This window comes from Ruditapes philippinarum, unplaced genomic scaffold (assembly GCF_026571515.1).
Source record: "Ruditapes philippinarum isolate M1 unplaced genomic scaffold, ASM2657151v2 ctg1284_1_1_1_1, whole genome shotgun sequence".
In the NCBI taxonomy this organism is placed as follows: Eukaryota; Metazoa; Mollusca; class Bivalvia; order Venerida; family Veneridae; genus Ruditapes; species Ruditapes philippinarum.
This window is the reverse complement of record NW_026855487.1, coordinates 1-142,064: the sequence shown is the minus strand read 5'-3', so window position 1 is coordinate 142,064 and position 142,064 is coordinate 1. Positions and strand designations below refer to the sequence as shown.

General features: G+C 31.6%; 3 protein-coding genes across 3 annotated transcripts; all 3 read right to left on the bottom strand.

The window, feature by feature from the left end:
* Window positions 1-15,391: 15,391 nt before the first annotated feature.
* Window positions 15,392-21,992, bottom strand: LOC132743523 (uncharacterized). The gene is made up of 2 exons (XM_060732052.1): window positions 19,343-21,992; window positions 15,392-19,052 (listed from the first exon to the last, which is right to left on the bottom strand). The coding sequence occupies exon 1, from the start codon at window positions 21,129-21,131 to the stop codon at window positions 19,365-19,367; it is 1,767 nt and encodes a 588-aa protein (XP_060588035.1). The 5' UTR covers window positions 21,132-21,992; the 3' UTR covers window positions 15,392-19,052; window positions 19,343-19,364.
* Window positions 21,993-66,088: 44,096 nt separating this feature from the next.
* LOC132743522 (dentin sialophosphoprotein-like) lies at window positions 66,089-103,035 on the bottom strand. Its single transcript, XM_060732051.1, has 10 exons — window positions 103,030-103,035; window positions 102,706-102,750; window positions 99,810-99,842; window positions 97,591-97,623; window positions 89,405-89,437; window positions 84,874-84,906; window positions 82,354-82,386; window positions 76,091-76,123; window positions 71,959-71,991; window positions 66,089-66,160 (listed from the first exon to the last, which is right to left on the bottom strand). Exons 1-10 carry the CDS (start codon window positions 103,033-103,035, stop codon window positions 66,089-66,091), a joined length of 354 nt encoding a protein of 117 aa, XP_060588034.1.
* Window positions 103,036-130,406: 27,371 nt separating this feature from the next.
* Window positions 130,407-134,172, bottom strand: LOC132743521 (uncharacterized). The gene is made up of 3 exons (XM_060732050.1): window positions 134,169-134,172; window positions 131,114-133,550; window positions 130,407-130,830 (listed from the first exon to the last, which is right to left on the bottom strand). Exons 1-2 carry the CDS (start codon window positions 134,170-134,172, stop codon window positions 131,116-131,118), a joined length of 2,439 nt encoding a protein of 812 aa, XP_060588033.1. The 3' UTR covers window positions 130,407-130,830; window positions 131,114-131,115.
* Window positions 134,173-142,064: the final 7,892 nt, after the last annotated feature.

Sequence of the window (142,064 nt, the reverse complement as noted above, 5' to 3'; positions counted from 1 at the left end):
TCTAACTACAAGTAATAAATTAATAAAAATATAAGAAGTAAAAATAAAATTAACTTACAAAATGCCAATTTTGTTACAGTGTAAGTTGTCCGATCTGAATTTAATGTTCATGATAAATATTGCTAAATGATTAATTTTTAATTGGGTCTTTCAATAATTGACACTACGGCTTGTATTGTTGGACGACTATGTATAGGTCATAGCTTCTGAATGATCTGGTCAATAATATTGACCAAAGTCTCTGATGATTATTTTTATTGGTTATAGTGATAGCCGTTACCATTAATGGATTCGCCGAACTTTCAATCTGGAACATTCCATTAAAAGTTATAGGTAAACAAACATTATTTCAATGTATCAGTGGAACATCAAGTTTTTATTTAGAAAACGGAGCTGTAAAGAAAAACAATATCAAAGTGTTTGCCTTGATAAGTAAGATAAATAATAAAATTAAAAATAAAAACAGTAATTATAGTGTCTTATTTTCCATGGGATACTTTTTCGAAACCTGCGGAGAAAATCATAAAAAAATAGTTGTACTGAAATATCAGTTTTACTGAGCAAACTATCGAAAATTAAAACAGATTCAGTTCAATCGACTGCCTCAAGTCATGCATAATATGCCTCAGAAATTCGTTTCGTCATTGTTTACGATTAAAGTATTTCCCGAGAAATTCGATAGTGTGAACTAAGAATAATTTCGACCCCCATATTTTCCTGTCTGGTGTCACTTTTGTCAACTTTTAGACGGGCCGTAAGTACGCTTTACAATATGTGCGAATGCTGTCTTCATTTTTCAAACTCCAGGACGAGATGTCAATGCTGCGAATATAATTATTGTAGTGTAAATATGTACAAAGCCTTTTACCATTAACATTTCTTGCAAAAAAAAAACTACTTTTTGCTGATTTTCGAAATTAATCGGTTTTCAAATGATTTAGAACCTTGTTAGGGAATAGATAATATCTCTCCTGTCTTTTTTCATTTTGACGTTTTTTTTTTTTTTTTCAGGGAGATGTAAGACATTGTAGATATACACGCTCTAAATGTCCCAATGGCAAGCTACATCTATGTACAAAATAACATATGTTTAATGCTAAACTTAAGTGATGTGCATTTTTAATCAACTTTAACGAACAAACCAAATCAATCCGAGTTTTCAATATTCATATATTATTCGGGTTTTCATTGATTCTGAGGGATCTCTTCTTTCCACACTTTGTTACTTGGTATAAGGAAATATACTCAAGTTCAGGAATTTGAAAAGTCATGACCGGTATTTTGTATAAAACGTTCCGTTGATGTCAATTAATGTATTTACAGTAAATAATCTCAGTAATTACATATTAATTTATTAATTCATTGGAAATAAGAACAAATTATTTTGTCTTAATGCTAACTTGTTATTTTATGAATCTTTTAGAAAGTTGAAAACATCAACAACAAAAAAAAACGTCTTAATTTTTTTAAATAAATTTGTTTTGGTATAGAAATTATGACAAAGTTCATTTAAAGCCATACAACGGATGCTAACTTAATAATTAAAAATATAAAAATAATTGGTTTATGGTTAGATATGTAAAACATAATTAGAATGTATTATTTGAGTGAGACTAAAGAAAGGATAGGAGCACAACACTAAATACCGATTCTGGTATATACCGGACAAGGCGCATGAATAATAAAAGAATAATAAAATGCTTAAATCTTGCCTTTTTTACCCAACGGAATGATTTTCTAAAAGGTCTTATTCATCTTTTCACACCGAATGAAAAATATGATAATCGATGAAAAAACGGTATTTGTTAATTTTGTGATCATTATTTCTGCAAGCGTCTAGAGTTACTGCTCCAATCCTTGTATTTTGTAGGTAAATCGTGTAACTGTACTTATTTTACTGACTGTATTAAACTTACCAGGGAAGGCACGCAAATATGTTGTTTGCTTTTTAATTATTTCTGTAAGCCTTTGTTTTGTTACAATACTACCTACTCACTCATATTTCTGCACAGTCCAGTCCAGATCCAGATTTTCGGACGGACGGAATGACGGACCGACAAACAGACAGACAGATAAATAGATAGATAGACGGACGGACAGAGGGTAACCCTTATTTCCTCTCCGTTTAAACTGGTAAGGGCCTCATAATAACAGAAATCTAATTATTACTGTATATTTCTTCGATAGAATATAGGCCGCTCACATATATCCCCTGCTTTTAATTTTCATTTGAATGTTTTGCGAATGTATAAAAATCAATACGTGCTCTTCAATAAAATTCACATTCCATCAACTTACACAAACAAGAATACGTTCTGTCAGCTAATTGACCAGACATGTGCATTTCAACCTCCGTAGAGGTTAACGTCTGCTAGATCTTTTAGCGTGTGCTCCTGAATTTACATGACTTGTAGTTTTCTTTTACCTTGTCTACCGTAGCTTCGACCAGGTATGCTGATTGCAAGGCGATGTTTTTCGCTAACTGGTTTTTAGAGACAATGACACTGGGATGGAACCTCATATGTATCTCAAAAATGAGCATCGGTAAAAGATATATGTGAATTTCCGCTCTACCAGATGTGAAGCATAACACTTGATGTGACTGTAAGAATAGGCCAATCGCAGGGAAAGTTTTCATCTTTTTAAACATTTAATATTTAAAACTCAATCCTTTTTTTAAGAAAATCGAAATGTGATTCTACCCTCCTGACTCTCCTCTATATTACCCATTTTTGTTTTGGATTTCTATGTATGGTTTCATCGAGATATCTTCTCGGTTGTTGGTTCTGGTGTGGGAGCGATGTCAAAGCACATGCAATGTGAAGAGAGAGCTGTAAATAGGTCATATTAACTGACTCAAAAAGAGGACAAAAGAGAATATATATACGATATAACATACATACTTAACTCGACTTCGATGCTTAATAATGACATTCGTGCAATCACAAAACCCACTAGACCGTTATAACATGTGGATTCGAGGAGACATTTGGCTTAATAAACGTAAGGAATCGCGCTAGCTATCAATTGGCCAGATGGAACTTCATATGTGCTGAAAGAGATCCAATAAAGTATAGTAGAAAAACCATCTACAAAGACTACGGACCACTGCGCATAACTCATCTATTTAATAGACAATGTATCAAACTGAAACAATGTATAGCAGAGACCCATGAGCTACTAAGTAGGCTGCGTACAACGATAACTATTTCGTTAACGCCATCATATATTTACTTGTCGTGGTCTTAGTAACTAAGTCGTGGCCAGCGAGTTTATAGGGCTTGAGAGCATAGGGCTAATACACACCGAAACGAGATCGTGGTTTTTGTTCTATATAAGCTTACTTTATACATCGTAGGCGCACAAAAAACCTCACTCACGCGAATAACCCTCCCTAATTTATCTGTTCCTTCTAGCACTATCCTGCAACTACCAGTAACCTCTGTGGTCACGACAAGAGCTACTTGGCTCGCTCATATACCACGATCTAGGAACCTCGCTCAAAATGACATCTAGAGCACACGCATTGACCACTGACGACTGTACTCTTGCGCGCGACCACTTTAATTATTTCGTGGCGTGCGTTACGGCTTAATTATCTCGTACGCACGACTTAGTTACTCGTGATCTCCTCAAAGAATCTCGTTCACTAAATTTAATTATCTCGTGCACACGGGTAAGTTACTCGTTGCCAGTAGATAGTTTCTTGCGCACACCACTAAATTATCTCGTGCACACCACTTAATAACTCGTAGTTACGACATAGTATATCGTGCGCACGACTTAATTATCTCGAACCCACGACTTAGTTACTCGTGCCAAGACATAGTATCTATTGCGTTAGAGTTAAATAAAACACACTTATGTCAACTTTGTGCCACCGTAGGAATGTATTAGCTTGTGCTGTCATTTAATGATTTAATGATAAATATGACATCATGAAACATATATTTTTATAAACAGTTCGTTATACGTGTGTCTAAAATGACACTTTTCCAGCTAACTTAAAGTGTATGGTCCAAAGTATGGCGCAAAGACTTATTTCAAATGATACCCGAGCGTGTTTTTGTGTCGAGAGGGATCATGATAAGCAACACAAGGATAGTATGAAGGTGGTCCCTTGCTCAACCTCCAATAACACTTCTAGGTGACCAGCGTCGCGACACTTTGAACGGTTCGTTAGTGAACATCTATCGATATACCATTCTGGCCCCCCCGGCCGCCGTTGGGGACAAAGTTGTCACATTTAGGCATTTTCTTATTTGTTTATCGCTTTATTCGTTCTTAACATAAATGTTTATTCTATCTTTTTTTCATTTCCTATATCTTTAGCTATTATAACAGTTACTACGATATATCACCATTACGCGTATTTTGTTGTGTCAATATTTTTTTGTAAACATTACATAGATAATGAAGTAACATTGATAATTAACAACACGATACACAACATGAATTATAGGGATTCGATAATAAACAAGTGCATAAAGATGGTAAAACATTACATAAGTAAATAACTACATTGCATACAAATTAAACATTACATTAGATGAGTGAAGCAGAACGACAGATAATTAATAAAAACAATGTTTGATAAACATTGTATAAATTTAATAAATGTTACATTACATTATGATAACATTAGATAGTTAACATAGCATAAGATCAAATGAAGCTAATCATTGTTAACGTAACTAGGAGCAGGCCAATAACACGATTGATAAAGCATTCGAGCAACAGGTATAGATCGTAACATAGCTAGATCTGCAAATTACCGGAATAACCGCCTTAAGTAAGATGGTTCAGTTGTACCGTGCATCCGATTAAAGCTCTGCACCGGCATCGCGATGAAAGATTCTTCATACCAATGTTACGTTCAACTATCTTATTTTATTTATTCCCAGTACTACTCATGTTTATTGGTATAGGAGGGTGATTATGTAGAAAGTTCATTAATGCTCCGTCAATTTGTGTATGTATGTATATAGTAATCATTATTCAATGTTATAATAAATCTGTTCATTAGAATGACGTAATTGTTCATTTATACCATGTAATGGTTCAGTTTTATTCTACGTTCAATACAACAGGAGGATGTGCAGTAGTAGTGGATGGTTGAGAGATGAGAGCGGCCATGTTGATTTTATTGTATTTTTTTTTTGAGTGTAATGTTCGTTATTTATGATTTGTTCATTGCATAATAATGACATGTTCATTATCTTTTCCATGTTTATTACATATGATATGTTCATTATATATGTAACGTACTCTTATTTATGTATGTAGCGTTGATTATCTGTAATGGTCTATGTCATGGCCACTATTAATGCTATGTTCACTATCTATGTTATAATCTTAAGCCTTCAGCTTTCGTACCAATATTTATGACTGAGAGTTTCTGCTAAGAACTGGCATAATTAGGCACAATTTAAAAGATTACATTTTATTTACATATTTCTAGTTTAAACAATATTTTCAAACATTTCGTTTACATGATAATTGACAAATAATAAATTGTACGGATTGAGTAAGAAGCTTGAAAAGTTTTTTTTTAGAAACTCTCTCCATCTTTATGAAATAAGGCATTTAAACATATTTTCAGACAGATAAAAACAAACAGACAAACACTTCTAGCATTGGAAAAAAAATGTCCCCCCCCCCCCTGTGCATTTATAGTGTACTCCAGTTCACATTTTCACACTGTGTTAGATATTATAAAACGATAGAAATAGGCACACCAAGATAATGAAGAGTGTGCATAATTTCAACGTAAGACTTTAGTTGTTAAAATAAAATAGAAGTGTATTACATTTCTTCAATTAAAGAATAAAATTTGTAATTTCTTTCAGATACGTATAGTCATTTAATAACATTATAAAAGTTCTACATCCAATATAAAAATTGTGACCCTTACCTGGATATCCGTAGCTGTGTCTTCAATAAGTAGTGTGTTCTTGCTTATTCAGGTCAGTTGGGCCAGTCATAAAATATCTTATGTTTTCCGTTATATTTAAAATTTGTAAATCCATCGTTTTCACCATTTCTTCTTCAAAGTTGTATTCAGGATTCAACCCATAACGTATATTTTCAAAACATGAAGAAAATATGATTATCAATGACAGTTGGTAACAGTGCTTTTTGTAGCGGTATGTAAAACAAACAATTTTTCATTCTAGGCCAAGCTATATTTTTTTTTTGCTTGTATTGTCTTCGAATTGATCATCCCATTTTTTTCAAATTGTTTATGATTTAAATGTTTTCATGTATTTCTATATATTTGGTAACGTGTTTCCACTTAAATATACGAGCCGACCGTTTGTACACGTAAGTAGAATATTGCAATTGTTTCATTACAAATTATTATCAGACATGTTTTAACACAATATATCAGTCATATATGTGTTTAATGATGTACAATAAAATGATTCACCTGCGAATGACCGACTCATTGATATTTATGAAGTACAGTTAAACAAAAGATATGTAACATCCAAGGCATTTTCACATTGTTTTTGGTTGTAAAGTTTATTAGCCACGCACTTGTTAGCTTATTTATGCAATGCATATAATAAATAAAACCTAATTACACTAATCTATATGCAGTCTACAAAAAAACTTTCGCAAAAAATTTTTTTAGCGTTCATGCTTATAATTGTTTTTTTACATCCTTTGCATCGGGATAGGATTACATATACTAAAAATTTTGTTGACAAAAATGTATTTGATAATTTTTATACAATTTTCGGATTTTAATGTACATGTATACATAGTTTAGCCCAAAAAGTTATCTATTTTTGCGTCATTTAAATATTTAAATGATGTAAAATTGATTAAAATTAGGTCGTTGGCGGACTGAGTCTCTCGTTAGGTCGCAGTGGTTAAGGTCGTGTGTTGACTTCATAAACCACTTGCTCGCCTCACTCACTGCTGTGGAGTATTCGAATCCTCGTATACGAGGAGACTTTAGAATGTACATTTCATGTTTGAGGAAGCTATCCAGCTAGCTTAACGGTAACGTGGTGTGTTTTACTCTCACAGACTTTGTGCCCGTTCTTGTCCTGAATATAATGCCAACGTGAAGGGACTTGAGGTCTTTTCCTCTCACCATAGAAGATACTGGAACGTTTCTCACTATTATACTCGAATCCTAAAATGAGGACACACGATGTAGACGTAAAATAACCAAACACATAAAATACAAGGTTCCTTTAATTAAACATGTATGTTGTGTTTAATTGATGTACAAAAGTTTTTTTGATTTACGAGTCACTAGAAGGTTTGAGATAAAGGTTTTAAGAAAAGTGACAGCGATTAGCTAGTCGTCCCCGATGTCATCAGTTCCTCGACACAGTCTAGTACTGTTTTATAATGTACACATCCATGTTTGTACCTCATCTTTAAGTGCGATTCTCATTAGCATATGTTGTGCGCTCCGCATCCTGTTTACGTTGGATAAAATGGTTCATTGTCTTATCGTCAACACACTCACACATGTTCATCTGTTGTTCTCAAGTAACACCATCCTCTATGTTTCGAGTACACAAACATGTTTTCACGCGCTTTTAATGTCATTCATGGTCTATGTCGTACACGAAATTCATTTGTTTCGGGTTGTTTAGTTATCTGCTCATGTCTATTGTCGGGTAGCCAGCAAATCAATTGTTCACGCTTTTCTCACAGTAAATCACAGTGGGCTAGATCTGTTGTCACAATCCGGGTATAACGTGTTAATTCTATTCATGTTATGCTGTAACACAAATCCATGTTGCATTTAAGTCATCTATATATATGTTTATGTGAGCGGATCCACCATGCTCTTATCATGTTCATAGAGTACATAAGTGTCTAATGTGTGCTACACAATCATGTTCAAGTTTGTAAGAATCATTCAATATAGTTATATCAGTTGTAACAATGCATTTTTTTTACGTTTTAAGTCAATTCATTGTCTCTATTGTACACAATCCTCATGTTTACGTTTAAAGTCGTTCATATTTAACGTGTGTAGTACATGCAGTGTCGTGGTGGTTCTAACTCTATGTTTGTACATAATATCGGTAGTTTAATTCTTAAGTCGTTCATATTCTAAATGGCTATTAAACACCCATATGTTACTTTGTTTATGTCATCCCATCAGTTTTTACTATTGGGGTGTATGGGGGCGACGACCCCATTAATAAATTATATCATTTCATGCGACCATCTGATAAGGTTTAGGGGGTTGTTAACATAACCGATCTATATATAGTGAGTGTCTATTTGTGAAGCGTATATTACTTCGTTCTATTAACTTTACCTCGTATATGATCAACTCGTTTAATTTTGAACATTGAATTCAAGAAATGTTTTAATTGTTGTTTATTGATCCCGAAGATGTATAAATTGACGCGTTCACATTTTGTCCAGCTTATAACTGTGTGTATCTGTCGCTCGTTGACAATAGTTTGAATATTGGGAACTACATGCTATCTGATGCATTGGTTTATCTGGTTTCAACTTCAATACGAAGTCATTGGGGACTGGTACACAGATTAAGGGTTTATGTTTGTAGCTTGATTTCGAATTTATAATGCAGATGCTCGCAATCCGATTGATAATAGTTTATACAATTCTTCTTTTCTCGATTCAATGTTTCACAAATTGACTGTACAGTGAATCAATGTTTTATGTTCGAACCTCGATCTTAAGGTATACAACTTACTCACATTGTATTTAAAGAAAGAAGAATTCCGTGGAAGCCAATATGGACTTGATAGTCACATTGAAACCGTTCTTCAAATAAGATGTCTAAACTTCTCAATTGTGAAAACATTATAAGCCTTATCTGATGTAAGCATAGTACAGCAATGTGGAGGAGACATTGCATTGTTCAATGAGACTGAATACGGTCAAAATATGTTTGTCGTTTTGTAGAATGAAAATATAACCTTTCTGTATGCTTTCATTACTTTATCAATTAATATTCCACTTATTACGAATATTAAGGTTAATAATGATATACAATCCTCATTTATTGCATTCAACTTTAAATCGTTTTGGGTATTTTATGATTTCAATAATATATAGGGGATCTTTCACGAGTGATTTGTTTTTTCATATTGTATTTATCAAATGGGTTGAGTCAAAGTGATAAAGTAAGAGACTGTGTCGAGTTTTATTTCTCTTTCATTCAATGAGTGTAATAAATTTAATAAGGATAAACACTCATGTACGAATTTTTTTTAAATTTTTAATTGTCATTTAAAATTTATACAAAACTCCTTAAATGCTTTTTGAATGTCTGTCAGTTATGCAGGTATAAGATGGACAAATGAAATGGCGCCCTTGTTATAATAAAGTATATTTATTGAATTATTTACTTTTGATTGATTTATTAAACGCTATAGTCTTCAATGTATATATCATTTCATGTAAATCATCAACGCTAACATTTGCAATGTTATATAAAATGATGCAGTTCAGCCACTATGAATAGCTGTTGCTTTCAATAAGTTCTTTTTTCTTTTACATTTTTTTTGGTGGAGAATATTAGTATGATGACTGTTATCTTAAAAACAAACACTATTGATTCGCTTATACGAGGTATAAAGAGAACATATTTCTGACTGAGCGCGCAGTAACTTGAATATTGCTTGGAGTTAACGAATAACATTTGACCTGGAATGCTTTAAACTTGACTTCTATTAGTTAGGTAATTGCCTGATGACGTTTCGGTAACAGTGAATTTGACGTTATATAGATCTTAACAATCAGTTTTTGAGATTGAGCAGTCCTTTGTCTGATTTTTTTGTCGCCATGTTTGTTAATTTGATTGTCATGCGTATCAAAACGTTTATAAAGTAATCAATCTCCTATTTTATAGCTATTAAACTAATATAATATCGTTTGCATAACATACGTTGATAACAATTTTGCGCCGTGGTTTATGTGATAAACTTATTCATTTGAAGTGATGTATAAAGTATATTCGCAGTTTTGGAAAATTGCCCGTATTTCAGAGATTCAGCTTTCGTTCGCGTGACAATTATATTTTGTACATTTGTTGGACCCAGAGAGTTGCCAAGACGACTGGTTCTCTCTCAATACAATATGCAACCATTTAAGTCACAATGAGGAACCCCTTCCTGTTTCAGCCGTAAGTATACTTGAAGCAACCATATGTTACATGAAGATACACATGTGTGGCCTTGCTTATTATTTAAGGTTGTTATAAGTAACAGAGTTTATTCATTTGACGATTTCATTGTATACCTCCTAAACATACGGTAGCACATTATATATCAAATTGTTCTTTGTGTGGAATTAATATATTTATATGGCATTCCATCTCTTTTTGATTCTAGATATTTTAGGTAATAAAAAAAAGTTAAGTCACTCAATACATAATGTATTCATTTCTACTGGAATAACTCGTTATGACCGTAGGTAATACAAATTCAAGCATCGCTTTAGCTGTAGTCCCATATCCATCATGGAATTCATTATGGTACTTATCTGTAAAGCGTATTCATCTTAAAACCGAGTGTAATTGCAATCATGCTCTAACGTTTCTATGAAGAGTGCACTTTAAAGTAGTCCTGAGATAAATAGATGGGAATGAACATGATTTTCTTCTTAATATGATCATAAATGCAAAGTATATTTTAAATGAATAGTATTTGAAGTAGTATTATTGTGTTTTAATCAACCAGACATTTAACATGCTTTCATTGATACAGTAAGATTAAATTTCAAGACTTAGTATAGAGGGCTGTAATTATATCTGTTGATAAAACAGTATACATTTTGTTACATACGTTTTTTTCTTGCTATGATGACTATTATGTTAACAAGAAAACAAGGAAAATAAACGACCACAGCTTTTAGTTTTTTTATTTCAAATTGCTTCATTATTAAAAACTTATGGTTCATATGATGTTACTAAAACCAGGCGACAAAGGAGGTATGTGATCGAATAAGAACATATTTTAAAATTAGTACAATAAAGATTATTTTAGAGCATTAATTAGTTTGAGTGCATTATTATATCTTAATAATGTAAACAAGTTCAGTTTCATAGTTATATATTCACAATTGTATTGCCCGTATGTAATTTATTCATTTGGCGCTGGTATTCAAGCAACCGTCTGCTGACGGTTATCTGATTTTTAAAGCTTGGTACCAGGAAGATAAGAAAATATTGGCTCGAATGAAAATTGTAGACACATATGACTAGACGGTCTTTGGGGAAATGACCAGTGTCATGAATTTAAAGAAAAGCCACTAGAGTAAGTTTGTATTGAGATTGGTGGCTGCAGTATTCCTACTTCAATATTTTTAAATCACCATAATGATATTGACAGAGTTTTCTATGTGTCTTTTGGTAGACGTCTGTGATACGCATACCTTATAACATCTGATACCCTTTCATTGGCGACGCCGGTGAGCGGCGTCGTCTCTTATGGAATGCTTTTTATTTTGGCCTATGGAAGGAGCTGTTATTATTAGCAGTTAATTTCATGTTGTCTTAATTATATTTATTTTGATTCGTAAAAATCAAGTAAACAAATATGTTGTTATATTTGCATTTAATAACTTTATATATAAAGCATGTGCATTGTGATATTATTTTCACGAAATTGCAGGCTCAGTTTAACAGCTTGTCCCTTAGTTTTATTGACAATACTAAAACCCGCATTTCGAATATCGTTGTGGACTACATTGATGCCGTATCCCTTCGTTCATTCATTTATATATTTTCAAAATTTTCCTACAAGAAGAAAGTTCACCTGCAAATAAGTATAATGATAGGTAATGGACTGTTGTAAACGATTATCCTATTGATTTTATCCATATTACGTTTATCTGTTGCACAGAATGGTTGTTTTTACAAGGTGTACTAGTATCCGGATGTTGAAAGCTATCCGATTTTCTGCAATTACTGCTGTCACATGGCCATCTATTTTTTATGAATACTTTACCATGAATTTGCATGGCTTAATAAAACTGAGCCTGCAACATTTCTTAATTTTGATGTTTAGGGTGTTCTTTTGGGTTTCAGGTTTTCTCTATTTTAAGGGGAAGTAACTCATGTTTACTAAATTATTTGTTCTTTTCTGTCTATCTTAGGTATTACTTACTATTTTTGTTTTATAAAATTTACCAGTTGTAAGGTCATCAAAAGCATAGAGGCCCTGATGAGTGAATATTGATATATATATTTTTTACTGGCTTTATATACCTTTGACCAGATTTTTCTAGTTTGTTCAGTTTGTACATACCTATCTGTATTCTGCTAGAGAAATCTTCTAATCAATATGTGAAATTATTATTTTCTATGTGTTTGTATATAAATTGTTAATAAAATAACCTTTGGTAAAAATGAAAGGTAGAATATTTAAGCTATACATATAGGTGCTCATTTTAAACACTTGATATATATATGCAGTTAGTTATATAGTAAAGTCTAATGGAAGGTTAAAAGAGGGACAGTATTTGTTACTGTAAGAGATATGCATTTAATGTTTAGACACTCACACAACTTAATCTTTATTATATGATATAGACTAATTGAGATTTTTTTTACTTTTATACTATACAATATCATGTACATCTTTCTACAAGATTATGAATTCCATCCAAACACCAATGTTAATAGGATGTTATATTTATTTTTAATGGAACCTGAGAATTATAATTAATGTAATGTGCATACAAGTGTATCGTAGTATATGGATATAATGTGTATTTTTGTATTTAAAGACTTACAGTTATGATGGATGAGACTTGCATTTAAATTTATAAATGATAATACATGTATTGATCAGTCTACAGGTTATAGATGTTTATACCCAGTGTTAGCTGGCTAATAATAGTATCTATAACAGAGTTTATATATTATAGTTTTCTTTCTACTAGATTTTGAATTCCATCCATTAGTACCAATGTTAATGTTAATGTTAGGATTTCATATTTATTTAATAGAAACTGGGAATTATTAATGTTATGTGCATACATGTATATCTTAGTATATTGATATGATGAGACTTATAATATTTCTGAATTTAAAGAGTTACAGTTATGTCATTATTATTAAAGGGATGAGACTTTCATTTAAAGTTATAAATGATAATACATGTATTGATTGAAAATGTCCTGAAACCTGAATCAAGCAATATTATTGATAAAGTCTCAAAAAAATCATATTCTGAATATTCTAATTTTTTTCTAACATGTGCATAGTTTTAAAAGGACAGCTTCTGCCTTATCTATTTGTAATGGAGGGACACCGGTCTCAATCTCCAGGTCTCCTGAGTCAACCCGACAACAGACTTTTCATAGAGTAGATTGTTACTTGCCCTTGAATAAATTTGTACACTTAATTTTATAGTGGGTGATTTGTGCCACATGAAAACCAACAAAGTACAAAAAGTAACCGGGCGCAAGATGAAAACATGAAAATACAATCTACCACAAAGTGGTTCGTTTGTTGCATTTTCATGTTTTCGCCCGGTGCCCTTGATACAAAATACAAATAAGCCTTCATAAAATTTCTTATCATAGAAAAAAGGTTAGTTTTTTATCTGTACAAAAGATAGATATTGTACATGTATAAGCACAGTTATGTTCACTTTCAAATTGACCTGTTATAAATAATGGCACAACCAATAACTGTCTAAGCCCTTTTTAGTAAAAATAATTATACAATGATATATAAATTGTTATTTTAATTAAGACTATGAGTATGTAAGGTTTTTTTTTCTTATTTATTAACTATGAATTAATTATCTGTTAATTTAAAAATCTAAATATCTGTCACGGTTTAGAACTGTACACTATTTAGGGGAGAAAATGTGTAAGCGGCCAGATAGCTCAATCGCTACAGCCGCGGTACATTATTCTGTGGGTCACAGGTTTGAGTTCTGGTCAAGCTGAAAGTGTTTCTCATCCTGTGACTGCATATAACCATGAGTTTAATTCACTATGCTATGTAAACATCAGAAATTCAAGGACATAAATCAATATAGTGGGGAAATATGTTGTGGTTTAGAACTGTTTCATTATAAAAGAGAAAATGTGTAGCCGGCCGGATAGCTCAGTTGGTCTTCTGAAAATCATGTGTTCGAGTCATGGTTAGGCAGTTTCAGTCAGCTCGGGTTTAGAAGTGGTTTTTCAACTGACACATGTTTGATTCATTTAATAGAGTGCATTTAATTTGAAATGGAAAAAGGCAGTATTGCATGATACTTTTAGATCTACAAAAAGCATTTGATACAGTTGATCACACTATACTGCACATGAAGAAGTTCTTTTTCTTCTTCTTCATGGAACTTCAAGCATCTGCCATATGTTATAACATTCTTACATGGTTCAAGTCTTATCTCTGATAGCAGCTGGTTGATGTGGCTGGTACTCCTTCTACTACTGACCTGAGTACCTATGGTGTCCCCCTGATGTTCATTTTAGGTCCTCTTTTATGTCTTATATATTTCAATGACATGTCTGCAACCCTAAGCAATTAGCTTTTATTATATGCACAGGTACAAGTATCAGCCCTAGAAAGAAAAAATATGACCAGATTGATAAAAAAAACCTGTGTTCATCTGATGATGATGACTCAGGTATCCTTGTATCTGGTAAAATAAATCTTAAGATTGGTTAATTGACTATAAATTGTCTTTGCATCTTGGCAAGACATATAAATTGTCTTTGCATTTTGGCAAGACAGAGTCTATTCTTTTTGGTTTAAGTTTCAACTTAAACTTGGCCTAGCCTCCAGGTCACATGAAATAGTATTGCTATAAAGTACACATCTTTTGTTAAGTATTTAGGTGCAAACCTGGATCAAATTCTTTTGGCGTCGCCCTTTGATGCTTTGCACCAATGCTTTTCTTGTATTTCCATTTGATTAATGTTCTCCCATTAATTCCGAGGTTAGGACATACGAAGACAATACACCGTTTTTTATTAAATGATCACCATTGTATGAAGACTGCAGCTGTGTGTGACCCATTTAAATTCATAAATTTTACCAATTCCACGCTTAATTGTTGCTATCCATTGTTAAGGGGCATAGACTTACTACTAAGTCTATTATTAGTCTCAATTTGTTAAAATTACATTGTATCTTTCTATCAATTATCACATATCTTAACAGTAAAATTGGAAAAATGTACCTTCTCTTACAAAATATTTTTTTTGTAGAATTACCGAACATGTTCACTTATCATACATCCTGAATCATAAGATTATGCATTGTTTTGTATTTTTTGAGTCTAAACGGCTGTACTACACCAAAATATATGATATGTGATTTTGACATAACATTAGTTTCGGAAACTCTGAGATCATCGGGTAATTATTGAGTGATAAACATATTAAAAACACAACTTTCAAATAAAAAAAAACAACAAATATATCAGCGTTTTTATTCTCATTGATTACAGAAATTAAATATTTGAAAACACCTTCACCAAAAAATGTATTTATATTTCTATCAATTACCAATACGACAATGTGGCACTATCACTTTTAATGTGATGCCGTCAATGTATTATCTCAATTAAATACTATTTAATTAAATTTAGGCAATGTTCATATTCGACTTTAAAGTCAGTATCATAATTATACAAACAACAAACAAAGAAAAACAAACCAAAAATTAATCAAACAAACTAAAGGAGATAACAAAAAGGGTGTCAGCTCATAAGTTATCAAAATTTCCGATTTTTCCGTACAGCAAATATCGTTAGCATTTCTTCATTTGAATAAAAGGGTTAATGGTCATCAAATGTCAAAATACAAAGCTTTGTTCAGCATATTATATTCATGTTCAGCAGTATTATATCATTAGCAAAAGAATAAGAAAAAACTCAAACACATATAAACAAATAAATGACTAAATGTTCCATGCCTAGCTTTAAAGAAATTGTTTCAAAATGAAATGACTTCTAAAATGAACCAACAAATAAAGAAACAAATGGCCTCAGCCGAATATCGCGTGCCGTTTATCTAGATGCTAACAGAAATTTACTGTCTTTTTTAAAAAAGTACATACTTATTTAAACTGTATGACAAAATGATGTTTTGCTTTACAAATGTAAAACTTTAAAAACACGATCAACATTACATATTTTTTCCAAAGTCTAACGTAATTATGTGCATTGGCCTACATTTTTATAGCCCATTAACTTCACAAAATATATCGCTTAATGTTCTGTAGACGATGACTTGGTTTTGCCATGGTAACTTGGTGTGAACATGACAATTTGAAAATTGAAATTGAATTCTACTTATTGACATGATGACATTTACAGCCTTTATATAATCATACAAATGTTGGTGTTCAGTGAATTTTAGGGATGACCCTTGCATCAGTTAAATTAAAAAAATATAAATACATCTCAACAACTAGAATCAACAGAAACGACTGACAATACGATTATATTTAATTTTCTTTCGTGATACATATAATCATGAATGACATCACATTCATTTTCATTTATTCCACCAAGAACAAGAAAAAAATAAAACGACAAAACAATGTCATACAAAAAATTCGTTTTGTGTATAAAGATATAATGTGTTCATCAGTTAGATAAAATACTCTTATTGCAATCATTTGTTTAATGAACTCTTACTGAATATATCTCATTGAAAAAATGAAAAGCACATACTATGTTTGGGAAACTGCATTTATTAGTTATCAAATTAATTTGGTTCTTTAACATGTTTAAAAGAACATTGCCAGTATTTTAAATAAAACGTTGTAATCATACAGTATTTACAGATAACGTGAAAAATTAAAGCATAACCAAAATCAATATTTAAATAAATTCAGGAACAAAAAAGGATAATATAAAATAACTTGCTAAAATACGGTTTCAATATATATGTAACACATGTACACAACACTGCTAAAATGACTCTTTATATTTGAATGATATCACTTTTACGCAAAACATATTTAATATTTGTTACAATCGTATCACATTTCACTAGCTTCTGAGATGGTAGTTTTGACTTTAATTTAACTTTTGTACACATGATTATGTTAGACAACATATGGTAAAATTTGTCAAATCCCATGAAGAATTTCGAAATAAATAATGTAGTGAAATGAGTAACTTGCAATATGAATACAAAGGTTTATGGTTATGAACATTAGCATGGCATATGTAAACATTTTGACATCATAAAAATATAGTGTAAGCATAACTATAACTATGTTAATCCTTTAAATGCATCATCATATGATAATAATCATTAAAACACACAAATCTATAAAGCACATATATAATCAATAAATAACTGGACAAAATTATCATAATAAACAAAGCTTTGAGTTCATTAAAGAAACTCCACTGACGAAAAAGCCTAAATACATAACACCTAATTTTCTTTCATAGATTAGCTGGGGCACTATAGAAAATAGATGTGTCAAGATAATTAAGCAATATACTCGAAAATCGTATGTTTATGCTATTTTTAGACTGATTGTTATCGTAATATATTAAAGGTAGTGAGGAAACATAAAGAAAATAGGATTTCTTTTGATATAGTTCTTCACTCGCCCAAATGTATGTTAATTTTACCTTTAGTACTTCGATAATAAAAAAAAACATCAGCCAAAGTATATTATTTATTTAGAGTTTAAAAGATGAAAGAGAAACTAGATACTAAAAAATTGATAAACGATATAATAACGACTTATGCTGAGTTTAATTATGTTTTAAATGTTTCAAATGATATTCACTTAGTACAAATAAATTAACAGGTAAGTAATACAATGAATTAGTATTATAAAAAACATTGCTATCAAATTAACAATACAAGTTTTATAAAACAAATAAAGTTTCATGTTTCCAAACTAGCCAAAATATTTCAAGAAAATTGATCTTGAGATAAATGAAAATAAAAATTAGAAGATTCAAGATTCACGTACTTTTATACATATAATGTGGGTTTAAAGACCGCATTTGCAGTATTTATCGCAATACTTCAGCTGCGTGACTAACGCTTTTCTTTCTTATCTTGACCTCTTTAATGGTAAAGACCATAAGTGCGTAAGTGCACGGACAATATGTAAATAATGCCTTTGTTTTCTTTAAATAATTTTCAAAAAAGTTGTATGGATCTTGAGGCATGTTACTTTAACAATTTATTTATATCAACTTTCACAGCTTAATATTTGTTTAAAAAATCACATAAAATCATTATTAAAAGCACGTCATGATAAAAACAACCTTCAACAAGCTGCTTTGAGAGATATAACAAAAACATGGATAATTGCTAAAACACACAAATATGGTACCTAGTCCAACAAACAACAATTATCTTATTTCATTAAGGTACTGTTGGAATGATTTTCGACACAAAAACTGTTAAATTTATTTAATATAATACAAATTTCCGTTAATAGTAAAATACAAACATGATGGGTATTTACCCAATATTTTGCGAGTACTATTACAACAGACGTATTTTACTTTTTGTTGTCTAATGTTTAGTCACGTGAATAATTTTAAGGCAAGGAAACCCCCGTTATTCGTGCAGCTGATATTTGATAAACATGATAATAAGCTAAAGCTTTCTTTCTACATTTTCATTACAACAAAACATCAACATATTTAAGATGTTGTAAAGTTATCAATCAATACAAAAAATATATTAATTTTCTTAAATATTTATCATCAAGTAAATAGAAAAATAAGAAAGTTATTAGATATAATATATAGATCGCACATCAATTTGTACTGAGGTTTACATTTTTCACAAACAGTAACGAAAATAAAACGGATAAGATAATGAAATAATAATTGAGAAGCTATTTTAGATGTTATTATTATTATCATTATTATTATTATTATTATTATTATTATTATTATTATTATTATTATCTAATTTCCAACGACATCACCATATTCTGTTGAAAACGTTAAGTTTCCTCAAAATCTTGTATACGTTTTTTCAATATACTTTTTGATAGTCCAATAAGAAGCAGGATGACTTTAACCTTATCTGAGCAAGAACGTCATTGCCATATTCTGTCTTTTAGTTTCCGTATACAGTACCTTCAAGAAAAGAAATGTATTAAAAGAATAGGAAACTGACAAATTATCTGATAACATAAAAAATATTAAAAACAACGTATCTATCAATTAGTTCAATTAAAAACATGGAACATCGAAATAAATATCCTATATGTGAAGATTATTTGTTTAATATCATCAGTTCAATACATTCTTTGGCGAAATATCTTGTAAATAAGTTTGATAATAACTATTTATATAAATTCGGCAAATATTCGTAAATATTATAATTTGTCTATGACATTAGTAGAGACAAAATCATATATTCTTACTTGTATGTTGTGATAATCGATGCTATATTTTGGATTCTATTTCCTCTACGATGTTCCGCACTTCATCCCAGTCAACATATTTTTCAATAGCTGTTTTCATGGCTTGTATAAGTGTATTGAAGGTGGCATTGTCTTCCTTCTGAACAGACCATTTCTGAAGCATCTTAAATATCATTCTAATTGTTGATTTGTTGTCCAATTCTATTTGTTCTATTTTTACGTCGTGTAAACCAAGTTCATGACCAAGCACGTGCCAATTTTCACCTATTGTTTTAGATAGTTTGCTGAGGTATTTCTCTTCTAAGACATAATCTGTTTTCAATCTTATGTTCTGGTAGTCTTGATACCATTCAGAAAGTGCTTGCCGTGTACATATTGTATGGCCGGTCAAACTATCTGGACATGGTTCAACCATTGTTTCTTTAAGTTCTTCCAGTGACACTATTTGTTGACTTCCCTCAAAGCAATGACTTTTGTCGTTGCACTTAAAGCATATATCAAAAGGTTTCCCTTGCTTTATTGCTGCATGCCTGTGTTTTCGAAATTCGTTTGTGACGTTTGAAACCACAAAACGTCGAAACAAGTCGACTATAGCAGCATTAACACCCGAATTACAACGGTTCTGGACACGTAATTCAATGAAACCTTGGTGAAGTTCAATTATACCGACATGATGACGGTCTATTTTGAATACACCAAGATTTTCATAGAGTAACACCTGCTTCTCTTGTTTGGGAAATTTAATGGAAACAATCTCCCATTTTCCAACCAAAGCTGCAATGACCCGATAAAACACTATTTGCACAACAGGAGAGATATAAAATGACATTACAAACTTTAGCTTCGTCTGTTGACTTCCAGTGACGAATTTTTTGAGAGCATCATTAGTTTTATATGAACGGAGAAAGCATGGTACAACATACCACCCTAGTCCTTTTGTCTCTTCTGTTTCGTCGTCATAACTCAAGGCCTCGGAAATGATATGATGCCTTTGCATAAGCATCAGCAGCACGTATTTGTGTTCCAAAAAGTTGTGTTTAGCATCTGTACTCCAAATTCTTTCAAGCAATTTCATTTCTAACTTTGCTTCCTGTCTAATTTTTCTCCAAAGATGACGATATGCTGGTTCTTTCTTGCAAAATCTCTCTGATGTTATTATACATCTAAATGCATCAATAACATACTGTGTGTCAAGAGCAACGTATGCTGATAGCGGCTTTTCGTCAAAGTAAATTAAGTTTCCTTTTGCATGTTGATATAGAAGAAATACTTTTATTGTTTCTTTGTTTTTAAGCGGAAACTCATTTTGTGCATCAATTTCCACGACTTCGCTATACAGAATTATCTTTTTATGCTTCTTGGCAAGCAATTCTTTTTCAAGAGGTAGCCACCTTGCAGGAATAAGTTTCCCTTTATTAGAATTAGAACCAAGACGTATAATTGCTTTACGCAGTTCAACAATACTACTGTCACAAGGATTGGTGCAATCGACAGCAAAATCCTCTTTCTGGATATGATTGATTATCGGCGTATCCTCAAAAAGCTTCCTAATTTCCTCAAAATAATCGTCTGCAAATTTCTGTCTCATGTTTTCATCGCCTTTAAGTAAGTCTTTATGAGTACCTACAAGAATTACTGGAGGTTGTGAGCCATCGTCTGACCCAACGTACGTATGTATAGATCTCATCCAGTATTCTGTAAACTCCTGCATGCTTTTTCCTACAGTTTCATTTGGAAATTCAGGATCCTGTATAACAGCTGATAACGGTTTGGTTAAATCAAAAACCATGAGATAAACAGAAGTCTTGCTGTGAAATAAGGTATGTGTTGCATAAAAGATAAACTGACCTCCAAAATCCCAGAACTGTAGGTCTCCATCAGCATTAAACGGGTCACATTGATTCAATTTGAGCAGCCTGGAAACTTTAAGATAATCTCTTGATTTAAGGGAGCTCTTTCTTATATCTTTCTTCACTCCTGCCTTTCGGACTTTTCCTTGCGAATTTGCACTTTCCTCTTTTAATTTATTAAATTTAGGATTGTCTGTATTTTGATTTGATTTGTTCCCATCTGTTCCAATCTGTATTATTGAAGCAATACGTCTGTGGTATTCATTTTCATCCAATAAAGATCTCTTTGAACAAAACTTGACTCCTTCGTGAGCACTTGAATATTCACAGCTACTTATTTCAACACTATTGGTGCTCTGAACGCTCTCCGATACTTTTCCAACAAGAATATTGGTCAATGATGTTTTGCCTTGTGCGAAGTTACCAACAACATTTACTCGAACGGAGTTATCATTTTCTTCACCTTCAGATAAAGCTTTTTGGTAAATTTCATAATTCAGAATATCAGTTTCGAACACATCAGATTTCTGTGAAGTATTAATATAACAGAATTACTTTGCAAATTACATAATGATATAACATCTTTTGGGTAAATACGCAATACATGATTCTTTTCCAACAAGAGTTTTGGTTTATAACGTTTTGCCGTGGGTAAAAAATGCCAACAACAATTACTCAAATGGTGCTATCTTTATTTCACCTTTGGTACCGAAAGCATCAATATGCTGTATAAAATTTCAAATTAAGTATATAACGTCTTTTGAGTAACTGCGCAAGAAATTATTATTCAAAAAATTATTATGCCTACAGAAGTAAGCACTCGCGATATATGCACAACATATAAAAATACCAAACAATATTCAAGATAGCCTAATTACACAGTATCACTATACGTTTTGCAACATAAAACAAGGTTTCAAAAATGAGTGAAATATGACCCGCCGTTCATAAAGACGAATTTCAAGTCATTTCATTTCAAACAAATTACACAAGGTCGTGCTAGAATTTTGATTTCATGTTTAAACACATCAAATATTGAACAATGGGAATCTCATATTCTTGTACAAAATATAGTAACGACTTTTTATTCTGTCGGATAGTCAAAATCATTTACAGAGCTAGGTCTTTATCAATTTATACAACACATCGGTAATGACATATTTGAATTATTTATATTTATTATGTCCGTTATACCATAAGTGTTATTTTGTCCAGGAATGAATCAATGTTTTTTTGAAAATTAAGCAAAATACATCAAAACTCGACCTTAGCAGACAAAGTTATTTTAAAATTAAGAGCATATTGTTTCCTTTTTTTTAATTATTGTATTGACATAATTATTTCTTTGTCCAAACATGAACCAAATCCGTAAAAAAATAAGTTGATAAGTTGAGAACATTTAAGCTTAATTTCTTCAAAATCAATATTTCGTGACAAAGGGATAATGTGTTTGGATTTTAATACATTATACATTTATATTATTAATTTATAACATTGAAAAATAATCATGACTAGCCTCACGTGGAAGTATTTAAGTTGTTTAATTACACGGTCCACATCTTTGACCATTGCAATTGAATAATTTAACTTCTTTTTAGTAATTTAATTTGAAACAAAAAATCTTAAAAAGCTGTTCGTTGATCTTCTCATGTTAACCGATATTCGTATCCATAATTCGGATATCTGTAAAGAAAACGACTTATTGTGATGAATATATTATAAGAAAACATGTGCATAGTGTTACAGATCACGTAGTTTACCAAACTACCATTTTTACGATTAATTTTGCGATCCCTTGCGTCTATTCAAGGAGGCACCGGTTTCTTTGAAATATACGCATTCATAAATAATGCGCGATGAACACAAATATTATAAAAAGTATCAAATGTGTATAAAATATTAAAACGATGGCTAATCAGAACATTGTAATTTTTCATGTTCAATATTTTTTCTTGCTCTGTTGATATAAGTCTGAATTTAATTAACTATAAAGACTTTTTAAGAAAAAAGGCAAGCATGATTTCTAAGTGCTCGCAATCTGTAAAATACAAGCGTTCTTTTTATGATAATAGTAATTATTAAAATTAATATATATTTGCCATGGCTACACAATAACATAACCATACATGTGTCAACGTTCGACGTTTTTACTTGTTTTTAAAGGCAGACAAATCGAAGATTTATACAAATCTTAAAAAGAAATTATAGAAAAATAAAAAAGCCATTTTCAGTTCATTTTTACATCTAAAATTGTGTACATGATCCAAACTTCATAGTTGTTCATCAAAGGAAGAGAAAGTAGGACACTTCGTGTAAAATTTGGGTCAGCTGATATCCAATTCAATTTTTCGTCTTAAACTGTGCATATTATTAAGATTTCATAGCTGTAAATGTAACAATTATGTGAGTCGGTCGCCTCGTCAAAATCTAGGTCAGCTTGTATCAAAGTTCAATTTTAAGTCTTTACCTGTTGACAAAGTCAAACTTCATTTCATAGCTAACATCAAAGGGCAAGCAAATCGCTCACTTCGTCAAAATCTAGTCTATCGGTTTCTCTGTTTTCTTTGCTCACAAAACAGATACAATTTCACATGCATAAATAAGACTTAAACTAGAAAGGTAAAAATATTTACATAAATTACGTAGAAATTTAAATAAAGCACTACAGTTGGATTATAAGTTTTAACATACTAGTATGAGAGTTCGCCGTTTCCATATTTACGGAATCATAATAATGAAAGTAATATTTTGTTCATATTTTAAAGGTGCAATAAATGTCACATATATGTAATCAAGAAACAAGATCATGTTGAGCCTAACATCGCTTACCTAATTATAAATACCCCTAATGGGCACACTATAGAACAAAAAATTGACAACATAGATCAGTTAATTACTTGAAAGGACACCTGCACGCACATTTTGATAAAATATTTACCTTACAGGTAACGAGATATGGACACCTTTTTAAATAAAACTTGGTATTTCAAAGGATATTTTAACATATAAGGGATATCTAAATAATCTATAACATTATCTGTTTGAAATAGGTTCCTGATGATAACGATTTAGAAAAAAATCAGTTCAAAAATAACTGAAGCAAAATGAATGTTTCTTTTCAAAATGGTTGAAAGATGTATAAAACTATAACCCTACCTAACCAGTTAGTTCATTTGTGCCCATTTATTTACTTACAGAGCCTCATCCCTAAGATTTACACAAATAAACCGGTATTTTCAATGTTTGTCCATTTTTAATTTCGAACTTGATCTTCCGAACTTTTAAATAGTTATACCTTAACATGGAAGTCTTAATTTTGTAAGACTTTGAAAATATAAGGTATTAACCCATTACTTCATATACACGCCTTTTAACGCCTTTTTCACCCCCCCCCCCTTTTTTGTTGTCTCAAATGATGAAAAAATGCCTCATTTAGGCCCCCAACACTTGTTTTTGTTTGAGAAATGTTGTTAAAAAAGTGACCTCTTTTTCGGCGCGGCCCCCCAACCAAAAGATACATCAGGGGGTTGCCAGAAGGGGGATGTGCCCCCTTCTGTTTGGGGGGGGGGTTTGAAGGGGGGCGGAGTCCCCCTCATCGCCAAGAAAATTTTGGACTTGTGAGAGGCTGTAAATGACCCCAGATTGATCATAAGGTAACGTGTAACCAACGCTGAAAAGCATTTGACTCTATCTCAATCCATTGAGAAGTTGCAGCACTTTGAAATCAATTTTGATGGAAAAAATCAACGCAAAATAGTGATTTTTGGCAATTTTGAGATGTCCCCTCGTTGCCATGGTAACAGAAAATTTAAGCCTGAGCATGTTGTTGCAAGGGCAATGGTCCAGTCAACATTTGTGCCAAGTTTGATTAGTGTTGAAGCAGTTTTTATAGTATTATAGCAATTTGAACTTGTAACAGGAGACTTTTCAATGAAAACAGCCATTTTTCACAAAATGCTCATGAAGTAATGGGTTAATGAAAAAAATAAAAAAATCTACAAAACAACAATTTTTCTTCAAATTTATATGACAGGCCATGTTTAAACATGAAAAAACGCGATTTAGGGTAATTTCAAGTATTTTCATCATTTTCTGTTAACCCATTACTTCATATACACGCCTTTTAACGCCTTTTTCACCCCCCCCTTTTTTGTTGTCTCAAATGATGAAAAAATGCCTTATTTAGGCCCCCAACACTTGTTTTTGTTTGAGAAATGTTGTTAAAAAAGTGACCTCTTTTTCGGCGCGGCCCCCCAACCAAAAGATACATCAGGGGGTTGCCAGAAGGGGGATGTGCCCCCTTCTGTTTGGGGGGGTTGAAGGGGGGCGGAGTCCCCCTCATCGCCAAGAAAATTTTGGACTTGTGAGAGGCTGTAAATGACCCCAGATTGATCATAAGGTAACGTGTAACCAACGCTGAAAAGCATTTGACTCTATCTCGATCCATTGAGAAGTTGCAGCACTTTGAAATCAATTTTGATGGAAAAAATCAACGCAAAATAGTGATTTTTGGCAATTTTGAGATGTCCCCTCGTTGCCATGGTAACAGAAAATTTAAGCCTGAGCATGTTGTTGCAAGGGCAATGGTCCAGTCAACATTTGTGCCAAGTTTGATTAGTGTTGAAGCAGTTTTTATAGTATTATAGCAATTTGAACTTGTAACAGGAGACTTTTCAATGAAAACAGCCATTTTTCACAAAATGCTCATGAAGTAATGGGTTAAATAAGTAAATTAATCTAGCTTTGTTAGCCAAAAATATCGCATTTAATTATAAAATAAAAAATAAATACTTTTTTTACTTAAAAACTTTAAAAAATCAAGATTTAACTAGAACTGTCATTGTCCTGGCGTGAATATCCCCGCTTATCACTTTGTCCATATCAACAGTGGCCATTTAAAGCTCAAGGACACCCTCCCTGTCAAATCTGAGGTTACTAAGCCAATGTATTGCTAAATTATGTATTCTTCATGATTCAAATTTGAAAATATTAATATATACACTGCGGACAGGCATTCTTAAGCATTTGAGCAGACAAACTTATTATAGTACAAATCCCTGTGACCTTGAACTTTGACATAGTCACCTCAAAATCAATAGGGGTCATGTACTAGTCATAAACAAGCTCAAAACCAAATATGAAGACTGTTAACAAAGCATTCTTAAGCAATTGATCAGACAAGCCTTAGTTATACAGGCCCCTGTGTTCTTGACCTTTGATCAAATGACTTCAAAATCAAAAGCGGTCACCTAATGGTCATTATCAATCCCATGCCAAATATAAAGACTGTGTGCCAAAGATTTCTTAAATCATTGGGTGGACAAACTTTTTGAAGTCAAGGTCCCTGTGACCTTGCCCTTTAAACCAGTGACTTCAAAATCAATAAGGGTCATCGTCTTATCATGACTACCAACCGTGCCAAATATGAAGACTGTGGGTCAAAGGAATGTTAAGTTATTTGGCAGACAAGCTTTTTTTAAGTCAAGGCCGGTGTGACCTTGACCTTTGACATGGTGACCTCAAAATCAATAGGGATCATCTACTAATCATGACCAATCTAAATACCAAAATATGAAGCCTGTGGGTCAAAGGAATCCTAAGTTATTTGGCGGATTTGACAATTCGACGGATGCAGGTCAGCCAGAAGGGGTGACGGCCGGACGTCCGGACAGACAAGCTGATTCCAGTATACTCCCTTTACAACTTTGTTGTGCGGGGATGTGAATACATGACTTAAGTCGACCTTATTGGAGTTTGAACTCACGATCCACAGTTTTAATGCATTTGACAGTATTTGTCGCCGAAAAAGGAGATAATGCATGAGGATGTGAAAGTTATACTGTAGACTGTAAATGAAAAGCATATGTTAAATCTAATTCTAATCACAAGGTCATATTTGTATCTGAAAATGTGCACGTTAAAACAATAGTTGCCATTGATAACTTAAGGGAAAGCAATAGTTACATAAGAAGTTACTAGTTTATTTACAAAATATATGGTTTTCTCAGATATCAGATATAAAATTTGAAGGTAGATTCACTCGATGCTATTGAAAGGAGACAGCTTTATCCCTTTATGCATATACTTAGCACATTTTCATCCTCTTAATTTGTTTTAATTTTTAGGTCAAGGTTTCAGTTATCATGGGTTATTTAAGACTATATATAAGGTCCTGAAAAATAGATGTTTTAACATTGGACCTCGACCTTGAGGGTTGTGACGTGATTGTTGTGCATAATGGTGATCATTTCTGCAAAGTTGTCTTAAATACATTGCAGCTGTTTTATAGTTCTCGAGCGGACATGAAATATAGACATTTTAAAAATTTGACCTTAAAGTGTTACATTGACCTTGGGTTAATCAACATAATTATTGCACTTTGCATATTGTCTCAAAATAGTGATCACTAGTACTTGTGCCAAATTATTTTATTTTTAGCGGTTTAAAGGCTGTGGAGATGAAAAGAAATGTAGACTGTTTAACACTTGACATTTAAGTGTTACCTTAACCTTAGGGGTAGCAACCACTAAATAATTTTTGCAAATTGCCTCATAATGGTGATCACTTCTTCCAAAGTATTTAAAAAGCAGCCGTTTAAAAGTTATGGAGCAGACACGAAAGTGTTACCGACGGAAAGACGGATTTACAGACGACCATTCCTTTAATCCCGTCCCCCCTATGCGAAAGGGGATAAATTATGCCAGACAATGCTTCATGTCCACTTTCTACGCTTTAGCCTTTAAGATTTTAGGGAATGATATTTCTAAATTTCAACACTTTTTCCATCCAACCACCAAAAGGGCACTAAGGTGTTCTCTTGGCTCAATCGTACAATTCTATAACGCCGAAAGTGGTCAATTTTCTTTTATATTTGAATAAATAACGTCCATTGGATGGAAAATCTAATTTCCCAAAAGCCTACTTACAGACGTATACTAGTTTTCTTTTAATACCCACGCGAGGATATACGATGCGGCCATGATTGTCCTTACTTCGCTCAACTGATAATGGCACTCCCGATTTCAGGATATTTGGACTGGAACAGTATTCCCTGCAGTGTTATCAAGGTTTTTACATATTAGGGCAGTGTGACCTAGTTTTTGACCGAGGTGACCCATATTGAACTTGAGCTTGAAATTGTTATAACTACTTTTCTGACCAAAATCAAGGAAAATTCGGCTGAAACAGTAGCACCTAGTAAGAGTCAGAACAACATTTTCTTTCCAATTTTGATCAATATCCAGAATATTTAGGTCAAAACAATAGCCTCTAGAGTGTTAACATTTGTTTTTATATTTGGGTTGGGTGATCTAGTTTTGGATCTGAATATATTCATATTTGACATAGAAATCATCAAACAAGAGGGCACATAGCGCCTGGGATAGCTCATCTGCGAAATAGGTCGAAAGGTCAAAGTTGAGCCCCTTTCACCCCAGAAGCACAAAGGGACAGGTCAATCTGAACATTTTTATTGTACTATCACCAAGGAAATGTTTGTGTAAAATATTTCAAAACTGAACCAGTGGTTAAGATGTTGTTAAGATGTTGTTGTTTTCTAACTTAAGCTCTGGCAGCCATTTCATCAAACAATTCAACCTGTCACTAAGTGATAGATGAGCTAATAAAAATGACAGAAAAAGAAAAGGACAACAAACATTGGCCTGGTTGAGGATTGAAATTTCGACCTTGCGATCCATCCCCTGCGGCGGGGAAAATTTTAACCGTAGGGGTTTTATTTCAATAAACATGGTAGACATGCCTAAGAACATGTTTTATACTAAATATCTAAGATCTACCTGTTTTGAATTTTACCAAGAAGATTTTTTAAAGTTTAACTATATACAGGCGGCCCATATTCAAACTTGACTAATAAATCATCAAAACAATTTTCCTCAAAAATTTCTCGGCTATTTGGATCAAACAGTACCAGAGCTGCATCAGTAAAGGTGTAGTATTCATATACCAGTACGTGTACTTTGCAAAGCTATGCAGTACCATTAGCAGTACTAGTACATGACTTTAGCTTGGTACTGACGTAACAGTAACTTTTTTGGGGGTGGGGGGAGTAATTATGTATAAGTACCATTACTTTTATATATCCATCAAAGTTTGAATAAATACATAGTGTCAAACAAAATAATTGCAAACATTATTCAGCAAAGAAATACAATCATTGTTTATTTAAAAATTAACATCACATTTTTACAACTTTAATGATTGAACATGCATTTACAAACAATATTTACAACATATATTCATGTCACATCGTATTGTTTAGTAACCAATCATCTTTCAGTTAAAACACATAAAACAGTTTTTTGGTTGCCTTTCACACCTTCACACCTCTGTTCAATTTAAACCAAAGTAAATAAGAACCTTTTATGGTGCTAACAATATCACTTGAAATAGGATTATTTAGAATAGAAGCAATTAATTAGTGTTTATTTTGCTCTGTTTTACTAGTAAATACAAAGTAATAACATATTGTCATTAAGATATTTTAAGATAAAGTGTTATTGATTCTGTTTATCTAAATTCCCTTTTTTATTCAAGATTTTGGTGCTTCCTTTTATGATGAATACTATGTTAACATTTGAAAGGAATATTGCAGAGTATCTATAGATTTGATAACTTACTTTTCACAAAAATAAAATAAAACATGTAATTTACAGCTTTACTTTATTAGAAAAATTGGTGACATTTTATCAAAACCAAAAGTACTGCCTTGTATTGCAGTAGTAGTACCACTTTTTAAGTCTTTTTAAGTAATGCAGTATCAGTAGTGGCAACGTTTTGTAAGAGATATTCAGTATCTGTACCTTACTTGCGAAATATTTGCAGTACGTACTGATGTACCAGTTCCAGTAACATTAAGACAGCTGAACTAGACTGTTAACAATATTTTTCGTATTTAAGCTCACGTGACCTAGTGTTCCAATACAAATACAGATGAGTGAACTCATCCGAGCAATTACTTAGACAAACATCTTGACCAAGATTGTTGACAAGTGATGCAAACATTTGACAACTAGGGTATTTACGAACTAAATGTGGACGGATAAATGACAACGGAAATTCGACGATCCTTTAAGCTCTCCTTGAGTAAAATTTAGTGAGCTTAAAAGTTATCTCTCAGGGTTTTATAACAAAATACATATTGTATTTTTTGCACGTGTATGCTACATTACTCCAAGAGTCATTCATCATTGATTTTTATTATACTAAAATGTACTTCATGCCCAACTAAAAATGTGTTTACCAAATGAATACAGACTGAGAAGCACTGAAAGTTTCAAATTTTACAATTTAATAACATTAAACTGTAACAATTATATGTTGACTAATTGTGAAGATTTCTTATTAAAAAAAGTGTTTGGTCAGCTAGTCTGTATCAAGCAAAACTTTTACGTGAGCGTAATAAAACATTTTAAACAGGCCAGGTCATAAAAGGTTTGATAAATCAGATTAAAAAATGTCAAATATGAACATTGACTTACTGACTAATTAATCCCAGTTCATGACTTTGCATGTTCTCTAGCAAATAGACAAGTCTAACCTTACAAAAATGACATAACTTTAATATTTTCAAAAGTTCTTAAAAAGTATTTTTTGTTTCAAATACATTTATTGATCTTTTACCTCTTGTTTTAATTGGGTCATCGTTTACAACAAATTGATAAAATTCTTGTTCAAACTACACTGCAAATATGATGTCGAAGTTTTAAATGAGGATAGCTATGTTTTGTTGAGCAACATCATGTTGTGCTATAGACATAAATGTTTCTAAATGGCTGTCATTAAATACCTGACAAATTTATACACGATTCTAATGATTTTTGTATTTGGCTTTTCCTAGCCTGCTTGTCAAGCTTGATAATCTATTAGTTTCACTTTTGATTAAACTATTAATATTGATGAATAAATATAATCAACAACAAAAAATTGTTTAACTGTTTCACATATCTTCTTGGCTAACTGAACAATTTCAGAAAGGATGACTTTGCGTGTTTTCACTCAAGGAGACAATAGAGACATGAACTAAATATTTATCGAGGAAGCCTATTACATATAAGATTGTTAGAATAATACTAATGATACGCCATTTCAAAACTAGATAACTTTTGATCTCACAGAGATTAATGTATTGCTGTTCTACTTTATGACTTAGGCATAAAAATTTCCAATATTGCTACCTTTACAGTTCATTTGTAAACCTTTTATTATGGCCAATTTGAGATCACCCAAAAACACTTTAACTAAATCCATAAGTTTAATTATTAAGTTTTATTTTAATTTAACATGCTTTTTAATATATTATCAAAATGTTCTATATGCAAAAGTTTCGGCTTTTTATACTAAACATCTTTTATTGTGTTTATGTATGTAATTTCATGTTTTTTACTTATTTCAGGAAGAATAGTTTTTTTTTGTCAAAGAAACTTTCTAAAGCGGAGCGAAATAAAATGTCAACCGTCGAAAAAAATGTTATTCTTGTTGTTTTTTTACGTCAATTCTTTAAACGTTGAGAAGTTTTGTAAAGAGAAAGGTCACATGTCGTTATTTTGATTACAAAATCATCTTGGCAGCATTGTTATAAATATTTTACACAATATATTTTATTTTATTGAACAGGAGACAACCGTGTCAGATTGTGATTGTCATGAATACTCTTGGTTTCTTCATTGACCAGTTAAACATTTGTTTATATCACAATGCTTATTTGGATGCATTTTCAAATCATACTAGTTATTTGGTTTATAAATTTATATTGAAATTATCTTATTGAAGGTTTAAATTATGAACGATATATTTCATAAAATTATTGGTAATTGAAAAGCAAGCATGAAGCGCAACATCCTGATGAGATTTATCACCTGAAAAATTGGAACATGTTTCCAATGGTAATTGTCTCTGGTTCTCCCTACTAGGCAAATCCACGCGGAATAAAAGTTAATTGTGTTGCATTTAGATTTTAGTTCCGATGTATTGCCAAATTTGTTTGACCTTTAAATTTATTATTCATAATGAAGCGACACTGTAATGTAGGTCTAATTTAACCTGGATACATAGATGTTGTTGCTTTTCATATTTTTTCACAACTAAAGTTATAATAGTGTTAGATTAAATACTCATGGAACTGAAAGGTGTTGTGTAACATGATACTCTCTAGTCACGTGGGTTTAACTCAGTGTAGATTTGTCTCTCTGATAACAGTTTGATAGAATACTTTAATATGTAAACATATGCTCTAGTACTTAGAATAAAACTTTTATATATTTAACAGCGTTATGGGTATAACTGACCATCGTTCATTCAGACAATAGTACATTGTGTCAGAAGTAAAAACAGAGATGTACATGTGCAAAAAAAGTACAGAAGAAAAACATGGACTTACATTAAATTGTAAACAATGAAAAGGATTTACATTAAATTGTAAAAAAGGACTTACATTCAATTGTAAATTAATTAAACACTCTTGATTGGATTACCATTAAATTGAAAATTACTAGCTGGACTACATTTAATTGTAAAGAACTAAAGCATTAAGTTTTAAAAGAAATTTCAGAAAAATGGCGAAGTTACAACCTCCAGAAATCTTTGATTCTCCAAGCCCAAATAAATGGAATAACTGGAAACAAAGATTTTCTTTCTACAGAACAGCTTCAAAACTTCATAAAGAAGATGAAGATATACAAGTCGCTACACTGGTATATATCATGGGAAAAGAAGCTGACAATTTATTAAAATCTTTTGAACTATCAGAAAGTAACGCAAAAAAAATATGGAACTGTTTTGACAAAATTCGACGAACATTTTAATCCAAAGAAAAATATAATTCACGAACGAGCAAGAATCAATAAGAGAAGCCAAAATGCCAGGCGAAACAGTAGAGACATTCATTAGATCCTGATACGTGTTGGCAGACAGCTGTGAATTTGCTGCCGATATGAAAAGCGAGCAAATAAGGGATCGAATCGTAGTTGGAATTTTAGATACAAATTTGTCAGAAAAATTTCAGCTTGAACAAGACCTCACTCTCGAAAAATGCGAAACAATGCGAGAAACAGCGAAATCTTTAAAAACCAAATTCGATCACAACAGTATGTAGCAGTAACAGACGAGGTTCGTGGTGGGACAAAGCCACGAAGTACGGTACAGCAACCACACGTTTCTCAACAGCAGGATGCGTCGCAGAAATTTCCGGGGACACAATCTAAACAATCGAAGAAAATCGTTAACAAACGATGTTCTAATTGTAAAAAATATCATGCACGAGGACATTGTCTACTTTAAATAAGAAACTGGTGCTGATTTGAATGTTATTCCTGAAAGTCTTTATAATACTTTAGGCAAACCGAAATTGAATAAAACTCACAGATCGTTATGCGGCCCAGGTAACAAAAAAAAGATAGTTATCGGTTCATTTACACAGACTCTTTACACAATGGTAACACTTCACAAGAAAATATTCATTGAAGGAGTTCTTTGCCAAACAGATGATGTCCTGATATTTGGACGGACAGCGGCCGAACATGACACTAGACTTAAGGCAGTTTTGGACAAACTAGACCAGTTTCATGTAACACTGAATGAAAATAAGTGTTTCATAAAGCAAAAACAGGTCAAATTTGTTGGGCACTTAATACGACAACATGGAATCTCAGTAGACCCGGACAAGATTAAGGCCATAAGAAATTTATGCCCTCTAAAAGACATACATGGGGTACGTAGTTTGATTGGAATAGTCAATCAATTTGGGAAATTTACTCCATCTTTGGCAGCAGACTCGAAACCTATCAGAGATCTGCTGAGTACGAAAAATCAATTTTACTGGGGTTCAGACCAACAAGAAGCATTTGATAAAATCAAGCTTACTTTGACCAATACTACAGTGTTAGCTCATTATGATCTAAATAGGGAAACTGATCTCATGACAGATTCTTCAAAATATGCTACCGGAAGTGTAGTTCTTCAAAAACAAGACAATGGTGACTTTAAGCCAGTATCATTTGCGTCAAGGGCATTTACACCCACAGAGGATAGAATAGTGTTCTTGAAAAAACACTGGGGCTGAACGACATAGTGACCTTTTGATTGGAAAACATATCCATATCAAAACTGACCATAACAGTCTTGTTAGTCTTTTAGGACAAAAGGACTTGAGTGATCTATCGGTAAGGGTACAAAGATTAAGAATACGACTGCTAAGATTCTCTCTCCCACTCGATAAGCTTTGTGCCTGGAAAATTGATGAATGTTCCTGATTACTTGTCGCGTAAAAATCAAAAATACTGTGAATAAAGAGAAATGACAGACTTATTATTCCAACAGACATGAGACTAGACATTCTGTCTAAGTTACACCAAGCTCACAAAGGCATGTCAAAATGTAGAGCAAGGGCAAAAGAATCAATTTGGTGGATAGGCATATCACGTGACATACAGCAAATGATTCAGAATTGTGATATTTGTTTAAAATTTCAAAACGACAAAAGAGAACCAATGGTATCTACTCCATTTTCTAATAGAAGTTGGTCAAGATTAGGTTCTGATATTTTCATTGGCGCGGAATACATACTTATTAGTAGTAGATTACTTTTCGCGATATATAGAATTATCGAGACTTACGTCAACGTCTTCGGTGGCGGTAGTTGAACATTTCAAGTCAATATTATCGAGACATGGCCTATGCGATACCGTAGTTTCTGATGGAGGACCGCAATACACCTCTGATGTATTTAAACCGTTTTGTATGAAATACAGAATCGACCATGTAACAAGTAGTCCACGATATCCCTTGCAGAACGTGCTGTTCAGACTGTAAAACGCTTATTGTCTAAATGCGACAACCCTTATGAAGCGATAATGATCTATCGTGCGACTCCATTACCGCACAATGGTTTAAGTCCGAGTCAAAAGTTATTTGGTAGGCAGATTAAAACAACTCTTCCAAAAGCACCACAAAAACTGCTACCAAGCAATATAAACTATAAAGTACTTCAAAATAGAGAGAAAACATACCGTGCTAATGCTAAGCAAAATTATGAAAGAAAAATACGTGCACAAAATTTGCCTTCATTAAAGGAAGGGGACGGAGTACATGTGAAAGACATGAATATAGAAGGTAGAGTAATTAAGAAAACTTATAATGACGTTGTTTTTTGCAACGTTAAATTATCCAATATTGTTTTATCAAAATTAATTAATCCATTATTAAAAATGCACGGATACTTATTCTTGTTTTCATTATTCAAAATGGTTATAGTAATATTTGTATTTTCCAACACAAACCTGTATCATACATCAGACGTTAAACAGTCGCGTAATCTAGACGTTCACTATTCATAGATTAAATAAAGGGAGGGTAACATTTCTACATTAATTCATGTTAGTTCTACCTATGTTGAATGTTGAAGACTAGAATTGCCTTAGAAGAAATTCAAGGGTTCTCATCCTGCCAGCACCTTAAAAATTGACACATTTCAGATGACTTCCTAAATGGTTGGGATTTTATCATACTGATTATTATAATAAGATAACTTATATTTTTATTTATTCTCGTCCATTTATGGTCAAGTATGAATTATTTTCGAAAAAATAAATTTCTGATGTGGCGGTGATGCGTTTATGGTTGTACATAAAAGCAAAATCTGATACATTATGTAAAACCTGTCAACAATTCCACCCAAAAAATTTCAGTAATCATTGATTAAGAATATAAATTGTGTCGTGTTGCAAAATGACGTCCGCATTTTATTTCAGTCGTATCATTTTGTTTTAGTCTCAAAATGGCGTTCAAAATGGTCAGAAGTCATTTCGGACCTAATAAATTATATTTAACGAGATGACTACAAAAATATATTTAATCAAAAGCATTTACTGATAGAATGATCATTGTCATGACCATGTTATTGTTTTACAATCGTTTTTTTTTTTATCTAAAAACTCAATTATTTGCGGCATCTTATACGTTTTATAGCGATGTCATGTAGTCTAAATATTTAGAAATATCGAAAATTGTAAATTAAGCTAGAAACGAAGTTACAGCTGAAGCCCTCATGTAACTTTACTATAACAACTGTTACTTCTAATTTCTATAACAACTGTTACTTCTAACTTATATAACAACTGTTACTTCTTACTTCTATATCAACTGTTACTTCTAATTTCTATATCAACTCTTACTTACTTGTTGGAGTCATTCAACAAAAAAATACAATGTTGATATTTATTGCATTTTAACATGCCGATCATGTTTAAAAATGTAGTTCAATATGGCAAAAACACTTACCAAATAGCTGACAGGAAAGAGTTGTTTTCTTAATTATATTAACATTCAAAAATTACGTAGTACAAATTTGTTAAAAAATCACACATTTTAGATATTTCAAGTGGTAAAATTCATTAACCATTTAACATATAAATATAGGTTTGTGAAAATTATGTACATCTACAAAATACCTTTCAAAAACACTGGATCCCAAGAAGGATACAAGAACGTGGAAAGAATAACAACAAATTTGGAGAAAATAAACGTTCATTCAGTGCTAAAGTATAAATACCCAAGTACTGTCGGCGTATTATGCCTTCATCAGGTGTGTATTACATGTATAATGTGAACACAATAGAGCACAAAATTTCTATACGTGTGTACTGTATAGTTACAAAAATTGAACTGAAACACAGCCGCTAGAAAGGTGATAAAATTACATCGACTATTGAATGGTCATTGTGTTATACTTTACAAAAGAAAATATAGCCTGCGGTCAATATGGCATAAACTCATTAAATATATCTATATATATATATATTTTGTTTTGAGATTATTTTATATATAATTCATAAAATACTGATGATCACTTGTTTTAAATTATTACTATCTGGTTAAGGATTAATAAAAAGCAGTACTGCTTCGACTATTATTGATATTTCAAAACTTTGCAAACGTCATGGATCAGAAATCTGAGTAGTCATTTCAAAATGCAATTTATTCTAGTCTTACCGCAATTTTGATTAAATTTGCTAAATAATTTACATTATAAGGCAGTATAAATTAGAGGTCTACGTGTCCAAAGGCAAGTTAAACAAAATCAAAACTTTTGATGTAATTATGCCAAATATCTTTCAGTTCATATTAATTTTCAATCAATTATGTTGATATTAGATTTAGATTAAACTCTTACCAGTTGCCGCAGCTTTTCATCCTGAAATTAAACATGTATTAGAATATATATTTTATTACTTAACAAGCCAAGAATCATTTAAACATAAATTGCTTTCAGTTAACGTTTTAATGGTTTATTTTCTGTTCCAATATAATTTACGTTAAATTCACAGGCTCTTTATCAAAAGAAATGAAGAACAAAAACTGCAATAAGAGTGTGAGGTATAATTTAATGGGAATAATGTGTTAAGGTTCAAGAAGCTCTGGAAAAATGGAAATTTATAACATATCCTTTGTTTTAAAATATCAATATTTCATAATGTATATAACTGACTGTTAACAGTGAATTGAACGTTATTAATTGTTTATTATGCCCCCACTTCGAAGAAGAGGGGGTATATTGCTTTGCACTTGTCGGTCCGTCGGTCCGTATACCAAATGGTTTCCGAGTGATAACTACAGAACCCTTAAGCCTAGGAACTTCAAACTTGGTATGGTGATTGGTCATGATCAGTAGATGACCCCTATTGATTTTGGGGTCAAGGGGTCAAAGGTCAAGGTCACATTGACCTTGTAAGCAAAAACGGTTTCCGATCAATAACTAAAGAACCGTTAGGCCTAGGAACTTCAAACTTAATATGGTGATTGGTCATGATCAGTAGATGACCCTATTGATTTTGCGGTTAAGGGGTCAAAGGTCAAGATCACATTGACCTTGTAAGCAAAAACGGTTTCCGATCAATAACTAAAGAACCCTTAGGCCTAGGATCTTCAAACTTGGTATGGTGATTGATCATGATCAGTAGATGATCCCTATTGATTTAAGGGTCAAGGGGTCAAAGGTCAAGGTCACATTGACCTTGTAAGCAAAAACGGTTTCCGATCTATAACTAAAGAACCGTTAAGCCTAGGAACTTCAAACTTGGTATGGTGATTGCTCATGATAAGTAGATGACCCCTATTGATTTTGGGGTCAAGGGGTCAAAGGTCAAGGTCACATTGACCTTGTAAGCAAAAACGGTTTCCGATCAATAACTAAAGAACCCTTAGGCCTAGGATCTTCAAACTTGGTATGGTGATTGATCATGATCAGTAGATGATCCCTATTTATTTTAGGGTCAAGGGGTCAAAGGTCAAGGTCACATTGACCTTGTAAGCAAAAACGGTTTCCGATCTATAACTAAAGAACCGTTAGGCCTAGGAACTTCAAACTTGGTATGGTGATTGCTCATGATAAGTAGATGACCCCTATTGATTTTAGGGTCAAGGGGTCAAAGGTCAAGGTCACATTGACCTTGTAGGCAAAAACGGTTTCCGATCAATAACTAAAGAACCGTTAAGCCTAGGAACTTCAAACTTGGTATGGTGATTGCTCATGATAAGTAGATGACCCCTATTGATTTTGGGGTCAAGGGGTCAAAGGTCAAGGTCACATTGACCTTGTAAGCAAAAACGGTTTCCGATCAATAACTTAAGAACCCTTAGGCCTAGGAACTTCAAACTTGGTATGGTGATTGGTCATGATTAGTAGATGACCCCTATTGATTTAAGGGTCAAGGGGTCAAAGGTCAAGGTCACATTGACCTTGTAGGTAAAAACGGTTTCTGATCAATAACTTAAGAGCCCTTAAGCCTAGGAACTTCAAACTTGATATGGTGATTGGTCATGATCAGTTGATGACCCCTATTGAATTTGGGGTCAAGGGGTCAAAGGTCAAGGTCACATTGACCTTGTAGGTAAAAACGGTTTCCGATCAATAACTTAGGAACCCTTGGGCCTAGGAAATTCAAACTTGGTATGGTGACTGGTCATGACAAGCAGATGACCCTTATTGATTTTGGGGTCAAGGGGTCAATGGTCAAGGTCACATTGACCTTGTAGGTAAAAACGGTTTCCGATCAATTTACTAAAAACAATTACACCTAGAAACTTCAAACTTTGTGTGATGATTGGGCGTGACCAGCAGATGACCCCTATTGAGTTTTGGGTCAAGGGGTCAAAGGTCAAGGTCACATTGACCTTGTAAGTAAAAACGGTTTCTGATCAATAACTAAAGAACGCTTCGGCCTAGAAACTTCAAACTTGGCATGGTGATTGGTCATGACCAGCAGATGACCCCTATTGATTTTGGGTCAAGGGGTCAAAGGTCAAGGTCACATTGACCTTGTAGGTTAAAACGGTTTCCGATCAATAACTAGAGAACGCTTAGGCCTAGAAACTTCAAACTTGGTATGATGATTGGTCATGACCAGCAGATGACTCATTGATTTTTGGGTCGAGGGGTCAAAAGTCAAGGTCACATTGACCTTGTAGGTAAAACGGTTTCCAATCAATATTTAAAGAACGCTTAGGCCTAGAAACTTCATACTTTGTATGATGATTGGTCATTGCCAGCAGATGACCCCTATTGATTTTGGGGTCAAGGGGTCCAAGGTCAATGTCACATCGACCTTTTAGGTAAAAACGGTTTCCGATCAATAACTAAAGAACGCTTAGGCCTAGGAACTTCAAACTATGTATGATGATTGGTCATTACCTGTAGATGACCCCTATTGAGTTTGGGGTCAAGGGGTCAATGTCATATTGACCTTGTACTTAATGACGGTTTCTGACCAATAACTCAACTACTCATGTTGCCTTGGTTGATATTTTTATATTAAACTAAAAATGCTTTTGGTATACAAATTTGAAGGTGTTATGTAATATAACAAATTGGCTGTCATTAATGAGGCCTACATGATTGATAAAATGTATGCATATATTATTTGGTAAGATTTGTAATAACTTAAATTGCTGCACACAACCTATAGGGTCACAATAATTATTACCTTGTGACTAGTCATGACCAGTAGATACTAGATAACCCTTATTAATTGTTTGTTCACTGGGTCAGAAGTCATGCATAATAACCTGATCACATGACTAATTGGCTGCCGACAGGGGGCATACATGTTTTACAAACATATCTTGTTTCTATATTACCGTGCTATTCAATTAACAACTACAGAAGATGGTAAGGTAAGTCAATATTTGGTATGGAAGTTAATAGTTTCCCCTCGATAATGGATGATTTTAGAAAATGATTCCTGTGTACAGTGTATGTGGGCTATGGACGACACATACTGTTATGGAAAGTCAATGGTTGCTATCGAAGTCAATGGCTGCTGTAAAAAGTGAATGGTTGCTACGGCCATTACTGACTGTTTTGCATATTAAATTGTTGCTAAATAAGTGTTTTGTTCCTATCTAAATCATTTGTCGTTATTGAAAGTCAGTGGTTGCTAAGGAAACTCAATATGTGCTTCCGAAAGTCAATATTTATCATGTTAGTCATTTGTTGCTGTGGAAAGTCCATGGTTGCGAGGGGAATTACTGATTGATTTACTGCTATTTAATCCAAGCATTATTGTAAGAGCTGAATTTCAATGCTATTTGCTACACTTCTTAAATAATGCCTTCATGTTTTAAAGAAGGAAATTTATTGCATGGTTACTATGTACATTTAAGAAAAGAATATTACACCCATCTGGACAGTGTCTTGGGGTTTCTTAAGACATTTTTGTTTTGCTCAGGATTAAGCCAGCCTAGTTCGAGGATCGAATCATTGACCCCTGGATTATAAAACCCTTTAAGGGTTAAAAAAACATATGGAAATTCTAAATTTAGAATCATTTGATTAATTTCATATTTTTCTTTTTTTTAGTGTTTTATATTTTTAGAAGTTTAATATATATGAAGATATCTTTAGATTTCCTTCATAAGAATTGAGTACCGCTCAAGCTGGTGCTAGGGAGCGTGAGGAATGTTGCACTTATTCATTATCACTCATGTACAGACTCAATCAAACCGAGCCTGCAATTCTTATGTAACTTTGTTGTGATTAATGCTTCCGAGGGATCACTTTGTTTCCAGATTTTTATACTTCACAACAGCAGGTGTCAAGTGCTGTGTTGCAGCCGTAATAAGTTGCCCCGTACTTCACTTCAGTGTTGTTATATTTTTCTGGTCCTTCGGGATCATTGATACAACCACTATAAAGTGTTGAGAATTGAGGACCGCTCAAGCCGGTGCTAGGGGGCTTGAGGGATGTTGCACTTATTCATTATCCCTCATGTGCAGACTCAATCAAACCGAGTCTGCAATTCTTATGTAATTTGTTTTGTGATTAATGCTTCCGAGGGATCACTTTGTTTCCTGGTTTTTATACTTCACAACAGCAGGTGTCAAGTGCTGTGTGGCAGCCGTAAAAAGTTGCCCCGTACTTCACTTCAGTTTTGTTATATTTTCGGGTCCTTCGGGATCATTTATACCAGCACTATTAAGTGTTGGGAATTGAGTACCGCTCAAGCCGGTGCTAGGGGGCGTGAGGGATGTTGCACTTATTCATTATCCCTCAGGTACAGACTTAATAAAACCGAGTCTACAATTCTTATGTAATTTGTTTGTGATTAATGCTTCCGAGGTATCACTTTGTCTCCAGATTTTCATAAGAACACTGGTCTTAGTTTTTAGAAAAAGATATGTCATTTTTTTTGCCTGAAAAAAAGGTTTTTGTCTAGTATCACGTGATTGTACAGGACAATATAACGACCTCTGGTCATGAACTTACGGATTCCAGGATCATATCAAACATTTTGTTTTGATATTTGTAGTTATTTTTAAAATCGTATTTGATTTATAATTATATCATTTTTATGATGACCAATTCATCGATTTATACTTAAATATTTAGCTAGAAATATGATTTGAGTTTATTCAATGACGAAAATTGATATACATGGCAAACTGGATACCGGGATCTTTCAGAACCACTTTTGTGACACGTGACCTTGTTAATTGAATTATTTTCTCCTATTATTAGTATCAGCTATAGCGTTAGTAACAAAGTCTATTATGCAAAGGAAACATTACGATATATTGACGTTTATCCTTCAATTAATGTCAGAAGTAAACGATTTACACATTAAACCTAACTAGTTTTTACCTTTCACTTGACATTTATTTCATTTTGTTTCACTTAACCATCTGAAGGCCAGTGGCTTTAAGAGTATGATATACTCGGTAAGCACTCGAAATCAATCCGTTTAACCACAAAATCTGTTCAAAAATATTTAAAATTCATTTCGGAGACGTTTGTATAGCAATGGTTTATTTAACTTTTTGAAAATCTCTCTGGTGTTTCCGTTTCATACTTTTGTTGAGCCTATGTTTTTCTTCTTAACAAAACTTATATTATTTCAATCATACTTTATTATGTAAATGTCTATATTTCCTTCTGATGAAATCATCTGGACATTTTTTATTAAATCTATCGCGATTGCATACGAGAAATTTAAACAAAATATTTTTAAAAATTTTTCTAAATCAGTTTTTAGGTTACCATGGTTAAACCAAAATAAAACTTTTTATACTTTTAACTTTTATATAAAAATGCAATATGTCGATGTATATGTAGCTATGTCGTCTCCTCTAAAACGTACGTTTATTCCTTACATCTTGAAGTCGAATACAACTAACATTGGCTTCAAATTGCGAATGGTTAGCCGGACATCAGTGAAAGCCATTTTGCACACTTATAGAATCTATCATTTGGTTAGATAAAAGATAGGGATATCCCTACTCGAGGGTGATCACCAAGGCTTGTACCCGATTGAACCGACTGTCCGAGGGTTGATATTTTCCCAATCCTCTTTCTTACCCAATAATAATTGTTTTCATTAATCAGAAACATAAAAACTTTGTAAAATACAGTTCAATTACGTATACATTGTAGACTTTCAATAGTTGACAAATATTTGTAAAGACTTTCATCTACTGGTGAAGTTAATTTGTCAAAATATTCATCGAAATTAAAATTCAGATGAGATAAGTCATCATGAAGCGAGATTATCATTTCAAAAACATGAATCTATACCTTGGAAAATAAAAGAAAAATATTACGAAAATTTCAATGCATACTTTAATAGTTGCCGATTGACGTTCTGTAATTTACATTGCATTTTACATTTGCAAATACTTTTTACAGATCAAGTTTATTTGACCAAATACTCAAAATCACGAAATTGTACAATGCATAGTGCAATAATATTGTTATCGAAATGGCCAGCGGAATTGAAAAAAAAATGAATGGTAATATATAGTTTCAATATTTGTTTGTACATTTAGAAAGGGGAACTAATTTGAATAAACAATGGTCGAAATTTTTAATCTATACCAAAAACAAAATTACTTACATTTTCTGTCATTTGAGACCTCTGTTATGACAAATAAGAAAATAAGAAAATACCAACAACATATTTAAAGATGTGTTATATTTTTATATATGAATTGACACTGTTTAGATTGTTGTTTTACCTCCGTATGAGTTGTCCGGATTTTAAGTATATTAGTTGGGTCGAAGCTTTCTTTAATGCTTAAATGAAATATATTTCTTATTTAAATATCCTTTTTAAAACATTAAGTAAATGTTACGTCATGCATGTTGTAATCTTCGCATTTCGAATCTCTTATAAAATGAGTATAGAGCTGTAGACTACTTTATAACTATCTATTTAATTTTACCCATGAAATATGGTGCTATAAATATATTTCTTTTTTTTTTCTTTTTGTTTTTTTTTAAATAAATATGAAATATAAAAATGAAAGTGGGCGGAGTCAAATCTTATATTTATTTTAAGGGACTTCTTTCGCCATTTTGTTTGAAAAATCTGATAAATACAAAACAACTTTTTGTTGAATTTTGTTTTGAAAACTATCTAGAATGATAGAAAATGGTCTAACTAAGAAAATAAATCCGAACACCAATATCTTTAATTCAGTCATTTACGCTGTACAGACGTTTAAAGAGTTGTTTACGTGACGTCACAATGTAGCGCTAAATACCGCGTACAAAACAAGACAATAATTATATTACTGCACGCTGTACAATTGCAGTTGCGTAGCAAGCAAGGGGGTTCGTAAACATTTTCCCGGCTCGTGAAAATATGTGGCATTTTATCATGTTTCGTGAAAATATATTCCATATTTCACTCAAACAAAAAATATCCTCTTAATATTAAATACCATTTACTTCCTAAGAATCCAACATCCATCAATTCTTATATTTTTTTAAAAGATGTTTTACTTAATATTAGAACTTATACTGATTAAGTGCAATAACTAGATTAAAAATATCTAGAAACAAAGAGAAGATTACCTATCAAACTTTAATATATTCTGTTATTATTATCAAGATTGTCATTACGGTTTTCTACATAAGAGATTACATATATTAACATCCTAACAGATTTGTAGATACAATACAAATGTAATGTGATACTAATCTCTGATGTGATGAACATTTACTATGCTCATAGATTAGTTTCTCGTTTTAACTAATATGTGACTTTTCCACACTCAACATGAATTAATCAATGCACTTTAATCTTAAAAATTGGTTCATTGTTTCATACAATGGTCAAACACAGTAAGAGGAAGTGCAGTGCACATGAACCATAACTATGTCAAGTAATTATAGATTTATTGCCCTTTGTTACTTTTCAATTTTCTTTTCCTTGTCCAGAGCATATTTGAAAACTACTATAAGAATTCAATAGAATTTCATACAATGGTCAAGAATGTTGAAAAAGAAGCGCAGTGCACATAAACCAAAGCTCTATGATCTGTGTATACATGCTGTAAAAAGCTGTTACCTTGACTTGCTGTCTTTCTAAACAAAAGTAGAGCACTCTTTTATGTACAAAAAAATTACAAAGAATATGTATTAGTTTTGTAAGTGGTGGCTTTCTTAGAGATAAATTAAACAAGGTATAAATAAATTGATAATGAATATATTTACCTTTTGACTCATTACGACATTATTATTGAAAATAAATATGGTAAAATTGGGAAAATATATCTATACAGTATGGAAAAAATAAAAAGTTATGTACGAAAGGGTAGTAGCTACATACAGCTTGTTTTGATTTTACTATTGTTAAAAAAAATTTTTTCTTGTTAATGCATACACTAGTAAAAAGATTACTAATGTTATAGTAAATGCTGCTACTGGGAAAGACAACAGCCAGAATTTGATCTGTAGTAGTATCTGGTCGTAGCAAAATCTCTATCAGATGTTGAAACTTTGAAAGTGGTATGGTAGCAGCTTAACTGTCACTGTTACACATTCCTATGCAAATTGGTATCCCCTTAGTAAAATTTGTTTGTAATAAATTTAAAGAGCATGTTGTATATAGTCTTAAAAACAATTTTAACTGCTTTGAAAAAAATATTTACCCTCAAATAACTCCATTAAAAGTTAGATTGAGATAGTTTTTTGGTGTGATTTTTCCTGTTTTCTTTTTCTAGAAACTGGGGTATCTACAATGTTTAAAAACTTATAGGCATGTAATCATTTAAAGCCCGCTGATGTTGATTGAATAAAAGCATATAATAGCAATAATGCAAGTTAATTATGTTTGGTGAATAATTATCATGATTTGCAAACACCTAAACACCTTGAAATGTATGTTTAACAGAAACAACGCCAGTGCGTGTTCTTGCTTCCGTATAAGACGAACCGACAATTAGCGGATAAAAACGTTTATTTACGATGATGTTGTTTGCGGAGAAATTGGCGGAGTTAATTTATCTCTTATTGCAAAACGTGTATAGTTGGATAATGCTGATCCAAATCATGATGACTGTACAATGTAAAGCTAAGAAAGTAAATTTTATTTTGTCGGCTTAGGCACGAATAATTAGTAATCCGCATGCTAGATGAACACTTTGTATTGCTACTCTTAGAAAACCAGTTAACGAATGGACTTTCAAGAAAACGAAATTGAAGAAGAAGAACGTTGCAATTATTTAGGTTTCGTATTGTCACCAAGTGGCTTATTTTGGTAAGGAATTTACACGATTGTCTGAAAATCATTAAAATTATGTTTTCTTAAAATAAACTTACAAAAGACCTAATCATACCAAAAAAAGGTATAATTCGACATATTGTACCCATTCTGAATTATAGCTCCGAGATATTGGAATGCTCGCCTTCTGATTAAATCGGAAGAGTTCACAGGAAGTTTCTTAAAAAAAAGGCTCAATGTTAAACTGACAACAAATAGTTTAGCTCTATCTAGAGAAACCTGAAGATATCCACTTAAAATACATAGAAAACTACTGATTTTTAAGTACTGATTTAATCTTATGATTAGTTTTAACACAAACCAAATTCTACATACTCTTTATATCAAAAGGTTTAAAAACTGTGAAAATGTCAAAACAAACGTTGACAAACGTTGAAATACTGCTACAAGAACCTGGCTAACCCGACGTTTGGTTATTTCGAGACGCGATCATAAATGTTCAGTATTTCTTGGAATTAGTTAAAATACGTTGAAAGGATATATTCATTTCAAAGAGAAAAGAAGGCGTGCATTATGTGAGTGCACTAATGCTATTTAAGGAAATTAAAGAAAGTTTTGAATTTGCTACATATCTATTAATTTCAGACAATCAAAACGAAGGCATGTCCTTACAAAACTAAGATTTTATCTCATATGTTAAATAAAGAAAATGGGAGACATGGAAATATTAGTAGGGAAGAATGTGTTCAAGAAATGACTTGGAAAATGAATATCATTTTGTGCTTGTATGTGACTCTTATAAACGTTTATAAAATCTATGTATCAGAAATAATCACAAAAGATCTAATATGTTTAACTTCATAATTTGCAATAAAGCGAGAATAAATACACTCTGCATCATTCTACATAGACTTTTCATTGTTATTGTGAATTTTTTTCAACAAAGGGATTCTAACACTAATTCTAGAATTTAAATATCATTATACAGATGTGTGTACTCTCTTATATGCTAATATTGAAGACAATCGGTCGCTATGGGATATATCGGTCGCTATGGAAAATCAAAGGTTACTATAGAAGTCGCATATTGCTTTTGGAAGTCATTATGAAAGTCACTGGTTGCCATGGTAGTGATTTGTTACTATTGAAAGTCAGTGTTTGCAACATTGGCTGCTCTTTGATACGGAGAGTCAATGGTTGAAATGAGAGTCTCCTGTTGCTGTGAAAGTATACTGGTTATAATGAAAATGCACTGGTTGGTACGGAAACTCAATGATGTCTTACTATTGAAGTCAATTGTTGCTTTGGAAAGTCACTGGTGGCTATGTAAGTCAATAGTTGCTATTGAAAATAACTGGTTGGTACGGAAAGTCATTGGTTGCTAAAAACATTATGGTTGCTGTGGGAATTTATTGGATGCTATATGAGTAACTGTTGCAAGTTTTGAAAGTCGCTGGTTGCTACGTAAACTATGTCAATAGCTACTTGTGGAAATTTATGGTTACTATTAGGGGCAATGGTTACCATGAAAAGTCACTGATTACCATTTAATGTCTTTGGTTTATAGAGGCCTACTAGATGTTGTTACTTAAAAATAATTTTTATGTTTTATTATATACGTATTAAGGCAATTTAGCCCCCTACCCCCCCCTTTCCCAGATTTTCACTTAAAGGTAATATTTTTTACAACTCCTATTTATGTCCACAGAACAAAGTCTGATGCTAAATATCTAAAATATTGCTCTTGCAGTTTTCAAGAAGACTATTTTTGAAATATTTACTAAAAAAAGAAATGAATAAAGGCAATGTCCCCCTCCCTAGGGCTGGGTATATTTTGACCACAGGGCTATAACATGAATAAATTTGGTAGAGTTCAACTAGATAATGTTTCATGCTCAGATTCTAGGATTTAAAATTCATGATTTAAATGTAAATGTTAAAGATTTTACTATTTAAAGAGTAAATCTATATTCCTTCTGATAGGGCCAAATTTGATGCAGGGGTTTTGATTTGACTATTTCTTGTTGAGATCAACCGAAAATGGTTCATGCCAAATATCTAAGCTTTTACTTGTATTGTTTTAGAGAAGGGTATTTCAACTATATACCGATAAGAAAAATCTATGGCCCCCGTAACAAGGCCATTTTTTACCACGGACTATAATTTGAACAATTTTTGTAGTAACATTGTTTCATGCTAAATAAAGATGTAGCCCTTGTGGATTTCAAGGAAAATATTTTTCAAAAGTATTTACTATAATTATAAATTTGAGGCCGATTTTGACCCAAGGTTTATAATGTGAATAAACTTAAGGTCTACTAGATAATGTATCATGAAAAATTACTAAGCTTTAGCTCTTGCAGACAACTTTTTAAATTATTTTATTTTTTACACAATAAGAAAAATCTATGTTCCCCGCATGGGCCAAATTTTACCCAATCACTTTGTGTTCAGGTAAGCTAATAAAAATATCGAATGTGTGTAATCGATGATATATTTTTCTGGCCCTTCGGGATCATTGATGCCAGCACTATTAACGTTTGAAAATTGAAAGCCGCCCAAACCGGTGCTAGGGGACTGAAGGATGTTGAACGTAAACATTATCCCTCATGTACAGACTCAATCAAACCGAGTCTGAAATTCTCTTGTAATTTTGTTGTGATTAATGCTTCCGAGGGATCACTTTGTTTCCAGATTTTTATACTTCACAACAGCAGGTGTCAAGTACTGTGTGACAGCTGTTAAAATGACCCGTACTTAATTTCAATGTTGTTATATTTTTCTGGTCCTTCGGGATCCTTTATGCCAGCATTATTAAAAGTTGAGAATTGCGTACTGCTCAAGCCGGTGCTAAGGGTCCTGGGGAATGTTGCACGTATTAATTATCTCTCATGTACATACTCAGTCAAACTGAGTCTGCAATTATCTTGTAATTTCGTTGTGATTAATGCTTCCAAGGGATCACTTTGTTTCCAGATTTGTTTTCCTACCCTAGCTATAATAAATACATAAGCTGAATTTATGTTATCTTTTTCTCTATAAGTGATGTTATTCTAGTTTGACCTGGAACATTTGTTTCTGACATTTGTTTTAGTTTCAAAATGATACATACAAGAATAAAACATAGATTGCTTCTGAAAAATGATCCATAATTATTTTGACATCGTGTACATATGGATCTCTACAGCGCATATGTAGCTCAAATTGAATTTTTACTGGCGATTCCAGATTATTCCTTCCCAATGTTAATAAATGTTTCAATAAGGATTTGTTTGAATGTGAAGCATCATTCGATGGTACGTTTTGTAAAACTTATTATAAAAAAATCTAAATGAATGCAGCCAAACCTGTTACTTGAAAATCCTGACAATCAAATGTTTGCTCGGATAGACGGACAGATACATCTATAAACGCATTAAATTATTAAATGTAATTAATCATAAAAAATATACATGTTTCACTACAATTTGGTATGTTTATAAACTAATCTGTATAAAAGCAGTCAAATTAAAAAAAAAACAAAAACTACGAAAAACAGCGATTTGCTGCATCTTATCTGACTTTTCTTTTTACTACGATAAAAGACCTACTGACAGATATAACTTAAAGTTCCTTTACTTTTCTTAGAAGAATAAATCGTCCCTATACAAAAGTGAATATTCCTTAGAATTCCCTTCATAAACAACGCCCTGCATAATAATTTAAAATCATTAATTGCTCTGTTAGTAATGTTTGTACTGACAAAGTAATAGATTTATCTTTGAATGAATTTAATCATCTTTGAGTATACGGGTTCCCTAACAAAATAGGCTGTATTTATAAAAGAAGAAATCATCATAAATGATGACATACCTAATATGTGAATTGTGAACATACCAATGTATTGATTGCTCCCTTATTAATCCTTATTAGTGTTTGAACTTATATTTTTTGTCCAATAAGATCGCAGTATTATAAATGAATCGCAACACATTTACTTTGATAATTTGGTAAACTGTTAATCAGTCTAGTAAATCGACTGTTTATAAAAATAATTTAAAACACTAAGCCGGTTAAAATTTATCAGTACATATTAACAAATATAAATTGGTCGCGCGGCTTTTTTGTAAATACGTACTAATAAATTTTAACCTATACCTATATAATATTCTACGGTGAAATTTTGTTCGTAAGAATAGCTATCCTTTTTAATACAGCGTGAGGAGATTGACGTTTTACGACATTGCGCTGGCACCCTTACTTCAGGATACTAGTATGCAGACGATATTTTACTTCTGCTTACTTTCCTGCTGTGTCATTGTGTCTCCGATATATACATGTATTTAAAATGCTTTTACCAAACAAGCACTTATACATATTATAAAGTGTAATTGTTTTCACCTATCTGTTAGTAGTTTTCATAAAAATATCTCGATAAATGACTTTTTTCTTAATCAGTGAAGTTCGTGAAAAACTCGTCTTTATTTTTACGCGCCCGTTTTTTTATAATGTGTTTATGTGTGTTCCATGTCCGCTTCTCAACCAAATGTATCAATTATTGTTTTTGTCGCTTCTTTGTATGTATGATACTCTACATTAAGACCTACATTATGATCAGTTTATTCAAATACACCTTAATAAATGACTTCATATTTTATTCTTTAGTGGCTGTGAAAAACATTCTTTTTGTCTGTTTTTGACATTTTCCCCGTAAAATACATGTCTTTATAATAAACCACGCAAAGCCCTAAATATATTTTAAAATGTGTCAATTAACCTTGAATGTGACTCTGTCCCTTACCAGACAATGATATAAACTTACAAATATCTCAATAAATATGGTTTCGTGAGATTATTGAAGTTCATGAAAAACTGGTCTTTATTTTGCCGAGCCCGATATTTCTATCAGGTATGTATTGTATCGCCTCATTGTAAATTATCCGCCCTTGAATTTAACGAAAAAGTCAAATTCAAGGGCAGATAATGCGAAAATGAGAACAGTGACTCCATTTTTTCCCTTTAAAATGTTACTGTTATCATATTCTAATAGCATGCCAAGTTTAAAGAAATTCTATTGAACAGTTTTGAATGTTGCCTATATGTCTATATGAAAACTGCGGAAAACGTCTTTAATAACGAGAAAAATAGTCAAATGTACACGAGGTATATGAACGTTGAGCTATTTTGTAAAGAAAACCTAAAAAAGACAACGCTTTCAGAACAAATTATATTTAAGTTTCAAACGAACGTGGTAATTTGACATAGACGATTCCAAATGTTAGGAGGACATTTATTTTTTAATGATTTATTATCTTGTTAATGACGGGGAATCTGATCAGTTTGCATACAAGTTCCGAAATATATATTGCATCTTTTATAAAAAGATATAACGATACCACATTTACAGATGAAAAATATGACCAGTTTTCTGAACTCACCTTTCTTCAATTTTATCAAGTTTATCAGAAAGCTGTTTCTTTGGTTTTGTTTGTTTGTACTTAAAAACAAGTATTGTTTTTTTTTAAACCACTTCTAAATTAGATTCAAATAAGTTCGGTTAAACTCATCTTAAACTAATCAGAGGACCATCTTATATGTCGCTTACCTGACTCATCGAACTCATCCGAGCAATAACGTACATAGACAAGCATCCTGACCAAGTTTTATGACGGTTGAGCCAAAAATGTGACCACTAGGTTGTTAACAAGGTGTTCCATATTTGGGCAGTGTAACCTAGTTTTTGACCCAAGGTGGCTCATATTCGAACTTGACATAGAAATCATTAAAACAAACTTGCAGACCAATTTCCAGGATATTTGGATGACAAAAGTAGCCACTAGAATGATAACAAGATTTTCTATTTTTAGCTCCTTTGACCTAGTTTTTCAACGGAGACAACTAATGTTAAAACTCATCCAAGCAATTATCTAGACAAGCATCCTGACAAAGTTTCATGACAATTAAATAAATAAAATGTGACCACAAGAGTGTGAACAAGGTTGTTCCATATTTGGGCGGTGTGACCTAGTTTTTGACCCAAGGTGACCGATACTCGAGCTTGACCTAGAAGTCATCATAACAAACTTTCTAACAAACTTCCAGCATGTTTAGATCAAAACAGTAACCACCATAGTGTTAACAAGATTTTTTTTATTTTTAGCTCAAACTCATCCGAGCAAGTACTTAACCAAGCGTCCTGACAAAGTTTGAGGATGATTAAGGCAGAAATGTGATATCTATAGTGTTAACGAACAAATGTGGACGGACAACGGACGAAGGTCATTCAACGATCTTAAAAACTCACCCTGAGCTAGCTCATGTGAGCTTAAAAGCCAACCAAGGTCTTTTTATTATTATCTCGGTATGCTGATTTTTACTTCTAAATCTGTGAACATAGTCCACATTACACGGGAAAAGAAAGTTGGCCATTTGTCAAAATTAAAGTCTGCTGATATTAAAACGGTGTCTAAATTTCATAAAAAATGACAAGAAAGTAGATCAAAGTCCTCAGACGTAAGTATACAATGGTTGCTATGTAAAGACAATTGCTGCTATGAAAGTCGTTCGTTGCTAAATTAAGTAAATGGTTGCTATGGATGTCGCTGGTTGCTTAACTTATGACCCCTGGGCCATCCAATTTTGACAATAGGTGCACAACTTTAATAACATTGGTAGAGGACCTATAGATGATATTGAATATCAAATATCAAAGCTTTAAGCCTGGTATATTCAGTCATGAGATTTTGTTTTTACTATCTGTTTATAAAGAAAGAAATAATATCTTACCTCTTACATTTTTCAATGAAGACAAGATTTTTATTTAAATTTTTACTATTTACTATATACATAGACGGCAAAACTATGACACAACCTTCTGCCCACGTGGCTGGGCAATTTTTGAAACTAGGAACAATATTGGACATCTTTGGTTGAGGACCTACAGATAATATCATATACAAAATATCAAAGCTCTGGGCAATTTACTTTCAGACAGCAAGATATGTTTTAATTTGGAAAGCCTTCTTCTGACCTCGTAACCAAAGCCGTTAGAACAGCTGAAAAGGAGACCACCCAAGGATCACTCACATAAATCTTGGTTACTGTGAAGCCATTGGTTTCAAAGGAGTATACGTTTATAATAATTGTTGACGACGAATAACGCACGATGACGGACGGACGACGGGCCACGGAGGATCACAATAGCTTACCATGAGCAAAATCTCTTGCTGAGAATATAGGATTTTGATATTCTATCCAAACTAAAGATGATTTTGAATGAAATCTTGTAACCAGGAAAACTATAAGTCGCACAACATGTATGATTGATCAATCCGCGAAAGTGTATTGTATTTTTCTTTTGATTCCGGTTTTATAAGTACATATAATGACATTGCACCCTGTATCATTAAAACATATTTATATCATAGTTTGGAGACCTTTCTTTTGAAAATGTGACAAAGTTAAATGGTATACATATAGATGCACAGTGCGTTAACTGGAGTGCAGGTATTAGTTACCTGCACTCCAGAGCATGCCCATTGATTGGTTCATTTTGTCCAGGGTTTACATATTGCGACGACAGAGAAAGGAATAGCGATGGAAATGCCATAGTCAGATGCTCGTTCATTGGTTACTTTTTTGTGGTATCAGGGAACGTGTTTTAATGTTTGATTATAATGCAAAAGAGAAAGAACATCAAAACACTCAGCAATCTGATTTATACCCGGGGGCTACGCCCCCTCGTACAAATCAAATAGCCTCGTGTTTTGATGCTCCTTCTATTACTTATTTAATAAAACAGATTTAAATGCTTTACAAAATCTTTGTCATGTCTATTTCTTGTGTTCTAACTGATACCCAGAAAGTTCGAATATTCGGTCGTTAAACTCTTTATTAACAACGTCTACACAAAACAGTTTTTACCAATAAGTCGCAAATTGGTCTTGCAAACCCAAATTCACGCTTCAATGCCTTCTGGAATAAGGTTTGATATTCGCTTTCGTTGTTTTTAAAGCGCGCCGCCATTTTGTTTGACTATATATTGCACTACAATGTTTATAGTCTATATAAGTAGTGTATATAGTGGATGTATAGTAATTCACATTGCAACTTAAAACTACATTAAATAAATATGTTAAAATATTTTTGCCGTCGGCATTTAAACCAAGCATTCTACAGTTTCATTAACCTTTTTAACAGTATCGTTGTAAATCTCATCAAATATTGTTCATAAATGGAAAATCCCACGGTAACACTAAAGTTCGTATACGAATTTTAACATGCAAATGAAGACTATAATCAGCTCGTGTATGCGCTACGTCACGGTGTTATAGTTGCTATCCGGAACACAGCAAATATAAGATTTTCTAGTGCAAACACACTTTTACCGGTTAAGCTTCACGGTGCACTAGGCCTGTGGTTAAGAAAAAAGTAATCATCTCATAAAAAAGATTAAATTTGTATGAAAATATCCGTTACAATGCGGAAATATACCGTTAAATAAGGACCGCTACTTATTGTAATGTTTGTTGATTTAATATTGATGTACGGATGTACTGAAGGCGAAGTTTCTCATGCAAACAGAAATTGTACTTCCGAATTTGCCACAATGAGGTTGCACATTTGTATGCTCATTAAACTCAGTTTGGTTGTCTGGACACCAAAATAAGATATGGAGTCGAAATGAAACCCAATTTATTAATGAAATGTCGCTATTTTTTTTATGAAATTTATTTAATGTAACTTTAAGTACAAAGAAAATAAAACGTTTTTTTTTTTCCTTTTTTATTTTATCAGTTTTCCGGTATTCTGCGAATATTTGTTTGGTCGCAAAGATGGTCGCTGGGTTACCAGTATACTGAACATATTTTTTAAATAATGGAACTTGGTTTTCATGTAAGATTGTTATATATATCACATTTATATATTCAACACCGGAGCAATGTTTCATGAATGGCGTGTTCGTGAATGAAACACATTTTCTTGGAATGCGGAAGAGACACAATTTTTTTTATAACATCTGATGCTTAGAAGTGTTTAAGCCGATTAAAGTCATTTGCTTATTAAAAGAACTTTATGCTCATTTTTTATTGTCAGGGTGAGCTGAAAAAACAACTGTTTTTTAGTGAAATTAATTGCTATCAAGGCGATAGACAAACAGATAAATAGATACACATATATTGTACATTCTTCAAGATAAATAAAGAAAAAAAAAGGAATAGAAAAAAGGCAGCACGCCATTCTTTTAAAGGAAAGGCACAATGTAAACTTATTTCAAACTTGGATAGATATGATGTCACTTTTACGCCAATGATCTCTAACATATCTGATAAAGTGTCTAGTATGGGATGCAAACCCGTAACTTCCCAAAAAACATATCTTTAGATGTATATCCGTTTAAATCGGTTATGCCAGTCCATATCTAGACCCACACAATTTTAGAATTGAATTTCCAGAGGGTGATATGGCGAATTTTACAGATTCTCACAGACAGATTCACTTGGGGTATAATAAATCAAATTTCACATTAAGTACTTTAGCAGTGAATTTGCATGCACTTTTATTTTTATCTACTTCAGTTAGAACAATTTGTGTTGGTAAAGGGAATTTTCAAAAGCAGAGCAAGAGATATTCTTAATGTCATCATGCCATTGATAGTGATTCGAAAATAAATGTATTTGTTTTGGAAATTGAAAAAGATTCTGTTAAGGGATTGATTCTTATGTTGTTAATTTGGAAAAAAAATCTTTGTAATGAAAGCAATAAATTACATGAAATATTTTATTTCATCCTTGTTAGACAGCAGACAAACGTAACAGATTGTTAAGGTCGTACCTGTTTTAGTTTTTCTCCCTTAACAAGTTGAAAATTTGTTTATTCCGCAATGTAAACTGTAATCCATTGTTTACAACATGCTGGTCATTTGGTTGTTATAATCATACTAAACTAGTGTGTTGAAAATCTATATTAGGACAGCAACATTAAAAAAATGATATCGGTTTTAGCGCTGTTAAGGTATCGTATATTCAACACCGGGTTGGAGTTTGGATGCGTATGAATTTACCATAAAGGACTTTACAACTAGACCTAGGTGGTAAACTCTTTTGCATCTAAGTGACAAATAGAAATTATCTTCTGTCAAATTTGTGTTATAGCTATTATCAAATGTTACTCATATATAAACATGAAATAATTATTTTTAATATAAAACAAACATAACACTATCATGATCGTTAAAATGACGGCGTAATAACAATTTGAAACCGGGGACCGAGTTTTATACACATGCCATCATTGCGACTGATGTGTGTTTTTTACAACGATTCCTCTCGCTTGACGGCTTCGGAGCCTATGTCATTATTTCTAAACTTAAGTTTACAGTTTCCGGTTCAAACTCATCATTACCGGAAAGTAAGAGTTTTAAATTAAAAATGTATATATACCCCAGTGTGTTAACACTCTGGTGTGCAAACTGTTTTTTGAAGGTATGTTTTTGATACCTGTGATAAGCAGTCACTAACACTACAGATGCATATATACACACGAGTGGTAGTATATTTTTGATACCTTTGATAAGCAGACATTAACACTACAGATGCATAAACATGTATACACAAGAGTAGTTGAAACGGTTTGCACGCCTACTTATGTAAGTGTTCAACATCATTTGATGACCAATTAAATCAATTGAGAAACTGCACTTCTCAATCGTGTAGACAGGCATATATTTTGTCAATTATTTATTAAGTCGAACACATTACAGTAAACTCCGCTTATAACAAACTCATTGGGACATTCAAAATCTGTTCCTTATATCCGGAGTTCCTTTTAAGCATATAACAAATTAGTTCCTTAATTGTATCAGGAGTTTTTAAAGAGAACAGATTTTCATATAACGAACTGATTGTTTACCATAGTCCGCCATTTTGAAGGGCATTTGATTAAGAAATATTAGTCATTTATTTCTATTTTAGACACAATACCCGAGAGTGTACCTTTTGGAATTTGAAAATCATTGCTATTTCAGTTTTAGTTTTACTCCCTATCTCAATTTCTCATAAAATATAATATTTTGTTTTTAAACTCTTTTCGTTTTCATTCCATGATTGAGAATAAACAAGATTTTTTATTTTTCCTTCCTTTTATATTGAATATCTTCTATTATAATTTAAGGGTGAATTTTACTAATGTAAGATATACATTTGTTTTCATTTAAATCAAGCGTACTTTGCAGTTTGCAATGGATCATGCTTGCAGCATGTGTGATTATGTTGAAACCGATTATAAATTATTAAAATTATTTTACTCGAGCAAAACTGTTGAAGAAAAGAAATAAATAACCGTTTTATCTTGGTGAAAAGAGCTTATGCTAAAAATATCCTAAATAGAAAACTATACAAATTCACTTTAATAGATGTATTGAAGAATATTCAACAATAAACGGTACATTCGTTTGAGTTTTAATCCGTGCCAATGAAAACGAAAATTGAAAATGCGGGATCTATTTACGGATAGCCAATATTTTGGAGTTCGTTATAAAAAAAATTCAGTACTTTTAACTAAAGGACTACGAAATGAGTTCCTTATAAGCGATAATTCCTTATAACCGTGTTCGCTATAACCATATATTTTTATATAATATAAAGGAGGGCAAAATTCGGGCCAAAATAAATTGTTCTCTATAACCGGAAGTTCGCTATTACCGTGTTCGCTATAAGTGAAGTTTACTGTATAATTAAGAGTTTGGAATGAATTGCGGATGTGTAAACTGAATGCCTCATTAGGACGACGTGACATTGGAAAAAATTCTAAGAGAGATCTAGGTCAGCATTTCTTCATACAATCAATCAACTACGTTAACCGCTTTTGGCGGATCGTCGTGTTTTTTATTATATGGAAAAAAATATAAACAAACCCAAATATTTTGGTTATTTTGAACTATCATTATTATATAAAATACAAAGGGATGATGGTTGTCATTATTAACGCACACAGTCAGGTACATGAAGTGTTAGGTGTCACTCTTCTTTTTACATTGTTTATTGGTTACTTCGGTATAGTTCGAATGGAGGTGCCCCAACCCCTTAGTGACTAAATGAAACAGAGAAGAGCTAAGGCTGTTATAACATAAATCATTCACGCCCAATATTTTTCAGTAAGTTGCATAATTAAAGAAATTCAGCGGTACACAATGTAAATAATGTACACTTTGTCACCAGATTTACCTATGTTATATATATGTATAGGCTGGAGACGTTCAAGCGGGGTCAAAGGTTCTAATAGGTTCTAAGTAAGTTAGTTTTGATAAAGTGAACATTTTAACAATTAAGAACCCAAGGTCGCTCCCTACGGTCGCAACCTTATAATTTCACTTAATAAACACAAACATATACTAAGATATGTTTATATGCATCAACATTCACAATTTATACAATTAATGTGTATATGCACGTACAGAAACGTGCTGCATCATTACAGTATATCAATCTCGTACATGTATGTACAAGTATTGGGGAAAAGAAATAGTTCCACTCTTACATTCCTTTAATTTCGGGTTAGCAAAAGTAAGGCCAAATGTTTGCACTTATAATTCTGTCAGATACGGGTAAATGTATAAACATATGGTAAAACAAAAGGTCTGCCGTCCTACTTTCTATTACTGTCGGGTCTAAACATACAAACCTGATGTTGAATGTTGAGTTACAGAACAAATCTTTGTTTTCCATTGTTATGAATAATAATACATTAAACCTAACGACAAGGATAGATATTTTGTTTTGTTGTTGTTGTTGTTTTTTTGTCTCGGGGTGATGTTTTACTGTTACTCACAAAATCTATGTGTTATTTAAGAAATAATATATCCCAAACAGTGATTTTATCGCTCAATAACATCACTGTTTTGAGTTCGGATGCGACGAATTATATCACGAGGGCGTAGCCCGAGTGATATAATGATGCGCATCCGAACGACAAACAGTGATGTTATCAAGCGATAAAATCACCGATTTGGATATATTATTTCGATTCTAACACGACATCAACAAATAAATGCTGCTGTACCTGATATTAAGCAAAATTGCGCCTGATTTGTTTCCGTACTTATTTTCAGCGCGTCACATTTTTAGTGGTTACGTCACTTGTATAATGATTACGTCACATATCTAAATATAGAACGTCAAACAGTGACTTTATAGCATAATAACACACACTTTCGGTTCTTCTATGTTCAATAGGAAAAAATACGGGTCGTGTTAGAATCAACTATTAATTCACTAAATGAGATCACTTTTGTACGGAAGAGCATAAGTGCCAGGTATATGTTTTACTTACTTGTCTCTTGAAATTTGGAATGACTAACTCGAAATTTCGAGTTATTTAACTCGAAATTTCGAGTTACTAACCCGATATTTCGACTTATTAACTCGAAATTTCGGCATACTAACTCGAAATGTCGAGTTACTTATCTCGAAATGTCGACTTAGTAACTCGAAATTTCGACTTAGTAACTCAAAATTTCGACTTATTAACAATACTAGAATGGCCAAAGTTAGATAAAAGAGTTAGGCAATATTAGATAAAGTAGAGAGTGCGGTTGAACGATGAAGATTGAGAAACGGGTGCCTGGACAAACTATTTAAGTTTAACATTAACTTAGTAATAGCAGGTACACACCCGACCTAAAAACACAAGGCTTCCTTTATTGTGTACGTTCAGGTGTTTTTCAGACGTTGTATTGTATCCCACCTGTCCGAACATATATTTTCACTTATCTTATTCTTCTCATCCCTGTGAATAAAACGATCCTATACTTCACGTGGGGGACATCTGAGGAAAGTATCGCGGAGTGGCCAAAATAGGGCGTGTTGAGGCCTTTGTCAAATTTGTTGGACTGACAATATTTCTTGTAAAATCGGGTGCTTTTATATTATTCCCAACATGTATATAACAACAAGTTCCACTTTTATCAACTCTTATCAGCACAATATGAATCGAAGTCTTATTAAATAATAGATAATGTTACCAAAACATTATTAGTATAAAGAAACGTGACAGACTAACGCCATTTAAAACTAATTTAACACATGAATATTGCACAGTTTACAAAAGGGTGGGTTTTGGACTTGTTGTATCTCCCAATGATGGATGTACGTGTGCTTTAGAAAAGGAAATATCCGGTTAACACGGAAATGTGGAAAGTGTGATTTTACATCCCCACCCCCTCCACAAAAAAGCGAAGGATATGTTCAGTATGTGTGGACAATTTGACCCTATTAAATTGTTCTCTTAAATACATAGGTATTCTGTCAATGTGCAACAGCTACACACAAAAGAAAGTAGCTTGGATTCACTCCTTGCTTTCACCGGCAACCAATGAAAGTCGTGCAATGTAAGTCGAAATTTCGAGCTACTAAGTCAAAATATTGAGTTACATTGTCGAAATTTCGAGTTAATAACTTTGGTATTTTCGGACGTTGAGCCAAAAATCGTACTATAAATGGTCATTTCATCAATATCACGCCTATTCCGGTTGGCCCCTGTGAGGTCCAGCCTCCATTTCGCAGCATCCAATATATTTGGTTGGTTAAGGGGACCGTTGCCACAAATCGAACTGTGAATGGTAATTTCAGCTCATATTTTACCATTTCTGGCTTGACCCAAAATGCCCATTTGGGAATATTCTGGTTTTCTGTAGACAATAAGCCGATAAAAAGTGTCGTATCTGTTCAAAGCTCGCCATTTTAGCTTTCTTTTGGTTCAGTTCAACAGAAACCCATAAACTAATATTTTAAGGTACGAAAATCTAGTGGGGACATTTCAACTACATGAATTCCTGATTATATCTTCGTGAATTCACGAATTCAACTTCGTGAGTTAATGTTTTCATCATAAGGAAATCACGAATTTACGATTTTAACTTCAGGAATTCGCATATGTATATTTTCATAAATATTTTATGTATTTTGTTATAGGTTTTTCTTCTACAGAAAAACGGAATTCCTAAATAAACACATTTGCCAGAAACGGTTGCAGGCTCGGTTGAATTGAGGCTTTTCTAAAAGTTTCTCATATAACAGCTATTTAAGTACGCAGATTTATTTAAACAACTTGTATGCTTTATTCGTTTACAATTAAAACATTATTAAATATTAACACATTTAAGAATTAAAGCTTCAAGACATATGATGATAGAGAGTACAGTATTTTATAAATTGAAAAACAAAATCAACACAATGGCACAAATCATTTCTTTGAACTCGTTTAGTTATTTAATCATTAATTACAATTTTGGTGATAAGTGATAAGTTACGCAATATTAAAGAGGCCAAGTAAAGTTTGAGCTTAAGTATGTTAGAACTCATCCGTAGCTGTTCTACAAGAGCACGGATGATAGAACTTATTTAGTGATAGTGAGTGCCTTGAAAAGTTACTAGCGTACAGCAATATAAGATGAGCCTGTGTTAATTCGATCTACTGATTGTATGACAAATAAATAAACAGAGAATAATGAATTAGTGTAGGTTCTGTATACTGAATTTACTGAATGAGTTTAAAAAATGTTAATATGCGAAAACGTGTATACATTTAGAAGATCTAGATCTAAATAAGAAATTGTCTATTTATTTGACTACAAAACGCCACCATTTAGCGTGACGTTGCACCACTATGACGTCATATGTTTTACGACCTAGCCATAAAGTTTTTGTTTCATTATAAATGAAAGGAACGCCATAATTTGATCAAAACAATTACATGCAATTTATGAATTTATCTCATATCCAAGATAGCATTTTTCCACAAACGCCACAACCAAAACAATCAATTTCTTATAAAAGGTATTGAAGGTATCAGCAATAAATGAGTGACATTGAAATTTGCTTCCAATCGGATTTGGATTTCGATGTTATTATCCATGCCTGAAACCTTTAATGCCAAACAGCTCATGCGCGTAATAATCTTTATGAAAGAACGGTTGTAAAAAATACTACGCTACTATGAAAATAGTATTTACGAATTATGTTAGTGTTCATCCGTGCTCTTGTAGAACAGGTACGGATGAGTACTAACATACTTAAAGTCAAACTTTATTTGGCCTCTTTAATAGTCCTTTCATTGCGTAACTACCTGTCTGCTTTATTAAATTTGATCTTATAAATATGCATGGTTTACGTCACTTTGCGTGCAAAGACGCAGTTTGGAAATATGGATGACGGCATAAATTATGGCCGATGCAAGTTTTCATTGGCTCGATTTTAAAGCATTTTACTTTGGAGGACTTTTTTGATGAGTTTGATAATTGATACTAAGTAGCAAATATTTGATACGATTTACACATATATACACTAAATATCATGTGTTAACCCGAGGTCACGTAATGTATTCAAAAAGAAAAACATAATATGTGACTTATGTACTTTCTCTTTAAAACTGTCTGTCGAAAACAAGAAAGTGAATAGACACACATGATTTTCCTCTCAGTATCAAATAAATTAAATATAAATTGACATTTCGTATTGGTCTTTACTATTACATGTGCAATATATTTTTACTTAGACGTGGATTTAAATCTGAAAATCTTTTATCAATAAATACAAAATTTATGGAGGTTGGCCTTTTGACGTCTTTTTACTTAACTTATATTAAAAAACGGCGTGCAAACTTGACTATGAAGCACATGACTATGAATGGAATTTGATGTAGTATTGATTTCTCTTTTTTTAAGTATATGTTAATGTTCATTCGTGCTGAAAGGATATGTTAATGTTCATCCGTGCTGAAATTATAAGCTTCGATGGGAGCGATAGCGACAGGAGAATGTTTCTAATTTCTGTAGAACAGCTACGGATGTATACTAGCATACTTGTGTGGCGTCATTTTCATTCACTTTAATTCGCCACTTTGTGGTTCTTTGAACTCAATGAAAAAATAGAAAGCGACTATGAGCGAATTCGATATAGTATCGACTTTTGTACTTCTATGAAAATTAACACATAGCATTTTTAAGAAATACAGCCTTTTCAATGGATGACAAATAAAGTTGGACACTAAGAAAATTAACACACATAATTTTGTGGATGACAAATACATTTGGACACTTAATTAGAGTATGATATGCAAGAAAATATATCAGTCGAGATTATTTATCGGATTTAAATATCAAACGTTATCATGTCCGGAAAATGCTTCGATATTTATATTAACCGTGATTTTTCTAACCAGAATGGGCATGAATGCTTAGATAATGACATGTGACTCGTACTATAATTTTTTAATGTGAGTGGTTTCTTTTCATATCTTAAGCAAAACTTCTTACAAAAGTTTTACATTAATATAAATGTGAGATCATTTCTGTTTCGTTTATTCAACTTGCCAAATGATATCAACATAAGGGATCTCAGATTATTTTATACTCTCATACTAATTTACTAATTCATGTTGTATTTATAATAACAATTTTGTAACCGGTTTAATTTTGTATTGATTAAGAGCAAAACAGCATCGACTATATTTGATGTTGCCAAAATTTGTTTAACTGCATATATAAGTGATGTGATTTGTCATATTATAATGTTATGTTTTGGTTTATCGCGCAATGAAGGTAATATGGCGCCGAGACAGGAAAGATGATGTTGGCTTACCTCAGGTGTTACTAAGCATTATACTGTGAAGTATTCTTTTGTGACTTATCCCACATAAGACTGATACATGTGATATTCATAAAATTATCAATTTGCTATATTTAATTTTCCTATAACTTTATCTAGTTATACAAGTAAACTCAAAATTTCCATTTACATTGTAATTGTATAATGTATCTTTCTTAACTTTTATTTCATTTGAAAAAAATGTTGTGCTATAAAGATAATGAAAAAAATACAATGCAACATAACAATTGTTTCTTAACTGAAATAAGAAACATATAAAAAATATTGATAAATCATTAGATAAAGATTACTCTTGTACCGTCGAGTCGAATAAAACAACATTCTGCTGCCATGCAAACTTCAACTTTTTTTCAAATAATACAATATTATGAAGAAGATGGTTTTAGATTCTTTACATGCTATATCTAAAATAATGCATTCGAATAAGAAAAGGGACTAGTAGATGCAAACTTATAATTATTCCTTAAATTGATATCCCTGTGTTTGATACAAGTTACTTGATTGCAGTTTCTAACTATTATGTTTCAAAATAAGTAGTATGTATGAGACAAATCCAACAACTATGATCATTTTTCAAGCAATATATCTATCATTATAAGGACATGATTTTAAAATTATATGTCTTTGTTTTTTTTTGTTCGTTTTTTTTGTTTGTTTCTTTTGGTTTTTTTTGCCTGAAGTTTGGTTACTTATTTAAGGTCTGTATAGCTTATAAGATAAGACTTGAAAGTTTAGAATTCATGTGAAATATGCAAAACTATTATCAAATTATTTCATTATTAACTCTGAAAATTTCACCGTGTTTATTGTGATAAAAATGTGTAATATGAATTAAATATAAATGCATGGTATCATTAATTTATTATCATTAAATATGACAACAGACAGAAGTAGTTGTCTAAAACTAAAAACGTCAAGTGATACACAATATCTGAATAACACACACGTGGATTATGGTGACCTTCAAAGACAGATTATGTTCCTCAAATGATTTGTTTCCTTTTTTAAAATGTTTAAGAAATGATATTTTTCGGCTTTTTATCTAAATAACTAACTATGGAAAATATTTTTTGCAAAGTCATCTTCATTTTAACCTGTGATACAAACGTTGACACGGTGTCACAAAATTGTAAATGTATTGTTAATCTGCTGGTATAGGTAATAATATGCAATTTTGTCTTGCTGCTGGTGAACAAGTATGATATTCAAATTGATATTAAACTACATTTTTAATATTGTAGTTTTACTGGCATAATGTTCTGATGATTCTGTATGTGTCTTAGAATATCTTTGTTTCTTTGATAAAATGTACTGTTTCTGTTTGGACTTCGCAAACGCTTTGACAGTAATCACTATTACAAATTATGTGTAATTTTCTGGTAAATTAACAAACAATTATAAATGTTTATCTTTCTTGTCAATATATTTACATATATGTATCATACCAAAGTTAATACTTTCGAAAAGGCTAATGGTTCCAGTAGTACAAAGCATTTAAGCTATTGTATGGATGTAAAAGAAATTTTGATAAAACCAGTCTCACGTCATGTGTTAGGAATCTTAGGTTAAAACTATGTTGGTTAATTAAATCGAAATTGTAAAGCAAAACATATATACAATGATATGTCTTATATTCTGTAAGCTATGTAATTTCCCTTAGTGCTGAGGGATTTATTACTCTGAACTATTTTAAATGGCACACAATTTAAGTTTACATGTATGCCAAATCACAGGTTCCCAGTATATTGATAGTGCACATTAAATTAATCTACAAACATCTTATCAGGAAACAGTAAAAATGTGCTCCTTCCTATTACTTTGTTATGCATGAATCTCTTGTGACGATAGAGATAAGTCTATTTTGTATGACATCATGTTGAAGCAACGCTTAATTGATATCCAAATACCTGGAATGATAATGTTGAACTTTCAGTCAAAGCATTCATTTACTTTACAAGTACCTGTGAACTTTGCATGCTTCTGGAGATTTTATAAGTTTAGAAAACAGCATAAGAATGAAGATGAACCTTTTCTTATTTTCACTCATCATAGAAAATGGTACACATAAGATACTGTTTTATAATTATTGAGCAGATATAGTTCAAATTGAGCATATAAATATTGATACAGATACCTGTTTTGACATTTTCTCTCTCATAACCTTAGCATAGACAATGGTATACAAAAGAATATAGATATTACAAAATAGAAATATACGGAATATACTGTTTTACAATTAAATGCTCAAAGACCAATACTATGGTAAACTGGGCGAATATCATAGTAATTGTCTTCGAATGTCAACTGTACAACACTCTTTTAATACATAAAATACATAAATTATTATCATCAATCATTTCTGGCATGAAATCGCCTAAATTAACGGATAAGTTTATATCAGTAGGTTAAATAGTCATCATTGAATTGAAATTAGGAAGTAAAAGTTTTGTATTATATCATAATTTAGTCAGGCAAATTATATCATTATTACTTTATTCATTTTATTACTGAGTTTGCAATTCGTCACTTGAATATTTTATTTTATTGTTGACCTTTTTTTTTAACTGCAGATCTCTATTACTTTAAAGATGCTGCTGCTGAACTGTATTACAAGTGTCACAAAGCTTCATAACCGTCGTATAACCATTTGCATATCAATAAAAACGGGCAGTTTATTTTTCTGATAATTATGTTGTTATTCCTTTTGTGAAACCAGAATGTCGTTCACCGTAAGTGTTTGCAACTCAAGTCTGAATATTGAAATGTTATTTGATTTGTTGATGGGGGATCGAAAAAACAAATCATACGCATGCTATTATAATGTATCAAAGCTTTACGAAGTTTAAAGGTCTTATTCTATGTTTACCGTGGCTAATTACTTCTGCATAAGAAAACAACTGAATATGTCGACTTTGATTTAGTACATTTTCAATCTCATTATAAGAATAAGTTTTGTATAAAGTTAATACCTTAAACAAATATTAGTTATTAGCAATTCATCAATTAGAATTTTGTTTAAAATATTGCATTAAAATTTCTGCAAGGCCGCACATGAAAGCACATTTGTCTTAATCAGGCCCCATGGCGGCGAAAATCGTGAACGTCATAAAAATGCTTTTGTTCCGCATACGATACTTTTATTTTAAGATTAGTTCAACTATCGTCAAAAACGTCTATACCGCTCGGAACTATTTTCACTACGAAGATTCTTGTCTCATCCTTTTGTGTCATGTAAGATGTTTCTGAAGGAGACTACCCAAACTGTTGTCAAAAGTGTGTGAAAGTGCTGCATTCTGGACGCCTTAATAACGACGTTTTCGAATAAATAATTTCAATTATAAACCGTTGGAACTTGATTGCACACTTACTTAATGTTAAAATGACATGAAATATTAGATTTCGGTGTTTTAGAGCAAACTCCGCAAATTTACGCAAGAATCATTACCGTATCAGGTAACTTGGTTTAAGTTGTTAAAGATTAAGTAAGTCACGTTTATATTTCTTTTGGGCGTCATAATGGTATAGAAATTCAAGACCTTGATATACTTATTTGCGAAATCTGCACAAGTAGACCGTCACGAACTTATCGAAGCGGTTGCTTCCTTTTATAAGTACACTAACGCCGGCAAATAAAGGGGAGACCAATGCGTAAATATTGTCAAATGATAAGCACGTTAATATTCATATCTTCTCAAGGAAGACAAAATATTTCCCGATTGCTCGAAGATTTCTAATATAGTACAATAATAACCGGTCATATGTGCAAATAATTGTGTTATGCGGATGAATATTATTTCAATCAATGAAAATAGCTCGACTTTCCCCAGAAAGCTTCGAATGATTGTGATTGCCTTAATGGATTTTTATATATAGACTTTCTCAAAAATAAAGAAAGGATGTTGACTCTATGACAGGGACAAATTTAAGCAGTCGACGATCTATAATCAATTTCTACCAAAAGTAACGGCACCCAATAATTTAATCCACGCAAACAAAGCGCTATTTTTAGCCCACACTTCAGAGCGTATTACACAACTAGAAGTGAAATATTATATAAATGTATACAGATTTTTGCTAAATTATTTCATAAATATACATACTTATATTAAGCTCCATGATTTTTACATCAGTGTTAAACAACAGGTTTAGCGTGAACAAAATATCTCGAAATTAATGGAATACAAACCCTTATTTAAAATAATGTGGTTTGCTTCAGGCTGTTTTCTAATAACCTTCCCGTGGTCCAGTGGAAACGAGAGGTCTGGAGTTAAAATCCCAGTTTTTGCAACTCGTTTTTTTTTTCTTTGGTTGTTTTCGTTTTAAATTGTTTAAGCCAAATAAACATTGAATTGAATATCAGTGTTGCAATTAGCTTTATAGCCAATTTATTATAGTTATAACACTGGAAACAGTATTGATGGCACTATACAAAAACAAATTTGTTTATAATCTCACACCCTTCACCTTTTTGACATTCTGAGACCCAAATAAATTCAGCGCATTTTGTGCTTTGATTGAGCTTGCCGCTGTTTCCATAGCTATTTAACCTTTTACCTGATATAGACGTGTTTGACAGTCGTCTCCCCCCTTTTGAGGCCTAAAACAATGAAAACTGGCCTATTTAGGCCTCAAACTCTGTTTTTCGTTTAAGAAATGTATTTAAAAAGTGACCCTTTATCAGAAAGATACATCAGAGGGTTGCCAGAAGTTGGATGTGGCCCCTTCTGTTTGGGCGGTTTGAATGGAGGGCGATAGTCCCACTCATCGCCCAGAAAATTTGGACAAACGACAGGCTAAAAATGGCCTCAGGCCGATCTTAAGGTAACGTGTAACCAACGCTGAAAAGCCTTTTACTCTATCTTAATCCATTGAGAAGTTGCAGCACAGAAATCAGTTTTGATTGAACACACAATGCAAAATAGTGATTTTTGGAAACTTTGAGACGTCCCCTTGCCATGAAAACAGGACATTTAAGGTTGAGCATGCTGTTAGAGAGGTTATGTTCCACTCAACAGTTGTACCATTTCATCAGTGTTGAAGCATTTTTCATGGTTTCATAGAAGTTTGAACTTGTAAAATTTAAAAGATGCTATTGAAGAATGGGGACTAAGTAATTAAGTGTAAATTATAGTGACAGACTATGCTGCTAACATGCGAATAAGTGGTATACAGCTGTGAGAATGACTGGTATACAAAATATCCGATGCCTTGCAAATTCTCTAAATTAAGCATCTGAATTTTTTTTAAATGTAACATCGACTTCACAAGAGCTCCACTGCTACAGCTATCCTTAAAGAAAAGCAAGGTATTCTTACACTGTGATGTCATTAACTGCAGATTGATGTTCAGACGAGATGAAATAGTTCATATGACATGATAGAGCGCTACTTAGAGCATCAAAACGTAGAACAGGCAACACTCCTATGTAAAGAAATAAGACAGAATGTAGCTGAATTCCAAGCCTTTTCAGACAACAATTGTGTTCTAGCTGAGGATTTCAAAAGGTGAACATATATAACATAATACTTACACAGTCATTTTTTGAAAACTAATTCTGAGGTTATACCGATATGTCTTAAGTCAATTAATAAAGTTTCTTCAAAGGAAATTCCTGTTTTCTTTCCATAACTAGCACATTAAAAACATATGATAAATTTATAACAAGTTTAAATTTTATTGGGATACAATTTGTTATTAGATATTTCATTCTTTTAATTATTGATTAATATATATTGATTTGCCTAATTCATTACTACCATTCAGATCATGGACCTATGAAACTCGCAACAGTAACATGAAGAGAGTGTTCCGACCTTGTATATTCTGCTTCTTTTACTTCAAAGGTGAATATTGACTTTCAGCCAAATGATGATGACAGCAAGGCTGTGGTAGATCTCAAACAGGTCATTTCCAAAAATCTATCTTTGAGTACATGTAAACTTCTTTGAGACCTTAAGTGTTATGTTAAGGTAAAACATAGTGTTCAGCGTACTTCCACAGTTAACATGATGATTATTATTACAATATCATGCTTCACACAGTATTCAATTTGTTATTTATCATTTGTTCATTTACACATTTTCAACAGAAAGGTCCCAAACTATGATACAAGTATATTACTTGAATAATGAGAATTATACATGCAAAAATTAATAACTATTTAACAAGATAAAATAATATATAGTAAAAGTAACAGTATGCTTGTAAATGAGTAACATAATTCAATTAACACATGGAAATTTAATTTAAAAGTTTACTGCTTGTATGAGACGTCAACATTTGTGAAAAAAAATACAATGATATATATATATTACATATTCATGGTGAAATAGATGAAGAGCTAGGTGAATTGAGTAAATCGCCACAATTGCCAACTGCACAAGAGAGTTTAACATACCAATCTTCCACAGATCAAGCTTCTACAACATCCGCCCAAACGTAAGCCGAACAAGAGACTTAATCTTCTTCTCCAAAGAAAAATAAATAATATCTATGTGATTTAATTGATGATGAACTTTATGTTGTCAGTAGAGCTGCACCAAAGTCAAGTTTTGAATGTACTTCGGATGAGATGCTAGTATACAGATGAATCCCTACTTAAGACCATCCCGGAATTAAGACCATTTTTTCAAAGAGCGGAATTTCTGGTCTTTATGTCTACGGTAACATGATCCAGAATTCTGACCACCTCGCTTATCCACTTTTGAGACGACCAGATTCAGTCCCAGTTCTTTGTTTTGTTCTTTATTTGATCCAGTTATTCAGACCACTGACAATAAAATCAACACCTACCTAGATCTTCAATGTGTTCCTATTAACTGCTTGAATGTTCTTAGGCATGACATTCGGTTTCACAATGTGTCAAAAACTGTTATTACTAGGATATTACACCATGTATATGAAATAAGGTCAGAAAGTTTTTTTTTTAATGTTGCTTTAAACACATTTATTTTGTGAAGAATTAATTTTTATTTTTTTAATTCAATACTGAAACCAAAAAAAAAATAAGTGCAATACTAAATCACATTACTACGGTGAATTTCTCAGAAACTTTGAAATCAAGCGATACTATTATCATGATACGCATGCAGTCTTTGAATGCAAACTTGCATTTTATCATTGAAATAAGAATAAAATTATAATAAAAAGCACCATATCTTAAAAAACTAGCATGAAAGTTCATGTACATCGCAAAATAAAAAAAAAACCCATAACAACATGCATTCTATAATACTAGATACTCCTTAATTAAGATCGAAATTTTCAAATACCCTATTAAAAACAAAACTGACTAAAATTCCCTTAAGGTCTAAATATTATTTGGATATCGTTTCAAAGGGAAAGAAAGAAACAAGGTAACTGCAGATTCGGCTGACTGAATTGTTCTATAAAGATATTGTAAAATGTAAACAGTTTATGCCAAGTTTCATCCCATGGAGCAGTATTAAGTTTGTTTTTGTTGAAATCAAAATATTAAAACATTATGATTTTGGTGACAAGAACCTGGAAGTTATGTTCTAGTTTTTTCCCCTATATAAAATATCATTGTATCAATGACACTACAACATTATATTTTACAAGCATATTTATACATTATATTGATATTTTTTTCCCAAAAAATAACTTTTTAATATTTATAGATTTGTTTGACCTTACGTTATATTTTAATGAAAATATAATTTAATATTTATTCAATCACCTTCCAAAACAAAAATGTTTAATAATTAGTAGACGGGATTGTTTTTGTTATTTTTTAGCATCGAAGTAACAAAGAAATTGCAATTATAGATTCAAATTGAAATGTGCGTGTGTTAGCAGTGAAAGGGACATATAAAAGGACATAGTGCTTAAATGTTAAATAGACATGCATGAAAAGGGTGCATATTTTGAATTTGCATTATTTAGATGCAAAATGACCATATATTATGTATAAAACAAAAACAATTGTTGTTGTTTTTTCTTGTTTTTTGTTGTTTTTCTGTCTTTCTTTTTTTAAATGCATTCATGTGTGAACAAGGAAATTATTCTAACACCAAATTTAAAGGGAAAGGGATGTTGTTGTTGTTTTTTTTTTTGTTTTTTTTTTTTAAACATTAGGTGTAAAAAATTCTTACCATCAAATCCCCGTCGTCACTACTATCTTCATCCTGAAAGAAGAATTCAGTATTAAATTACTTAGTTTTACAAATAGGGAAATATGTTTAGTCAAGTATAATGTATTCAAAGTGTTATCTGACATAATTGAGTGTCAATATGTCAAAATTAAATAAAATAATCTAAATCTTAACAACACAGTTTGAAAACAAACCACAACAAAAAATCTTGTATATAAGTCAAAAACCTTGTATGGCAGTGTACAGATACTACGATTTATACTTATTTTATACTGCTATGAAATAGAATAACTTGCTAGAAATCAGGTTTTTATATACTTTCAAAATTTTTAAACTAAAGAAGAGATAACTATAATTGTAATTAAGATGCCAGACTTACGAACATTGTCATACAGGATGTGAATGACGACAATTAACATCTTATCTTAAGACTAAAGTAGATATATAGATACAACATATGGTTACAAAGAAGAAAAAGTATAACAAGAGCTTTCACTGAAAAGTGTGACGCTTATTGTACTCGAAAATTTATCTGATATAAGCGAAAATCAAGATGCTATGCAAAACTAGGCATGGTGATGAACAATTCTTTAAAGTTTCACTGAAATCCCACAGATATTTTGGATTTGTAGTGTTGACAAGCATATTTTACTAAAAAAAAGACCATCAAGGGGCCATACATGTGACAAAAAGCAAGCATAATATCAAGAGAGAATGCACAACTAGGTTTTGGAGATGAAGCGTGGATCGAAATTGACCATTGAGGGGGTCAGTGGAAAATAAAGATAACATGCATAACTAGGCATGATAAAAAACAATCATGTGAAGTTTCACTGATATCCACCCAGCGAGTTTGGAAATGAAGCGTGGTCAAAATTACCGGACAGACGGATGGGTTAACTGACAGTGAAATAACTATATATGTTACCCTTCAATTGCATAAAAAACAATCAAATACATATTATTTAGAGTAATTAAGAAGAACATTTTTGAATAAATACCAATATCTCAATTGAGAAGTAGCAGCACAGAAATCGGTTTGATCTAACAAACAATGCAGAATAGTGATGTTGGCAATTTTGAGACGTCCCCCTGTAACCATTGTAACAGGACATTTAAGATTGAGCATGCTGTTACAGTGGTTATGTTCCAGTCAACATTTGTGCCAAGCATTTTTCATGGTTTCATAGAAGTTTGAACTTGTAAAATTTAAAAGATGCTATTGAAGAATGGGGGGTAATTAATAAATAAAGTGTAAGTTATAGAGTTATAGTGACAGGCAATTCTGCTAACATGGCATTAGCTGTGAGAATGACTGGTATACAAAATATCCGATGCCTTCCCCATTCTGGGAATGAAGCATCTTAGAATTTTTTTAAACTGTAACATCGACTTCACAAGAGCTCCACTGCTACAGCTATCCTTAACGAAAAGCAAGGTATTCTTACACTGCGACGTCATAAACTGCAGATTTATGTTCAGACGAGATGGAATAGTTCGTATGATATGATAGAGCGCTACTTAGAGCATCAAAACGTAAAACAGGCAACACTCCTATGTAAAGAAATAAGACAGAATGTAGCTAAATTCCAAGCCTTTTCAGACAACAATTGTGTTCTAGCTGAGGATTTCAAAAGGTAAACGTATATAACATAATACTTACACAGTCATTTTGTGAATACTAATTCTTAGGTTATACTGATATGTCTTTAGTCAATTTATAAAGTTTCTTAAAAGGAAATTCCTGTTTTCTTTCCATAACTAGCACGTTAAAAACATATGATAAATTTATAACCAGTTTAAATTTTATTGGGATACAATTTCTTATTAGATATTTCATTCTTTTAATTATTGATTAATATATATTGATTTGCCAAATTCATTACTACCATACAGATCATGGAACCTATGAAACTCGCAAAAGTAACATTGCATGAAGAGTTTAACAGACCAAGCTCCCACAGATCTAGCTTCTACAACATCCGCCCAAACGTAAGCCGAACAAGATACTTAATCTTCTTCTCCAAAGAAAAATAAATAATCTTTATGTGATTTAATTGATGATGAACTCTATGTTGTCAGTGAAACTGCACCAAAGTCAAGTTTTGAATGTACTTCAGATGAGATACTAGTATACAAAAGAATCCCTACTTTAGACCATTCCGGAATTAAGACCATTTTTTTCAAAGAACGGAATTTCTGTTCTTTATGTCAACGGTAACATGATCCAGAATTCTGACCACCTCGCTTATCCACTTTTGAGACGACCAGATTCAATCCCAATTCTTTGTTTTGTTCTTTATTTGATCCAACTATTGAGACCACTGACTATAAAATCAACACTAACCTAGATCTTAAATGTGTTGTTATGTTGTTATTTACTGCTTGAATGCTATAGGCATGACATTTGGTTTCACAATGTGTCAAAAACTGTTATTATTAGAATGTTGTATGAAATAAGGTCAACAAATCAATTTTAGAGTTTTTTAATGTTGCTTTAAGCACATTTATTTTGTGGAAAATTAATTTCTTCTTTTTTTAATTCAATACTAAAACCAAAACAAAAAAATAAAATGCAATACTTAATCACGTTACTACGGTGGATTTATCAGAAACAGTAAAAAATGGTAATTCATTAAATACCATGCCAATTAACCGTCCGATCGTATGAGAAATCTGATCAAGTTTGTAAAATTGGAGATTTCACGGTATCAACAGTAACCAACTTTTAAGGAAACGAATTAGGCATAAGTCTTGTTATCGACATGATTGTTGTAAAAAAGCGACAATACCGTGGAGTACTTTATACTTTTGCTGGGAAGAAACCGTTAATTGGTGTAAAAATGATAAAAAGATGTTCAATTTCCATTACACGATACATCTTTTGCAATTTTTATAAAGGCCATATGTCATTTGCTATGCTATTTGATAATATCGTCACTATTTGCTATTAACTGATGCTAGTCCGGCGAAAAGTGTTACTATTTTTATCATATTTTGTTCATCTTTTATTAAATGTCAATTTACTTATATAAGAATTGTATCTATCATGCCATTAGCATCTTTCATGAATATTTAATTGAACGAATACAGTGCTCCTCTCTTTCAATCCGTAAGCTAGTTCACTGCAAATATGCAACTGTTTATAGTTAAAACGTCCTATATTTCTTTGTTTGTTTATGAAGAGTACGGTAGTAAATAAGGGTCGTGTCATGACATCATATCATTGTACAAAGTCTTTGCCACGACCTTAAAAAAACTAAAATGCAAGATAATGTACTAACAGTGCTTAATCGAATAAGAAATTATTATCTTATTATAATCATACGTCAAAGAAACCAATGAAATCAGGCGATAATATTATCATGATACACATGTATTCTTTGAATGCAAACTTACATTATATCATTGAAATAAGAATAAAATTATAATAAAAAACCATATATTATAAAACTAGCATAAAAGTTCATTAACATCGCAAAATCAAAAATAACCATAACAACATACATTCTATAATGCTAGATACTCTTTAATTAAGATCGAAATTTTCAAATACCCTTTCAAAAACAAAACTGACTAAAATTCCCTTTATGCCAAAATAGTATCTTGATATCGTTTCAAAGCGAAAACAAGGAACAAGGTAACTGCAGATTCGGTTGACTGAATTGTTCCATAAAGATATCATTAAAATGTAAACAGTTTATGCCCAATACCAATGAAATATTATTTGATATTTATTCAATCATTTTCCAAAACAAAAATGTTTAATCATCAGTAGACGGGATTGTATTTGATATTTGTTAGCTTCGAAGAAACAAAAGAAATTGCGATTATAGATTCAAATTGAAATGTTCGTTAGTTAGCAGTGAAAGGGATATATTGAAGGAAATAGTGCTTAAATGTTAAAAAGACATGCATAATACCGGCGGATATTTTAAATTTTAATTATCTAGATGCAGAATGACCATATATTATGTATAAAACAAAACCATTTGTTGTTGTTGTTTTTTATTTGTCTTTTTTTTTTGTCTTTTTTAAATGTATTCATGTGTGAACACGGAAACTATTCTAACACCAAATTTAAAGGTAAAGAGATGTTGTTTTTTTTTAATCAGGTGTAAAGTATCCTTACCGTCGAATCCCCGTCGTCACTACCAACTTGATCCTGAAAGAAGAATGCAGTATTAAATTACTTAGTTTTACAAATGGGGAAATATGTTAAGTCAAGTTAAATGTTTTCAAAGTGTTATGTGACATAATTGAGTGTCCATATGTCAAAGTGAAATAAAACAATCTAAATCTAAACAACACAATTTAAAGAAAAACCTAACTAATCAGAAAAAATTCTTGTAAATAGTTAAAAAAAACTTGTATGGCAGTGTACAGATGCAATTGTGAAATTTAGCGTACGTTTATGTCAAAATTTCAAGGAAATTGGTCGTCCTACACTTCTGATTCATACAAACATATAGAGAAAAGTTAAGTCATGATATGGAACGCAGGTTAAAATTATAATATCATATTTTTCGAAAGGCTAGCCTATGCTATGCTAAGATTTAGACTTACATTATGCTGTAATGAAATAGAATAACTTGCTAAAAATCAAGTTTTTATTTACTTTCAAAACTCTTAAACTAAAGAAGAGATAACTATTGTAATTAAGATGCCAGACATACGAACATTGTCATACAGGATGTGAATGACGACAATTAACATCTTATCTTAAGGTAGCTCGCTACTTTCCGACCGAAATTTGACAATATCTCAGATCTTGATGATTTTTGGTATACATAAATATAGATATGTAAGCTTTACTTCTGCAGCATTATTTTACAAATAAACAGCGTTACTATGACGTCAAAGCGCCCTCTATCGATGGCGGCGAAATTGCGTCTTTTTTATCAATAAACCGGTCTGTTCTTATCAATTTTCATCCGATTTCCTTCGTTTTAATTTTATAATGTTCAGTAAATGTATGTCTTTGAAATAATGTCTTTCTTTAACATTTGCTTAATTGTCTGCGATTCTACGTCATTTTTATCTACATTCTGACGTCCATTTATAATACAAATATCGCGCGATATCGCAATAAAGATTGTAAAATAACAAAAAATCAACACGGTGAATTTTGCTATAATTTTTTTAACATGTAGTGAAGTCATGAAAGAAAATATTTATACAATAAAAATATAGGGTCAACGCGTAAGATATTTTGCTATTACTATTTTAATATAAGATAAAGGATGAGTAAAACGTAATGATTTTGGTGACGTCAAATATTTTTCTCAAGGAAATTGTCACGAGTTTCCGATGAATAGTATACTGACTGGAATTAAAATGTGTGAAAACCATCAACAACAATTGTATTTAGACATATTCCTAAAATGTTCTTTTAAAAGTCCTGTCAGGTGCCCGCATTTCGATGAACAACTTCAATTATATACATGTACAACAAATCAGGGTATGACTGTCTGCAAAAGTTTGTATTAATCTCTAAAAAACTGAAACGAATGGTTATAAATACCCCGAGGACTGAAAAACAATTCAGAATATTGAAAGATATAATTAAAATGCCACCTAACTGGAAATAATACAAACATAAATTTTGTTAAAAAAGTTATTCTATTTTCTCTCGCAGCTAAATACTAGTAAATAATTTCCCTGCACTAAGCGTGAGACTCTGATTTATCATTCTATGGCTTGAATATCTCACGCATTTCACATAATTACAGATATTCTTATTTATTTAAAACTCCTGACTCGCGGTTTGCGTTTACTAGCGCATTTTTGAGGCGACCTGAAGCCGCGATCATTTCTCGATTCGAGGCAAAAGATCCGTTGATTTATTTTGTATGTTCATAAGCGGATAATTTTGCATATTAAAATTAATACAGATTCCCTTGTATTGAAGACGATCATGTAGGATCCTCAATTTGTGTGAATATGGTTTTCGGAGAAGCTTGTTTTTGTCTGCACATAATACAGAGCTATGTAGAGCCTATGAAAATAATGAACTATGCATTTTATGTTTTATATCTTCTTATTTTTTAATATTGGGTTTAACGCCGCTTTCAACAGTATTTCAATTATAGCTGAGGGAATTTAACAAAACCAGTGTTTCTCACAGTATCAACTTCTCTATGGAAATAAATGACAGGAGTCCGAGGTGGACCTTGAAACATTTCATACACAGTAAACAATTCTAAAGGACAATCTATTAGTACAATACGCAATCGTTTCTCGAATTCACGCCACGAATTCAGCGTAAGACCACTTTCCGATTACAGAATATTCAAAGTTAAAAACCTGATTATGATCTCCCTTAATAAGACAGAAGTCCACTTTATTGTTACATCATAAATACTTGTTTTTGGTGTGTGTTTTCGGTTTTTTTTTGTTGTTGTTGTTATTTTTTTCTATTTTTGTTTTAAAGAAAACTGTATTGTATTAAAAATGAACACGATAACGTCAACATAATACGATAAGGTCAACATAATACATTATTCGTATTCAGTGGTAACAAAAGTTGCACAAGGTATTTAATAATTATATTTTGTATTTAATAAAAACATACAGTATAACATCTACAGAGAAATGCCCTTTGTTGCTGAGTGGTTGCTCTACAGAGGTAAAATGTAGTGGAACCCTTTAGAAATAAATAATATTTTGAGGGCCGCTTTGTTATACTGTAATGAAAAAGCGGTAAGTAGGTATACGTAAATCCGAGTTCCAAAAAGTTTTATAGTTTGTCATTTTCTAATTATGACATTTAAATTAGATTATAATTATATAATATATGTATTGCACATACTTAAAAATGGTAAGCAAAAATAAATGTTTTTTTGTTTCTTGTACAGTTTGTTTTTTAATATACTTAACATAATTATTTGAATATTATTTCTGAATTTAATTTATCACTTATTCCACATTTGTATGCATATCTATCTTAATTGCATTTTACGATGTGTTTTGACACCGAGGCTCGTCTGCCTGTATGTGATTTTATGAAAGTGTTTAAAAGCTGAATGTAACGTAAAATAAATATTCTAACGGGTATAAGCTAAGCGACCTAATATTCTTACTTCATTCATACAGCAATATGTGAATCTTATTTTTTTTGCGCTGAAACTAGTTAATTCATATAATAATATAACACTTTTCACTCTTTCATTACAAACATCAAAATATAAAATAAAAATTAAAAGATGTATGAGACTGCGTCCTGCAAATTAGAAACGTATTTAAGATTAAACATTGTAAATTTGCTGTTCTAGCGCATGCTTTCAATGAGAAAATAATCAACAATTTAAAAAATATACATTTCATCAAGTTCCTGTGTTGTTAATACTTACAATCGTAATGTTTGTCGTAAGAAAATTGTTATTTGGTATTATTCTTTGAACTCCAACGTCTATTAACGCCACCAAACCATTGCGTTACATTCCCTTTATTTTATTTTAAAACAGTAATAGCAAAATATCTTACGCGCTGACCCTATATTTTTATTGCATAAATATTTTCCTTCACTTTCTCACTACACGCTCGAAAAATTATAGCAAAGTTCACCGTGTTGAATTTTTTTTATTACACAATCTTTATTGCGATATCGCGCGGTATTTGCATCAGATATGGACGTCAGAATGTAGAGAAAAATGACATAGAATCGCAGACAATTAAGCAAATGTTAAAGAAAGATATCATTACAAAGACATACATTTATTGAACACTATAAAATTAAAACGAAGGAAATCGGATGAAAATTGATAAGAACAGATTGGTTTACTGAAAAAAGACGCAGTTTCGCCGCCACCGATAGAGGGCGCTTTGACATCATAGTAACGCTGTTTATTTATAAAATAATACTGCAGAAGTAAAGCTCACATATCTATATGTTTGCATACAAAAATCATCAAGATCTGAGATGTTGTCAAATTTCGGTCGGAAAGTAGCGAGCTACCTTAAGTCTAAAGTAGATACATGTATAACAGCCACCGGAAAATCTTTGCACCACCGGGAAAGTGGCAAACTTCACTACCATTTATACTTGCTCTAAACACTTAAAAATCATTTCATCCGAAAGATGTAAGGTTAATTAAAAATAATTGACTTCATCTACAGCTATTTTTATGTTTCTTTCTTATCAAAAATTGTATTTTAAAAAATTTGTTCGGGCGGAATTTCATGTATTTCACCCGGAATTATGCTCTCCGGGCGGAATTTACTTATATTCCAATTGGAATGTTTTCCAACATTTTTATTTATTCCCAAGGGAATTTCATTTTTTCAAGCAAACCTTAAACTATAAAAATCAACATTAATAAACCCTATAATGACTAGTGTCTGACTAGTTTTGAAAAACATATTCGTTTAAATTAAAATATCTCATTTTGAAAGCTGGAAACATTTCCGACTGGATTTTTTCAGAACAAAATTTAATAAGTATAAGAACGATAATAATTAAAGGCAAATGATAGTTTTCGATAAAAATTAACATAATTATACACGCTGAATTACCAATAAGGTGTTTTGAAAAAAAATGAAAATTTTATTGGATTTATTTTCAATTATTTTTGTTGAAAAAATTTCCAACTGGAATTGTTTCAAAAAAATAAATTCCAATTGGATTTTCCTCAATTGATTCATTTTCAAATGATTCGACAGTTATCCGTTTGATTTTCTTTTAATAAGAGATAACAAATTATTTATAACTATGATGATAAATAATAATAATAATAATATTATTATTATAATTAATAATAATAATAATAATAATAATAATAATAATGATAATAAGGAAGAATGAGAAAATACCATGATGCGATTATAAATTAAATCATCATTAAATCTTTAATTGGTGTAAAAATGATAAAAAATGTTCAATTTCCATTATACGATAAATATTTTGCAATTTTTATAACGGCCATGTGTCATTTGCTATGCTATTTGATAATATGGCCTTTATTTGCTATTTAACTGATGCTAGTCCGGCGAAAAGTGTTGCTTGTTTTATCATAATTAGTTCATCCTTTATTTAATGTCAGTGTATTTTATACGAAGTGTATGTTTCATGCCATTAGCATCATTATTTCATGAATATTTAATTGAACGAATACAGTGCTCCTCTCTTTCAATACGTAAGCTAGTTCGCTTCGAATATGCAATTGTTTATATTTAAAAGTCTTATATTTCTTTGTTTGTTTATGAAAAGTACGGTAGTAAACAAGGGTCGTGACATGACATCATATCATTGTACAAAGTTTTCGCCATGACCTTAAAATTACAAAATGCTAGATAATGTACTTCCAGTGCTTAATCAAATAAAAATGATTTTCTTATTATAATTATACGTCAAAGAAACCTATAAAATCAAACGATAATATAATCATGATACGCAAGCATTCTTTGAATGCAGACTTACATTATATAATTGAAATAAGAATAAAATTATAAATAAAAAAACACCATATATTATAAAACTAGCATGAAAGCTCATGGACATCGCAAAATCAAAAATAACCATAACAACATGCAATATATAATACAAGATACTCTTTAATTAAGATCGAAATTTTCAAATACCCTTTCAAAAACAAAACTGACTAAAATTCCCTTTAGGTCAAATTATTATCTGGATATCGTTTCAAAGCGAAAGATAGGAACAAGGTTACTGCATATTTGGTTGACTGAATTGTTCTATAAATATATTATTAAAATGTAAACAGTTTATGCCCAGTATCACCCGCTGTAGCAGGATTACGTTTGTTTGCTTTGAAATCAAAATATTAAAACATTACAATGATTTTGGTCACATGAACCTGGAAGTTATGTTCTATTTTTTCCCCTAAATAAAATATCATGGTATCAAAGACACTACAACATTATATTTTACAAGCATACTTATACATTCTATTGATATTTGTTTTTCAAAAAAACTTTTAATATCAATAGTTTTGTTTGACCGTACGTTATTTTTAATGAAATATTATTTGATATTTGTTCAATCATTTTCCAAAACAAAAATGTTTAATAATTAGTAGACGGGATTGTATTTGATATTTGTTAGCTTCGAAGAAACAAAAGAAATTCCGATAATAGATTCAAATTGAAATGTTCGTTTGTTAGCAGTGAAAGGGATATATTGAAGAAAATAGTAATTATATGTTAAATAGACATGCATAATACGGGCGCATATTTTAAATTTCCATAATTTAGATGCAAAATGACCATATATTATGTATAAAACAAAACCATTTGTTTTTGTTTTTTTGTCTTTTTTGTCTGTCTTTTTTAAATGTATTTATGTGTGAACACGGAAATTATTCTAACACCAAATTTAAAGGTAAAGAGATGTTGTTTTTTTATTTTTTTTTTAAATCAGGTGTAAAATATCCTTACCGTCGAATCACCGTCGTCACTACTATCTTGATCCTGAAAGAAGAATTCAGAATTAAAGTACTTAATTTTACAAATAGGGAAATATGTTTAGTCAAGTATAATGTTTTCAAAGTGTTATGTGACATAATTGAGTGTTAATATGTCAAAGTGAAATAAAACAATCTAAATCTAAACAACACAATTTGAAGACAAACCTAACTTATCAGAAAAATTTTTTGTAAATAATTAAAAAAAAAACTTGTGTGGCAGTGTACAAATGCAATTGTGAAATTTAGCGCACGTTTATGTGACAATTCCAAGAAAATTGGTCGTCCTACACCTCTGATTCATACACATATAGAGAAAAATAAAGTCATGATATGGAACGCAGGTTAAAATAATAATATCATATTTTTCGAAAGGCTAGCCTAAGATATGCTAAGATTTAGACTTATATTATGCTGTTATGAAATAGAATAACTTCTTAAAAATCAAGTTTTTATTTACTTTCAAAACTCTTTAACTAAAGAAGAGATAACTATTGTAATTAAGATGCCAAACATACGAATATCTAACAGGATGTGAATGACGACTCTTAAGTCTAAAGTAGATACATGTATAACAGCCACCGGAAAATCGTTGCACCACCGGGAAAGTGGCAAACTTCACTACCATTTATACCTGCCATTTCATCCGATAGATGTAAGGTTAATTATGAATAACTGACATCATTTAAAGCTATTTTCATTTTTCTTTCTTATCAAAAATTGTATTTTAAAAAACTTGTCCGGGCGGAATTTCATGTATTTCACCCAGAATTATGCTCTCCGGGCGGAATTTACTTATATTCCAATTGGAATGTTTTCCAACATTTTTATTTATTCCAACGGGAATTTCATTTTTTCAAGCAAACCTTAAACTATAAAAATCAACTTTATATAATAAACTTTATAATGACTAGTGTCTGACTAATTTTGAAAAACTTATTCGTTTAAATTAAAATATCTCATTTTGAAAGTTGGAAACAATTCCGACTGGATTTTGTCAGAAAAAAATTTAATAAGTATAAGAACGCTAATAATTAAAGGCAAATGATAATTTTCGATAAAAATTAACATAATTATACACGCTGAATTACCAATAAGGTGTTTTGAAAAAAAAAATGAAAATTTAATTGGATTTATTTCCAATTATTTTTGTTGGAAAAATTTCCAAATTTTCAAAAAAAAAAAAATAATGCCAATTGGATTTTCCTCAAATGATTCATTTTCAAATGATAAAACCGACAGTTATCCGTTTGATTTCTTTTTTGATAAGAGATTACAAATTATTTATATCTATGATGATAAATAATAATAATAATATTATTAATAATAATAATAAAAATGATGATAATAAGGAAGAATGAGAAAATTGCATGATGCGTTTATAAATTATATCATCATTAAATCTTTAATAGGTGTAAAATGATAAAAAAAATGTCCAATTTCCATTATACGATAAATCATTTGCAATTTTTATAATTGCCATGTGTCATTTGCTATGCTATTTGATAATATGGCCTTTATTTGCTATTAACTGATGCTAGTCCGGCGAAAAGTGTTGCTTGTTTTATCATAATTAGTTCATCTTTTATTTAATGTCAGTGTATTTTATACGAAGTGTATGTATCATGCCATTAGCATCTTTCATGAATATTTAATTGAACGAATACAGTGCTCCTCTCTTTCAATACGTAAGCTTACGGACTAAAATTCCGTTTAGGTCAAATTATTATCTGGATATCGTTTCAAAGCAAAGGATAGGAACAAGGTAACTGCAGATTTGGTTGACTGAAATGTTCTATAAAGATATTGTAAAATGTAAACAGTTTATGCCCAGTATCACTGCTGGAGCAGGATTATGTTTGTTTGTGTTGAAATCAAAATATTTAAACATTATGATTTTGGTCACATGAGCCTGGAAGTTATTTTCTATTTTTTTCCCCTAATTAAATATCATGGTATCAATGACACTACAACATTATATTTTACAAGCATATTCATACATTCTATTGATATTGTTTTCCCAAAAAAACATTAAATATTAATCGTTTTCTTTGACCGTACGTTATATTTAATGAAAATATTATTTAATATTCATTGAATGAATGATCTTCCATAACAAAAATGTTTAATCATCAGTAGACAGGATTGTATTTGACATTTTTTACTTTTTAAGTAACAAAGAAATTGCGATTATGGATTCAAATTGAAATGTTCGTGTGTTAGCAGTGAAAGGGATATTTTCAAGGAAAAGTGCTTAAATGTTAAATAGACATGCATGAAAAGAGCGCATATTTTAAGTTTTCATTTTTTACATGCAAAATGCCCATATATTATATATAAAACAATACATTTGTTTTGGTTTTTTTTGTTTTGTTTTTTTTTGTTGTTTTTTTGTTTGTTTTTTTTTTATCACGGAAATTATTCTAACACCAAATTTAAAGGTAAAGAGATGTTGTTTTGTCTTTCTTTTATAATCAGTGTAAAGGTTCCTTACCGTCAAATTCCCGTCGTCACTACTATCTTGATCCTGAAAGAAGAATTCAGAATTAAATTACTTAGTTTTACAAATGGGGAAATATGTTCAGTCAAGTATAATGTTTTCAAAGTGTAATGTGACATAATTGTGTGTCAATATGTCAAAATGAAATGAAATAATCTAATTCTAAACAACACAATTTAAACACAAACCAAACTTATCAGTAGATAAGTCAAAACACTTGTATGGCAGTGAACAGATGCAATTGTGAAATTTAGCGTACGTTTATGTGACAATTCCAAGGAAATTGGCCGTCATACACTTCTGATTCATACAAACATATAGAGAAAAGATAACTCATGATATAGAACGCAGATAAAAATTATGATAACATATTTTTTCGAAAGGCTAGCATATGCTATGCTAAGATTTAGATATATCTTATGCTGTTATGAAATATTATAACTTGCTAGAAATCAACTTTTTACTTACTTTCAAAATTCTTAAACTAAAGATGAGATAACTATTGTAATTAAGATGCAAGACTTACGTTCATTGTCATACAGGATGTGAATGACGACAATAAACGTCTCTTAAGTGTAAAGTAGATATATAGGTACAATATATGGTTACAAAGAAGTAAAGGTATAACAAGAGCTGTCACTGAAAAGTGACGCTTATGGTACTCGAAAATTTAAAAAAGATAAGCGAAATTCAAATGACTATGCAAGACTAGGCATGGTGACGAACAATTCTTTGAAGTTTCACTGAAATCCAAAAGAGGTTTTGTAGTGTTGACAAGCATATCTTACTACAAAAAAAAAAGACCATGAAGGGCCATAAATGTGCCGAAAAGCAAGCATAATATCAAGAGAGAATGTACAACTAGGTTTTGGAGATGAAGCGTGGAGAAGCTTATTTCACTCGAAATTCACCATTGAGGGGGTCAGTTGAAAATAACGATAATATGCACAACTAGACATGATGAAAAACAATCATGTGAAGTTTCACTGATATCCTACCAGCGCTTTTGGAAATGAAGCGTGGTCAAAATTACCGGACAGACGAATGGATGGACTGACAGTACAATAAGTATATATGCTACTCTTTGATTACATAAAAAACAATCAAATACCTATTATTTGGATTAATAAAGAAAAACACTTTTGAATATATACCAATATCTCAATCCATTGAAGAGTTGCAGCACAGAAATCAGTTTTGATCTAACAAACAATGCAAAATAGTGATTTTTTGCAAATTTGAGACGTCCCCCTGTTGCCATGGTAACATGACATTTAAGATTGAGCATGCTGTTAGAGAAATTATGTTTGAGTCAACATTTGTGCCATGTTTCATCAGTACTGAATCATTATGCATGGTTTTACAGAAGTTTGAACTTGTAAAATTTAAAAGATGCTATTGAAGAATGGGGGCTAATTAATTAATAAAGTGAAAGTTATAGTGACAGGCAATGCTGCTAACGAGACATTAGCTGTGAGAATTATTGGAATACAAAATATCCGATGCCTTGAATTAAGCATCCTAGAATTTTTTAACTGTAACATTGACTTCACAAGACCTCCACTGCTACAGCTATCCTTAAAGAAAAGCAAGGTATTCTTACACTGTTTTCTTTCCATAACTAGCACATTAAAAACATATAATTATGATAAATTTATAACCAGTTTAAATCTTATTGAGATACAATTTCTCATTAGATATTTCATTCTTTTAATTATTGATTAATATATATTGATTTGCCAAATTCATTTCTACCATTCAGATCATGGAACCTATGAAACTTGCAACAGTAACATTGCATGAAGAGAGTGTTCCGACCGTGTATATTCTGCTTTTTTTTACTTCACAGGTGAATATACACTTTCAGCCAAAGATGATGAAAGCAAGGCTGTGGTATATATCAAACAGGTCATTTCCAAAAATATATCTTTGAAGTACAAGTACATGTATATATCTTTGAGACTTTAATGTAATATTAAGGTAAACATTGTAGTTAGCGTACTTCTAGAGTTAACATAATGATTATTATTACAATATTATGCTTCACACAGTATTCAATATGTTATTTATCATTTGCTCATTATTAAACTATCAGTTTTATTAAGATAATGTTTTTAACGAGAAAAACATAATTGTCAATAAATCAATCAATGTAAATTTTGTATAAATCTTCTTAATACAAACATATCCAAGATATTTTAAAAAATCAGACTTCCTAATAGAAGCAGTTTCACTAGATCCTACATTTAAACTTTTGGATTAGGCATATCGACATAGAATATATGGTATTCGGATGATATGCTAGTATACAGAAGAATCCTTACTTAAGACCATCGGGGAATAAAGACCATTTTTTCAAAGAACGGAATTTCCCGTCTTAATGTCAATGGTAACATGATCCAAAATTCAGACCACCTCTCTTATCCACTTTTGAGACGACCAGATTCAGTTTGGTTTTGTTCTTTATTTGATCCAACTGTATAGACCACTGACAATAAAATCAACACTTACCTAGATCTTAAATGAGTTGATATGTTGTTATTTACTGCTTGAATGCTCCTGGGCATGACATTTGGTTTTTTAAATGTGTCAAAAACTGTTATTATTATGATGTTGTATGAAATAAAGTCGGAAAGTAAATTTTAGATTTTTTTTAGTGTTGCTTTAAGCACATTTATTTTGTGAAGAATTAATTTCTATTTTTCTTAATTTATTACTAAAACACAAAACAAATGCAATACTTAATCAAGTTACTACGATGAATTTATCAGAAACAGTAAAAAATGGTAATTCATTAAATGCGACATTAAATCCCATGCAAATCAACCGTCCAATCGTATGAGAAATCTGATAACGTAAAGTTGGAGATTTCATGGCATCAACAATAATCAATTTTTAAGGAAAGAAATTAGGTATAAGTCTTGTTATCGACATGATTGTTGTAGTAAGAAAGCGACAATATCGTGGAGTCCTTTATACTTTTGCTGGGAAGAAATCGTAAATGGGTGTAAAAATGATAAAAATATGTTCAATTTCCATTATACGATAAATCTTTTGCAATTTTTATAATGGCCATGTGTCATTTGGTATGCTATTTGATAATATGGTCTCTATTTGCTATTGAATGATGCTAGTCCAGCGAAATGTGTTGCTTGTTTTATCATATTTTGTTCATCTTTTATTCAATGTCAGTTTACTTTTATACGAAGTATATGTATCATGCCATTAACATATTTCATGAATATTTAATTGAACGAATACAGTGCTCCTCTCTTTCAATGCGTAAGCTAGTTTGCTTCGAATATGCAATTGTGTATAGTTAAAACGTCTTATATTTCTTTGTTTGTTTATGAAGAGTACGGTAGTAAATAAGGGTCGTGACATGACATCATATCATTTTACAAAGTCTTCTCCATGACCTTAAAAGACTAAAATGCAAGATAATGTACTAACAGTGCTTGATCAAATAAAAAATGATTATCTTATTATAATTATACGTCAAAGAAACCTATGAAATCAGGCGATAATATTATCATGATAAGCATGCACTCTTTGAATGCAAACTGAAATTATATAATTGAAATAAGAATTAAAATTGTAATAAAAATTACCATATATAATAAAACTAGCATGAAAGTTCATGGACATCGCAAAATCAAAAATAACCATAACAGCATGCATTCTATAATACTATATACTCTTTAATTAAGATCGATATTTTCAAATACCCTTTCAAATGCAAAAGTGAGTAAAATTCCCTTAAGGTCAAATTATTATCTAGATATCGTTTCAAAGTGATAGACAGGAACAAGGTAACTACAGATTCGGTTGACTGAATTGTTCTATAAATATATTATAAAATGTAAACAGTTTATGCCCAGTATCACCCGCTGGAGCAGGATTAAGTTCAAAATATTAAAACATTATGATTTTGGTCACATGAACCTGGAAGTTATTTTCTAGTTTTTCTCCTATATAAAATAACATGGTATCAATGACAATACAACACTATTTTTTACAAGCATAATTATACATTCTCTTGATATTTTTTTCCACAAAAAATTATTTAGTATCAATAGTTTTGTTTGACGGTACCTTATATTTTAATAAAATATTATTTAATATTTATTCAATCATCTTCCAAAACAAAAATGTTAAATCATCAGTAGACGGGATTATATTTGATATTTGTTAGCTTCGAAGTAACAAAGAAATTGCGATTATAGATTCAAAATGATGTGTTCTGGTGTTAGCAGTGAAAGGGATATATTAAATAAAATAGTGCTTATAATAAATGTTAAATAGACATGCATGAAAATGGCGCATATTTGAAATGTTCATTATTTAGATGCAAAATGACCATATAATATGTATAAAACAAAAACGTTTGTTGTTTTTTTTCTGTTTCTTTCATTTTTTAAATGTATTCATGTGTGAACACGGAAATTATTCTAACACCAAATTTAAAGGTAAAGAGATGTTGTTGTTTATTTTTTTTTTTAAATCAGGTGTAAAATATCCTTACCGTCGAATCCCCGTCGTCACTACTATCTTGATCCTGAAAGAAGAATTCAGAATTAAAGTACTTAGTTTTACAAATAGGGAAATATGATCAGTCAAGTATAATGTTTTCAAAGTGTTATCTGATATAATTGAGTGTCAATATGTCAAAATGAAATAAAATAATCTTAATCTAACCAACACAATTTAAAGACAAACCCAACTTATCAGAACAAAATCCTGTAGATATTTAAAAAAAAACTTGTATGGCAGTCAACAGATGCAATTGTGAAATTTAGCGTACGTTTATGTGTTAATTCCAAGGAAATTGGTCGTCCTACACCTCTGATTCATACAAACATATAGAGAAAAGTTAACACATGATATGGAACGCAGGTAAAAAATTAAGTGTCATATTTTCGAAAGGCTAGCCTACGCTATGCTAAGATTTAGACTTATTTTATGATGCTATGAAATATAATAACTTGCTAGAAATCAAGTTTTTATTTACTTTCAAAATTCTTAAACTAAAGAAGACATAATTATTGTAATTATGATGCCAGACTTACGAGAATTGTCATACAGGATGTAAATGATGACAATAAACATCTTATCTTAAGTCTAAAGTAGATAGGAGATACAATATATGGTTACAAAGAAAAAAAAGTATAAGAAGAGCTGTCACTGAAAAGTGACATATGCTCCCGAAAGAAAGCTTTGACATAAAATTTCGTTATATGTGTAATATAATATAAGCCTCAACAAAGCTAAAACCAGAAAAAATAACCTTTGAGATTTCCACATATGAATGCCAAAATAGAAGTTCGATAACGATATATAAAGCTAAAATTTTGACGACTATATAACCTGTCAAATTACAAATGAAATATGGGCAAGTTTCTGCATTTAATTATTGCTGGATCAAGTTACACCGAACGTATCACAAGCGCGGACACGCTTATAGTACAGGAAAATTAAAAAAAAAAAGATAAGCGAAAATCAAATGACTATGCAAAACTAGGCGTGGTGACGAACAATACTTAGAAGTTTCACTGAAATCCCACAAAAGTGTTGTAGCATTGACAAGCATATTTTACTACAAAAAACCATTAAGGGACCATAAATGTGCCAAAAAACAAGGATGATATCAAAAGAGAATGCACTACTAGGTTTTGGAGATGAAGCGTGGACAAGCTTATTTCACTCGAAATTGACCATTGAGGGGGTCAGTGGGAAATTAAGATAATTTGCACAACTAAGCATGATGAAAAACAATCATGTGATGTTTCACTGATATCCATCCAGCGCTTTTTGAAATGAAGCGTGGTCAAAATTACCGGACAGACGGATGGATGGACTGACAGTGCAATAACTATATATGCTACCCTTCAACTGCATAAAAAGCAATCAAATACATATTGTTTAGAACTATAAAGACGAACATTTTTGAATATATACCAATATCTCAATCCATTGAGAAGTTGCAGCACAGATGTTTTGATCGAACAAACAATGCAAAATAGTGATTGTGGCAATTTGAGACATTTAAGATTGAGCATGCTTTTACAGAGGTTATGTTCCAGTCAACATTTGTGCCAAATTTCATTAGTATTGAATCATTTCTCATGGTTTCATAGAAGTTTGAACTTGTAACATTTAATAGATGCTATTGAAGAATGGGGGCTAATCAATTATTAAAGTGAAAGATATAGTGACAGGCAATGCTGCTAAAATGACATTAGCTGTGAGAATGACTGGAATACAAAATATCCTATGCCTTGTCCATTCTCTGAATTAAGCATCTTAAATTAATTTTAACTGTAACATTGATTTTGAAACTTCACAAGAGCTCCTTTGCTACAGCTATCCTTAAAGAAAAGCAATTTCACCTTACACTGCGATGTCATTAACTGCAGATTGATATTCAGACTAGATGAAATAGTTCATATGATATGATAGAGCGCTACTTAGAGCATCAAAACGCAGAACAGGCAACATTCCTATGTAAAGAAATAAGACAGAATGTAGCTGAATTCCAAGATAGATAAATACAGAATCCCTAAAGAAAGCCCAACACGGCAAAATTGAAAATGTTGCAGGCTCGGTTTGATTGAGCCTGTTCATGGACGGTACTGGAAAGTGCAAGTTACCGTCCACGCCCCCTAGCACCGGCTTAAGCAGAATTCAACATTTAAACATGAAATAGTAAAATTTTGAATTTAGAAACATCCGCAGATGTGTTCATACGGCGGTTATCATGGAACCTTCAATGTGACACTTCCGTGCCATTCCATGAAAAGCGGCGTATGGTCCCCAAGTAATAAAAAGCGTGTGCCCTAAACGAGAAAACAAGCCTTTTCGGACAACAATTGTGTTCTAGCTGAGGATTTCAAAAGGTAAACATAAATAACATAATACTTACACAGATATTTTGTGCAAACTAATTCTTAGGTTTTAATGATATGTCTTTAGTCAATTAATAAAGTTTCTTCAAAGGAAATTCCTGTTTTCTTTCCATAACTATCACATTAAAACATATGATAAATTTATAACCAGTTTAAATCTTATTGAGATACAATTTCTTATTAGATATTTCATTCTTTAATTATTGATTAATGTATATTGATTTGCCAAATTCATTTCTACCATTCAGATCATGGACCCTATGAAACACGCAACAGTAACATTGCATGAAGAGAGTGTTCTGACCGTGTATATTCTGCTTCTTTTACTTCACAGGTAAATATACACTTTCAGCAGCAAGACTGTGGTAGATCTCAAACAGGTCACTTTCAAAAATATATCTTTGAGGTACAAGTTCATGTAAATATTTTGGAGACTTTAAGTGTTATGTTAAGGTAAACCATAATGTTCAGTGTACTTCAACAGTAAATATGATGATAATTATTACAATATTATGCTTCACACAGTATTCAATTTGTTATTCCTTTTTTGCTCATTATTTAACAATCAGTTCTATTAAGAAGATGTTTTTAACGCGAAAACAAATAATTGTCAATAAATCAATAAATGTTAATTTTTTATAAATCTTGTTGATACAAATATATACTCAAGATATTTTTAAAAATCAGACTTCCTAATAGCAGCAGCTGCATTAGATCCTATATTAAAACTTTTGCCATTCTTGGATGAGGCAGATGGACAAAGAATATATGGTACTAGTATTTTGGAGAAAGAAAAATTATGTAATAAGTATACTTATTGAAAAATAAAAATTATAAATGCAAACATTAATAACTATTTAACAAGATAAAATAATAGATAGTAAAAGTAAGAGTATGCTTGTAAATGACTTACATAGTTCACTTTTACACATGGAAATTTACTTTAAAAGTGTACTGCTTGTATGAGACGTCAACATTTATCAATAAAATACAATGATATATATACATATTCAAGGTTGAATAGATGAAGAGCCAGGTGAATTTAGTAAATCGCCACAACTGACAATTGCTCAAGAGAGTTGAACAGACCAAGCTTCCACAGATCAAGCTTCCACAACATTCATTCAAACGTAAGCCGAACAAGATACTTAACGTTCTTCTCCAAAGAAAAATAGACAATCTCTAGGTGATTTAATTGAAGATGAACTTTATGTTGTCAGTGAAACTGCACCAAAGTCATGTTTTTGAATGTACTTGATGAGAAGCTAGTATACAGAAGAATCCCTACTTAAAATCATCTCGGAATTAAGACCATTTTTTCAAAGAACAGAATTGTTGTTCTTTATGTCAATGGTACCATGATCCAGCATTCAGACCACCTACTTTTGAGGCGACCAGATTCAATCCCAATTCTTTGTTTTGTTCTTTATTTGATCCAACCATTGAGACCACTGATTATAAAATCAACACTAATCTAGATCTTAAATGTGTTGTTATGTTGTTAGTTACTGCTTGAATGCTCCTTGGCATGACATTTCGTTTCACAATATATCTAAAACTGTTATTATATCGTATGAAATATGGTCAGAAACTAAATTTTAGATTGTTTTAATGTTGCTTTAAGCACATCTATTTTGTGAAGAATTAATTTCTATTTTTTTTTATTCAATACTGAAACCAAACAAATGCAATACTTGATCACGTTTACTACGGTAAATTTATCAGAAAGAGTAAACAATGGTAATTCATTAAATGCGACATAAAATCCCATGCAAATTAACCGTCCAATCGTATGAGAAATCTGATGACGTTTGTAAAGTTGGAGATTTCACGGCATCAACAATAACCAACTTTTAAGGAAATGAATTAGGTATAAGTCTTGTTATCGACATGATTGTTGTAAGAAAGCGACAATATCGTGGAGTACTTTAAACTTTTGCTGGGAAGAAATCGTAAATGGGTGTAAAAATGATAAAAAGATGTTAATTTCCATTATACGATAAATCTTTTGCAATTTTTATAATGGCCATGTGTCATTTGGTATGCTATTTGATAATATGGTCTCTATTTGCTATTGAATGATGCTAGTCCGGCGAAATGTGTTGCTTGTTTTATCATATTTTGTTCATCTTTTATTCAATGTCAGTTTACTTTTATACGAAGTGTATGTATCATGCCATTAACATATTTCATGAATATTTAATTGAACGAATACAGTGCTCCTCTCTTTCAATGCGTAAGCTAGTTTGCTTCGAATATGCAATAGTGTATAGTTAAAACGTCTTATATTTCTTTGTTTGTTTATGAAGAGTACGGTAGTAAATAAGGGTCGTGACATGACATCATATCATTTTACAAAGTCTTCTCCATGACCTTAAAAGACTAAAATGCAAGATAATGTACTAACAGTGCTTGATCAAATAAAAAATGATTATCTTATTTTAATGATCAACATTATTTTTTTGTCCAATCACATTGTAGTATTTTTCAAATTTCTGCTTAGTCTAACTTTTGTTAATGTGTACTAACTAAATAAAATTCACTTAATCTGTTGTCTAACCGCAGTCTAACAAATTTCAATAATGCATTATATTCGGGAGGAGTTAGAGGTATGGTTAACACTCTGATTTGTAAAATGTCAAGGTTAGCAAAACAATGCCAACATAAAAAAGGTCAGGTGTTTCTAAATGTGAGGATACAATCAATTGATTTATTACATAGATAATACATGTTGGGCACGCAGAGACAAATGATTACATAGTAACTTTTTTCATATCCTTTTAACACTAAGAACAATGTCTGCTATAAATTGCTGACTGTTTTAAACTTTTTTTTCTAGAAAAAGTACCCAAAACATAAATTTTTTTCTGCTGATAGAAATGAACTGCATAAACAATATTTGATATTAAGAATACAATGATTACATATTTTGACTGGAAAACTCATTGTAAATGGACCCCTCCACCTGTAAACCTAAATTGACACTCAGAAAAACTGTTTTTCAAATGAGCAAATCAATAGGGATTTTAAATATTAGTGAATAACTTAAAGCTAACAACGAATTTGTATAAATTATTAATCTAATGTATTTTCTCACATTTTCCATTTATTTATAAAGGATGTACACATTTCATTAACTCCATTGATTTTACCTAATTGCATCATTTTTCTTGCTGTTTTTTGGGGTTTTTTTTTTTCACAGATATTCTATAGAGACATGAGATAAAGGTATAAATTCTGTGACATTTCAGTAAACAAGAGCTGTCGGTAGGACAGCAACGCTCGACTATTCTTAGTGCTTGATAATTAAAAAAAAATGCTTGATACAGTTACCTCCTCCTGTTTACAGGTTGGGGTCATGATGGTGAACAAGTGTGCAAAGTTTTAAAGCCATATGTCAATGGACTTTGAAAATATTTGAACTATTACAAAAACTTTAAAGTAAATTCTAAGTCGAAAAAGGGGCATAATTCTGTCAAAATGCTTGATAGAGTTACCTCCTCCTGTTTACAGGTTAATTGGGGTCATGATGTTGAACAAGTATGCAAAGTTTCAAAGCCATATGTTAATGGACTTTGAAAATATTTGAACTATTACAAAAACTTTAACGTAAATTCTAAGTCGAAAAAGGGGCATAATTCTGTCAAAATGCTTGATACAGTTACCTCCTCCTGTTTACAGGTTGGGGTCATGATGGTGAACAAGTGTGCAAAGTTTCAAAGCCATATGTCAATGGACTTTGAAAATATTTGAACTATTACAAAAACTTTAACGTAAATTCTAAGTCAAAAAAGGGGCATAATTCTGTCAAAATGCTTGATACAGTTACCTCCTCTTGTCTACAGGTTGGGGTCATGATGGTGAACAAGTGTGCAAAGTTTTAAAGCCATATGTCAATGGACTTTGAAAAATATTTGAACTATTACAAAAACTTTAACGTAAATTCTAAGTCGAAAAAGGGCATAATTCTGTCAAAATGCTTGATAGAGTTACCTCCTCCTGTTTACAGGTTGGGGTCATGATGTTGAACAAGTGTGCAAAGTTTCAAAGCCATATGTCAATGGACTTTGAAAATATTTGAACTATTACAAAAACTTTAACGTAAATTCTAAGTCGAAAAAGGGGACATAATTCTGTCAAAATGCTTGATACAGTTACCTCATCTTGTCTACAGGTTGGGGTCATGATGGTGAACAAGTGTGCAAAGTTTTAAAGCCATATGTCAATGGACTTTGAAAATATTTGAACCATTACAAAAACTTTAACGTAAATTCTAAGTCGAAAAAGGGGCATAATTCTGTCAAAATGCTTGATAGAGTTACCTCCTCCTGTCTACAGGTTGGGGTCATGATGGTGAACAAGTGTGCAAAGTTTCAAAGCCATATGTCTATGGACTTTGAAAATATTTGAACTATTACAAAAACTTTAACATAAGTGGTTACGCCGACGCCGACGCTCGGGTGACTGCAATAGCTCTACTTATTCTTATCGAATAGTCGAGCTAAAAATGTGGCTGATTATTTGTTGATAGGGCCATTTATTTAGCTTATCTAAATGTGATATGTTAGAAACTTGACAAGGCGTAGACATCTTGTAGAGCGAAAGGGCGGAGCTATCGGTGATTTAGTGAAATGCCTTGTTTTTGGTTGAAAAAATAATGTTGATCATTAAATAGGTTAATGTTTAATAATATGCATTAACAAAAATAATTGGTCGCCTGCCTGCGGCAGGCTTGACCAATTATTTTTGTTAATGCATATTATTAAACACTAACCTATACATAATTATACGTCAAAGAAACCTATGAAATCAGGCGATAATATTATCATGATAAGCATGCACTCTTTGAATGCAAACTGAAATTATGTAATTGAAATAAGAATTAAAATTGTAATAAAAAACACCATATATAATAAAACTAGCATGAAAGTTCATGGACATCGCAAAATCAAAAATAACAATAACAGCATGCATTCTATAATACTATATACTCTTTAATTAAGATCGATATTTTCAAATACCCTTTTAAATGCAAAAGTGAGTAAAATTCCCTTTAGGGCAAATTATTATCTAGATATCGTTTCAAAGTGATAGACAGGAACAAGGTAACTACAGATTCGGTTGACTGAATTGTTCTATAAATATATTATAAAATGTAAACAGTTTATGCCCAGTATCACTAAGTTCAAAATATTAAAACATTATGATTTTGGTCACATGAACCTGGAAGTTATTTTCTAGTTTTTCTCCTATATAAAATATCATGGTATCAATGACACTACAACACTATTTTTTACAAGCATAATTATACATTCTCTTGATATTTTTTTCCACAAAAAATTATTTAGTATCAATAGTTTTGTTTGACGGTACCTTATATTTTAATAAAAATATTATTTAATATTTATTCAATCATCTTCCAAAACAAAAATGTTAAATCATCAGTAGACGGGATTATATTTTGATATTTGTTAGCTTCGAAGTAACAAAGAAATTGCGATTATAGATTCAAAATGATGTGTTCTGGTGTTAGCAGTGAAAGGGATATATTAAATAAAATAGTGCTTATAATAAATGTTAAATAGACATGCATGAAAATGGCGCATATTTGAAATGTTCATTATTTAGATGCAAAATGACCATATAATATGTATAAAACAAAAACGTTTGTTGTTTTTTTTCTGTTTCTTTCATTTTTTAAATGTATTCATGTGTGAACACGGAAATTATTCTAACACCAAATTTAAAGGTAAAGAGATGTTGTTGTTTATTTTTTTTTTTTAAATCAGGTGTAAAATATCCTTACCGTCGAATCCCCGTCGTCACTACTATCTTGATCCTGAAAGAAGAATTCAGAATTAAAGTACTTTAGTTTTACAAATAGGGAAATATGATCAGTCAAGTATAATGTTTTTCAAAGTGTTATCTGATATAATTGAGTGTCAATATGTCAAAATGAAAATAAAATAATCTTAATCTAACCAAACACAATTTAAAGACAAACCCAACTTATCAGAACAAAATCCTGTAGATATTTAAAAAAAAACTTGTATGGCAGTCAACAGATGCAATTGTGAAATTTAGCGTACGTTTATTTGTTAATTCCAAGGAAATTGGTCGTCCTACACCTCTGATTCATACAAACATATAGAGAAAAGTTAACAACACATGATATGGAACGCAGGTAAAAAAATAAGTGTCATATTTTCGAAAGGCTAGCCTACGCTATGCTAAGATTTAGACTTATTTTATGATGCTATGAAATATAATAACTTGCTAGAAATCAAGTTTTTATTTACTTTCAAAATTATTAAACTAAAGAAGACATAATTATTGTAATTATGATGCCAGACGTACGAAAATTGTCATACAGGGTGTAAATGATGACAATAAACATATTATCTTAAGTCTAAAGTAGATAGGAGATACAATATATGGTTACAAAGAAAAAAAAGTATAAGAAGAGCTGTCACTGAAAAATGACATATGCTCCCGAAAGAAAGCTTTGACATAAAATTTCGTTATATGTGTAATATAATATAAGCCTCAACAAAGCTAAAACCAGAAAAAAATAACCTTTGAGATTTCCACATATGAATGCCAAAATAGAAGTTCGATAACGATATATAAAGCTAAAATTTTGACGACTATATAACCTGTCAAATTACAAATGAAATATGGGCAAGTTTCTGCATTTAATTATTGCTGGATCAAGTTTCACCGAACGTATCACAAGCGCGGACACGCTTATAGTACAGGAAAATTAAAAAAAAAGATAAGCGAAAATCAAATGACTATGCAAAACTAGGCGTGGTGACGAACAATACTTAGAAGTTTCACTGAAATCCCACAAAAGTGTTGTAGCATTGACAAGCATATTTTACTACAAAAAAACCATTAAGGGACCATAAATGTGCCAAAAAACAAGGATAATATCAAAAGAGAATGCACTACTAGGTTTTGGAGATGAAGCGTGGACAAGCTTATTTCACTCGAAATATTATCATGATACGCATGCATTCTTTGAATGCAAACTGAAATTATATAATTGAAATAAGAATAAAATTATAATAAAAAGCACCATATCTTATAAAACTAGCATGAAAGTTCATGGACAAAGCGAAATCAAACATGTCAAAATTTAACATAACAACATGCATTCTATAATTCTAGATACTCTTTAATCAAGGTAATAATTTTCAAATAACCTTTCAAAAACAAAACTGACTAAAATTACATTTAGGTCAAATTTTTATCTGGATATCGTTTCAAAGCGAAAGAAAGGAATAAGGTAACTGCAGATTCGGTTGACTGAATTGTTCTATAAAGATATTATAAAATGCAAACAGTTTATGCCGCCCAGTATCACCCGCAGTTTGTTTGTGTTTAAATCAAAATGTTTAAACGTTATGATTTTGGTCACATGAACCTGGAAGTTATTTTTTAGTTTTTTCCCCTATATTAAATATCATGGTATCAATGACACTACAACATATAATATTTTACAAGCATATTTATACACTATATTGATATTATTCCCAAAAACTATTTAGTATTAATAGTTTTGTTTGACGGTATTTTATATTTTAATGAATATATAATTTAATATTTATTCAATCATCTTCCAAAACAAAAATGTTTAATCATCAGTAGACGGGATTGTATTTGATATTTGTTAGCTTCAAAGTAACAAAGAATTGCGATTATAGATTCAAATTGAAATGTTCGTATGTTAGCAGTGAAAGGGACATATAAAAGGACATAGTGCTTAAATTTGACATAGACATGCATCAAAAGGGCGCATATTTTAAATTTTCATTATTTAGATGCAAAATGACCATATGCATAAAACATAAACATTTGTTGTTTTTTTTGTGTCTTTCCTTTTTTAAATGTATTCATATGTGAACACGGAAATTATTCGAACACAAAATTTAAAGATTTAAAGGTAAAGAGATGTTGATGTTTTGTTTTTGTTTTTCCTTTTTATTTCTTTTTTCTAAATCAGGTGTAAATTATCCTTACCGTCAAATCCCCGTCGTCACTACTATCTTGATCCTGAAAGAAGATTTCAGTATTACATTACTTAGTTTTACAAAAACGGAAATATCAAGTCAAATGTCCATTCAAGTATAATGTTTTCAAAGTGTTAATTGAGTGTCAATATGTCAAAATGAAATAAAATAATCTTAATCTAAACAACAGAATTTAAAGACAAACCAGATAAGTCAAAAAACCTTGTATGGCAGTGAACAGATGCAATTGTGAAATTTAGCGTACGTTTATGAGACAATTCCAAGGAAAATTGGTTGTCCTACACCTCTGGTTCATACAAACATATAGAGAAAAGTTAACTCATGATATGGACCGCAGGTTAAAATTATAATATAAAGTCACTGCATTTAATTGTTTCTAGATCAAGTTTCACCGAACATATGACAAGCGCGGACACATTTTGCTTGATTTACATGTCACACAATGTTAGATATTTTGATCTTCCGTAGTTTCGAAAAAGGGTGAAGTAATAATTAATTACAAGATACTCTATTGACTGTTCAATAGATAACATTTTGTTTCAAGCATTACGAGTTCACCATACTGAAACAAAGAAATCAATAATAAAAATCTATGTCTTTCTAAAAAAGAATAGTCATGCATAAAAAGTATCAATTCAATGCTATTTGTGTCGGTAAAATCATATATCACGTAATTTAATACACTTCAGATTTTATTTAAGGTTCGATTAAATATTAAGGGATATTTTTTAGTTTGAGTGAAATATGGAATATATTTTCACGAAACATGATAAAATGCCACATATTTTGATGAGCCTGGATGGCGAGTGAAAATATGTGGCATTTTATCATGTAGAGTGAAACTATATACCATATTTCACGAGAAACGAAAAAATAACCTTTTAATTTAATTTCATTATCAAATATAGAGGGTAACGAACCCTCTTGCTTGCTACGCAGCTGCAATTATACAGCGCGCAGTAATATTAATTATTGTCTTGTTTTCCACGCAATATTTAGCGCTACATTGTGACGTCATGTAAACAAGTCTTTAAAAGACTGTACAGCTTTAATGACTGAATTAAAGATATTGGTGTTCGGATTTATTTTCTTAGTTAGACCATTTTCTATCATTCTAGATAGTTTTCAAAAGAAAATTCAACAAAAAGTTGTTTTGTATTTATCATAATTTTCAAACAAAATGGCAAAAGAAGCCCCTCAAAATAAATGTGAATTTTGACATCGCCCACTTTCGTATTTATATGCCATATTTATATAAAAAATAATATGAAATATATTTGACTGATATAGCACCATATTTTATGGGTAGAATAAATTAAATAGTGAAATTTTCAAATAAATATTTTTATATTATTCATATTCCAGCTTGTAATTAAATACAGAGAAATTTTGATAATAACTGAAATATAATTATATATTCTACAACTAAATTTATGCTTGTTGGTATGACTTATGAAGCCGTGAGGATGATCATTAACAAAAAACGGATCATCATTAAAATAACTAGCACAAGTGACATAATCTGGTTTAGTGTCCAACTTTATTTGTTAACCAATGGGAACGCTGTATTTCTTCAACATTATGTGTGTTAATTTTCATAGAAAAACACAAGTCAAAACTATAACAAATTCCGTTCATTATCGCTTTCTATTTTACTTAGTGTTTCATTGTAAAAATTGTCATTTGCAAAAATTTAAACATGTGTTTTCGTGGGTCGCTTTTATATTGACGAAGTAAAAATGACGTCAATAGGTCAACCTACATTTATTCTGCATTTATTGTTAAAGGATATACATGAAGTCAGATTTAAATCCACGTCTTGCCGAAAAAGATTCTGCACGTGTAATAGTAAAAACAATATAAAATGACAATTAATATTTTTACATAACGAATGTAGGAACAGGTCTTTATTAATTTATATCTAAAAGGAAAAGCACGTGTGTCTACCGGCAGACAGAAAGAGAAAGTTTTCATTATGTTTTTGAAAATACATTACGTGACCTCGTGTTAACACATGGCATGTGGCGTATACATGTCTAAATTATATATCAAGATATTAAGTACTGAGTATCAATTATTTAAGTCTTGTAAGTCATGAAAATGTTTGTCGAAAATAAATGTTTAAATATCGAGCAAATGAAATCTCGCATCAGTCAATGCCGTTCTCCATATTTCCCAAATGAGACACAAGGGTCTTCTCGCCCAAAAAATGATGAAAATCATGCACATTTATAAGGACAATTTTTAAAAACATAAGTGACATAAGAACGTGAATATTAATGAGGCCAACTAAAGTTTGACACTATGTATGTTAGTATTCATCCGTAGCTGTTCTACAGAAAAAAAACATTTTCCGGTCGGTGTCACTTCCGTTTAAGTTTCTAGTTTCTGTAGAAGAGCACGGATGAACACTAACATATACCTAATGTTATATCTGTTAAGCATATGCTCCCTGGTGATTTATAATATTATTTAAGTTTAAAATAAATACTCGTGCCTTGAGAAGTAATATTGCACATGATTGTTCTTCGTGAAAAACTTTTATCAGAAATTTGGACGCCCCCGCCGACGCTAGATGAGTGGGACAGCTCTCAATATACTTCCCATATTAAAGCTTAAAATGATGTACATAATAATTATAGTTTTGTATGATCTTAAGTAATATTTCAATGCCAATGGAAATATAATTCACTCTCAGTTGAATTATGTACCAACACGTTTAAATCAACAGTATGTGTGATGTGTGATTCTGATTGATATTTATTTTTAAAAAGTGAAAAGTAAACAAATAGGCATATATTTTGTTAGAAGAATTTCTGCATGCATAACAGTTTAAAGAATGAAAGTTAGGGGGGGGGGTTAACTAAAGCGTTATATAAACTTACCGTCTCTGAAGAGTCTGAAGCCACGTCACTATTACTGTCTTGATCCTGAAAGAAGAGTTCAGTATTAAATGTCTTAGGTTTTGAGCAAAAATTAGTAATTACAAATAACCAAATTTGTCTAGTAAAGCAAAATGTTTCATGCGTGTTACATGAGATGATTGTCAATTGTTCAAACTAATCTCCACAATTGATCAACCCTAATGGTAGACAAAAAATAAGCCCGTATTTAAACTTTTAAAGGCATCAAGACAGTGTATAGAATCATTATTATTTTAAAATTCAATAGTTGAATTAACTTATATTCTATCAATAAGATTAACTTACCGACATTATGTTTTAAGATTAACAAATATTTCCAACCTGAAAGAAAAAAAAAACAATAAAAAAACGTATTGTTCGTTTTTGCTAATTAAAACCTAAAAGAAGAAATATATGTTTATAAAAGCAAGTTATTTTATAATTTAAGTATCTGTAAGGGTCTTATAATATTTAAATGAGACAGATGATGTCATAATTAGTCAAACTAGTAACTAATCAAAAGTAAGGGTTAAATAAGTACAAAACGGTTGGTATTGATTTAGCATTTTTCTTTGACATTAATAAGTACATCTTGTTCTTTCTTAATACCAGAATTTTACTATTCAGATTTTTCCAGATTACGATATGTGAAGTTTCGTTTCATGTGCTCCATATAGTAAACTCTGCTTTTAACGATATTCAGGAGACCGCCGAATTGATACTGTTATATCCGATATTGTTATATCCGATATTGTTATATCCGAAAGGAAACTAACTTGAAATAAATGCCGACACCCTGGCAAGAGTATCGTTATAAGCGATATATCTTTATATTAACCCATTACTTCATATACACGCCTTTTAACGCCTTTTTCACCCCCCCCCCCTTTTTGTTGTCTCAAATGATGAAAAAATGCCTTATTTAGGCCCCAAACACTTGTTTTTGTTTGAGAAATGTTGTTAAAAAAAGTGACCTCTTTTTCGGCGCGGCCCCCCAACCAAATGATACATCAGGGGGTTGCCAAGAAAATTTTGGACTTGTGAGAGGCTGTAAATGACCCCAGATTGATCATAAGGTATCATGTAACCAACGTTGAAAAGCATTTGACTCTATCTCAATCCATTGAGAAGTTGCAGCACTTTGAAATCAATTTTGATGGAAAAAATCAACGCAAAATAGTGATTTTTGGCAATTTTGAGATGTCCCCTCGTTGCCATGGTAACAGAAAATTTAAGCCTGAGCATGTTGTTGCAAGGGCAATGGTCCAGTCAACATTTGTGCCAAGTTTGATTAGTGTTGAAGCAGTTTTTATAGTATTATAGCAATTTGAACTTGTAACGGGAGACTTTTCAATGAAAACAGCCATTTTTCACAAAATGCTCATGAAGTAATGGGTTAAGTGATATCGTTATATTAAGTGTAGTTTACTATATATGTATTACAACACTGACAATGACAACACAAATCAGTTGCAAGGTTACATAAAAAAGACAACAGTCACTCCTAGGATATCACCCATATAAATTTTGCAATATAAACTACAAGTTGGAGTTTGTGTGCATACATAACGTATGTGTCCTAGTATGAATTATTCTATGTTTTTATATGACATAGTCTGTTTGTATGTATGTATGAATTTTTGTATGTATGTATGTATGTATGTATGTATGTTTGTATGTCCAACATTTTATCCTGGTAAATGTATGTTTCATATGAATTCTTTGCATTAAATGCTTTCTTTCTGTAACTTTATAATTTATATTTTAAACTACCACTTTATTCAACGATAAAACCAGAGAAGCGTCAATAACAAAGAGCTACGTAGTTAATCAACCTTTAACTTTAAACGTATCTATTTAAAACGTCTTCCTGTGTAATAGATACTCTTGTTACCAAAAAAAAAGTGTTTTGCTTTTATGATAATTTACTGAAATCGTACATGCATTATTTATGTAGCATTATGCGTTTCTATTTAATTCATTTTATAATGTAAAAACAAAAATTTCTCACAAATGGCTTCTTTTTGGAACTTGAGTTGTTTTGATTTGTTTTTTAGCCCATAGTTACGAGACAAATTATGACAACACGTCTTGAAAGTATGATTAAACTTTGTTTTCAATTAGCTTGTGTTCCGACTGTAACACTTAAAGTACTTGCAATCAAATTATGTATATGAAATAAATTTATACAATTAATCAAATTAATAGAAATATGTTTCTTACCTTTGTACTTTTTATTTTGTCATGATATGAAAAAATCCCAATATGCTATAAATATAATCGCACATCTTCGGATCTTTAATTAATTCAATTACTGAATGACAAGGCTCAATAACTATGTCAAACAATAGAGCATATGAGGTGATTAGATTTGACACAATTGGCATAAATGTATGTATGGTACATGTGACTTTTTGCACTGCAAAAATATCAATATTTCATTATCAATTTCAGATACATCAATGTATACGTATTCCTTAGAGTGACAGAAGCGAGACACTCGTACTGGATCATTTTTTTTATACTTTACTTCTATTACGTGGTTTACAGTGTATCTGTCTTTATGCAGTTTTTGTATACATTTTTGTTACATTTTTAAATAACAGTTACTAATATCTGCAGTTTGTTCAATTGTATCGGTACCGTGAATATAATAAATCTACCAATGTACAAAGACTGTCGTTTAACTTCTTTGTCTGAAGTTTATTTTACGCCAATGTATCTTAACATAATTGTCAATGTTATATTTTTTCCGTTAATCAAGCGGGATTAACATACGTATATCAATACGTGTGTTTAAAGTATGTTCAATTATAGTAAAATGTTTATAGGTTGGTGATGTATAACATAATCATAAAATGTAAAGTAAAACTTAACAAGTCCTTAAAAATAGAAAAATTTAATTCAATTTGACATAGGATGATGTAAAAGTGTTATTAATTACTTAGATATTGTAGACGAATTTAATTGATTAGTGTCATTGACGAGTGTGCATAATAATATATAATATAATATATTATTTAATTTTACCCATGAAATATGGTGCTATATCAGTCAAATATATTTCATATTTTTTAAAAATAAATATGAAATATAAATATGAAAGTGGGCGGAGTCAAAACTCATATTTATTTTCAGGGACTTCTTTCGCCGTTTTGTTTGAAAAATCTGATAAATACAAAACAACTTTTTCTTGAATTTTGTTTTGAAAACTATCTAGCATGATAGAAAATGGTCTAACTAAGAAAATTAATCCGAACACCAATATCTTTAATTCAGTAATTAACGCTGTACAGACGTTTAAAGAGTTGTTTACATGACGTCACAATGTAGCGCCAAACAGCGCGTGCTTACGCATAAATTACTGCGCGCTGTACAATTGCAGTTGGTAGCAAGCAAGGGGATTCGTTACCATTTTCTTTGATAATGAAATTAAATAAAAAGGTTATTTTTTCGTTTTTCGTGAAATATGGTATATATTTTCACTCAACATGATAAAATGCCACATATTTTCACTCGCCGTACCGGCTCGTGAAAATATGTGGCATTTTATCATGTTTCGTGAAAATATATTCCATATTTCACGCAAACGAAAAAATATCCTCTTAATATAACAATTATAATTGTTATGATCAAATTTCCTCAAAGTTTTAAACGAAGACAAATTAATTTTTTTAAAGTCCCAAAATAGACCTGTATGAAAAAAGTAGATTTAATTGGCCTCTTTGTGTTAAAGTTTACCGATATTGAACTTTCATGTAACTAGTTTAGCAAATGAATAATATTTGAATTACTATTCTTTACAGTTATTCTAAAACAACAGGCGAAATATAACTATGTACAATAATTATGATGGTTTTTCATTTATAATTTTAATATTATTATAGTAACATCTTATGAAACTGGCAGAGGGAAATTTATTGATAAATCACTATGATGTTTATCGTGTTCTTGATACAGTAAAATTTAACTCTCGAACCGAACAAAATAAGTACGGCATAAAAAATCATGATTTTAGTTCACCAGTTCGCATACCCGTTATAACGTTTATCAATTCGAACACGCACTCGAAGTATGAGGAATGTTTCCATGAGTCTTCTTTTGACGACATTTATTAAAAGTGTCATCACCTTTTCCTAATTTTAATTTTGATACAAATAGAGTTTTGTCAATAATGAAGGGCAATTTCATAATTATAGCATCGATAGGTATTATCAAGGATAGGTATGATTTTGACTAAAAAACATAATTACAAATGTATTTTCAATTTTTTAATCAAATTAAACTGTTATGACTGTTAAACTTGCAGTTAGACATCATATAGTCGTATGGTGAATTGACCCTTTTTATAACAAATCGTCAGTTGAGTAGCATTCGTAAGCAACTATGATAAAAACATTGGTGTCATATACACTACCAAATCATTACTCAAAAGATGTTGACTTTGTAATTCTTTTATGCATGCTTCTATGACTCACAGTTCCCCAATGAAACCATTTTAATAAGATATTACAAATATTCAGACAAGTTCAGTGATGTGTGAAAGTCCCTATCATGTTGATGATACTACTTGTGGGTCGTGTGATATTGTTTTTCATTTCGAAGTATAAATCACTCAGAGCAAATTGAATTAGAAACAAAGAGCATGCTGCGTCTAAACAATTAAGATTATTTATTTTGGTACAACGTACACCCCTCTCACGCTCATGTTATTTGTAAACAAGCATATGTTTGTAAATGTAAAATATGTATGCCCGTAATGCCAGACAATAATATATTTCCCATTTATACCACCATTCTTAAAAAGTTATTTCAAAATTTACTTAGGGTGCACATCCTATGTATGAGGTATTTATTTAAACCAAGATAGTGCATACTTGTATACCAAAATGGTATGAAAAGCTGAATGTAACAAATTTTACATAATATAACGGTCTAATTTTGAAAGAGTTACAGCATAAAATGTCTCACATGTGTATTGCACGAAAACATTAAACTGCTCCGGAATAAGAAAGTATGCTGCCATTTTATGTAAGGGTTTTTGGCTGGCGATATATCTCTAGAACATAGTTAACATTTTTGGGATGTCGCGCAGTTTATTCTGTCTGTCGTTACAAAGACTTTGTGCCAGTCTTGTTATTTAGTGAAACACAAAACCTGAAGAAATGATCGAAATTCAATGATGATCAAGACAGGAATGATCGAATTTATGCATAGTTCACAATATTTCCCTCAGTGCAAACTGCATAATTATCTATGATTTTATCAGGATATTTCTTTATGTACTGAAAGAACAAGGTAACATATATCAAGCATATCTGCACTCTGCACTTTGATTACTGTTCAGTAAAAAAAAAAAATCGTAAATGCGCCATTTGCTGTTAAGGAAATATACAAACCTTTTTATTTCATATAGGTTATAAAGGTGCATAAATAAAACAAAACTTTTGACGTAACATCATACATTGAATTTATTCTAAGTATAAGTAACCTTTATACTATCAAATAGCGTTAAGTATTTTGATGTAAAAGTTTGTAATACTACACGTTTGTAACGTCCCTTTTCATTGTATAATCTTGATCTATGTATAACCTATACCCACTGCTTCTGTTAAATCATGAACTGCTAAGTAAATTGAGCCCCCCCCCCCCCCCCCAAAAAAAAAGTAATTCTGCTGAATTGTAAATATGTATGACAAAGATGTCTGGCAAGTTATATGGTCATGTATAAACGGTTGTTTTCCATTTAAACATCGCTTAGCAGCTCGGCTTATATGAGCTAACGACAGTTTAAGTGAGCCATATAATCTGTCGCAAATCTTTAAAACTAATTATATATATTTAACTCGGTAAAAAAATGCATCTTACCTAGACTAAGTGTAGGTGACAGACTGAAATTAGAAATATGTATTTGTATAAAACATATGAAAAAAATATAAAACATGTGTGAATTTGATTCATTCTGTGTATTTTATTATTCAAACAAAGTATAGATCAGACAGTTTTATCTTTGATGTACCTTTTTGTTAGAATCAATCACTTGAAATTAACGTCTGGGACTAATTTGTGGTAAGTTTATAAACATTTTTTTTTTCAGTTTTAGTGACATTTACATTTTATTACAGTTGCTTACCCGAAATTTTCAACAAGTCAACGGGGATAAATGGTTCATACTTGCATGAAGTATGGTATATGGCATGGTATAGTATATACACGGTGCATTTCCATATCGGTACCCTCTTTGCGAAATCTACTCAAATGGTACCCTTTTTGCACATGCACAGGCTATTTTTTGCTAAAAACAAACCAGCGGTGGATAACAATCCACCTAATGCTCCTTCAAATGACGAAAGGATGTATGTCATGTGGAAAATATGTATACCACGGAACATTGGAATGTTTTATCTTCTAGTGTTTATTGCAGTGTGTCCATTTTCAATTATTGTAACCCCACAATAAGCTACATATAAAGTCGACATGTCTTGTCTCGCACATCACCTCGATATATTGTTTCGGGCTGAAATGAACCCGTGGCTTGATTATATATGCATCATACCTATTACATATGTTCATTTATACATAATATTCAGGAAAATAGCAGTTATTAGTCAAAAATAAATGTAAAATTTATAAAATCACCCTACTTTCGGTTTCGCAGCGAAACAGGACACCTCTTTGCTATTGATTTTTTATATCACATGTTCCCTCTTATTCAAAGTTTTTGATACACGGATACCCGCCCTAACACAGTACCTATAGAAGCAAGAAACGCGAAAGATCGCTTAAGACTTTTAAATACAGGTATTCGACTTGAATGGGCATTCATATTTAATGCATGCGATTCCTGCCACTGGCCAGTTCTAAGATGAAGCATCATAAGTCTACATATGTGTTATTCTATTTGATATATTCACATTAGTGAATAACAGAAGTCCGTATCATGACATCATAGAATATTTACGTACATAAAACATGCTTAACGTTTAACGCAAATAAAAGTGTATGTCCTGCTTCGAGGGTACCCGTGTGTTAAAAAAATGAGAGTGTGCCTGTGATATAAAACATTCAAAAGCAAGGGGTAGACCGTACCGCTGCAAAACCGAAAGAAGGCTGTTTTTATGAATTTCACATTTATTTTTGATAATTTAATGTCATTTATCCGAAGATGATATATAAATGAACATATGAAATATGTATGATGCATTTATAATCAAGACACTGGTTCATATTAGTCTGAACCATTTGTCGAGGGAATGGGCAAGATAAGCCATGTCGATTTTATGTAGCTTATTTTGAAGTTGCGGTACTTGAAAAACGGACACATGACAAATCAGCACATAAATTAAACATTCTAGTGTTCCGTGGTATACATCTTTTCCACGTGTCATACCTCCTTTCCTTATTACAGAGAATTTAGCCATTTCTGATATATGTAAAACAAATATCAATACCGAATTTTGTTAGTTCAACAATCTAAATTCTCTATAATGAATATTGTAGTCTATTTGTATGGAAAATACTATTGTTGTATGTTCTGTAGTTCTATATACATGTATGTTTCATTGTTATTGTTGAAAATACTTTTTGGAATTTATTGTTCAACGGAATATGTAAGTAGGAGAAATATGATAAACAAGATCAACAAGGAAAGGCGGCGTTCAATGAACGCAGCCCCCATATGACCCAGCAACAAGAACCAATGGCAAGGAGCCCAGGCGGACCCCAAACAAAAACAGGACAGGGCAAAGACAGAGCACGGACAGGTTAATCATTAAATGATAAATAATTTGTAACTGATTAGGAATTCAAAGAAAATAATAATAGGCCCACAAAGGGGAAGGGGACAGGAGACCGGGGGAAGGGGGGGGGGGGGGTAATCAAAGAAATAAAAACTAGAGGCAATGGGGAAGATACTTACCGTAGACGAGAAAACAACAAGGGACACAAGCAAAAGTGTCACCAAAACAGTATGAAACAACATAGACATACATTTGAGGAACACAGTGGGGCGCCGCCTTGGAACGGTCAGCAGCATAATAATGACTGCTGGGGAGTTTAAACCGGTTAATGGTGCACCAAACCTCGCTCTTAGCCCCACCATGTTCCTATAAACGAGACAGTGTAAATAAAATGAATCCCCGCCAAGTGAAATTCTAACATTTGTCATGGTTACAAAAGGTTAAATAAGTAAAACACTAAAATGATCATGTAGAAACATATAAAAGTTAACCCAATGACCATAACAAAAGTACTCAATGTCCTAAAGGAAGACAGAGCAACAAGAAAATCACCTACAAGGGCCCGACGACGAACATTAAGACAATTCAGTCCCAAAGGGCTTTACGAACTATCCATCATACAGTCTTCCACTTGGTCCGTCAGATGCAATCAAAAGAGGAAAGCGTAGTGTCCAACTGTAAAAGGGTTGAACACTAAACATGCAGTATGTCTTAAAATAGTAGGGTCATAACCTCTTTTAATAAAACGTTTAATGAGTATAGTAAAAACAGCAGAAAAATTACCATGACCCAAAATCTTACGAAGTTTGTAAATCACATCGCCATAAAAACCAGGCTGGCTAATCCCTTGTCGCAGAAGAGTTTTTAAATCACTATTGAATTTAGAAATTAAATCAAAGTAACGATTGTAAAATTTAGTAAAATATTTCCGTAATTTATGATAGCGGTAGCCCTGTTTTAGAAGCTTGCTGGTAATAAAATATTCCGCTCGTTGAAATCCTTTACGTTGCTACAAGCTCTAGCGAATCTAATTAACTGAGAAACATAAACGTGTCTATATCATTATTCCAATTGTTTCTTGCATTGACATTGAAAAAATATTTACATAAGAATGTGTTATGTCTGATACTATTTATTCATATAAATTATGGATAAATCTCATGATTTACTTGCTTTATAACAATAGTCTGTTCGAACACCCTAATAACATCAAAGTTATTCTAGTAATTGTCAACAAACCAAAAATTTATATGCCATGTTTACTTACTGAATACTTAAGTAATGTTTTTTTTAATACCTCCCTCTGAATTTGTCACTGTGATCTAAGATTAAAACTCAATATGATATTTTTGAATTCAATGTATGATAAATTAAAAAAAAGATTGAACAAATAATTATGGTTAAAGCTGAAGTAAGAGATATGAATGACTACTCAAGAATAGTGCATGACCTTGCATGTGATAGTGTGTGTGTGTGTGTGTGTGTGTGTGTGTGTGTGTGTGTGTGTGTGTGTGTGTGTGTGTGTGTGTGTGTGTGTGTGTGTGTGTGTGTGTGTGTGTGTGTGTGTGTGTGTGTGTGTGTGCGTGTGTGTGTGTGTGTTTGCGTGTGTGTGTGTGTGTGTGTGTGTGTGTGTGTGTGGGCGTGTGTGCGAGCGTGTGTGTGTTGGTGAGTGTGTGGGTGTGTTGTGTCTTTCCTTGACATAGATAATAGAATAAACGCAATAAGACTTTTTTTTTTTCTTTTCTATCAAACGCAACTTATTATTTTGTTTTTTTTTAAATGAACGAAAACTAAATACTAGATTTTTTAAACTCAGAGTGCAGAAACAAAATATCATTGCTATACTAGTATGCTACAAGCTTTTAAGTAACTTCAAGGACATATTTCAAGTTTAACATTTATGTCATGAGATTTTGCCAAGTTATCGTAAATATGTTTATAAAGAAATACAATTTTCCTTATACCACGGCAAAATTAAACCAAGATAAGATTGTTATTTACAAAGAGGCAAATACCAGAAACCACACCTGAAAGATAAGCTTGTTATTCACAAAGAGGGAAATACCCGTACACTTTGAATTGCGCATGACTTAAGTCTATGTGTGAACGTTTTATATTTTGACCTAGTAATTATTAGACGCCGGTAGAAACCGGCGACTATATCTGTAACAGTTTAATATCATATCTATGGTAGGAGAAGGCCTTAAAATTTAATATAAAAACAAATCAATTATTGAACAATTAAGGACCACAATTATTATTCAGAATCTTTAAAAATTCAAACATAAAATGACGTTGATAAATGAAATGAAATATACAAATATTGACAACTTAAAAAGCAACATAACCATTTTCATAAAATGAATGAATAGTGTATCCCTATTGATCAGTCATTGAATTAAGGGTTACTTTTACTTTTTTCGAAGTGACAAGCGTTGCTTTTTTATGATAGGTTAATCATGAATGATAGATATTTGAAATGACACTTTTAAATTATTTGGTTGCTTATATCTTATGAGACCTATTATATTTCATTGTTTTATCTAATTATAAACAAATTCTCCCTGTTCTTTTGTAAGAATCACGTGACTACACGTTGTATGTTATTGTTATAAAAACTATTAATAGTAACACATTGCTGATAAGACATACAGGTAATTTGTGAATGATTTACACGTAAAAAATAACTTTTCAAAACCTTTTCATTTTTTCTTGGTAAAATGTTTAACTTGGCACTTTCTGTTCAACTTCTGACAAGAACGTTCAATAGTTTAGTTGACCATCAAAAAATGTTAAAAAGGCGCATTTATTGAAATAAATAGCGATAATCGTCGTCTTCGCTATATATTCCATCGATTTCTGTAGCGGGGGTTTCCAAAACGGTATCACGATAGGGATCCGGAATCGTTTTAGATGCATAGAGAAAACTTTTACAATATCTTTTTGTTGATATTTTATCGCACTATGAGGCAAATAAAAGTTAACTATATCGTATGTATCAACAGGAATATTGATTTCAACTAAATCATATTTTTGCGATAGCGCAAAAGAAATGCATATACCACTTTTACGGTAGAATTGCATTGTTTCATGCAATAATTAAACATATATATTTTCAGAGTCACTTATAATTGAATGACCGTTTATTATTTGGTGGTAATTCTCGGATTCTGAACTATATCATGTCTGGTATAACGGTATATGTGTAAGGTAGAATTACAAGTAGAATTACAAGCATATCACTTGCCTTACACAATTAATCAAAATCATGAAATAAAGCTAGAAATAAAACCCAAGATTTATCAACTTATGTTTCATATAGTTAAAAGAAAAAAGAAAAAAAATTCTTTATGAAAACTACAAAAGGATTTTCAAAGATTCGAACTTGTCCTACTAGGTCAAAACTTTGTAACTTCGTCATACTTACCACTAGGCCATCAAACAATAATAATTGCTTCAATATTGAGAACTATACCATCAATAAAATCTTTTATAGTAATCTTAATAAGTTACGTAACGAAGCACTTCAAAAAAATTAATGAGTCTATGGTAAATATTGCCAAACAATACTTGCTTTATGAATAATGATAGCAGTTTCTTAACAATATTGCTAGGCAAGTTCGCTTCAAATATGATTTTTATCGTGAATAACAGTTACTCAACATATTGTTCCTCTTTTCTTTATACTTGAATCATTAATAAAACTGATATTTTCTTATATTCATGATAAAACAATCATTTTGCTACCCGCGACTTGTTGCTTTAGCATCAAAATTTCTACTTGTTTGCTACCTGGTCTGATTCATTTATAGTAGTATAATATATCATTTTGTATATCTCCAAAAGACTATCTCTCGATAAATATATCTTTTTTTCTTAATTCATTTCCAAGAATAAATCTTTAAGACATCTTTGAAAAGCATTTAGGCCCTAAACCGGGCATATTCATCAAAATTGTACATTAACTGGTTCATGTGAATGTAACTGTATGTTCTTTTTTTTTAATTTAAACTTAACATGTCACCTTTATAATTTAATCGGTTTGCTTACTTAAACACAACAAGACCCCAATGATTGTTTATATATTCAATTTCCATGTTGCAACCAAAGTATATTACTCACATACACTTATCTTTGAAACAAGTCATCTTACATGGAGCTTTACTTATGCTTTGTGATAGCTTCCTACATGTATATTGTAGTCTGTCTTACTACTTAATATTTGAATATTTCAAACTATATAATTTTGTTTAAATAAATGTAAGTAAAGTCGATGTGAGTTAGCGTAATTTGGGCCCTTGAAGGTTTTTATATAGTAAAGTAGAGGAACTGGCGTTCTTTCGGAATATTTATATCTGAGAATAATACATATATGAATAAATTTATTATGGCTTTGCAAAGTATAGACTTTACAGTATTTTAGTAAAATTTAGAATATCTTGTATAACTATACAACATAAATTCAAAATATAAATAAGGAACCACATCGAGTCCATGTATATGCCTGAAAATGATACAGAGACTTAGAGAGACACATATATGTCAGTTAGTTTCAAATGGCATTTTTTAAAAATGTTACATCTTGACATGTGATTTTGTTGGGGGCTATTTGCCACTACGACGGTTAATCGAAGCTACTGGAAAAATTGAAGCTTGCAATGGTTTCAGTTGTGCGCCACTCAGCTGTTTCGGATCGTTTGCAAAACATTTCATTTCAGTTCCAGGTGCAACCCTTGTGACATGAGCTATATTCTGGCTTCGAAGGAATCTGTTGGGTCGAGACAACATTTTAAGAGGATGATCTTGCAAACCTTACAATACCACAGTACGAGTGTATGTAATGCCATGTGAATCAATCATTGCACGACTTTACACACTGAATGTAATGGAATGAAAGTGTATGTATTTATCTGCATACATTATTTAAATAAAAGGTAAAGCTAGACATTATAAATATGATTAATGAAGTCTAGTTGATTGTAATTTAAAGAAAGGAAGGTCAGTTTAAGAAAACTGAAAAAAAAAGAAACAAACATGTGATTAAAGTTCCGTCTCTCTTACCGATTAAAATATCGATAACTATATAATATCATCAAGGTCGATGCGTAAATCGTAATAAATTACGGAACGAAAATACTCCCGACAATAATTCAGTCTGAGGTCAATATGTCAATTTTGCTACACAAAAGCTTGGTGTATTTTTATTATTACTAAATAACAACCTTAGGATACCGCAAAAAAGTTAATTTTGTAGTTTCGTATGACCATAAATGGCGATGTTTTCTACCTTCCGGTTTCAAGGCGACCGAATTTACACTACACGTTTGATCATGCGCACATAGATTGTTACGTGGGGTGTAACATTACTTTGTTTGCATTTCTATTTATCAAGCGCAAACGGACATTAAAATATATCGGTTACGTTTAAACTTTTTGCTCTACATATGGTGTGATGAATAAGACTTTGTCAAATTCCTTCCCTGTTTTATAATTTTTTTACACAAATCAATACATTAAAATTAGTTTGTAGAATCATTAATTTTAAACATTAAAAACATACAGAGAAATTGAAACACTTAAAGTCATGTACCATCGGGCAGTTGAACTGACTCAGCGCTAAGACGGGAAAATGAACCACGAAGTCCGATGATGTATTGTTGGTTGCGTGGTAATACGTAGGGCTGTGCATTGCCATTTTTTTCTGTCACGATACATATCACGATATTTGTTTTTCAAAACAATGCGATTCACGATATGTATTGCATACTTTGAAGAAATGCGATGCATATTGCGATTCTTATGTTGCGATGCGATACGTATCACGATACTGACTTTTAGACTTAGTATATATAAAATTGGCCACTTGTTTACAGCATAATTACGAATATAATATAAAACTATTACAATAACAAAAAAAATAAACTCTTTAACTTGTTGTTAACACTTGGTTTCCGATCTTGATCTTTTAACAATTTACTTTTCTGATTACTTGAGGATTAAAGGTATTTTTAATTAAACCATAACAGCAAATTGATATCTACAAGGCCATCCTTAAAAAAATGTTTGTTTGCAGTAACGCGACCGACTCACAAAATATGCCCCTACTCAAAATTTTTTTTCATGGTCTGGATAAAAAAAATTTTTTTTGAATCAGGAAATTATGCCTTGTGCTTTGTTTTCGTTCTTTTATTAAGGTTAATAGAAGAAATAAAATGTAGGTCTTATTAAATTAGAATTCAGTTATCAATTTATTAATTGTTACCAGATTATCAAGGCATATATTGTCCAGCATTTTGAAATTCCATGTTTATTTGGGAGTACAGTTTATTAAAAAAAAAGTCGACCTACCTACCCACCTTGAAAATTCTGGGTCGGGTTACTGCAAACAAATATTTTTTTAAGGATGGCCCAAGCTATTCTAACACTAAAGTCCACTACTGTGAATATGGCAGTTTAACAATTTCAGTCTTACAATACACCACTTAAGATTTTTCTTGTGAAAAAAATAGTAACAAGTGATCTACAATTAGGTCAACAACTGTGAAAATGACAGTTTATAAGTTTCAGTCTCAGTTTTCTCGAAAGATTTGTGCTCAACCCCAGAGTATTTTATTTTGAGTTTGCAAATTTTGCAAACACTCCACGTCCGGTCTTCCACATTATACAACACTGTCTGATGGTTCCCCAAAAACTACAATGTTCCCAAAACTCGTGACTGATATGACCAGGGAGGATTGACTGTAATTTCCCCGTCTACATATTTTGCAGTCTTCATGTTTTCTGTTTGTTTGTTTGCTTTGTTGTTTTTTTACGGGAAAATGATGTCAACGGAAATGAATGTATAAATAAGTGACGAATATCACATGGGGATGTTGTCATCATCACTATTTTAATCCGACATTTAAGTGCTACAAAATAAAATTACAAATTCATGTTTGTAGGTTGTTTTTTCTTGAAATCGCACAGATCTCTTATTATGTTTTTATAATAAACAAGTTTAAAGAACACCAGCCCATTTACATGGAATTGATAAAAACTTGGTTAGTAACCGTTAAATGATTGCGGACACGGGGAAACGAGATGACAACGATGGTATGATAATAGTCGCGCTTGTTTATTGTTTTCATCCGAGCTATTTTTCTTTCTTCAGTCTTTCAAAAAATACGTTTGTCCTTATATTCCTGGAAGAAATTGTTAGTGTATTGCGATACCTTCCCGCTGTATCGATACATCGGGAGATGAAATATGTATTGCATCGCAATATATTGCAATTTGTAATTTCATTACGATGCATACATCATGGACAAGACAGATCGCGATGCATCGATGCATCGATGAATCGTTACACCTCTAGTAATACGATTCATTTCTTGTGCTTGTCTTTCTTTGATTGTTCGTGTTGGCAGATGCATGTTATTCTTTAAAGGTTAATTTCATTTTTTTGATATGACTGGATTTTTTTTTATAATATAATCAGCTGCGCATTATACTTCTAAAATATCTGATAATTAGGTCAACATACATTAGCATGGTCGGTACAAAACGACAGACACTCCACACAGACACACACACGCGCGCGTGTAGGCACGCACGCATTCAGGCACGCATACACACGCACGCACACACAAAATAATAAGCTTAGAAAAAAAAAAGATAAAAAATACAGTTGCTGGGACATGATGGGCCTTTAAAGTATTACGCAGGAAGTAAATTAATCTAAAAAACACGTTCCGACCACTATGGCGTGTACAAGTTTCGGTTTACTAATTGTTCATTATCTCAAGTTCTTCCACGAAATATATCATTTAACTTTAAAAGACCTTACGGTTATTTGTACTTCAGGTACAAACAGGATGTAACATTTAAAACAATCACGCATCAACAAAATGATTTGTGAAGTGATAAATATAGATACACTCACCGTACAAAAAGTAGGTTAAGTTAAGAATATGTTTTCGGTCAACTATACGAAATTTAAAGACAGCTGTTCATCGTTCGTATGTTCATATTTCCAGTTATCTTCCCTTTGAATTTACACATTTCATTGAAAATGGTTATAATTCCATGTAACTGTAGCGTCTTTTTATCTAAAGGTGTTTTTTTTTCAAATCCTTAATCATCGCCAACTGTATACTTGTTAAAGATCGTAATTAGGACATCTTTTTGTTTAGAAATATTATTAATTAAACTTTAATGTCAGACTGTTTTCAGTGATTATTGTTTCTTAATTAAGTTGCTTAAAATATACTTTAGGTAAGTGTTTATTAGTAAGTATTTACGTCATTATATTTGTCAAGAGTGGTACAGCATTAAACATTCCGTGATGGAATTTATCTTATTAATAGACTGCCGGTTTACATGACTTTTTAATATATCCCATTCAAGATTAATTTGAAATGAAGAAAAAATCATTTCAAATGCCGAGTATCTTTAGAAAGTGGCCATTCCTAGCAACAAAGAACTTTCTTAATTTAATGTTGAATGATCAATTCACATTAAACACCTGGAATTTGTATTTTATTTGTATATGCAAGTATATGAAATGTTAATCAAATTATAGTAAATAAACTGTAAAAGTATAACTTGCAAAAATGTGAAATGTGTTCTCCTTTATATAAGTGTCAACGGGCCATTACATTTTAAGAGGTTAGATAGACACTTTTATCTCCTCCAATATTTGAAAAGCTGAACAAACAATAAAGCAAGTATATAGCAATGTAGCAGTATAGAAGTTCATATCATCTAAATAAAGCTATAAAATTTACATAGCACTTGTGAGTGACCGTACATCTAAAAAGGCGAAAATAATTACTCAGAAAATGATATAATTTTTATTTCTCAAAAGCTGTTTATTTTTGGTATTCTGTTACAGTTTCCAAAAGCATAATCATATGCTAAATACATGAACTATTTGTTTGCATTTTCAGCTCTGTTGGCAACTGGTATAACTATAGTGAAAAAGTATTTTGTATGGTAGTCAAAATACTACTTTCTTTACAGTTTGCTATTTATGATACATATCTTGCATGATCAGTTCTGTTTTCCTCTTTCTAAACAAGTTATCTGAATACAAGTGACAAAACACTTTCATTATAAAATAACTATGTTTACCTTACATTGTTAATTTACATTTATAATATAAACATAGTTTATGAAAAATAAATACGACTTATTAATATATAATCGACCATCACTTAAAATTGAACATTTAATGTAAATATATTTTGGAGCCAAAGAAAGATAATAATCATCTGAACTAATCTGTAAGAAGACTGATAAATGATTACAAATCCTGACATTTTAGGAAACGTATTCAGATCAAAATATACAGCAAACAAAATTTATAAAGATAATAAAAAAGTGATAATAACGACCACAGTGTCATTGTGTCCCTGTTGCTACAACTTATCAACTTAACATTTGATAAATCAGAAGCAAAAAATAAGAAATTTTATTTTTTAGCACTCACGTATATAAAGTTCAAGAGCATGCCTTGCTTGATTAAAAAGTAAAGGAAACTTCAAATACAAATATCGACATATCTTATTACGCGCATTAACATGTACGAAACATGTAAGATCCTTGGATGTAAGGCTCTGTCGCACTAAAGTGTTATTCAATTTAGTCAAAGTATTTCAGACAATCAATTTTTTTTACATAATTGGTTTCATCTACTTTATACAATCGTGCCATTTGTATGTTAACTAGTTCAAAGCGATGTTTAAAGGGAAAGTATATGATGATAATATTGGAATATTTCAATATTGATGAAAGAGTAAGTTCCCTAACGTTCTAAGGGTTGAAAATGAAATTTCGTTAAGTCGCTGAACTTAGTTTTTTATACACATTTATTTGAATGTAATGACTTTGGTATCATCTTTCAGAATAAAGTCAAATAGCTATTTCATATTAACACGATAATGATCTGTACCAAATGGTTTCTCAGATAAGTTTTCTTCTCTGACTTTTTTCTTTAGTTTATAAAACAATTATAAAGTAGTTTAAAGGTTATAGACACACTCGGAATCCGTCCCTTGAACAAACCAGGGTAAAGTTTCTTGCTAAGCGAAACAACGACTTGTCCCTGACAGGATATGAACCAGCAACATTAACGATCCATTTATTTGTTTATATTCGTGCTTATTTGAGATTCTTTTGTATTCTGGTATATACTGATAATTCTTTTCCTTCATGACACTATTTTTATTGAATGATCTGAGTCAAGTTTTGTATGAGTGGCGCCGTTGTCCAGTGGTAACGCGATGGATAAGTATTCATTCCAGGGGTCGCAGGAATGATAATCCACTCTACCACCAACAATACTAGCTTATACTCCTTTTGCATGAGACTTTAAAATAGCGAGGTTTTATTACCTGCGCTCTACACTGGGCAAGTAAGAGAACATGGATCTGCTCTGGAATGATTAGATAACAGCTGTATTCATGTTTGACCCCTAAAATGTCAGAAAAGTCTTCAGGGGTGACACAGATATGGTGTTTAATACATATGGAAGGCTTGGCTAAGGTATATCTTTAGAAGAATGCAAAAACTTCACGATATAAACAAATTTATGTTGTTGTTGCTGTCTGGTGTTGTTTGTTTATTAAAATTATTATTATTTGTATTATAATTATTTTAATATTTGTTGTTGTTGTTGTTGACTTTTTTTCAATTTGCTTTAATCTAATACGTTAAATCATATATAGCTGAATTATAATAATCACATTAGTTTCCATTTACAATGAAATTCCTACCGCGCGTAAAACGTTCTTCTTGAATATTTTACAGGTTTGAAAAGAATAAGCGTGTTCATAATGGGGATAGGTTAATGCACCTCTGTAATATATGAATCCGCATGTTTTTTTTTATTTAGAAACACACACTCTAATTCTAAATGTACTCTGTATATATAATCACAAAACATCAATTGATACGCTTCATTACCAGTTCATGACAAGCTAAATGTAAAGTTAGTAAATTTACACAATACTTTTAAACTTCAGACTGATTATCTGCAACATAAACAGTAAAACGATATTTTTTTGCGATATGCGTTCATGTAAATCTAGATATACTGAACTAAATTGACAAAGAAATAAACGTAACCCGGAAGAAAAGATCATTTCAATGAAAATGCGTATTTAAATGGACGGTAATGCTGTAGAATAAATTGCATACGTCAGAAGTTATTAAATATGATAATTGTTTAATTTATTTGGATAAGTATGTATTATATGCGCACTTTCTAATACTTTTAGCTACTGTTCAATTGTTCCTATATCTTGAATATTTTGTATTTAAATATCATTAATAAATGATCTCCGCTATCTTTAGAGTAAAGCATTTTGATAGAGATATGACGTCATATTGGAGCACGCGACTTATCTGACACGTCCATGTGAAAAGAAGCTTTTACTTTTGCGATAGTGAATTTGATGTTACATTTTGGTTACTTTCAAGACCACGGATTTATATACAAGTAATGTAAATCCGTGTCAAGACTTAGTGTATTTCGTATCTTTATAATTAAAAAGGTATTTTGAAATATATCTTTGTTATACGCTAATTTTATTTTTATACACGTTCTTCTTGTTTCATTCAGAAAATTGGTATTTCCTTTAAAATATATTTAATACATTTTAATTCAAAATCACACATTAAAATCAGCATTAGGTATTCAGTGTATGGACGCTACCGAATATGTGTTAATTCATTTGTAATAAAATGTTCAACATTTAATCAAATGACCTGACCTGATACCCTGCCTTGAAAAAAGCTGTAACTAGCTCTATATACAACAACAACGATCATGCGTAATGCGCAACATATCATTTTTATACTTAAAATCAACTCATTTTTGAAGATCTTTCAGAAAAGACAGCATGTGGCATACTGTATGCGGCGGATTTAGAGATATTTGCCTCAAACTTGGCCTTTTTACTATACGTTATATATAGGGGGAAATATTTGGTAGTCATTAACCTCCACATGATAGGATTAGTTTTCGTAGTATCAGATTTGTGAACACCGGTCAGGGAGCGGTTATAATTTTTTACATTTTTACCAGTTATTCCCCGTTGATTAAAAGGGTCAATTCTAGCGCAAAAACCTAATTAATTTTGAATTATACTTCGAAACTCTTAGTGTTCTATGCAAACTGCTGTTTCGAATACATAATAAACAATGTCAGCATGAAACTAAAATCACCATGATTTTTGTAAATAAATACTGAAACACTGTTAGAATAAAATGTGTGTCAAATTTATTTTAGAAAGCAAATTTAAATAAAGGAAAAATATTGGAAAGCCAGTTAATTAAATATCTAATTATAGTTTGCATTTTTACAGCCTTAGAACTGAAGTGTAAATTGAATGTTCATATATTTTAATAAGAACTCGAATTTCGTCAGCAAGTACAACATCTTAATATTGCATAATGATTACAACGTATTAATAATTATGTCTTCATATTAACAAAATAATAAGAATGTCTTCATATTAATTACAACTCATTCATATTAATTAGAGTGGCGGATAATCCCTTCCATAGCCTATAGCGGGCCATAATTAGCATTACCTTATATATATTGTGTTTTGGTGTTTTTGATTATGCGGTTGTAGAGCTGTTTCGTATAATAAAAATATTATCGGATCTCATATGCTTTTACGCTTTTCATTAACAAGGTAAAAATTGGAACTACTTTCAGTCACATGGCAAAATTTCGGCATCACGGTGCCACCTTTGTTTCATTCATACAGTGGAAGAAAGAAAAAAAACTGTGATATTTTGATATTTTTAACAGTCAATCTTCCTTCTTAATCAGGCATCGGCAAAGTTTGAAGAACTTGTAGGAGAAAGGAGAATGCCTTCTGACCGGGCGAATAACCTTCTAACCCGGCGAATAACGTTTGTGTATCTGTTCAGAATACGGGAAAAGCCGATGTTTTACGATTTATAAAGAGTAACATTATCGTTTAACAGTTTCGATACCATGACGATAAAAACGTAAAATAAACTTATGGAATATGTGTAAGTCTTAATTCATTGCCTTTAGAAAGCAATTATCAACAATATACATCTGTATTGTATAATTTATCTAGATTAGGAATACTTTGGCACTTTTATTATCTTGTTTTCAAAAGTGTCCTGAAAACTAAGATATAGAACCAGTCTAAGATATTTTTCAACATGGCGGCGCCTGGATGACTAAGGATTGTTCTCAAACATGTTAGACCTTTATTTTTTTTTGATTTTCATTTGACTTCAATTTAACTTATACACGTCATACATGTTATATAAGAGCGCTACTGCTCGCGTATCTATTTAAGTAGTATCTTGTCCTTTTTTATGCATGCGCGAGAAAATATCTGTACTGGTTATGCATAGCAACGGACAGCGTCGTTATAAAGGTATATGTCAATAAGCTTTGGGTGTTATAGTGCTTGATATGTATATATATCAATAGTTCTATTTGTATAAACATCAAAGTGTCTTTTAAACGGACAAGAAAAAGGCCGGGCACATAGAACAGCATCGGCTTTGGTTTGCCGGCTTTAGGCTACGTATGTATAATTATTTTAAAAAAAACATATGATTTAAAAATGGTATGCATATAAACAAGATTCATAGCTATGTGGACAGTGTCAAAATAAATTAAAATGAAACTTTGAATGTCATTTGTTATCCACCGCTAGTTGCGAATGTTACTTGATAATAGAAGGCGGCGTATTTTGATTACAAAACAGTCGTTTAAGTTTTGCCAATAAATAATCTTAGTAAACTGAAACGGTGCATGAACATAACAAATTGTAACTTTTAAACGAACACTTATCCAACATACACTTAGTTGCTTCAGTTACATAGGCAGGGATACCAACTCCTGACCTTAAGAATGTAGAATGCTATATATGGTCTCGCACTCTCGTACATGCTGTTTTTGCGGGTATTTTTAATGCATTCATTTTCTTATCACGAGTCATTTTGTTAAACGAATCCTGTCTCCTCTGTCGTCTGTCCGTCACAGAACTTGTCCTGACTACTCCTGAGAAACTACTGATGCATTTTCGCCCACACTTTACAGTTGTGGTGAGTATCAAGTCTAGTTTGGCATATCGTCAACTTTTTTGGTTCAGTGATTTTTGCCAGTCATGGCCCTTTTTTAAAGTAAGTCCGGACTACTCCCTTATACCACTAATGCCATTTCAATTTACTTTTACAAAATGGATTGGTAGCTCAAGTCCTTGCGCATATTACATGACTTTTCAGCTTGAATGACTTTGGCCGAGTTATTGCCCTTGAATAAAAATGTGCTAATAAAAGTTTGTCCGGATTACTCCTCTTAAAACACTTCTTATTTTGGAGAAAAAATGTCAACGCATTGTTGTAAAACAATTTTATGAATGCATGTATGTGAATAATATACATGTTTAAACGTATTAAGAATTATAAGTTGTACATCAAGATATGTGTCTGGTGTGCCAGCGTACGCACCTATACTATTTGTGATAGTAATACCTCATAATTTAGGTCTCGTCTGTCTCCCTAGAATAAAATATCGTCAAAATGGCGGCGCCCATGGTCTATTTCTCAAGAAATTAATAGTGTCTTAAAACAGAGTTTCTCCGTTATACGGTTGAGTTCAACAGAAAAAAACTGTCATGGTATTTTTGTAAAGGATAAATATTGATTTAAGACAGACACCAATTCAATCCGTTTCTATTCCTTTTTATTTACTAAAAGGATTTAGATAAAGATCTAATTAGTACTCTAAAACCTCAATATTTTGACATTTAAAAAATAAGTAACAATTTTGTTTAATTAATGCATTTATATGTCATTCTGATTTATATGGCGTTCGTTATGGCGCTATTTATTTATCAATCTTCGCCCAGCGCCCCCGGAAAATGGCGTGTTTAAGCTCAGCGCCGGCGCCGTTTTATTTCTTAAATTACGATCTGCTTCCCGTAGGGCTATATCTTTTTTTTTAAACTTCGCCCTGCGCCTCCGCTAATTAGTGTGATTTTAGCCTGCGCGTAAAACAGAGTATTTATAGTGAAATAAAAGTGATGTTACACTGTTTTGCGACATTGAGACTGTGTTCATGTTTTGCACGACCTTTTGGTACTACAACACCACGTGACATCACGTAAACAGCACTTTAATCGTCTTTGCAGCGTTAATGACTGATCATGACTTTAAGATATTTGTGTTCGGATTTATTTTCTTAGTTAGTCATTTTTCTATCATTCTCGGTAGTTTTTACAGCAAATTTCAACATAAGTTGTTCTTCATTTTACCAGGTTGTCAATGTGTTGGGGAAATAAGAACGGCGAATGTATCTGTTGATAAATAGATCACGCTTCCAGCCTTCTGAAAATCTCCAATATAGTAAGAATATCATTTTCATTATCAATATCAGTCACTTTCCTTTAACCCGAACAAGTTAGGATGTTCTTAATAATTAGGCGAAATATCTATCACATTTGGACAATTTGCCTTATAATTTTTAAAAGATTGCCATAACGCAGATATAGCATGTATTTTATACTCAGTTAAAGAATGTAAACATTTGATTTAATAATATTATTAAAACCCCAAAACTGACACGAACTTATTCAGTTCTAATACCCGGTATATTATGTTCAATCCATGTTTAGATTTGTAATATTTTACAGACATTTGGTACAAAAGTGAAACAGAAAGTTATAGTAAACATTATCTAGTGTAATTTACCAAGAAAGCTAAATGATTTTGATTTTTTTTGTATAATAATAATGTTCAGTTTTTGTAATTAGGAGATACATTGTAAAGCATAAAAGAATACATACTGCTTACTCCAAATTTATTTACTTGAATAATTCAATTTAAAGCCGGGTTGATGGATACCATTAACAGCAAACGGTGGTTTAATTTTGTTTTCATAGAAATACACATTATCTATTTTTGCAGTAATATTGCTGCCAATGCATACTATTGTTTCATAAATATTTTTATTCATGTGAAAATATATCATGTTATTTAAACAAAAGTCACAGCATCGTAAATATGTATTTATTTTGACAGATGAAAAAAGCTTACACTTACACAATCAAACGTGTTATATATTTAGAAATAGCACACATATATACAAATCCAATCTGCATCTATAATAGACAAACAACCATGAATTATCAACTTACTTTTAAGAATTAACAATTGATTGAAATATAAAGAAAAGTTTAAAAACATTTTAAACAAGAAAAATAAAAGAAATTAAAGAAGCCAATACAAACATTTGTTCTGCATAGGCAATTTAATTTTCAATCATAAGAAGTATTTGCTCAAAAAGACATAATTAATTCCTACAATTTTTACCATGGATTTGTTGTGGTGTAACTTTAGAGCAACCAATTAAAATAAAGGCATTCCAATACCATGATATAAAACAGTACATATTTAAAACAGTACAGAGTTTGGTCAGACTGCAGGCTTGGTACAGAGACTAATAAGTTTTGGTATAGCAGGTTAAGATAATGTAAATAGAAGCCTGTGTATTTAAACATAAAAACGACCTTACATATAACAACCAGTACAGAAATAAAAATGTGAACAACGGTATATCAAGCAACGTATCAGTGGTGAGAAACAACTTTATTTTATCTCAGACAAAAATTAGTTATAAGACTTTTTAATAAAAACAGCATTTTATTCAAACATCTCTTCCCTATCAGTGGTATACACTCCTGTTAAACCTCAGAAATACAAACAAATGATTGATAAAATACAATATAAAACAATTCATGAAATGTATAATTATGAATTTACTTTTTTTCTATTCGTTAAACACAAAATAACAGGAAACGATAGATACACTAAAGTGTAGCAATGTTTGCCCGATAGAAAATTTATTTACGTTAATGGCACAAATGACGATTTTTCGAACAAAATAGTCGAATCGTTTTTAGGAAAGCCTATAAGCAATAAACGTTATCTACTTTAAAAAACAAATATGTTGGTAAAAGGTAGCTAACTATAGAGAATCTAAACTTGACACATGCTTAGACTTACATTTTAAATACATCCATCGCAATTGTAAACTCAAAAATTTAAATCCTTCAAAAGTAATCATGTCGAAACCAATAATTTGCTTTTATATCAAAAATATTTTATTGTAGCGAAAAGCAAAGTTAATCTGTTTCGATATAACATACCTTTATTTCAAATATAAACACAATCAAGTTTTCCTGTGGATACCAATACTCTTTTTTTTTTAAATAAATATGCGTTAGGCGGGATAAAACTATACACAATAAACATATTTTTCCACATGATTCAATCAAAAGTAAAGAGCGATCTGCACCGAATCCTACGAGTTGAGAATAAATATTAACATACAATAAAAATTCATAATTATATAAATCTTAGGAACTACACCCTCTTCCTTTACTTCTAAACATCGACACAAATTTACTTTTGGTGTCTGTGAATTCCAAAGAAAGATTATTAACTACTTATCATATCTATTAAGTATAACACGATTATGCTAAGTAAAAAAGGGATAAATATTATTATATAGTACATGTATATGTGTCCATTTAAATATGAACGTTTGGTAGTTGATGACGATTCTTGATTCCATTGTAACTTGCGAAAATAGTAAAACTAAGTGTTTTTGTTATATAGGTATACAATTGTATAAATATCGATACCAAGACTGTATTTTTGTATTAATGTACCACTCACGTTTCGGCCAAAGCCTACATACGAATGATATCAGTGACGTAACGTCCGGAAGCATGAATGAATGTAATGTTTTTTGCAACGGAAAAAAAATATCTGGAAAGCATTCAAATATGGTAAAATGTGATTGAATATAAATGTATAAATGAGTGCATTTATCATCGATAAAATATCAGAGAGAAAATATCTGGAAAGTATTCAAATATGGTACAATGTGATTAAATATAAATGTATAAATGGGTAAATATATCAACGATAAAATAACAGCGAGAAACAAACAACCAGATCATGTAAGATACAACATGAAACAGACAAACATAAAAAAGTTGGAATAAATGACAGTTCACACAGATATGATATATTACATCTTGCTAAATTTATCAATCTATGTCTATATGCATAACATTAAGTTTGTGAATCAAGTATGTGTCTCCACATGGTCTGCTCATTAACTTTATAAATATGCATAAATGAAAAAAATCTGATAAAATGATAAATACTGTAAGTTGAGTTTCAACAAAAGAACAGTAGGAAAGTTAAAAATCTTTATGTCAAATTTATTACTATTTATTCGGATGAAAACATTTTGTTTAGTTTTACAAACATACTGTATCTTACATTTTTACATGATATAGGATTAATAACTTTTAATGAGGTACAATGAGGTACAATCTTAACATATATTTCATTTGACTGTAACACGTAAGTTATTTCCTTCAACACTATTTCAAAACCCGTGCATTAACGTATATTACATATATTAATATTATTTTAATTTAATCTATTAAGTAATGAAGTTTTATATAAAAAAGAGTGATCATACATCTTTACTAACTCAATTTTGACATACAATAGTTAAAACATAATCATTGTTGTAAATTTTCTAAATTTATAAATGTTTCAAAAATTAATGACAGAATTTTTGAAATGTTAGATTTAAAATAACAATTTTCTTCGAAACAATCATTTTGACTGAATATATATTCTGTAAAATGCTATTTTGTCACTTTGAATTTATTTGGTTAAAGATGATTTTGAATTGATTATGTCATCAAAGATAGAATGTGAAGCTTTATTGCCATAATAGAAAAAACATGAAAAAGAAACAATAAAATTATTAAGTAATTCATTTAATGTCAACCACTAGATATTTTTTCCTTTTTTTAGGATTGTGAAATCGTGATATTAAAAGCAAAATTCGTTTGGTCTTTAAAAACTCTAAAATAAAAATAAATAAATAAACGATGAAAAAGTAAGATGTTCAACATAATATTTTATCAAAACTTTGTTGAGGCGGGTAAATATTTTTCGGACATGAACAGTGATTTTTAGCGAGATATAAATCAGAAACAAATAACTCTAAATAAACATTGTACTCAACAAAATAATGCAACTGAAAAATAATAAATGATGCTACATTACAATACGCGCCAGCTAGGTATATCAACAAAAAACTTTATCAAAGTGAACAAATGATAACACATACAATACACACAACGAAATCATCACAAGCAAGATTGCTTGACAAAAAAGTCATTAATTGAGAGTAAAGAGTAAAATTATTTTGAAACATGCCTCAGTTACAGGAATTCCTGTTACGGTTTCAAAATATTTCTGTACATGTTTTCATCAAATATGAAACCATTTTCCAGAAGTCAACCTAGTAAATTAGCTTATATCACATTGTGACATTCATTCTATATATTAAGCATTTATTGTGTCTTTTTGTCTGGCTTTATTTGCCAAAATGTCTGAAGTTGGAAGCTAATAAAATGTAATTGAAATGCCCTCGTTCTTAAGCAAGAGAGAAACAGTAGATAATAAAAAAGAAAACAAAATCTGAACCATCTCTTGGGCGATTTCAATTTTCCATGTTGTCCTAACAAAATACAAAACCTCAGAAATTTATCGCAAACAATGTTAGAGTTTCTATGTTTGAATATCACTATTATTTTTAAATTTTAATAACCCCATTTACAACTTTGAAAAGCATGTATTTAAAGTTGCTTGAATCTATATGCATATTTTAAAAAAAGGAACATTAAACACATGATGTATTAACCTATAACTATTATGCAATTTGTCACTGATAGTTGCAAAAATTTAATCACACGAACGACAGTACACATTGAGAGGTTTATATAACTTACAAGCAATGTAAATATACTTTTGAGTAGCTATGTTTTATAAATACATTTTCTACAACATGTAGGTCATATAAAATATACCCGGTATCAGTTTTAATTATAACTAAACATTCTCATTGTGTTTACAAGTAAACTAATTTTGTTCCAATATAGCTAGAACTGTATACATTAATGTTTATATTAGTTTACTTGTTTTTATATATATACTCAATATGTCAAAACAAAGGACAAACGAAACATGATACTTTTATCACATTAGTTGCTGCACTTGTTGAATTGCACTCAGTCTGTTGTTTCCTGTTATGGATGTTCCCTTTCTGACCGCCGAATATGGAAAGTAATCACTTTGATCTTTAAAATAATTTGTAACAGAAAGTAGCATATACTTTAATCAATTAATGGTGCACCTCACCTACGAATATGCTATACGGCAGTCATGTTGTAGTATAATGTCGACTTGGAATGTGGAATTGTATTTATATGCCTTGAATTACAGATGACTCCTAAAACAGAAATAAATGACCAGCATTATTGCAATTGGTTTAGGTTATTTCAGATTGTAAACAAAACACAAGCAAAAAGTCGACTTAATTAATACTTAAATGGATAACAAATATTCAAACGATACATGAAATATATGTAGTTAAAGCTATTGAACTGAAATGATTACTATATTGTTTGTTCACAAAATAACAGTTTTCACACTCCTGAGCTTATATGTCACTCAGATTTAGATATGCATGGTTGGTAGATATTGACATTTAATAAATGAAATAGTTTACATACATTCAAAGGTGCGTGATTATTTGTGTAGATGCAATTTGCTCAACAATGTTCATCACATCATCCCATTCAACGTTAAGTGACTTCGTTGATTTCATAGCTTGTAAAAGAGTATTGACGGTGGCATGCTTTTGCTGCTTAGCTCTCCATTTCAACAGCATTTTGTAGATCCTCACACTGCAAGTGTCATGGTTCATTGATAACTGATCTATTTCAACAATGCTCAAACCAAGTTCACTTCCAAGGTGTTCCCAGTTGTTACCAATTGATTGTGCTATTTTGCTCAATTGTTTCTCATTAAAGTGACAGTCTTCTGTAAGCCCTATCGTAGAAATTTCTTCAAACCATTCGGAAAGTGCCTGCTGAGCGTGTATTTCGTGATTGACTGGCATATCAAGGCAGGGTTCAATGCTTTTAAGTTTAAGGTTTTCCAATTGCAGGACTTCCTGACTTCCATTTAGACCATGGCTTTCATTGTTGCAGCTAAAACATGTCTGAAACGGCTTACCTTCAAGTGTGGATGAATCTCGCAGTTTATTGAATTCACTGATGACCACTGACTCTGCAAAGCGTCTGAACCTGTCTGCTGTAATGTTGTTAATATTTCGAAAGGTGCAAAGGCTAATGACACGCATCTCAATTCTGTTCTTTTGTAGTTCAACAGCTCCAGCATTTTGGCTGTCCAATCTAAAGACTCCTAAATTTTCGTACAGCATGAATTCCTTTCTTTGTTTTGATACTCCTATTTGGACAACTGGCCACCTTGCTACCATAGCGGCAATAAGACGACAGTATACAATTTGTACAACAGGGGAGTATTGAAATGCCATCAGAAACCTTAAAGATGTCTGCTTCTTTCTTGTAAGGAACTCTTTAAGTGTCTTGTTATCACTGTGGTTTCTTAGAAAAATAGGGACAATATACCATCCGAGAGGATTACATTTCCCAGTTTTCTCGTCGAAACCTGAAACTTCAGATATAATGTAATGCCTCTGCATAAACATCAAAATTTCATTCTTAAATTTCGATAACTCACTATTGGAATCAAAACATTTCTCAATTAGCTCTTTTGTCAGTTTTGCTTCGTTTTGTAAAAGCTTCCAAAGGCTGCGATATTGTGGTTCTTTTCTGCAAAATCTCTCTGATGTCACAATACACCTGAACGCATCAATGAGAAATTGTGTATCAAGTACAACGTATCGTGATATCGGTTCTTCGTCAAAGAAAAACAATGTGCCTTTCCTGTGGTGATATAGTAGGAACAACTTGATTTCTTCTTCTTCCTTTAGCGGAAATTCATTTTGTGAATCGATTTCCACCACTTTGCTAAATGGAATTATCTTCTTGTATCTTATCTGAACTAATTCTTTTTCAAGGGCAATCCATCTTGCAGGAACTTTGAGTTTAGAATGTTCTCTAATATGTATGATTTCCTTTCGCAGTTCTTCAATTTCCTTGTCGTCGGGATCAGTGCTATTGACTACAAAATCTTTTGTATGAATATGATTGAGAACAGGTGTGTTTTCAAAAAATGTTCTTATTTTTTCAAAATATTCTTCTGCATATTGATTTTTTTCATTTTCCGTTCCATCTAATTTATCTTTATGCGTTCCGACAAGAATAACCGGCGGATTCGAACCGTCGTTAGACCCGACATATGAATGAATGGAGTTCATCCAAAACTTAATGAAATGTTCCATTGTTTTGTCACCTGTTTCCATAGGATATTCAGTATCTAATACGACCATCGACAATGGTTTTGATAAGTCAAACACCAATAAATACACAGCGCGATTGCTGTGAAATATGGTGTGTGTAGCATAGAAGACAAACTGGCCAGCAAAATCCCATATTTCAAAATTTCCTTCTACATCGCGCTCAAATTGTTTTAACGTCAAGAGAGTCGAAAATTTCTGTACTTCTTTCGGTGTCAAAGATGATTTTGCATTTTGTCTAGTATTATCCGTGCTTTCTGCTTGTGTTTTTGTACACAAAAATATTGATGCACTGTCAATAACTTCTTTATTTCCAGACTGTGATGCGAATTCTTGAAGTTCTGAAGAACGTTCAGTATTCTCCGTTGGTTCGGTGGTGTTTGATTCACCATTCACATTTTCCTTCTCATTCTTTGCGACTTCAGCAATGCGATCGATAATGTCCATCTCATCTGGCGTACTTGTTTGGAATAATGTCACATCACCAGTTACTTTAAAATATTTGCAGTGATTGATTTCTATTCCATTTGTACTTTGAACAGTTTGACACGTCTTTCCAACAAGTGATTGTGTTAAGGAGGTTTTCCCTTGTGCAAAATTCCCAACTACGTTGACCCTTATAGTGTTATCTGTTTCAAAACCTCGGGAGAGTGCTCTCTGATAAAGGTCAATATGTAAAGGGTTATTTCCAAGTTCGTCCGTAACATTAATATCATCATCATCATCTATTTGAAAAAAACATTTCAAACATTTTAATACTGTATTTTTGAAACTATTCAAACAGAAAAAATATAGCTTACCATTATATATATATATATATATATATATAATATATATATATTATATATATATATATATATATATATGTATATGTATATATATATATATATATATATATATATATATATATATATATATATATATATATATATATATATATATATATATATATATCGAAACAAGTGAGACTTTAAAAAATTTACTAGAAGTAACTTTACAACTAAAGAGAATATATTTTACCATTATCAAAATTGTATTTAAATCAAGTACGTATACGTATATCTTAACAAGAGCTACCGTTGAACGGGGACAACGCTCGAAAATTTTACTGTTCCCAAAATCAAACAAATAATAATGAAAAAAATGTGTTTTTTACTGTTTAAAGAAGAAGTCATTTCAGTAATGTTCAATGTTCAATTTTACACCTGAAACACTGAAATTTCAAAGTCATATGAAATAAAAGGTGCATTTTTTGTGTTTTTTTTTTTTGTATTTCAACATACAGGAAAATAGTTTCTTATTTAACATGCAAAAAAAAAATAATAAAACACAAGATTGTGTACCCATTATCTGATAGTTTAGATTTGGACTTCTATTCGTCGGTTTTGTATACTAAAAGAGTCTAAAGTAACGATTTAACGGGAAAGGTATGATTTATCTACTCATTACAAATTAAGTTTGAAGAAGAAAATACGCCTATTAATTTGGATTTTTCATATTTGAGCAGTGTGAGCTAGTTTTTTCCTGTGATGACCAATACTCAAACTTGACGTAGAAATCATCAAAAAACAAACTTTCAGACCAAATTCCAGGATACTTGGATCAAACAGTAGCCACTAGAGTGTTTTTGCCACAAGATTTTTCTATTTTTAGCTCCTGTGACTAAGTTTTTCATGTGAGATGAGCCATGTTCGAACTCATCCGAGCAATTACCTATGAATGCATCCTGACAAAGTTTGATGACAATTGAGTCAAAAATGTGACCACTAGAGTGTTAACATTTTTTTTCTATTTTTAGCTCCTGTAACCTAGGTTTTCTACCGAGATAACGGATGTTTAAACTATTCCGAGCAATTACCTAGACAAACATTCTGACCAAGTTTGATGACGATTGAGTCAAAAAAGTGACGACTAGGGTGTTAACAAGGTTTTTCTGTTTTAAGCTCCTGCGACCAATTTTTTATCCGAGATAAACCATGTTCAAAGTCATCGGAGCTATTACCTAGACTAGCATCCGGACTAAGTTTGATTATGATTGATTCACAAATATGACCACTAGAGTGTTAACAAGGTTTTCTATTTTAGCTCCTGTAACCTAGTTTTTCGTCAGAGATTACCCATGTTCAAACTCGTTTGAGCTGTCACCTAGAAAAGAATCCTGACAAAGTTAGATGATGATTGAGGCAAAAATAAGACCGCTAGAGTGTTAACAATGTTTTTTCTATTTTTAGCTCCGGTGACCTAGTTTTTCATCCGTAATGACCCATAGTCAAACTCATCCAAGCCATCAACTAGATAAGCATCCTATCAAAGTTTGATGATGATTTAGGCAAAAATATGACTGCTAGAGTGTTAACGAAACAGTCTGGACGGACGACAAACGACAAACGACAGACGACGGACGACGGACATTTAACGATCCTAAAAGCTCACCCTGAGCTAGCTCAGATGAGCTTGAAGATTTAGATGACTTATGATCATTTCAGTGTTGTTATATTTTCTGGTCCTTCGGGATCATTGATGCCAACACTATAAAGTGTTGAGAATTGAGTACCGCTCAAGCCGGTGCTAGGGGGCGTGAGTGATGTTGCACTTATTCATTATCACTCATGTACAGACTCAATCAAACCGAGTCTGCAATTCTTATGTTATTTTGTTGTGATTAATGCTTCCGGGGGATCACTTTGTTTCCGGAATTTTGTTTAAGGTAAATCTTATTTAAAATTATCCATCAATAATTATGTCTCCAAAATGAAAAAACACCCATGATTGAGATGCATTATAAAAAACTTACCTCAAAATAAAGTCAAAAACAAACTTTAAATGTTGTGCTTAAACTATTATTTCTAAGAAATAAAAGATTATACATGCTACCTAGTGCCTAAGGAGTAAATAATATTTATGATTATAATATATGCACAATGTAAGTCCGGGCGAACAGCGTGTAATACATTGCAGAATTAAGCCATTAAATATGGCTTCGAACAAGGTAATGAAACACATAATGTGGACATCTTAGTAATAACCATTGGCATTATTGGATATTGTCGGACACATATTATTGTTAACGTCGTTAGGACCATTGCCGTTGACAGTCACTATCATTTACTGTTTTTTATGAACTGAAATTGTTCAATATTTTAAACAAATGAAAATAAAGGATAACATGAGCATATAATGCATAATAAGGATAACTGTGATACTAATATCTGTTTAATTGGTTAGTGTACTTGAAAATATCATAATAATTTTAAATTATTCCATAAATGTTTTAATTCATTATTTTGTTACAGATATAAAATCATTAGTACACGTCACTGAAATTAACTTCTTTTAATAACCTTCGTAAGTTATTTGCAATGTTAACTTGGTGATAAAAGTGGGCAGTCTTTTCATATTTTTAGCGGATTTTATATTTTATCTAATTATTTGTCATTATTAACTTCTGGCCACTCCCAATCGAAATAAGTAATCTTATAGTTAATTCAAATCTAACTGACAACGAAAAAATGACAATAATGTCACTTAAAGTAGATAGATCTTAACAAGTGCATCTGGGTTGCTTAAACTATTCCCGGGATAATTGATGCTTCTAATTCTATATGTGTTACAAACAGAGTGATTTTGTGTCTTTACTATACAAATCAAACTGCTTGCAAACTTGTAAATTAAATATTTAATGTTTATCTTATTATAATATCATCTTGTTAATTTTTCAGCATTATAGTGTTGATAACGCGCTGGCGCAAAAATATTGTCGAATGGCAAGGCAGTCGAAAGTATGCAATGACTTAAATCGTGCTTAAATAATATCAGAATACCGAAATTGTGTAATACTTTAAATAGTTGCATATGTTTAAATTCATAATAATGATATTATCACGTGTACGCATTGCAATATAGACTTGTATAACTAAAGCCTGAATAGGTCAATCTTTTGTAAAATATAAAATATATATTGTAAAATATGTATTGTCAAACACGTATAAATTGTCGAAAAGGTAAAATAAGATACCTACCAATATCCCAGCTACTTGAATACGACTCCTGAAGTCAAACAAATAATACATTATATTTAATAAATATATGATAGACCGGCTTATCCTACATCTTCTATTTTAAACAAAAATATGTTTGCAAACATCTTCAAGTGAAGACATCAATACGTAAAGCATATATCGCCACTAATTGTACTAATATATGCTTGATCGGCTCATTTTAGCATATATTAGTAACAGGTAAGGTTTTTTGTTACTTTAAATTGTTTAAAACTGGGAATTCAACGGTTCTTTCATTACATGTCAAATTTGTATTTTCCCATTGTAAACTGTTACTTATTGTCCAATCGTTTTGAATCGTCGAATGAAAACGATTTGATAGAGCGGATTAGATTGTTTTCTAGCAATTTCTTTTAATCCAAATTCTTGCTAATAACTACTAGTATTCACCTGTACATCATGTTTAAAATAACTAAAACTAACCAGTCAATCAAAGTAAGTTGCACATCTTGATAATGTCAACGCGTAAGTGATTTTTTAAAAGTCAAAACACTGACATTATTTTAAAAGTGATTTTATGTGACCATATTTTTTTTATTGAGGCATTTAACGGTTTGTTTTTATGCTGCCTTTGTTATTTTATAAGCCACAAGGTAGGTATTGGATTATCTTCACATTTAACATCGGAATTTATAAGGATGAAACGTTTTCAAATGTTATTTTGTGCAAAACACACATTGTTTACAATTGACAAAACAAGATATCCATGGTTAATTTATCTGGATCATGTTGCTAAATTTCTATGCCTCGTATTATTTTCTTCAAAACCGTAAAACAATAGTATACAAATACTCCTTTTAATAAATGGATACTTATAAACGCAGTGTGCAATAATCGTGAATATTGTAAAACCTTGGACCATAGTAACTTTAATAGAGACAGTTAGAACTTAACTTTAAAGCTTTATTGTATTTTTTTGTTTTGTCTAATGTGTTTATATCATGGTGGATCACAAGTTTATATTCAGGGCTTTAGAATTGCTAGGTATTTAACTTAAATCAGTTTATTGTGTGCATGTAGTACTTGTAAATGCAGGATAATACCATTTACTTCCTGGTTTAAGTAGCCATGTTTGTATACATCATGTTGCATTGCATTATGGATAGTTGCTTAGCAACTGAAGCTTCCTTTTATTGTTTACTTGTCAATGCAGAGATATTTAGCAACTTTTTATCAACAATTTAAAACTGTTTACCCCCTTAAAAGGAAGTTTGAGATTATAATATTTTGTATTAATTATATTTCTATTAAATAAGACTAAAAATTACTTATATATTTGTTATTTTAATATTAAAATTCTCATTTGTTTCCAGTAACTGTGAGCTTCCCAGTTCCACATTATTTTATGTGAAGCAGACTTCACATGATTTTATGTGAAATTGGCAAACTTCACAAGTTGTGAAATGTGAACTTCCACACTTTTTTGTGTGAAGTCTGGGTAATATATAAACTGCTGTGAGCTTATTTTCGAGGACACACACGCAAAACAACTTGCTAAATACAGTATAAATTTTATTCGAGAAACAACAATCTTGAAGGTACTTTAACTTATTTTGGTGAATATTTTCTACAAGTCTTTACATAAAATTAACATTTTGATAAGTAATATTTTAAGTAATGTAAAGCTGATAATTTTATTGATTAATAGATAGTAGCAGTAAACAAGGCTTACAGACAGTGCTGAATGGTTATTTAAGTTTATCTGCCTTATATGTCTGAATATGTGACTTTGTTGAATGTAATTAAGTCTGAGAGAGAAAGTGAATGTTTTGTAAACATAATAATAGCACTGTATTGTTGACGTAAGTCGTTCTTGTATAAAATATAATTGCGATTGACTATTGAAAGAGAAATGATATATATGTTTATTAAATGACTAAATTGAAGTTTTAAGTTTATTACAAGTCTTAGTTTTTCGATGCATCACATAAATAATCAAATAAATAATCAAATAATTAGTGTTTTAAAAGAAAGCAACAGCTGGAAGCTGATCAAGGTCGCTACCTATAAAAGATATCACCAACGTTCGTAATCCAAGGCTCGAGCTACCAATTGTGACGTCCGTGTCCAAATAGCGTAATACTAAATTTATGGTGGCAGCGGTGGGATTCAAACTTCCTGGAATCAAGCCATTCGAACCAACGTTTTTCTAAGATGTCATCAGACGATAGGCCAATCATTAATGGGGATAAGATGTTAACACAGGAGGTTGATGAAGAAATACGTTTCGCTTCCCAGTGACCGGTCCTGTCACCCCACATGATTCAGTAGATCAAGTGCCGTCTACGTCATACAGCATGATGTCAAAATTGATAATAATGGTTTGAATAGTATTCCCCTTAATCAAAGGAAGCATGAGGAGGGAGACAGTTCTTTATCAGAAATTGGTCAGGTAGTCAATAGTATGGCTGGTGTTTACATCATAAAATATGTTGTAAAAGAGTTACAAATTTTGAGACAGCCAACTGTAAACAAAGAAACTTATCCTAGCCAAGATTTGAATAAAAGACACAGGCCGGCTACTGATGTATTCAGCCAATACACTCAAACAGGATTCCCTGCATCATTTGACAGGCAGTATAGTAACAGAGGTATCAAAAGTGAAAGACAGGCATTTACTACATATGGTGATCATGCTTACAGTAATATATCCTATAGTAATAATAGGGTTTTGCCTTCTCAAGATGAAGGTTACAAAGTGCGGCACGCACGATTTGAAGCAATAGCCGCAAGGTATTATGTTATGGTGTCTGAGATAAACAGTAGGTACCGTATTATCGAAACACCAAGGTCCTTTGCAGCTACGTTTAGCAGAAGAGTGCAAAAACTTGGCAAGACAGCTAAAGAATTTGCGTCTGATTTAAAGAATCTTTATGACAAGGCTAATGGTAACCGAGATTCAAGAACAAGAAATGAAGATCTTACAAGGCGTTACCTTAATCGCCTTCTAGACGAGGAAATAAGATTTCAAGTGGAATACCATAAAGAGCCCAACAGTATAGATGAAGCAGTATTTCATGTTGTAAACATGATTCAAACAAGAAATACTCATAAGAGTTATTTTGACCAGAAAAAACAGGAGGAGTGCGAGATAAGTAGTATGCGATAATGAAAATTATGGTGGCGAAATTGAAAGCTACGAAGAAAAAATTAGCTCAAGTTGGGCGAGTTCAATTAACGGGAGAAGAGAGGAAAATAATTTTAACAACACTAAAGGGGTACATAAGAACGAAAGAGACAGTTTCGATGCAGCATCTACTTGAAAGATTAGAAAAGCTGGAGAGCACACAAAAGCAGAAAAGTGAATTTTACATGAATTATCAAGATATAACCAATAACCGAAGTCTCGGCAGGAACAGAGAATGTTACAATTGTCATAAAATAGGCCATTTTGCTAGAGAGTGCCCAAAGAAGAGGGTCAACAGAGATAAAAATTCAGCACAAACTGGCCAGAGTGTATCGAGTCAAACAACAAAATTATCGGCTGAAGCTTTAAACTTCAGGGGACCAGCTCTTGCGGCCAGAGGGAGGTCAAATTAGAGAGTGAGGGCCATGTCAAGGGAACTGTGCAGATGAAGATAAGGAGGCTGAGGTAAACAAGGAAGAAAAGGGACCAGTAGAAGTTCTTGATGCAGTAGAAAAGGAATGAGGACTGTCAAGTGGGGCCTATGTGAAAGACAAGGTTGCAAATGTACCTGTGCTTTTTACCACTGATACAGGGGCCTCTAGAACTATCATTTCCACCAGGGTTTTTTATAAGATTGAAGAAAGTGCTCGTTCTAGGCTCAAAAAGTCGGGATGCCTTTAAGAAGCCGGCGGTAAGCCAATAAAGGAACTGGGTAAGGCTGAGTTTGCCTTAAAGTTAGAATCCCATGAGGTTGTCTGTGAAGCCATAGTGGCGGACATAGAGGATAATGCTCTATTGGGATATGATGTTCTTATGGGTGGGACCTGCTGACATTCTTCTGAGTAAGGGGAAAATACTTCTAGATGGTCATGAAATTCCTTGTTTACAGACAGGAAGAAACGCAAAGCAAAGGAAGGTAGTCATGGCTGATGACTTCTGTGTTCCTTCTCAGTCTGAGGCAGAAGTATATGTCTACATTGAGTGCATAGAAGATGACGATGCTGATGGGATAGCAAATTTCCTTGTTGAGCCTACCAAACATTTTAGAGAGACCTACAACCTTATGATGACCCCCACTTTAATCAATATCAACCATTCTGCCACATGCAAGGTCAGGCTGATGAATCCAAGCTTTGCTGAAACAGTTCTCAGACAAAATACTGAAACTGTATATGCAGATAGAAAAGAAGGTATAGTAAGTGTCATTCAAGAGAAAGAATATACTGGAGAAGATGAAAACCCTGAGTCTGTACGCCAAGTTGCAGAAAGCACCATTCTTATTAACCTCCCAGACACACTTGATAGAGCCTCAGAAGAGGATAGTCCAGACCATTTGAAGAAATTGTTCAAAGATAGTTCTGAAAATCTAAGCCATGAAAAGAAAGGTTATATAGCTGGTCTCTTAGTAAAATATCAAGACTCCTTTTCTAAGAGTGAATGGGACAATGGCCTCACGCATATAACTGAGCAAGAAATAAGCACTGGAGATGCACCCTATCAAACAAAGATCCAGACGTGTCCCCTTGGCCCATGCTGAGGAAGAGAAAAGGGCAATTGAGAGTATGTTTAACATGGGTGTTATAAGGGAGAGCACATTGGCCTGGGCTTCGCCAATTGTACTTGTCAGAAAGAAAAATGGTGCAATCAGGCCATTTGTTGATTACCGCCGCGTAAATGCATTTGTAAAGCCAGATGGATATCCTTTACTAAGAGTTTAAGACTGTTTAAATGCAGTAGCTGGTGCAAAATATTTCATCAGTTTTGACCTCACAAGTGGGTATTTTCAAATCCCTTTAAAGGACAAGGATATTGCTAAAGGTGCTTTCGTGTGTAAGTTCGGATACGTTGAAATGACGCGTATGCCATCCGGACCCAACAACGCAGCCAGTACCTTCCAGCGTATTATGGAAATAGCTCTTAAAGGCCTACAGTGGGTAACAGCGCGAAGATGAGGGTTTACGCAGAATTAAGGGTGCGGGTTTGAAACTGAAGCCATCAAAATGTAGTCTACTCCAAACAGTTAGTTATTTTCATGGACACATTGTTTCAAAGAA

Bases quoted from the DNA above. Each gene is read 5' to 3' on its own strand.
- LOC132743522 (XM_060732051.1), bottom strand. The intron at 99,843-102,705 runs GTAAGTTTATAT...ATCTTCTTTCAG, and splicing joins CTTCAGACTCTTCAGAGACG to GATCAAGATAGTAGTGACGA. The intron at 89,438-97,590 runs GTAAGGATATTT...TTCTTCTTTCAG, and splicing joins GTGACGACGGGGATTCGACG to GATCAAGATAGTAGTGACGA.
- LOC132743523 (XM_060732052.1), bottom strand. From the start codon at position 21,131: ATGGTTTTTGATTTAACCAAACCGTTATCAGCTGTTATACAGGATCCT.